Below are 144,179 nucleotides of genomic sequence, written 5' to 3'. Positions count from 1 at the left end.
TCCTATGCGAGTGCCGCTAATAGGAAGTGATCTACGGACTTCTTGGCCTTGGTACTGTTGGGGTAGTCCACCACCATGCCTCCGCTGAAGCCCGCCCTCATGGCCTGCGACGTGATCAGTTCCAACTGCCGGGAGGGCAGAAAAAAAGTCAGGCGGGTTAGTGACACCAACAAACGTATTAAAAGCTCATCGGCGGACATTTTGTGCTCCCGCTTACCTGCTCAGAGTTCTCGGGATAAAGCTGAAAAACGGCCCGGGCGCCTCTTGACTGAAAGGTGAAGAACAAATGAGGTTGTGATAACAAGTTGTTGCAAGTTAGACAGATGTGGATTTTTGAGTAATCGGACGATTAATTAAAAAAAATATATATAACAAATAAAATTACTTTTTTTTTCTGGTCCCAGACCACTCACAACAGTAGATTGTTTTACAATACTTTGTCCTTTTGTATTTTTTTTTTTTTACTTTACAGAAAGAAAATTAGAAAAAATCTGTCTTTTTTTGCAGATTTTTCTTGGGGGGGGGGGGGGGCAATGTTTGAATGTCATTATTTTTGTCTTATGTTGCAACGTTAAAGTGAGGGAAGAAACAATCAGCAAAAATATGGGAGACCCCCCCCCAATTTATTTATTTATTCAATTAGTCTTGCTTTTATATTCTTAGGTTTATTTACATTTTCACAATTTCAGCCCGTACATTTTGTTATTTAAATTACACCTTTAATAAAAAAATTCCCCAATGTTTGTCATCAATTGCATAATTTCTAGCCAACCCTGTAGCGTGTTGTGTTCAGGCCGGCCAATCAAATTCGTCTATTTGCCTGATGTCTTCGTGAGCAACGTCATTCGTCAAGTTTTTTCCGCAACACACACACACACACACATGCACACAGTTTGATTTTTGTCCTCCAATTTTAAAATAACTAATATCAGCTGATTAATCAGTTGGTCTCTAAAAGGGAAGTGTGGTCAGTTTTATTGATTAATTCCAATTAATTGCTCAGGACTGTTTTCAGTCAGTGTTGCCAACTTAGCCACTTTGATTTCTGACTTCTCTAGCAAGTATTTTCAATAAAAGCAACTTTAATTCCCGCTAAGAATCAGACAAAATAAACAGAAGCGTTTTCTGTGTTGACAGAAAGGAGATAAGGAGAAAGCATATGATGTTCATCCTCAAAGATCCCACTGTAAATACATCAATAATCGGAATAAAACTTACCAAAGAAGAATAGAGGGTACTAAAGAAGGCATAGAGTCTCTTAGGAGGGCTGTGTGTGCGCTTGTCGGCGTTGCAGAGCCACTGAAGAGCGGAGATACTGACAGGGGACAAACACAACAAGTAAATTCAACTAAAATATTCCGAATGTATTCAGAGAAAATTACGGGATTTTCTACATTTGGTACCTAACGCAGCCGTCAAAGGTTCCCGCTCGGAAAGGCATCCCTTGGCCCATGTCTCCCAATAGAAGATCGCCTTCCACCTCTCTGTCTAGTGCCACATCTGACACACACCATACACACGTACAATTGCTTTACTTTCACAGACAGATGGTCACAACTGCCCAGTAAGCTGCAGTAATATTATTAGTTGTTTTTTTGCAGAGGATAAAGAATATAACCCTGTGTGCATTGTTTTAAATACACACTGTGTAAAAATTATCCATTTGATGGATTGTTATCTTGAAAAACTTGCAAGTCGGTTCACTGCTAAGTCAAGGTACTATTGTACAGTACAATAGTTTGAATTATCGCAGTCACATAAACAGAGCTGATGATAATACTCAAACTAACCCAGCATTGCTGTGCTGATGTCGACGCCCACCCAGTAGTGTCCTTCCTCTGTCAGGTAGTCACCACTGAGTCCTGAACCACACCTGAGAAGAAGGTAGGGGGGAATATATAATCCCAGAAGTATGTAACACAGACAGATATAATACTATTAATAGGTTACTTTACAAGAAGTTCGCTTCAATAAGGGTACAAGGGAACGAAAACAACAGTGATGCACACATAATAATCAAATGACAATTTTTCCTCGATTGCCAAGCTTACTCATGACAATGCTATTTTGATCAAGCCTGTCAGAGAGGCATTCAGTTAATCATCATTACTGCGTTTGTGTCATATTAATCTTTGGAAAATAAATTGTTTTCGAAACGATTAATCTGTCACATCCATTTTGAAGTGTCAAGGGAGCCTATTTAGAGAAGGAATTTTACAGTTCAGGCATGTAAAATTCACTAAGGTCACATTTGAGTGTGAATTAGACTACAGTTTAATCAGCTCACCCCACATCCAGCAGGAAGCACGGCTGTCCCTCTGGAAGGTTCAAAAGTTCCACGGCTCTCTCCGACATCTGAGTTTGAATCTCAATCATACGAGAGCTGTCAAACAGCAAAACACCAAATATTATTTGAAACATGAAAATGTTGACAAAAGAAAATCTTTCTTAAAGAAACCACCAAACTCTTGCGTGAAAGCAAGCAATGTGGAGGTGCAAAAACTTGCAAATTAAAACACATTCAAATGTCGTCAGCCAAAACCAACAAGAAGTGTTTTCTAGTTTAAAATGGATTAACAAGATGTGAAAGCATGAACTTTGCATACTTACTTCTGAGAGTATTTCTTGGCCTCCTCTGCATTGTAAAACTGTGTAGTGGAAAAAAGCACAGAACTAAAAGTTAAAACGAGCATTTCATGTTGCTGCTTGAGTCTGAAATAATGAATTACTTGACGTGGGGCTGAAAACGAACCCCTTTTACTAGCAAGCTAGCATAGCGTCCAGTTTACATCGAAGCTGCTGCTAGCCGAGATGCTACAAACACATGAAACAAGTACTGACCACATCAGGAGGAGCTGAGTGCTCCGGTCGTCGACAGGAGCTCATGGTACTAGTTAGTATCCCAACAGAAGACGTTAATGTAATTTACTCCTCAAAAACAAGATACATGTAAAACATGTGTAGAATCCATGTGTTGACTAGACGAGGAAACTCTTCTTCGGCAAAATTTAAAATGAAATTATAGAAAAGACATCAGTATGTCGCCATCTAGTGGACATCTTCTTTATTCCGCTATGTACAACTTTTTTTTTTAAACCACGAAACAACGATAGATACAACAGTTGAATAAAAATATTAAATATACGTTTAAAAAACTAACTGTCAACAACCTTCATATTTACAATGTGCTGTATGATTGGTCAGACACAATCATTTTGTTCCTGTTCTGATCGATTCCTGTTGGTTCACAACGGTGTGACGTAGACGGAAGTTGACTTTGTTTTTCCTGCTGGTTGACGTATGGAGGGAAAATGGCGGAGGTCGTACACAAATTGGGCAGCGGAGTTTACCGCTTGTCCAGCTTCAGGTACGGCCAAAGTCGACCGGTTTGCTCTGTGGAAGCTCCCGAAACGCGGCGAGAAAAGTGCACTTTTACTACGAGTCGGAATAAAGATGTTTTAACGTGGAATGAAGGCGACGTTCAGTTTAACTGCTCAGCGGCAGAACCCAAAATAGAAGCCAGGCTAATGGCAAGAAGTTATCAGGTGACTGAAATTTGTTTGAATCGGAACTCACCTCGGTTTGCTTTAGTTATCCATGCTGGAAAGGCTTATAATGCTTTAAACAATTATTTAGTTGGACCTTGGAGGTCTTCCGGAAGTAGAAGACCTGTTTCCGGTCACCTAAACCCCCTCGTCACGTCAGCTCAGCAGCTGCGAGCTTTCTGCACCCTCATCCGAGTGTATAAACCAGAGAGATGGCATTGTGTCTCTTTTAAATACAGAAGCTACAGCTGGACTAAAAACTCTAAAGATGGCCCCTTGTACCGAAACAGGACTGCCTATTATGACATCCTCAAAGTGTCCCCCAATGCCACGCAGTCCCAAATCAAGACTGCCTACTATAAGCAGTCTTTCATCTTCCACCCAGACAAAAACCCCGGGAGCTCCGAGTCCGCACTGCGCTTTTCTGAGATCAGCGAGGCCTACACGGTGCTGGGAAACAAAAGTCTGAGGAGGAAGTACGACCGGGGGATCCTGAGCACGGCGGATGTTCACGGTCCGGGAAGACCCTCCTCCAAAGAGACCCCAAGTAGATCCTCGGGATCGGCACAGCAGCAGCAGAGCACATCCAGGCGCTTCTCCCAAACAGGAGGGAGGCCCATGTTTGACTTTGACGCCTTCTACCAGGCCCACTATGGCGAGCAACTGCAGAAGGAGCAAGAACTGCGAGCCAGAAGGCAGCGTGAAGCGGAGGCGCACAAGGAGAGGCTGCGCAAGTGGAGGCAGCGCAATACGGTCGAGGCCACAGTGGGCTTTCTGCTAGTGACCGCGACCATCGTTTTCATGAGCATCAAGTAGCGGCATCGGGACCACCTTCCCTCATGTGGTGCCATGTTGTGACACGGCAAGAATGCAATTTCTCAAGGCAAAACGTATTCGTTTCAAGCCATGATTTGAGACATGCAAAACCCTAGACATTTGGAATGGACCGATACTTAGTACAGATACTTGATCATGTCTTGCAGTTGTGATGAAAATGTATTTGACTGTAATCAAGTATTGTTGAAAAACACACTCTTGAATATTTGAGTTCCACTTTCAGAATGTAACTACTCCATTAAATTAAGTTTTTGTCAATTCTAAATGATTGCGATGACCTGGGAGGATTGTGTTTGTGTTTTGACATATTTTTTCATCTGCTTTAAATTGTGCGAATACCGTAAGTAACGGGGAATCAGATGATATATACCCCGGGAGGCGTGAATTTTTGAAGCAAGTTGGAATTTGAACAGTGTAAATCAGAAGTATTATGTGGGAGGTGTTACACGGCAAAAAAGTGTGGAGAATAAAAATCACAATAACATATGTGGGAATGCTGAAAGCAATTAATGTCCATTATAAAAAGAAAGACAATTTGTGAGTCAGCGGGTGAAGAACCGTGAGTATGCGGGGTTCACTGTGGTGTGGTTTACCTTTTGTCCTTGTAGTATCACGATTGTCCTGTAGAGGGCGGCCGACCACATAGAATGACGTCACCTTTTCAAAACGCCGCTGATGCTGATACACCACTTTAGAGAATAAAATATATACAGGTACATTATCATATTACGTATCGTTGGTGTCAGACAAATCATTGTACCACCAAAATCATCTCTTCTCAGGAGACCCTAAAAACGGAACTTTTGTCCAACCATTTAGCGTTGCATCGTCAAACAGCGCAAGCCATTTTCAATTTCAACATTTAAGATTCGTCATTAATTGTAAACATAATATAAGTTACACCCACCATAAGTGTGGACTGACCAGTTTGTGAAAAACTATTCATCAATTTGTGACATAGGAGGGTTTGGCCCAACAATGGCGAATGTATAAAGGAGTCACAAAAAAATCAAAACAGTTTGTTCACATTTTATTCACAGAAATATAAAGTAGTATGTCAAGTACATCACTTTGTACAAAATTGCACAGACTCTTCAAAACTCACTCAGACAACAGAAACAAACCAACTTTGAATTTTTACCAAGTGTTACTAAAATTAAGGGGAGCAAAGACTGCACAAACAGCCAGAAAACATAAAAAAAGAAAGAAAAAAACCCAGCTAGTTTTGCTAAATAAATGGTGTGTTTAGGGCATGAGCAGTCTGTGATATGTGTGATGGGTCCCTTGCACAAAGATAAGATTCAATAGGGGAGGAAAACTCATTTACAACAGCTGAGGAATAATAAATATGTTCCAAAAATAGGACTCAACTTGGCACATTTACATCCTGGGCTAATCTGGAAAACGCTTCGAGGTTTGCCACGCTTGACACGTGACGCTCATTGATATGTTTCTTTCAGCTGAATGAAAGTTGACTATATTGCAAAAAATGCGTCTACTTTGGCGTGTGTGGTGTTAAAATCTGTTTCTATTATCTTGTTGGTAACAATTGCTTGTTCAGTACTTGTTTTGTTGCTTTAATATCGAGCTAGAGCAAAGCAGTGAAGCCATTAATGTGTAGTCAAGCGTGGCCGTCCTTTCCCACAAGTCTGCTGTTCTTTCTCCCTCCCTCCACTAAATGCTGGATTTGCATCGAGTGACATGTTGAAGGCATGACTTTGAATGTGACATACACTGAACAAAAATATTAACGCAACACTTTTGTTTTGGCTTCCATTTTTCACCAGCTGAACTCAAATATCTAAGACGGTTTCTATGTACGGTGACATTTCCATTAATTTCAATGAGGAAATATGATTTGAGATATGTCACAAAATGCCAATTTTTGTGTTGATGAGCACTTCTCCTTTGCAGAGTGTATCGTTTTCCATCTTTGAAATTTAACTCATAAAACAATTGCGTTGCGTTTATATTTTTGATTCAGTATATTAAAAACAGCATATCGAATCTACAGCGTAGCCATATAACGAGCTTGCATTTAAAAAAAACAACAACAACAACAACCCTGTTTTAGAAACACTACTGTTAGCACGCCGATCATCCAAAAATACTCTTACAACATCACCACACTCACACTCATAGAAACAAGCCGGTGCGACAGCGAATGGAAGCCACCCTTGCTCGTGTTGTAGCGTGTCACTTTTCAAACACGCATGCATTGATGTTGAGAATAAATGCATGTCAGTTTCGTGAGCATTTCGGTTTCATGCTTTTGCTTGCCGCATTCTCGAAAACCGGGAAGTTGGAGAGTTCTAAAAAAAAAACGATAAAAAAAATTGGGGTGTCATTAATAAGAAGCTGTGTTTAATCTTTAACTATGAGTGATATCATATGTAAAGCTGGTGTTTATGCGGCGGGATTCAAAGAGCTGCTTTCTGAAAAAAGAAAAATTAATGAGAGCAACCAATTCACCTTACATAACAATATAGAAGAATATATTACCATATATATATAATAATGTGTTTCATATGATAAAAATTACTTTTGGAATATATATTACAGATGATCTATTTGTCGGAAATGTAAAAAATATATATCCTTATAATATATATATATATCATTATAAAAATGCTTTTGTACAAATAGAGGCTCCCCGCCTCCATAAATGCTTCGCCCCAAATAGGCGCTTGCTCCTCCCCAGTTGAATAAACAAGCAATTTGACCAATCAAACAAAGCAACGAAGTCACATGACTGCACACAAAGTCTCCGCGGCGCCGCTGACACAAAAAGAAAAGTTTTCAAAGTGACTCATTGACACGAAGCGAGGCACAAACGTCGGCGTGCAACTTTATATGTTTACCTTACAGAATACGAAAAAGAACAACTGTGTCGTGCGCTGTCATCTGGTCTGGCCCAAAAATGTCCACGTTTCCTCCTACGCAGTGTAAACTTGAAAATTGAAGACAAATCCTTGAGGCTGAATTTGCTAAATGTATTTATTTTTCCATTTTGCATTCATGCTCTGATTTGAAAAGTTACTCAAATTCTTGAATAATTTTTCACTATTTTATTTTTCTCAAGTAAATATTTGTATAACTACTTTTTATTAGGGGTGTCAAAATTATTGCATTATTTTGAGTTAATCTAAATTTCCTTTAAGACCACAATTTTTTTTAACGCACGATTAATGACAGCCCTTTACGTGGAAATCCTGTACTGGGGGACACGCCCACGTCAAAATTTAGCAGTAATACATTTAATAATAATAATGCATATATATTTGTGGAGACTGGGTTCAAGTTGTATTTTATACAATTTTAAAAATGTTTCACAAGTTAAAGATTAGATAGCTCTTAATATGAAAGGAAAAATGCACTGAGCTGTCACTAACGTCTTACAAATGCAATTATGCCATCTGGTGGCAGAAAAAATGATCTCAACACAAATCAGTATCACACTCGTTTTTTTCCAGTACAGTACAGTTTTTAATTCGTACTCAATTTTATGAATTATTATGAAATTACTGTATCAATGACTAAAAGACGGGGCCATACTTCTATTAGTTTATTATATATGTCAACTTTTATGTTAAGAGTATGAAAACTTTATAAATATTTTATTGTACATTTTATTGTGGTATAAAATTTGCGATTAATCGTGAGTTAACTATTGAAGTCATGCGATTCATTTTGATTAAAAATGTTAATCGCCTGACACCCTTACTTTTTACTTTTACTTGAGTCATATTATTTTAAGTAACAGTACTTTTTCTTGTGTACAATTCTGGGTACTTCTGCCCATCTCTGGTGAAAGTAAAGACTTCTACTTATGTCCGTCCGTCCGTCTTCAATTCCGCTTATCCGGGGTCGGGTCGCGGGGGCAGCAGCTTTAGCAGGGAAGCCCAGACTTCCCTCTCCCCAGCCACTTCAGCCAGCTCATCCGACGGGACCCCAAGGCGTTCCCAGGACAGCCGAGAGACATAGTCTCTCCAACGTGTCCTGGGTCGTCCCCGGGGCCTCCTGTCGGTAGGACTTCCCCGGAACACCTCCCCAGGGAGGCGTCCAGGAGGCATCCGAACCAGATGCCCGAGCCACCTCAACTGGTTCCTCTCAACGTGGAGGAGCAGCGACTCGACGCTGAGTCCCTCTCGGATGACCGAGCTTCTCACCCTATCTCTAAGGGAGAGCCCGGCTACCCTGCGGAGGAAACTCATTTCGGCCGCTTGTATCCGGGATCTTGTTCTTTCGGTCACGACCCACAACTCGTGACCATAGGTGAGGGCAGGAACGTAGATCGACCGGTAAATCGAGAGCTTTGCCTTTCGGCTCAGCTCCTTCTTCACCACAACGGACCGATACAGCGTCCGCATCACTGCAGACGCTGCACCGATCCGCCTGTCGATCTCCCGCTCTAACCTACCCTCACTCGTGAACAAGACCCCAAGATACTTGAACTCCTCCACTTGGGGCAGGACCTCCTCCCCGACCCGGAGAGGGCACTCCACCCTTTTCCGACTGAGGACCATGGTCTCGGATTTGGAGGTGATGATCCTCATCCCAACCGCTTCACACTCGGCTGCGAACCGCTCCAGTGAGAGCTGGAGGTCACGGCTTGAAGAAGCCAACAGCACCACATCATCTGCAAAAAGCAGAGATGCGATGCTGAGGCCACCAAACCGGACCCCCTCAACACCTCGGTTAGGCCTAGAAATTCTGTCCATAAAAGTTATGAACAGAATCGGTGACAAAGGGCAACCTTGGCGGAGTCCAACCCTCACAGGAAACAAATTCGACTTACTGCCGGCAATGCGGACCAAACTCTGACATCGGTCGTACAGGGACCGAATAGCCCGTATCAGGGGGCTCGGTAACCCATACTCCCAAAGCACCCCCCACAGAACTCCCCGAGGGACACGGTCAAACGCCTTCTCCAAGTCCACAAAGCAAATGTGGACTGGTTGGGCGAATTCCCACGCACCCTCGAGGACCCTGCTGAGGGTGTAGAGCTGGTCCACTGTTCCACGGCCGGGACGAAAACCACACTGCTCCTCCTGGATCCGAGATTCGACCTCCCGACGGACCCTCCTCTCCAGCACCCCTGAATAGACGTGGGAGGCTGAGGAGTGTGATCCCTCTAAAGTTGGAACACACCCTCCGGTCCCCCTTCTTAAAAAGGGGAACCACCACCCGGGTCTTCTACTTATGTAACATAAAAAAATGCGATCCTGACCCCCAGAACTGTCATATTATAAAAAAAATTATAATGTTAATATTTGAAAAAATTGTATTTGTTTAAAACTGCAGTTCAAAACGTCCAACTTCCCAGTTTTCTTATAACCTTAAAAACATTTGGGTAAAAAACAACCCAATTATGTATAAGTCAGGGACCAACTGACAACAAATTTAGGGGATTTTTTTGCACAAAACCAAAACCAAAAACTTAATTATTTTGTTAAAAAAAAAAAAGGCTTTAAAAAAAAATACTTACGTCAAGTCAAAGTCCCTTTTTGACAAATAATTGGGTTCTTTTTTTACCCAATAATTTTTTTAGCAAGTAAAAGCCTTTCATGACACCTCTTTTGTCTTCCCACTCTACTGAGGTTACCCCGGATGGACTCCAAGCAGCTTTCCAAACATGAGCCAAACTCGGGTGTCAAGGAGGAAGTGGTCAGATGATCTGAATCAAAGCCATATGAGTCTATAGCGGGATGACTTCCTGTTGCTCTTTCTGCCTACACACATCCTCGCCGCTTCTATTTCCTTCATCCAGGCCCCTCAGCGAGTGAGTGTAGGCCTTCGTCACGCCTCACTACGCTTTGACGGCGCGAAGCACAGCTGCGCAGCCCGACCGAGTCGCCGCCCCTCTCGAATCAAGAGAAACAGGAAATTGCCGTTGAAACACAAACAAACAAAGCGCCGGCTTTGGAGCGTTTTCGTGCGCGCTGACCCCCGGGGTCACTCAGTAGAAAGAGTACTGGTTCTCCACGGCCCGGGCCCGTCGGGTCCCGTCGGCGTCGTGGTAGTCCTCGGACGCGCCGCTCGAGGCCTCCAGCAGGCGCTCCGAGCTGTTGCTGCGGCTCTGTAAGCCCCCGCCGGTGCCCGGGTCGCTGCGGGAGAGGGAGGGGAGGGCGGTGGGTGAGGAGGAGGTACTTGAGGAGAGGGGGGCGTCGGCGGGGGTGCCGGATGAGGGCGAGATCCCGGGAGGGTGAGTGGCCGGTTGCGCCGGGTCCGGGCGGCAGCTTGCGTCTCCTCTGGGAGGGGTGACGAGCGGAGGCACGCTCACGTCTGTGGGTCACGAGTAGAAATTAGGGCTGCAGCTAGTAAATATTTTTACCGATTATCTCATTGATTAATCGCATAATAATTGACTTTTCTCTGTTGAAGAACAAAATGTGAATGGTAGTTTCACAATGGGGCTGGAAATAACGATTACTTTAATAATCGATTAATCTGTCCATTTTTTGTCAATTGATCAATGAATTGGGTTTCCATTTATTTCAAAACAGGACATTACTTCAAACTGATAAATGATTCTATTATTTGTTTGGTTCATAACATCTCAGAAATAAAAATGTTGATCGTTGCAAATCAAATTCCGAGGTTTTGGTTTTTAAATTTTAAATTAAACAATGTCTCTAAATGATTAACCGATGATCAAACATAACTATTGATTAATTGGCGATTAATCATTGTCTCTATTCCGCACTATTCTGTTACTAAGGCAGGCTTTGGCTCTGGCCTGGTGAGTGACGTGGGTGTCAGCGAATAAGAGCATTGGCTGTTGTGAACTCTATTAAAACTCATTCACTGCCATTGACGGCTATAGACGTCAAAAATTCCTTTTAACTATTTCTATTATTTACATTTTTTTGCCCACTTTTGTTAACAAGAGTATGAAAACCTAGAATTTTTTTTATTGCATTAGAATTTGTCTTAAAAAAAAAGACTATTAAGAAAATATACATATATATCTATATATCTTTCTCTCTCTATATATATATATGTTTAAAAAAGAAAAAGAAAAGATTATTAAAAATTAGGGGCATCGGGTGATCACAATTTGTAATCGTAATTAACCGCATGACTTCCCTAATTAACTCACGATTAATCCCAAATTTTATCTGTTCTACATGTACAAAAAAAATTTTTTTTCTAGGTTTTCATACTCTTAACAAAAATGAACTAATAGAAATTGTTAAAATTAATTTTTGACGTCTATAGCTGTCAATGGGAGTGAATGAACGTTAATGTATTAATAAACAGCTTGTTACATTCATGTTTTGCCGATAGAAGTTGCCTTTAACCAGTCAGAGGACTGGAAAAAATGCTGATGTTATCGAGAGTACATACTGACAAGCATCCACGCTGTAAAAAAATCGGGGGTAATATTCACTTGAAACAACCTATTAAAGTTTTTTTCACTCCGAAATTCAAAGTAAATTTTACAAGGAGAGTTTTGAGTGCATTTGACTAGTTTATTAAAAAGAAAAAAAAAGCTCATGACCGTCCAAAATGAGACCAAAACCGCTCTTGGAGGTACGAGGATTGCACCTGACTCCAGCAATATACTAACATACAGAAGCAGTGGCTGTCACCCAAGCTGAAGGTCATGAGTTTGTTCCTCAATGCTTACATAGCTTCTTTAAAAAAAAAATTTTTTTTATAAAATGTACTCAAACTCTGCTTGTAAAAGTTACTTAGAATTTCTGAGTGAAAAAACGTTCCTATTTTTTTTTCAAGTAAATATTACTCTTTTTTTTTTTTTTTCAGTGCAAGAGAAACACCACAAAAGGAAGAGCTTAGACGGTTGGGAATAAATTAACACAAATTCATGGAACAAATAATAGAATTTTAAATGTCGAAGTATCAACCCCTGATATCAATTACTTGAATTAATCCCCCCCCCCGTATTGGCGGCAGGGCTCGGCCCCCATCCCATGCGAATAGCGGGGGTTTACTGTGTCTCAGAGCTACAAGGCTGCTCTTTCACAGGCATCATGTAAACACTGGCAGTGTGGGCCTTCTTTTATTATCCTTTCTCAGTGACTCCAGCAACACGGGTGCCAAAGACACGCCTGACCAGTGTATCAATAACGCCTTTTACACCAGAATCAAACCCTGGCTCTATGCACAACACAGAAGGCCCCTTTATGACCGCTAAAGCAGGGCTGGGACGGCGAGTCTGGGCCAGCATGCAAAGCTGCTGCGGTATAATCGCCCCCTCACTCTGCTCGACAGGAGGGTATTCATGGTATGCCAGTGTGGAGGGTCCATGCGGTGCGGGTTCACTGAGTTGCAGCTCGGTTTGCTCCTTGAAGGAGGATAAGTGCAGCCATGCAAGATTACACGAGGTTACTCGATTCACCGCATTCCTCATCGTCAGTTGATTCATCAATTAGCAAGTGCGCCTTCGCTAACGGAAGTACTTAACTTAATTCACTGCCATTGATGGCTATAGACGTCAAAAATTCATTTGAACTATTTCTGTTAGTTTAATTTTTTTTCCCCACTTTAAACAAGAGTATGAAAACCTAGAAAAAAGTTTTTATTGTACATTTAGAACAGATATAACATTTGTGATTAATCGTGAGTTAATTATTGAAGTCATGTGATTAATTACAATTAAAAATTTTAATCGCCTGACGACCTAATTTATAATAATCTTTTATTTAATTTTTTTTAAATAATCCTTTTTCAAAAAAATATTTTTTAATAATCTTTCCTTTTATTTTTTAAAATAATCTTTTTTCAAAAAAAGAAAAGTTAGGCTGTCAGGCGACTTGCATGACTTCAATAGTTAACTCATGATTAATCACAAATTTTATATCTGGTCTAAATATACAATATCTTTTTTCATACTCTTGTTAACAAAAGTGGGAAATAAAATTAAACTAATAGAAATAGTTCAAATGAATTTTTGACGTCTATAGCCGTCAATGGCAGTGAATGAGTTAATTATAATAAAAAAATAATAATCGCCTGATGCCCCTAATAAAAAATAAACAAAAAGATTATTAAATATTAGGGGCGTCAGATGATTACATTTGTTAATTGTAATTAATCGATTTATCACAAATTTTACGTCTGTTCTAAATGTACAATAAAAAAAATTCTAGGTTTTCATATTCTTGTTAACAAAAGTGGAAAAAATGTGAAACTAATAGAAATAGTTCAAATGAATTTTTGACGTCTATAGGCGTCAATGGCAGTGAATGAATCAATGCCAAAACCCGGGAACCAGCAGCGGGAACGAGCAGTTAATCGATTACTAATATTTTAAAATAAGTTTATAATAATTGTACTCGTGAAAATTGTCTTCAGAAGGCAATCAATTCACCACTAATCATTTACCGCAAACCGCTGGAAAAATTACAAGTCCACATAAATACACTACAATCACAGCTAAATAAAAGCCTAGCATAGCGTTAGCATGCTAACGTAGTATTACAATTTGACATTGGCGCGCACCTGCGTTGGCGCTCCTCTGCACTTGAACGTAGGAGCGTAGCGTGATGTCCGCCGAGCCCCCGGACTCCAGCGGGATGGGGTGCGCGTGGAAGTGTCTCAGCATGTCCGACACCGTGTGGAACCACAAATGGTGGACGTGGCACTGCCCGTTGTCGTTGACCGACAAACGCAGATGCTGCGGCGAGAGAAAAAGAAAACACAAAGATGGCAGGGGCGCGGCTCGGTTCAGTGAACATTTGAAGCTGATGGGGCGAGACGGAGGTCAGAGGTGGGCGGAAGCCAGCGACACAGAGGGCGAGCTGGCGGCTTCCTCAACACGGATGGCTTACAGGATGCAGGAAATGTGTTACATAACGTGACAAGACGCAAATGACACTCAATGGGAATGTGAGCCACACTTTCATTTTTGCTTTTGTCTGAGTTGAAAACAAAAGCAAAAATACTTTCTTTTTCCCCACAGATACAAAAACTGCATATATGCTCTCTAAAAAACACACTGTCAGGTTGATGGATCAGCAAAGGTGTTCACTAACACATAAACAGATTTGAGTTGAGTTTATAAAAAATGGGAGCAAAAACAAAAATGTTGCATTTATGTATTTTTTAATATCAAATGTGTCTGTGGGACAAAATGAGGCTGCATTAGGGGGTTGGAACGAGGCAAGCGGCTTCTATTTACAGAAGCAATGTCCAGAAGGTGGAAAAAAGAAAGCACCCACACACAAAAAAAAAGCATTTTCACTTGTGGGGGCAGCACTTCATACGCCGGTTGTTTTATGGCCTTAAAACTGCTGGGTCAAAAATTAAACTCATTGGGTCAATTTGACCCAACTTGGTGGGTTGTTTGGGTCAATTTGACCCAATCAGCAGGTCAGTTTGAATGTTTGACCCAGCAGTTTTAAGGCCATATAACAACCGTCGTATGAAGTGCTGCCCCCACAAGTGAAAATGCTTTCTTTTTTCCACACTCTGGACATCGCTTCTGTAAATAGAAGCCGCTTGCCTCGTTCCAACCCCCTAGTGCAGCCTCATTTTGTCCCACGGACACATTTGATATGAAAATACATAAATGCAACATTTTTGTTTTTGCTCCCATTTTTTATGAACTAAACTCAAATATTAATCACACATTTGTTTAAATCTGTAATAGTGAGCACCTTTGCTGATCCATCAATTTGACCCAACTTGGTGGGTTGTTTGGGTCAAATTGACCCAAGTTAGCGGGTTGGTCCAATTTTGGTCCAGTTTTAAGAGGGCAGTGAATCACAAATATCAAAACTAAAATAAAAAAATTGGTTTTCATTAACAAAATAAAATGAAAACAAGAGCGATTGAAATGTCCTCACCTTGGCTTTGCCCTGGAAGTTGAAGGTGAGGACGTACTCGCCGGGCCGCGTCTCACTTTGGCGGATCACAAACAGCCCGTGGCTCCTGGCCCCGCCCGCCAGCACCAGCTGAGCCGCACGGACGCGCGACAGCGTGCCGTGGAACCACGGGTAACCGGCGAGGCTGGCGTCGCCCTCAGAGTCCTTCGAGCCGTCGCCGCCACCTGAGCACCCTACAACGTGATTTTTATTTTATTTTATTTTTTTCATGCTCCTGCTTTGAGATTGACTTTATGGACAGAAGAACATTCTAGAAATTCTGTGAATCACTTTTTTTTTTTTCATTTTCAGTTGGGAATAAATTATTATTATTATTATTTTAAATATACTTTTGCACTATTTGTATGGACGCTCTGCTGCCATACCCCCCAACTTAGACACTATATACTTTATCTTCATTTTTAATAACTTGAGATATTACAACTATTTGTCACCAAAGTTGAAAGTAGGTCATTAAAAATGTTAACACACATATGGGTTTACAATTACTGTATAATGCACTTCTCACCTAACATAATTGTCCATGTTATAAAATGGCTGATAGATCCTGCTCGTTGTCTGCACTAGGGATGGAGCTAATTAATGAATGAATTTCATTTAGTCAACTAATTGACAAGTCAACTTAAGTACTTCCCATCGATGTTTTGAAAGTCGACTGAAGACTTTCGTTGCTTTTGTTGCTGTCACCAAAACTATTCACACATGCACTATAGTAAAATCATAATAGCACTACTTGTCTTATTTAAAATGTAAATTTTATGTACAATTGACATAATCATTGTTATTTATGTAAATTTGTTGTCCATAATTGATTATTCATGCACAAATGTTAAAACAGTTCTAAATATACTTTATGTTTGATGATTTTACATAAATTGCAAGATTTTACTCAAGTAAATATCTGTTACAGGCTTTGTAGAAAAAAATAGAAGCAGAAGTAGAAAATGCAATTTATTGGCATTAACTCATTCACTGCCATTGACGGCTATAGACGTCAAAAATTCATTTTAACTATTAGTTTAGCATTTTTTCCCACTTTTGTTAACTAGTATATGAAAACCTAGAATTTGTATTGTACATTTAGAACAGATATAACATTTGTGATTAATCGTGAGTTAACTTGTGAAGTCATGCAATTAATTACAATTAAAATTTTAATGGCCTGCCGCTCCTAATTTTTAATCAACTTTTCTTCTTTTTTTTTTAAAAAATCGTGTCAGGTGATTAAAATGTTTTAAAAAATTGTAACCGCCTAATGCCCCTAATTTTTAATAATTTTTTCTTTTCTTTTTTAAATCGCGTCAGGCAATTATTTTTAAACTTATTTTTATTAATTGCTTGATTTCAATAGTTAACTCACGATTAATCACAAATGTTATATCTGTTGTAAATGTACAATATTTTTTTTCCTAGGTTTTCATACTCTTGTTAACAAAAGTGGAGAATTTTTTTTTTTAACTAATAGAAATAGTTAAAATTTTTGACGTCTATACCCGTCAATGGCAGTTAATGAGTTAATTGTGTGATTAATTAGTGAAAACATTTTAAACGCCTGATAGCACTATTTTCAAAATAACCAGCCTAATTTTCTTTCAGAATTTTCCATCACCACTTGAAAATGTATATAGTGAATGATCCACAGAATAGTGAAGAAGAAGAAGAAGTGTAGTTATTGCCTGCTGCAGGATTGGAACCCTGGGCCTCTGGGGACTGTAGGAAGCGCTCTAAAGGCATGTGGGATGGATGCTGGGTGAAGGGGGGTTCCCTGCAACGCACTGCGGGGGCGCTGTAATGCTCTGCCGCTGCTGCACATAATCTCTCCGGAGCTCGGTACACACCTAAAAAAGTCCGTTTCCATCCGTTAGGAGACATTCGCACGTACGTGCAGATGTGAACGTGCCGCCGCCGCCGCCGCCGCCGCCGCCGCCGCGTGGCTCACCCTCAGAGAGCAGCTCGCAGCTGCAGGAGGCCACCATGGAGCAGTCTTTGGATGAGGTCTGACCGTGAGGACACGACGCCAGCTCGATATCGTCACCGCTGTCCCTGCACACCAGCACACCGGGGTGACCACCACAGTATGTAAACAAACAGCGGCGTGTCCAAACACACGTCCCACAAAATAAAGTCACTGTTGACGTCCAGACCAACAAGGAGGAATGTCAGTCATTGCTGTGCGTGCGTGTGTGAGTTTGTCCATGTTTGTGCAAAGGAAGCCTGTCAAAACCTCCGCTAATTGGATGATTAATGGCTGTGTGTGTTTTCGGCCCTCCTTCTACGTCCCACCGCCTCCGTTTGCTCGCTTTCTTCCCTCCGCAGCAAATATTTATGTGATGGTTTACCCGGGGTCTATGCAGTCCTGGATGTCAGCGACCCAGGAGTTTTTCTGCAGCGAGTCGATGGTTTCCAGGATATATTCGCCCCCGTTCTCCACCTACGGAATTGCCACATTCAGAAATACATTCTAATGATAACCAATGTGCTCCCAAAAACGTATAAAAACATTCTATTTTAAATATTGCCATGGTCCCAAAAACATATTTATAAGTTGTTGTTTTTTTTTATGCTAGAGCACATAAAAGGCTTTGATGCAGCTTCTTACCTAAAGAGGTTGCATAAAGCAATGGTAGTTATTACAAAAATTGGCCAGCAAGTGGCAGCAGAGTATAAGAGATCAACCAGGGCCATGTTGCAAAAAGGCTCTTTTCCCCACAGTTTTAAACAAATTTGTAAATAATGATGAAACTTAGCTATATTCTAATGCTAATTGCTGCAAAACAGAAACAGATAAAAAAAAAAAGTTACTCTAATCTTTCTTTTGGTAGGTTCCATGTTTTTATAGCAATAGAACACAATATTCTGTGGGCCCTGCAGAATCAGTCAAAATCCAGTAAAACAGCCGGGAGCGAAGGGGGTTGCTTCAGTGAAAATGGCTGGGAGTGAATGAGTTAATTAAATCTAAGTTTGATGTTTGTATATTTGGCCACACTATATCACGCTTTGCAGATTTTGTTTTTAGTATCTTTCGGCTTGCCAAAAATATTGACCATGTAAGCAAAATGTTTCCACATCTCACTCCGTGTCCCTTTTTCTTGTGGCCATTTAGTTCCATCTCAAAACAAAACCAATCAGCTGAGAATTACATGATCGACCCAGATTTCTGATTATGTGATCGGATCAGGACAACTCGAGTGAAGAATGACCTTCACCAGCAATGAGAAGGCATCTTGTGTGTTAGAATAAACTCAAACACAGTCGCACAAGAGCATTCACTGCGCATTTATGAGGAAATGCTATAAAAAAAACACACCAAGTGAAAAGCAGTTTTGGACATGGCACAAAAAAAAACACACACTAATCATCTAATCTATCTATAAAATCTATATCTGTTTGAAAATGGTGTTTGAATTTTTAGGAATAAAGGTTTCACTTTTCAACATTCAGCCTAATTAATTTTGCTTGTGCATTTTTTTTCGGGCACAACAAGTAGTGGTGCCGCCTGCTCGGTTCTCACCTTCAAGACAAAAGTATTGTCTTTGTCAGGCATCTCCAGGGGCATGGTGGTCCTCACCTCCACAATGGCCGTCAAAGGGATGCTCACCTTCGCTTTTGAAGACTGAACACATACAAGAGGAAATGATGTTAAGTGATGAGGTGAGATGGGGAGGAGCATGTATGGGGGGGGGGGGGGGGGGGGCACTGGCCAGCAATATACCGTTTTTGTTATAGTCTTATTATCTATTTTTTAAATAAGGGATGCTTTTCAGACGAGTCTCCAGTGCTTACATATTCCAGTTATAATAGTTTCTGTGCTGCAATAAAAAGCTTCCTAATTAGCAGTTTTTATTTTGTCTCAGCGTACTAGTACCCAAAAAAGACCACTGTTCATGCAATTACCAAGGGTCCGAGGTTAAAATAACTCTTTTACAGTAAAACACCATACTTAGCGTTAAAATAGGTATTCAAACATAACCATTAGACAACCTGTGTCTGGTTGCATGGCGAGCAACTTGCAGGTCTCAAAATGGTTCCTCATCCATGATAATTAAGGGCTCAAATGAGTCATGCAGCATAGAGCCACAAGCCCCGCCCCCATGTCTGAGAAGCACTCAAACGCAGCATGGAGAGGGCCAATTTTTCACGCCATCGGCGGGCGTTAACAGACACAAAACAGGAAGTTTACAGCATGTGATCAAAGCAAAGAGCCTGGCCCGCATTTGCCCTCTGCCAAGGATAATCTCAACACACCCAAAGGGTGTGTTTCTAAGTGTGTGTGTGTGTGAGGAGACTGATGGTCTGGTTGAGGCTTATCCGCTGATCTGTCTGGAGTAACAGCGTTCTCATCTTGATCCTGGACGCCGTCCACACCCACAATTCTTGTCTGAGGATCACATGTCAAGACAACACTTCTCCCATGACTCGCTTCCGGTAAGCCTGCTTCGGGCAGAGCTGGCGAACACCCCTTCCGATGCACCCACCATGTCTGGACATGTGGCGCCTCAAAGACATTTACAATAATACTTTTTTTTATAATGTAAAGTACATTTTTTCACTTTGAGGTAACAGATAGGAACCTAAAATGCACTGAATAATCTAACAAATTTGTAAAGCTTAGTTTATCTATCCATCTCGCTAGCTCTATTTAGCTATATTTACTGTTTTTACTGTTGTTCCTGTCTGTCTGTCTGTCTGTCTATCCATCTATCCATGCATCCATCCATCCATGTATCTATCTATCTATCTATCTATCTATCTATCTATCAATCAATCTATCGAGCTAGCTAGTGAGCTAGCGAACTAGCTAGCATCACATGGATACTGTATCTGCATATTTATCCAGATTCTTCCCATTTGAAATGGATATGTTTGTGGCTCTTGGTTGTTTTACTGTCAAAAATGACTGCTCTCTATTTTATAAAGAATTACGGTATGCCAGGTGTTTGTAATCATTTCTGTCAGTAGATGTGCCCTTGTGGAGTCAGGTTATCTGATGAGATCCTTTTTCATGACAATTCCTTGTAATGATCACCAAATTTTGACCTCATGTTCCACCTAACATTGACGACATATGCTCGTTTTTTTTTCACAATTTGCCTTGTCATGTGTCTGGGATACTTTCTTTCAAGCGTTGTTGCTCAAGTGAGTGAATTCCCTCGAAGCGTTTGTTAAAATATGAGCCCTGGAATCTTCCTAAAATGGCCGCTTCAAACTTCCTGTTTACAGAAAATAACCAAATCAACTTCAGTGGAGATCCAGATTAAACATTTTGCACACAGTCACAATTTTTTTGTAAGTTATTTTCAGAAGAATGTATGAATCCTCATGATAGAGTCCGCAGGAGGCGGGTATTTACCGGTGGGGTGTAATTTGGCATGTGGACTAAATTGGGATTAGGTCTGCACTCTCCAGTGCACTGAAATAGAACATAGCATGGCACTATTTTCACACCTACATACCAGTTTCATGCGGAATGGTATTGGAGTGGAACATTAAAATTATACAAATGAGGTCCTTGGTTTACAACGGCACTTTGCATATGATGTTTTGAGGTAACTAACGGCACTTGAATGAAACTGCATTAGGATAGGTTACATGAGACGATGGCAATTTCTGTTCAGACTATGACGCCTACCGTGGGAACGGAACACCATCATAAAGTCGAAAAGGTAGTTGTAAAGGTCTTGGACCACCGCAAGCTTTGTTGTTGTTGGATTTTTACAAAATTGACAGATGGTCAAATAGTCGTCAATGAACCGAGCATGCATGTTTATGGAATGTAGAAGAAAAGAAAAGTAACACATACAAGCTGAGGGACGAAAAAATGAAGACAAGGAAAAAAACTATTTCTATACCACTTATCCTGTTCAGGTTTGCGTAGAGCTGGAATCTGAGTTCAGCAAGAAGCCAGAACAAAGAGAGAGACTACAATTCACACTTTCATTCACGCCGTCAGTGAATGGGAGTTGAACCCACGCTGACTGCAGCCGAGCTAACAAAACGCAACATTATGAGCCTTGAATGGCATTGTTGTTATTCATTGTCACGACATCATCGCTAATATGCGCTAGCTCTAACTTCATAACAATAAATCTAACTTTTGCACAGTAGACAATACAGCATGTGAAGTGGCTTCATTTCCGCATCAATCCAATCCATTTTGTATCGCACTTGACCTCATTATTTTCCCCTGATGGGATAGCGGAGGGCGTGTGGTCAGAGGGCCTCTGCTGTGTCATCATGCAGCAGCCAGGAAGGAGACTGCGCTGGTCACTTTAATCATCCGACACCGCTGAGTGTGCACTCCGATGATGTGGACAAGACAGAAGCGATAGAGCTTCTGCTCCTCTGTGGAAGTGCTTCTTTGACATGTTGACGTTAATAGAATACAGCATGTGAGAGTGCTGAGGAACAACGATTGCATGTTCCCTCTGCGAGGTGACTCATACCACTATTTTGGTTCTTCCTCCTTTTGTCACCGCGTGCCCAAGATGAGGAAGCGATCCATTTAGATTTTCTGCAACAGCAGTTGGAAATTTTGAAATGTGCTAAACAGAGCGACAGCTTCACTTTCCACCAACAGTGCATCCAAATGGGCTCCTGATTCCCACGACCCTTTTCCAACCACCTGTGCCACCTTCACCCCATGTTCCCAGCCGGGGAGGATTTACACACATTCAGCTGCACCGCCACGCGGTCTTTTTAAGGTCACGGGCAACGATGTGGAAATCCCGCATGGACAAATGTGAAGAGCAATTCTTCAGTGCTAATCTTATAAACAGAAAAAACAAGGCGTCCAATTACCTTTTCTATTCTTTCCTCACCCTGTTGGGATAACTATAATACTGTATGTTTATTATAAGAGCATATGCGAAATGAAACATTGGCTAAACCTAAAAAAAAATGAGGTACCGGTAACCCGTCATACATCATATTTTGGCTTTGTCTCCTATAAATAATTCATTAGTGCAACCTGAAATTTTTAGGTGTTTATAGTACTTATAATTAACTACCCATATGTATATAATAATATTGTTAATAATATACAGTATATTCATATTTATACCCATTTCGCTGGATTGTTTTGATGGATTATCAAGTCAGGCCCCCACACGGATTTTCTTTACTGGTGACTTTGAAGCTAGACTGGGCTAATATCCACTACCACTTTCAAACAACAGCCAGACTACACTGCGTGAAAGACTATTATACAAAAGCACCCACATCACCTTTGAGTGTGACACCAAGATAGATAGATAGATAGATAGATAGATAGATAGATAGATAGATAGATAGATAGATAGATAGATAGATAGATAGATAGATAGATAGATAGATAGATAGATAGATAGATAGATAGATAGATAGATAGATAGATAGATAGATAGATAGATAGATAGATAGATAGATAGACTTTTTTTCTTCTACAAGGGCATTAACTGTTTCAGTAATCTCCAAAAGAGCTAGCTAGTGAGCAAGCAAGCTAGTGAGCAAGCAAGCTAGTGAGCAAGCTAGCTAGCTAGCTAGCTAGCTAGATAGATAGATAGATAGATAGATAGATAGATAGATAGATAGATAGATAGATAGATAGATAGATAGATAGATAGATAGATAGACACACTTTTTTCTTCTACAAGGGGCATTAACTGTTTCAGTAATCTCCAAAAGAGCTAGCTAGTGAGCAAGCTAGTGAGCAAGCTAGAGAGATAGATAGATAGATAGATAGATAGATAGATAGATAGATAGATAGATAGATAGATAGATAGATAGATAGATAGACAAGCAGGCAGACAGACAGACAGACAGACAGACATTGCACCTTGGGCGGGACGAAGAACTCCAGCAGGAATCTCTCAGCCCCTTCGTCCCTCTTGCTCTTCCGTAAAAGCAGGCGGCACTTCTGCCATTGGGCGGCGCCCATGCAGTTGGTATCATCCGCCACCATGTACCTGAGCGCCCCTTCCCTCTGGATCTCCAGCATCTCGGCCTTGTGGCCCTGGCAGCCTCTTGGCAATCGCAGTTTTTGAGACCACTTCTCTCCCCCCGCTGCTGTTGTCATCTCACCTCCAGCAGCTCCCCCACCACCTCCTCCTCCAGTCCCGTTCGACTTCCTGGCAGCGGCGGGACCGTCTGGCTCTGGAGAAGCGCGGCGATGCCACATCTCCTTGACCCCGTCCACCACGCACAGGCTCATGTTCCTCAGCGAGAAACCTTTCTTGAAGCGAGCTTTGGGGTGGCTCACCGACACGTCCTCGGAACTGCGGGACTGACCCAAGGCGGACACCTTGTGGGCGGGTTGAGGTCCGCGAGTGCTGGCCGTGGCGCTGCCTCCTCCGCCTTCTATCCCGCCCCCACCGCTGTCCATGCTGTCCAGGGATTCGCTGGAAGCCCCGGCGTCCTTGCGTCTCTGGTACAGCTCGTGGCTGTAGGACAAGGGGCAGCCCTGGATCCCCAAGAAAGGAACGATGCTGTACTTTGGCGCGACGTTGAAGCCGTCCTCCCCCGGCGAAGACGCCTGATTCTCCCGGGCCTGGCTCAGAGCCGCTGAAAAACACTCCAGGAAGTGTTGGGCAAAGTGTTGAGAGAAGCTGGCGTCTGCGCCCGGCGAGTCGTAGCACGGGTTCTCTGACAGGAAGCGCTGGAACTTGTCGGCGAAGTCGGCGGCGGAGGCTCGGGCGTGGAGTTCGCAAAACTCTCGCCAGTCAGGAAGCGGGCATGAGGAGGAGAGCTCCGGGCTACCGGGCACCGCCGCTCCGTTCATCACTGGGCCATGCCAACCCACTGAGGAGAGGCTGGAGGGGAGAAGAGAACAATAGCGTGAGGTTCTACTCTGAAGAGGAGCTTGCGTGCGAAGGTCACATTGTAATGACTTGTGCTTTTGAGACATTTTCTAATTACCTCCACCAAGGCCAAACAATCCTTATTTGGATGAGCTTCAGATTTCCTTACACCTTACAGTAGATACTTAACTCGTTTGTTCCCAAAAACGTATAAAACATTTCTATTTTAAATATTGTCATGGTCCCAAAAACGTATTAATATGTTTTTATTTATTTTTTATTTTTTTTAAATGCTAGAGCATACCGAAGGCTTTGATGCACTGAAGAGAACTCTTGAAGCAATGGTAGTTATTTTTAAAAAAAGCCAGCAGGTGGCAGCAGAGCAAAAGAGATGAACCAGGGCCATGTTGCAAAAAAAGCTCTTTCCCCCATGTTTTAAACAGATTTGTGAATAATGATGAAACTTAGCTATATTCTAATGCTAATTGCTGCAAAACGGAAGCACATAGAAAATTTTCCTGATGAAAGAAGAGAGTCCAATTGGAAGGTTCCATGTTTTTATAGCAATAGAACACAATATTCTGTGGGCCTTGCAAAATAAAAATAAAAATCCAGTAAGACATCAGGGATCAAAGCGGGTTGCTTCAGTGAAAATGGCTGGGAGTGAATGAGTTATAGCGGAAGTCAACCCCAAAAAGAAATAAATTCTTGACAAAATTTTTTTTTACAGCCTCACTAATGTAAATGCGGTATTCTGGTTAATATTGCGTTTGTGGAATACAAGTTAAGCAGTTTTTATCAATATCAGAAGGCGGCCATTTTGTCACTTGCTGTCGAGTGAAAATAACATCACAGTTGCTCAGGTCTCAGGTAACAACCAATCACAGCTCAGCTTCAGAAAACAGGTGAGCTGTGATTGGTTATTGACTGTGCCCTGAGCAACTGTGATGTCATCTTCAGTCGACAGCAAGTGGCAAAACGGCCGCCTTCTGATACTGATAAAAATTGCTTAACTCAGAATGTCATTTTTAGACTAGAGGTCACATATATTATTTTCAAGAAATGTTTAAGGTTGACTTCCCCTCTAAATCAAGTGTAGCACCTTGTTTGGTTTTTGTTTTTATAGTCAATCTCACACTGTCCTGAATTATCAACAAATGTCCAATTTCATACTGGATCCAACAACAAAAGCAGTGCTCCTTTGAATCGTCGTTGCATATCATCCCATCCTCCCTTCATTTCCTGTTATTGTTCTGCTATTGCCGTTTAATAAGATGAAACAGGGGGGGTTGGACACGAGGAAACGGCGTGATCAAAAGGGAAATCTCCGGCGCCTGGCGCGGCCGTGATCTTGCCCAGCTCGACTTTTCGTGACAGGCGATCGGATTATGCCGATGGTCTGTTTGTGGGGTTCTTTCCGAGCACTTTGAAGGACTCTCGGTAGCCCATCCGTCTCACTCACTGTTGTTTGGCTAACTAATGAGTGTGTTTGCAAAGCCTCGCCATTACACTCGTCCCTGCATTCCGGGTCTGTGTGTAGCGCTCATTGCATTACCGGTTTCAAGGAAGTCGTCAAGTCGCCGTTGAAGATGAGCCGGTCACTGAGGCGGTCTGGGTTCAACCTGATCACAAACTTTTTCCCTATTTTTGCTCCCGAGTTTGAATGGCGGACTGTATTCAACTCCACAGATGGCTTTGAAAGCAGCCGTGCTATGATAAGGACACATCTGCAGAGAAGCACTGCGCTGTAACACACATGTTGATCCCATTATTTATTTCTGTGAAGCATGAACTTAAAAGGATGTCAAGACGGAAGTGGGCAGGCCCGGCGACACACGCACACACAAAGAGATGGCGAACATTCCACACGTGGTCGAAGGCTTTTGGTACGACATACGACACGCACGTGCGGACATGGCTGGAATTTCCTGGGAAAGCAGCTTGATTGTTAATCCGTCTTTTTTTGTCAACAATTAGTGTGAACTCGCCTCCACTGGAATTAAGGATAAAAGCAAAATGAATCATCTAAAATGGTGAAATTTACATACAACTAGGATGACATAATGAAAACTAGTTGTAGTGATTTAAGTGTTAAGAATTTTCTGGAATTAATTGTTCAAAGACACGATAGTGCCTTACTATGGGATGTAATGATATCTTAATGTCAAAATATGATAATAATCACAATGTGAGGAGGTTGGCGATATATATAGAAAAAAATAATTGTATGTTATCAAGGACCTCACCTAAGAATAATGTACTTTTTAATGACAAAAATATACTACCAATGCTATATATAGCCTCAACAAACATATCTTCAACATAACATAATAATTCCATTAGAGATAGATCGATATGCTTTTTTCAGGGCAGACCGATATACATTTGCAGAAAAAAAAAAGTTGGTGTCAACATTTTTAATAATAAAATAATAATAAAAACTCCAGCACTTGACTGCTTAAAGGCCTTCAAGGACATGTTTATTAAACAGCTTTTGTGATTTGCAACATGTTAAAGGTTTTTTTGTTTGCCACCAGCTTTTGCACCAACTATAATTTGGCATCCGCACACTAACTTGCCCCTAATTTGCGGGCTAACTGTTAACTCATGGGCTAACCATTCACCCACAGGCTAATCCCGGGATAACTCCCAAATAGCCGCTATTAGGTTAGCCCGCACGCTAACCTAATAGCCGTTAATTTGCGAGCTAGTCGGTTAGCTCGCGGGCTAATAGCCGCTAATTCGCGACCATTCACCCGCACGATAACACCCAAATAGCTGCTAATTTTGTGGCCGAAGGTTAGCCCGCGAGGCTAACCTTCACCCACACGCTAACCCCGGGATATCTCTCAAATAGCCGCTAAAAAACAGCTATTAGGTTAGTCCGCAATCTAACCTAATAGCCTTAGCTTGTGGAGCTAATACCCGCTATTTGCTGCTTATTGGCTGTTCGCACTGCACGAGCAGCCAATCAGATTGTGCTGTGGGCGGGCCAATGCAAAGAGTCAACAGCCGCTGACTGAGCATTCAGAGGAGGAAAGCGAGCGTCGGAGCAAAAGTTTCTTAAGTTTCATTTTAGATTTAGACAGAGACATAGAATTGGTTAAAATTTTGAATTTGTATTCCATAATTTGTAATCCAAATGATTCCATAATTTTGCATGTCTTGATGAAAGACATGCAAAACGGGACGCACTACTTGGTTGCAACCAGGAGAGGCGCTGTCAAGTCAGTCTCAACATATTGTGCCACGAAGAATATAATGTGTGTACTTGTTTAAACAGACACAGTTGTTGGCAAACCGCCATCTAAACAAAACACTACGGAACAACATAAACACCTGCCTGGCTCAGGAGACATTGACGATCTTGGCAACCTTTCTTATCCGTTTGATTGTGAATTCATTTAGCCATTAGTTACATATCAGGCTTTACATGAAAGTGGCGATAAACAAATCAATCCACTATCTACATCCGCGAACCCATCACATCGTCTCCATCCGTTCGGTGGGTGCGCGTGCAAGTCAATAGCTATTCAGCTATTTAAAAACCTGCACCGGGCCAACTTTCCACTCCTTCAGCAAAACAACAACAACACTCGACACACACGGATGAGGATGTGGCCCTGTACTGACTGTGTAGCACACACACACTCACACACACTCACGGAGTCAGCATGAAACTCAAGCCGTGGGACAGGAGGAAGTGGACAGCTCCGTCTCAGCACACTTTGGCCGTACGGTGCGTAATGATTGACAGGCGAAGGAATGATGTATGAATGAAAGGAGGAGAAGGAGGGCTGCATGTTTTGGCTGCAGCTGCTAAAACAATCGAGCGTGTGTGTGTGTGCGTGCGTGGAGGCGGGATAAAACGCTTTCAACCTCAGGGCCACTGGAGCCTTTCCTCCTTCCGCTATCTCCTCCCTATCTGTTGTTAAGATCTACCACTACTGTGCCTCCTCCGCCTCCCCCTCCTCGCCTCCCCCGGGGGTGAGGAGGGCCTGATATCTCCGTCAGATGCTTGGGAATACTGCATGGAATAGTAAACTGAGCAGGGAGGAGAGGAAAGGAAAGTGCAGGCTGGAAAATCCTCTTCTTCTTCTCGGTGGATCTGAGGCAGGCCTCCAGGAGTGACGTGCTTCATGAACGCCGCGGCGTTTGACAAAAATCGGAATTCTTCAGCCCAGTGAGCAACTAGAGCGTCTTTTCACTTTAGGGTCCTCACTCAGTCAAATGGTTTTCCACTTCTAAATAGAAGTAGGGATGAACAATTAATCAATTAAACCATAACTTCTTCTATTGCAGGTGTATTTAGCTATTTTGCGAGTTTTCTTGCTATTATATGTCGGAAAAAAACACACTTTTTTTTGGACTGGTCAGACCAGTCTAAAAAAGATTTTTGATTTTTTTTTGACTGGTCCGACATATAAATAAGCAATAATTTAGTTGTTTTTTTTTGACAGGTTTTACCAGTCAAAACCATTTTTGGGATTTTTTGTTGTTGACTGGACCGACATATAAATAAACAATCATTTTGATTATTTATTTATTTATTTATTTATTTATTTAGACTGGTCAGACCAGTTAAAAACATTTTTTTGATTTTGTTTGACTGGTCCGATATATAAATAAGCAATATTTTTATTTATATTATTATTATTATTTTATTTTATTTTTTGGACTGTCAGACCAGTCAAAAACATTTTATTTTTTTGGGACTGGTCTGGCATATAAACAAGCAATAATTATTATTAAATATGATTATTATTCCACTCTTTTTTTTGTTTTTACAAAAACCTAAAATTAATTAATCAATAAATTTTTTTAATAATTTTTTTTAAACATTTTTGGGGCGACTTCTCCCTAGAACGGTACCAGTATTGGCCTCTCTTTCCGGGCTAATGGCTAAGTTGACATCAATAATAATAAAAAAATATATCAAATAAAATCAGCTGCAACAATGAGCGACCCGCAGCAGTTCACCTTTATGTTAGCATACTCATTCTTTAAAAAAATTAATCTATTTTCCCCTTAAAAAAAAAAGAGTAATTCATTTATTTATTTTTTAATTCCCGCAACAACAAAACAAAACAAAAAAACAATGCTAGCCACAACTAAAGCCAAGTTACTCAACACGCAGACAGGCTGTAGCCAATTAAGAGTCAGCCAACTCTACACTCTCATTCGTTGACACCCACGTCACTCACCAGGCCAGGCTTTTTAAACCACTCGCACTTAAAAATCACAGATACTACAGCAGAACCAGCACTGAGTGAACATTAGAGGGCGACCCAAAGTGGCAAAAAAAAACAAAAAAAAACTGAACCTCACATGCATGTTATTGTGTTTAATAATGCAACAACGATTACTCGATGGGAAAATTTGTGGAATGCTCGATTCTAAAAATATATGAAAGATTCAGCTCTAAAAAGAAAAACTTAAACAGATTGGTTTATTAAATATTTTCACAAACATTTTTGTAAAGTTTCACATGTTTTTTTTTACTCAAACACTCACATGCGCGCACACACATCCAAGCTGCTTCACGCCAGCAGCACGCCCGCAGTGATCGGCTAATGAGCATGATTGGTCATGTCGTGCGCTCACCCCAGGGGGTTTGGGGCCGGCCATGTTTTCTAAGATTAGCCTTCGCCGCGCATACGCTCACAAACTCGCAGCACACACAGTAAAGTACACGGAGGCACGCACCCTCACTGTGAATTCATTAAAGACGTTTTCTTATATAAGATGTAAATAAGGCTGCGCGGTGAGGACGTTTGAGGACCAAAACAGCTGCCTCGCTCCCAACGGTCACACACGATGATCAATTGATTGTAACATGACGAGCCGTATTGATTCGATTAGTACGGATTGTTGTAATATGCAAGCACGCGGCTTTGACACTGCCTGGAGACAAAAAAACGACGACTGATGAGAATGTCGAAGCGGCAGGACGAGAAACAGAAGTTCGGGGTCATCGGCGATAGCCCACCCTGCCCCACCTTCCTTCCGGTGACCTTTGAACTGACCGCTGATAACCTCCCCACAGTGCTACTGGTTAACAAGTTTTGGCCTCAACGGGCCACACGGGAGCAGAAGGGAGGAGAAAGTCTGACACAGCCTTGATCCAGACTAACACGCGTTATCCATTTGTGCCGCAGATTTCAGATTTTTGGCAAGGAAAAATATGACATTTGCACAAACTGTGAATGGAAAAGTGGGTGTAGATAATGTGCATCACTACACTAGATAGTAGATAATCCCTACATATTAAGTTATTCTATAAATAAATGATAGTATTGCTTTTCTCATGGCCGTTAAAGCCTTAATGCCTTCTTCAGGGTCGTTGTTAGAGGCCCTAACACGGAATGGAGGTACAAATTTCAACCCAAAATATTCCGCCTTCACAACACAAGTAACACCGAGTACCTTTTATCTTGCCTCGAAAATATGTACTTTTTATGCCTTTTCCATGTCATTGTGCTATCTAAAAAGCTCCGACATGGAGTGGGTGGTACAAAGCTGACGCGGCAATTTTTCACCTTGGCAAAAAGAGGTATCATGCCTCTTTTAAAAGGACCTAAAATGCTGTATTTTTCCACTTCAATGTTCTCTATAGACGGTAATAACAAGGAATAGGAGGCTAAGTTGACCTGGCAAGTTTCCGCCATCAGAGGTAGTAACAAGCCACTTTTACACTTTTACATTTTCTGCTTATTTTCCCTTGTCCTGTTCTGTTTAACTACCACTTACACAGAATAGGGGTACGAAGTCAATCTGGCAATTTTTATTTTTCTGCTTTTTTCGTTTGTTGCTGTTGTGTATGTATAGCTCTGACACGAAATGGGGACACAAAGTTGACCGGGCAATTTTCCGACTCCAGCGGTAGTATTCATTCCCTTTAGGCTGGCTTTAAAAAGACAGTATTGTTTCCTCTTTGTTGAACGTTATTAACTCATTTGCTACCAAAAAAAATTATAAATACGTTCTATTTTAAATGCCACCATGCTCCCAAAGACATATTTATACGTTTTTATGTTTTTTTTATGCTAGAGCATAAAGAAGGCTTTGATGCAGCCTCTGACCTGAATAAAATGGTTGAAGCAATGGTAGTTATTACAAAAACGGCCAGGAGGTGGCAGCAGAGTATAAGAGCTCAACCAGGGCCATGTTGCAAAAAGCTCTTTTCCTTATTGTTTCCAACAGGTTTGTGAATAATGATGAAACTTAGCTATATTCTAATGCTAATTGCTACAAAACGGAAACAGAAATATACTTATTTTTTTCTGATGAAAGAAGAGACTAATCTTTCTTTTGGTAGGTTCCATGTTTTTTATAGCGATAGAACACAATATTCTGTGGGCCATGCAAAATCAGCCAAAGTCCAGTAATACAGGAGAGAAGGGGGTTGCTTCAGTAAAAATGGCTGGCGGCGAATGAGTTAACAGCACATAAATTGAATGGTGAAAAAAGTCAACCCTGCAGTTTTCCACCTAGAAAGGTAGTATCAAGCCTCTTTTAGAGTGTCCGCAAAAGCCATATTTTTTCTGCCTTTTTTAAAGGTCACAGTTCTGTATCAAAAAAGAATGGTTGCCCTGAATTTTCTGCATTCATATACTAAAATCAACACAGCAATTTCCCAGCATCAGATGTAGTACAGTCAGTTATATGTTGCTTGTCAAATGTGTACGTTTCCAACCTTCTTACGATGTCATTCTTCTATTTAATGGCGCTGAAACCAAATGGTACAAAGTTGACCTGGCAATTATAAGCCGTCATAGGTAACACTTTTATACTACTTGGAAAACTTTGCACTTTTGCACTTTTGTCCTTATTTTTTTTTTTTTATGTATACGCAGCATGAAATGGTCGAAATAAATTAAAACAGCAATTTTCCGCTTTCAGAGGTAGCGTCAAGTTTCCCCACTTTTTCCCCCATATCATTGTTTTTGCATAAAAGGCCCTGACAGAAACGGGAGGGCAAAGTCGACCTGCCGATATACATAGCATCAAGCCACTTTCATACTACCTATAAAAAGTGTTTTGTTTTTTTTCCTTATTAACGCCACTGTTCTTCATAAACGTCAGTGACGCGTAACGGTGCTACAAACCCAGCAAATCTCAGCGGGTGAAAACGCAAGTGAAAACGCACGCACTTCCCCAATGCTGCTGACGCCTGAGCGCACAGATCCGAGACCAGCCCGTTCTCCATCGCCGGACGCTGTCGAGACGAGCGCGAACAAGCCGAGGCGTCCATATGGCGGCCAGCGATACAAGGATGGAGAACAGAACGTGTGGGAGACGCACATTCCAACGCTGACTTCCATTTCCTGTCACTCACCCACCAGGTCTAACTAATTTCGCAGATGAGCGCAGGCCTCCAAGTACAGTACGAGCGTGACACCTCAACTCCACTAGTCATTTGGCGGAACAGAGTTAGGCAGGTGGAACCTTATACACTGACTGAACGTGACATTAGGTACGCACTGGCACAGCCATGCATTAAAATTGTTCAGTCTTGATTGGCGCTATCAATTTAACATCATGTTTATTATTGCTGTCTACTTATCTACAGTGTGACGATGCTAAATTAATGAAAAACTATCTTTTATGTTGTTTATTTGTGCTACTTGAATCAAAAAGGGAGAAATGCAAGCACAAGAGTTGGAAAAGGAGCTGTTTTAGTTGACCTGTGGGGCAATTTTGCAGGAGCCCTCCAAACTCTGCCTAGCAACAAGCAGCCAGAACAAGAATTAGCTTGACAGATACATTTTTTTTATTTCAGTCACATAGTGAATCACTATATTTTGGGGTAGTTCATGTCTATCACCTGAAAGAAAAAAATAATCCAGAAGCAAAATGGCTGAAACTGGAGCCGTTTTAGTTGACCGATGGGCGATCCTGCTTGAGCTCTATGAATTCTGCCTAGCAACAAGTGGCCAGACAACATTCAGTGCTATAAAAGGTAAGATTGTTTTTCAGTTTTATAACAAGTCGCTATGGCTTATGCTATTTATTTTGTGGCATTTGAATGAAAAAAAGAAAAAAAAACGCAAGCCTGACCTGTGGGGCAGTTCTACTTGAGCCCTATGAACTCTGCCTAGCAACAAGTGGCCAGAACAAGATTCAGCAACAATATAACAGATAAGATTTGAAAACGAATCGCTATGGCCTGTGTCATTTATTTTGTTGCACTTGAATGAAAAAAAGAGAAAATTAAAGCCCGTTGGAACTGGAGCCATTTTAGTTGACCTGTGGGGCAATTTTGCAGGAGCCCTCCAAACTCTGCCTAGCAACAAGCAGCCAGAACAAGAATTAGCTTGACAGATAAAATTATATTTCAGTTTTACAATTAATAACATTGATTTATACAGTTTATTTGTGTCACTTGAATAAAAATGAGAAAAGGTATTACACTTTCACGAGTATTTGGCCTGCCTAAATGTTTTTTTCCTCATTGATTGGTATTGGGCTTGCTCTAAACACACTGTGGTGTGGCCTATTAAAAGACACCCGATAGAAAGTCAATAGCAAGCCGGAGGCAGCAGCAGCAGAGGCCTGACTGGTGCAGGCCTTCTCCGGTGCCAACAGTGGACTTCATGAATGGAGGCTGCTGCAGCGGCTTGAATGGCTCACACATGCAAGCGGCAGATGAATGGCAGTCTTGAAACACCATGCAAGAAGAAGCCCACCCGGCTGGAGACCACCAGTACAAGCCAGGGAGCAGATTTTGAGCCCCTCTTTAAATGCTGATAAACGGATTGTTAGAAGAGCCACACACCCCCTCACTCCCTCGGCGCCTGTTTTACCCCCACTGCCCCCCTTGTGGTTCATCTTCAGCCCTAAAAGTGAATGAGACGCCTCAGTACGTCCAAGATGTTCAAATCAAAACAAACCACTTTCCTCCTCCTCAATATGGAAGCCTTTTTCTGCCGCACATCACACATGACACCATGAAAGAAGGATGCTGACACATTTAAGCGGGGCTCACCTCAGTGCGGGACTGGTGTCATGACGACGACAGATGGCGGACACAATGCGGCTTCGAGAGCTCCTCCTCGGGCTTGAACGTCGCCTCCACACTTGTTGGCACGACGTTCTTCCACTCCGACCGGATACGCTTTTGTCACGGCCCCGCTAGCTCGTCCTCCATCCCCGCGATCGTCTCACTGTGAGGCAGCCCGACTGTGAGTGGCTGATCCTGAATGTCGGTGCCAGGTTGACAAGTTAGCGGGTGGAAGATGACAAAGCATTTCCGGTTTGGCTCTGCCAATTTAAAACTATCATCACGTTCACCTCGCTTACGTCAAACGGGTTTGTGTCACTGTAAGATAGGAGAAAAGTCAGAAAGTCAAATTAAGAAGTGTATTAAAACATTTTACCGGCTTACCAAGGTTCACGTGTTTGACCAAAATTAACTGAGTGTCGATGTGTTTTTATTTTGAAGGTACGATAATTTTCAGTGTTTTAGCTAACTTATCAGAAATTTATTTCACCAGCAAGTGTGTATGTGTTCATTTAACAACCAATGAGTGCCCTAAAGAGGGGCCACGCCCTTCCAATGTGTTCCTGTGATAAGATACATAAAGTATCTATCTAAGATCCAAGCTGTGCTTTAAAGTAAAAAAAAAATCTGCTAAATTTAACACAGTCATTTTCAGCAATTATCTTTGAGAAGTGTATAATGTACAGTATTTAGAAATACATCTCTGTATTCACTTAACAGGATGTTGAAAGAAAAGTGTTTATATGTCATGTGCGTGAGACGGCCCTCATACCTTGTTGATGTTTACTCGGAGCTTCCAGCATACGCGCGTCTTTATCGCTAATCCCCTCTGAGAGGATTGACTGCAGGCCTTTCATGGCGGGGGGCCCAGGGCCACACCACAATGGCCCGGTCTAGCAGAAGACAGGTGGTGCTGATGGTGAACCAGCTAGTGACTAATCCCAGCCTTTCTTCTGGCTTCACACCTGCTTGGGACCACGCAAAGATTCTGTTTGTGTCAGCTAGTCGCGAGGAGCCACATTTGGGGGCTCTTGGCAAAGTCACATCGTCAAACCTTCATGCCATCCTGCCTTCAAATTTGTGGGATGACGTCATCGGATCAAGCAGAGATGAAAATGAGCTTCCTTTCAAATATGGGAAGGAAAACGTTTGAAACATTCAAATTCGGCTCCTCTTTTCCTAGCTGACGTCATCACGTGACGGCAATTGATAACATAACTAGCTTGCGGACTTTACCTGCAAATTTTTGCTTCTTAATAAAATGAAAAAAGTATGTTTTAAAAATAATGTAATACTACTACTACATACTCCATAAACACAAATGTTGATATACTTATCCGAAATTCCCCTTCTGCATTTTTGAAAATTAAGTCGAACAATATTTTAGGAACATTAGCCACTTCACAAATGTGAAAGGCATTAAAACCTTGGATTTATGTGCTCTTTATGTTTTGTTGTTGTTGTAAAGCAATACTTTGTCTTTTTGCCACTGATTGTATGCCACCCCTAGCAATTGTGTATTTTTGGAATAAATAATAGGAAAAAAAGTATTTCGCTTTATTTGCTTTTTTGGTACTTTCGCCCCCTCGCCTATTAACAATGAAAGAGGCAAATTTCAGTGTTCACGTTGCTATTGTTCTCCAATGCTAAATTCTTGACACGTTTGTTTACATAGGCTGTTGTGTGATACTTTTCAAGTTAAATAAAAGTCGTTCATCTTTGTACACAATATTTTCAAAGCCGAGCATGTAACTCTCAAGCGTCTTTCTGTAAATGCCGTCGGTAAGACGTCCGCTACTTCGACTCTCTCCGACTATGAACATCTCTACCAGCCAATCAGCATCCAAATACTGCATAATGTACACAAAAGAGATGTTAAGAGTGAGGTGGAAAACGCCGCTTAATGAAAAACACAAAGAGATAAGTGGGCAGGGCAGGGGGGACTTACTGTGTGTGCCTCTCTCTCTTGAGACCCTCGCCTCTTATTGATCCATGCGCACTTCCTGACCGAGAGGATGAATCGACGCAAAGTCAACCTCGAGCTCAGAGATTCTCCAAGTGCGGCGCGCGTACTACTAGAGGTAAACGGAAGAATCACGGGTTAATAATAATAATATTTTATATGTAGAGCACTTTACATCTGAAATTAAACCTCAAAGTGCTACAAAGTTGAAATGCCATTCTGAAGAGGAAAGTTTCAAGTCCTTTCTTAAAAAAAAAAAATCCACTGTCTGAGGTAAGTACAGTTCAGTTGTACAGTATTTAACTTTTAAGTTCAAAACATTAACCATATGATATTTGAGGTTCGCTTTTAAATGTTTATGTAGGTACATTTTTTATTTAACTTTTGTGTGCAATCAATAATATGACACTTCCCTTTGGATAGTCCAATGAAATGGTCGCTTTAGAGTGCATCGTTGTTGGCCGCGAGTGTGCGCAAGTCACACAGGACGATGGTAGGGAAAGAAGAGGGTGATTTTCTTTTTGTCTTTCATTCTTTTTTTTTTTAAGTGTGTAGAAATGGGCTACAAGCTGGTGTGGCTACATTAGAGTGCCTCATTGTCCCGACGTAGAGAAATATTAATATATATATTCAAGCCAAAAGTATTACAATTAGGCTACTGCTTGAGCTCATCTCCAAACAATAAACATCAGTATCTCCCACCAGACACTTCATTAGGTACACAATCCATCAAAACAAATCACGCATTTCCCAAGATAACAATGAGGCGTTTTTCATGCGGGTGTCATTGATTAGCATGAACTCAGTATAGACTTGAGAGCGGGTGGGCTTTTATTGGCTGGGAACTGGGCGACAAAAGGGTGGGGGGTAAAATGAAGAAGCTTTTGAGTTGATTTCCTGTGAAAGCATGTAAAGTGGCCAAAGAGCGGGATCGGCCTCGTGAGGGCCGCGTGGCGATCGATGTGTCAGCGGCCTTTCGAGACACGTCGCCCTGAGCAGGCAGGAAAACAACACACTGATGTGCGCAGCCGCCGCAACGCAGCACGCGTGCATCCGGGAACAAGAAAGGACTTCATGCGTCAACTGTGTTTAGCAAGGCTGTTACATTCGGGGAACCTCAAAAGGGAACATAAGATAAGGAATTTATAGGAATTGCTAGCTAATCAATAAATTGGGCCGATTACAAGGCGACCACATTCAAGTGTCATCACAACTTTCACCAACTTAAATATTAGCAGCACTAATGTTCGGGTGCCTTATTATCATGTTAGGAGTTACCTGTATGTCATTGATGATATCCATGTGTATTCATACAGTGCATGTATTATTGTAACTTTCCACGATCTTCAGGTATCTTGTTATGTTAGAAGTTATGTGGTTGATGACAAACACTCAGGTGCCTTTTTGTTATGTTAGTAGTCATTAAGTCACTACTGACACCCGTGTGTATTCATACAGTGCATATATTGTAACTCTTTATCACGATCATCGGGTGTCTTATTGTCATGTTTGGAGTTATGTGGTTGATGACAAACCCTCAGGTGCCTTTTTGTTAAGTTAGGAGTCGTTATATTGTGGTTGACACCCATGTGTATTCATACAGTGCAAACACAGCATGCTTTAACGTTCTTTCATTTCTCTTTGGGTGACTTATTGTTATGTTAAGAGTTGTTATGTAGTTACTGACGTCCATGTTTTTTTTTTCAATATTATGTCGATAATAGATTAGATAACCTTTATTAGTCCCACAATGGGCAAATTTGTAACAGTACCTCTGTCATTGATCCTCAGGTGCCTTGTTGTTATGTTAGGAGTCGTTAGGTTGTTGCTGACACCCTTGTGTATTTACATCATAAGTATATACTCTACTAAACTGTCTCTGTCTCCCTCATGGTCCCTCGGGTACCTTATTGTTATGTTAGGAGTCATTATGTCATTGCTGACACTTTTGTGAATTCATGCACCAAGTATACATATTCTACTGTACACCAGCGTTTTTCTCTGTCTCTCCCCACATTGGTCCTCGGGTACCTTATTAATATGTTAGGAGTTAATATTTTACTGACACCTTTGTATATTCATACAGTAAGTACAGAATGCACTTTTCTCTCTCTCCCCTCACATTGATCCTCAGGTACCTCATTGCTATGTTAGGATTCGTCATACACACGTGTACTCATACATTGCAGTATATATTGCACCCTCCCACCACTCTCTCTCTCTCGCTGATGATGTCCGATGCATGTCACATGAACTTCACTGAGCTCGACCCAAAATAGCACAGCAACATCAGTAACACTGTACACAACAAGGGAGGGAGCACACTTCACAAGACTCTTATTACACGTGAGGAACGTGTAGTGAATTGGAATCTAATAATAATTCCAAGTGCAACTTCATAACAATGAAGCATCAGTTTTGCCCTGCAGGAAACAACATGATGTCTTGCGTGGTCATAAATCCCCAACAAGGCCAAATGTTGACAATATGTAAGGACTTAGCAATAAAAAGGCAATTGTTTTGGGGGCTGCACAACCAGCTCCGTACTCCCAATCCGGGTTAGGGTGGGGGCTGGCTGGGGGCGGCGGCTGATCCGGGAAGCACGTGACCGAGTGATTCAGCGAGACGCCATGTCAGAGCAAATCACGGAGCAACAACACGGAGCCACCTGACAGAGGAGCTCTGTTTCCATGGCAACACCCATGGGGAGGAGGGGGGGGGGCGTAGGAGGGGGTGTTTGCTGTGGGAGGAAAGAAAGAGAAAGATGGAAGAAAAGAAGAGGAGGAATAGTTTGGAAGCTGAAATGGTACTGAGAGAACTGGGTGGAATCAAATGAATGAACACACGCACGCTCACTCACACATTCCGTATCCATGCAACAGTCCTCAGCTCGTATTGGGCTGAGCTTCTCAGTCACACAAAGAAGGGGGAAAAAAAGCTTGAATGAATGAATGAATAAATGAATGGGGATTTTATAGCAACTTAGCACAATGGAGCTTTTGGAAGCAATGGGGGGTTGCCTGCCAAATGAAAGCACAAATTACCACAGGAAAATGATATCATTTGTCCAAAACACTGCATGCGCCTTTCAAAACAAAATGACATAAAATGCCATAATAGTAAAGAAATAACAAAAAAAGATAAACAAAAAGTGCATTACAAATAAACACAAACAAAAATAAAGGGAAAAAATTAAAAGAAGAAAATAAATAAATAAATAAAAACTAAATGCAATGCAAGAAAATAAAAACAAAAGAAAAAATAGAAAAATGTAAATAAAACAATTCAAAAATACTAATACACAAAGATGAAAAGATAAATAAAACAATGAAAAATAAAAAATAAATAAACAAAGAAATTAAAGAAAATATAGCAAAGACATATTACATAAAATTTAAGAAAAAAAAACATAATAAAAAAAATAACTAAAAAAATAATTAAATGAAAACACAAAGACCAAAAAGCTAAATACAAAATCGAATAAAACAAAACCTTAGATTGGAAATAAGACTAAAACAATTAAACCAAAACACCACACAATAAAATAAAAACGCTAAATAAACCCAATATATATAGACAGTATATGTGTGTGTGTGTATATATATATATATGAAAAATGCAATACAAATAAACATACAATTTGTGCAAAATTGCTGGCTAGGGGAAAAATATTATTCTACAAAAGTTTACAACAGGAAAAAAAAGAGCTCGAACAGCAATAATATAACGTCTCATGTTAAAACCAAAAATCTCCTTTCTGTTTTGGATGAATAGAAATCAATGATCCAAACATGTACTGTATTATTGCGCACCCGAGTGGGAAAGAAGCTGTGAGCGAACAGACAAGCGCCCATGTCAAATCTACTAAATAATTCATAATCATAAAAAAAACACTACTTTAATGCTTTCTGCATGACAAATGAAACTTCAGGCCAGGAGACAAAGAGTGAGCGAATCCATTGTTGCGCATCTGCTTTCCTGGCTGCAGGATGACATAAGCCACTGCGACTAAACATGACACAGCAGCCAAGTGGATTGCCAGCACGGCGAGTCGACATTAAGAAGCGATGACCCCTCCACTGCCGCGTAAAAAATAACATGAAGCCATTAGGCCGTAAATATTTTAGAGGGGGGGGCTTGCGGAAGGATGCAAGCGATGAGTGGGAGAACATTCGGGTTAAAAGTTGAATGTTTCTATGGAAGATCTAATACATTAAAAAAGAGAGAAATAAAGTCTTGTATTTTTGGGAGTTTACAATTTTTTAAATTTACTACTTTCTATTTATTTATTAACTTTTTTTATTGTTCATAATTGGTGGTGCTTTTACACTTGACTTCAAGATAGCCTTCAACATAGATTTCACAGCCAATTTTTTCCCATGACTTCCTATGGAAAGAACTGTTGTGAATGGTTGTGTGTTTCTATCACTAACACAATATAATAATCTTAATACCACAATATGCTGCATAGCCTTTATTAGGGTAAATGTGCAATACAGAGAAGCTTCAGTAACTATCATGCATGTTATTCATCTAAAGTAGATCATTAAGCTCAATAGATGCCATCGTCTCATTAGTATGTAAGTCAACCCTGAAGAATATGATAATCATTCATTTTTTAATTCTACTAGCAATCAACAGTATACGGTGATTTGTGCACTGAAAATCCCTAAGAAGTCATTTCATGGCATGCTCCACATCATATGTATGCCGATCCAATTCGGTTTGTGACGTCAAGTCTGTCCTGCTACAACTCATGTTTTAACATTATTTCTATATAACTATTTCTTCAATGATTCGTTAGCCAAAGACTCAAAACTGTCACTTTGGTGGAAACCCCCCCATAAATGACAAAAACTATAATAACTATGCTCATCAATATCTCTATGTCGATCCAATGCAACTTAATAAGCTATAAAGAGACGGAAGAAAAAAGGGGAAATGCAAAGCAGCACTGCCCCCTAGTGGCGGCTTTAGCTAACTGCAACAACAACAGCAAATCTCGCTTCACCGGGAGCCCGAATGAGGCAAATTCATCCAAAGGGAAAAAGTGGCGGAATGAATGACGTCACCACCCTAGAGGTTTTGGTCATTCTCGTGGAAACGATGCAAGTGGTCAGAGTACCTGAGAGAGACAGAAACAAATGAGGTGGCAATTAATCATTGTGTATATGGGAGAAATAAAAATCCATGAAATACATTTGAAAAGTAATGTGTTAGAAATCATTAACTCATTCACTGCCATAAATTCATTTGAACTATTTCTATTATTTACCATGTTTTTCCACTTTTGTTAACAAAAGTATGAAAACCTGGGAAAAAAAATATTGAACATTTAGAACAGATTTGTGATTAATCGTGAGTTAACCAGTGAAGTCATGCGATTAAATACCATTACAGATTTTAATTGCCTGACGCCCTTTTTAAAAATAAAAAAAAAATCCCGTCAGGCGATTAAAACTTTTAATTGTAATTAATCGCATGACTTCACTAGTTAACTCACGATTTATCACAAATTTTACATCTGTTCTTAATGTACAATAAAAAAAATCTAGGTTTTCACATTATTGTTAACAAAAGTGGAAAACATGTTAAACTAATAGAAATAGTTTAAATGAATTTTTGACGTCTAGAACCGTCAATGGCAGTGAATGAGTTAAAAACATATTAACAAAATCATAATAAAGAAATAATTTTTAAAAAATCTGGGGAAAAAAAAATCTGAGAAAATAACATGTCAAAAATTCGTTCAAAATCCATGAAATACCTAAAAAACATTTACAAAAAATCTGCAAATGATATCAGTAAAAAAAATAAAAATAATAATATATATTCATATATATATACAGTATATACACAGTACAACACTGGACAATTGCGAAAATCAACAAATAAAAATACAAAAAAAAAAAAAAAATTTTTAAATAGTCTATCCATAAAAACAAAGATATACATAAACGATATAAAAGACTCAAAGAAGTTAAAAGTCTGTCTAGATTTTGGCGTCCCGTCTCACTTTTTAGCACAGAAAGTCGAGCAGTCTCTGCCAATGCTCTCGCTCCAAGCGGTCTTGTACAGCACCTGTTGCAAAGTTAACCACAGATAAGATGTTTTTATTGAATCAATCATTATTTTGGGAACGGCGCGGAGAAGTTTCAACTCCTCTGACGCACCAAGAAGACCAGGCAATGCAGGAAGAGGGTGTAGAAGAAGGCGATGGTGCGCGCCATCTTATTGGAGAGGATCACACGACCCTGAGGAATACGACAAAAGCAAGTTGACATTGTTTTTGTTTGTCAGTATGTGTGTGTGTGTGTGTGTGAGATTGTACCAGGCTCAGGGTGGCCTTATCCCAGGGGCTGAGGCTCAAGTAGCGACGCTGACGCTCCTGTTAAATCACACATTAGAAAACGGAAAAAAAAAAAAAAAACATGTAGAGAAGTTGTACATTTTGTACCTTCCTACTGAAGGAAGCAAACGGGTCCAGCCTCTCCTCATACTGGGAGGAGTAACGCATGACCGTGTCGTCACTTCCTCCCGCCTGAAGCACAAACAAAGAGTCGGAGTCAGACTTTGACAACAAAGAGTCGGAGTTGGAGTCAGACTTTGACAACAAAGAGTCGGAGTCAGACTTTGACAACAAAGAGTCGGAGTCGGACTTTGACAACAAAGAGTCGGAGTCGGACTTTGACAACAAAGAGTCAGAGTCGGACTTTGACAACAAAGAGTCAGAGTCGGAGTCAGACTTTGACAACAAAGAGTCGGAGTCAGACTTTGACAACAAAGAGTCGGAGTCGGACTTTGACAACAAAGAGTCAGAGTCTGAGTCAGACTTTGACAACAAAGAGTCGGAGTCGGAGTCAGACTTTGACACAAACAACAAAAAGAAAGCCAGTCATACTCTGCCGGCGTAGCTCTGCAGGAACTTGATCTTCTCGTAGAGTTTGATGTTGTCGGCGCGCAGGCTGTCCAGCTCGTTCTGCAGAGCCTGCATGGTCTGCTGCACGGAGCGGCTCTCCTGCAACCAGCGGGAGGGAGGTCACAAGGGAGTGTGTGTGTGTGTGTGTGTGTGTGTGAGGTGCGTGCGTTTCGGTGCGACGGCAACTCACGGCTTCCAGCTCCTGGTTGCGGGAGCGGAATCTCTCCCTTTGGCTGGAGATGATGGACAGCAGAGAGTCCATCTGACCTTGAGGCAGCTCGGCATGGGCGCTCACGCTTGAATCTGACCAAATGACATCATCCTAATATTCCGTTCCGATACAATCACATTCTAGATTTGATCATAAAGTAGTTTCTCTACTTTAGAGTGGAAGTTGACCTTAAAACATTTCTGTGACCTCACTAGTCTGAACATGATATTCGGATTAATATTAACAATTGTGGAATATGAGTTATGAAGCAAAATCCAGCTGTTTTGATCTATCTCAGGGGGCGGCCATTTTGCCACTTGCTGTCGACTGAAGATGACATCACAGTGGCTCAGGGCGAAGGCAACGACCAATCACAGCTCACCTGTTTTCAGATTTTTTCTCATTTGAATAACATTTCGTCCAGGCAGTTTGGACCAAAACTGCCAAAATTAAAAATAAATGACTAAAAGTGAAAATAAAAATGGATATAAAAACTATAATAAAATAAATGAATACAAATGTATGTATTTATATTATTTTTGGGGGATTTAATTTTTGAATTATATTTTTTAAATATTTTTTTATTTTCCACTTTTTTAAACACGTATAGTTTTTATTTCCATTTATATTTATTTTTGGGGATTTAATTTTAAAATTATATTTTTTCATATTTTTTTTTATTGGATTTAATTATAAAATTATATTTTTTACATTCTTTATTATTTTCCACTCATTTATTCATTTAGAATTTTGGCCGTTTGGGTCCTCCGTACAACCGAGCATACCAGCAAACATAGCGGTGGCCTCTTTGATGGGCTCGGGGATGTTGATGACCTCGGCGCCGTCGGCCCCGGGTCGCGGCAGGGAGGACATGGCCTGGATGGTGCTCAGGTCGTGCTCCAGCTTCAGGATGAGCTCCTTCTGTTCACCGCTGATCCGGACCGCCGTCCCAAACTCTCCCTGCAGTTCTGCATAGCGACCTGGGGAAGGTTCGAAAATAAGTTTTTTTTTCTACATCAACCATTTGGATTTGTCATTTGTCTTATTCGCAATGCACTCACCTGTCAATAATATAAATTTTGATTTTTTTTTCTCTGAGAATACTTGAACAACAAACTCCCACAGCACACTTCTCGTATTTGTATAAAAGAGATTTACTTCAATTATCACACCTAGGGTGCATGTGAATAATAATGATGATGATGAATGAATCAAATGTCAATCATAACAAATACATTGTGAACGTTTCATACAGTGATATTGCTTTTCAATGTTGTAGAAGAGGGGGACTGTCTTACAGTGCTGAGAACAAACAACATGATACGTTTAGTAAATAGAAAGATATAAAGAAAGCAATGATACATGAGGAAACAAACGAGAGAAAAAAATGGCATCTGGGGAGTGACGGAAGTGCTGAGAGGGGAGGAGGAAAAGAGGGGGGGGGCGTGAACCGTCCCTTTTACAGTCATGCACAGCGCACACACTCAAAAGCAGTGGGGAAAACGTTATTACTTCCACGTTGTTGATGTTAAAATAAAATAAAATAAAAACAGAACATAAAGCCTCAACAAGCATCTTAAAGCTTTCCAAAGTTGTGGGGGAGGGCTGAAGATCTCTCCCCGGGTCATTTGGTTGTCAGTCTACACTGTGGAGGAAGCTACGGGGGGGGATGCGGGCACACAGGAAGGGAGCAAACAAAGGTGGACGACTACATCACTATTTGGCTTTTTGCTTCCTTTTTTTTTTTGTTTTTTTTCGTTACATTGAAATGTTGAGCTTGGAAACGGAGCGTGGAAATGACTGAACTAAATCAAAAGGAAACACACGAGCGAACGTGAAGAAGAAGATGAGTGTATTGTGCTGTATTTAGGTGTGTAACGACTACCGAGTGTGTGCTATGCGTACAGCACCGCTGCGTCGGGGGGGGGGGGGGGGGAGTGATTCCTTACAAAAAACCCACTTCATAAGATATATTCTAAAAGTATTAATATTATTACAAAAAACATCTTGAGGTTTTTCTCTCTCTCTTTTTTTCTTTTTCCTTTTTAAAGTTTTTTTCCTGAATAGGGTGACCAGTGCTGCTGTCCAGGCTTCCATCACAATAATATATATATAAAAAAAAAGAAAAAGAAAGAATAAGCACTACTTCAAAACAGATCATACAGTAAAGCTTTACGACTTCAGAAAACATATGATATACAGCATCTGTTACACCTTTACAATGTTATTCAACAGTGTATAGAATCATCTGGATCTTTAAATTTGTAGAAAAATATCTGTGGATCATGGAAAAAAAGTCCTGAATCGTCCCTTCTCTCGTCCTGCCTTCCAAACAAAAAAAGCACACCAAGTGACTCCGTTAGCTACTTTGACCCCGACTCGTATTTACAATTTCTCATCCTCCCTTCTCCAAAATAGTTGGCACGCGTCATCTCGATACCTGCAGTGACGTCACGGCGAACCCGACACGGAACAGAAGGAGAAGACAAACCCGACGAAAAAAAAAAAAAATGCCCTATGAAGAAATTCAGTGTTATTACAGTGTTTGCTGTTTTTCGGCGCGCTTCCTCCTTCATTCTGCTTGTTAGGTATGTACAACGTCAAGGTGTGGGGGGGTCTTAATAAAAGCCCAAATGGGTCAGTCGTTAAGAACAACACAAGCTCATTATCTCCTTACTCCAGCAACCCTCTCCAGGAGAGAAGTATGGGGGGGGGATTCGATGCGGATCAGAGACGACACGGTCCACACGCACACGTCTGACGACATCACAACGTTTGGGTGCCCTGCTTGGCAGTTAAAGGCACAAATCTGATGATCATATGTGTTTTTTTCGGAAGGGGGGGGGGGGGGGGGCGAAAATGGGTTAAGTGCTTATAGTATAAAGGTTACAGTAGAGATACGAGACGTGCTGTGTGGTCGCGGGCCCGGGGGGTGCTCTGAGGGGACGCGGATGTTTGACACCCGGCGTCCGTGGGGCGATAAAAGAGTTTTTGGGAGGTTGATTTGAAGGAAGTGCTTTTGATCAGGTGCGACTATATGGACAGAAGTAGTGAGACACGTGGCGTCATCGGTTCACAGAAGACTTAACTTGCATGGGGCGGGCTCCATTTTGTTAATCGGCAATTGCTAATACAAACAGTTAGCTTAATAGCATAATCACTGCAGTCATTTTAACTTACTGTTGTAAACGTCAAGAGCCCTGCCTGTATTTTTATTTTTTTTTTAAATAAAAACAAAATAAAAACATTGAGCAGTAACACTATATTGCACTTCTGTTATCTAATTTTCAATTATTTTGTTCAAATAAATGTTTAAAAACTGAATACGTTTCAATGTGATTAGCCTGTGTGGGACTGATATTTTATTATTATCGCATACGTTTACTAACAGTGTGTTATGTGTGTTAATAGTCTGTTAATACTGCTACGCCGGCTCCCTCTAGTGGTATGTGATAGTATCACTGAATTAAATGTTAGTGAACACTTTAACACCTTACTGTATTTTTGTTAAGGACAGTTCGGTTTCTTTTTAACTTCCAAGCACAAAACATTGAAACATTTTATTTTGGTTGGCGACAGAGTTAGCAATAGCATCTAATAACAATTACCTTGTTGGAAAAAAATGATTTGTCAATTTGAGGGAGGGGGTTTGTCTTTTCTAGCAAGCGTAATGCTGCCCACAAGGAGTTGTCATAGTTTAGCTGAGTGTGACTCAACAGTGTTTAAAACGGCTCAACTCCATATTTTTGTCCATTTTCACCACTTGGATGTTGTATTCCAATACTTCGTCCATATAGTGTGCGTGGATTCAAGCACATGGGCAAAATTGTTGGTACCCTTTTGTTAAACAACAAAAATGGCAACTGAAATAACGACACTAACATAAGTCATGAATCTAAAGTGTACAATTTAAAAAAAATTGTAACTAAAATGGCCTCAATACCAATGCAGTCAAATGTTTTAGCTGCGTGTTTTTGTTCTTTCCTCTGATTCGTTTTTCTCCAAAGTGCCATCATAGTCTTGAGATTTCATTGCGCCCCATCAAGCCTCTTCCATATTTCGCAGTAGGTACAGTGTTCTTTTCTTTCTATCTTAATTTTTTGTAACAAAGTGGATGTGACTTGTCAAACAATTCCAGTTTTGTCTTGTCTGCTCTCCCCCGCAAGGTTTGCGGCTAGCCAATACGCATTTTGGCAAACTTTTGTTTGTCAGATGCTTCGCTGAGCATCGCCTTTTTTTTTTTTTTTTTGTCCGTATAACAGAAGGGTACCAACAATGGTGCGTGTGTGTGTGTGTGTGTGTGTGTGTGTGTAAGGAAACAGGGAGCTAGAGGAAGACGATTCCGGCTAGAAACCAAATCAGGTGCTTGCTAATTATATCTACACCGGCCGTGTTCCCGTTCTGTCAGATGCAGTTATGTGTAAGGACGTAGTTCATCATGTAGAAAAACAGCCGACGTTTGTTTCCATTTTAGTGTTCGAGTCTGTGCTTGGTTCTCAACCACTTCCACAAATAAAAGGCATCCGTTTCCCAGGAGCCTGGGATGGTAACTCCTGTGTAGTGTTTTACAGACCCTGTCCTAATAAGTGCTTTGCTGTACGGACTGCTATGGATTACAAATCTGCATAATCATAGGCTGGCTCTTCTGTGTGGCCTCGCACACTTGCTAGCTGGTACAACTTGTCTAATCTCAATTTGGCAGATATGACCTCTTTTCAACATGTATTCTCATTTTCAGGTGATTTCATTTGACCTGTTGGACAACGAGCATACACTTGGACCTGATCATCAAGTTAATGGCGATGAAAGAGTGGATGAGTTATAGCTAAAGACGAGCGTTAGCGATCTTTAGCTTGCGTTAGCTAGTGTAGCGCTTGTCCGAGATGACAACAAATTATTGTCAAGTAAAAACAGATATGCTATCCAATCATCTTGATATGTTTTTTTTTGATTCTCGAGCTAGCCATTTAAGAGCATAACTGTTAATAAAAGCTTAGAGGGGGGGTGGGTGCTAAGTGTGGCAAAGACATTATTCAAAAAGTATTGAAATGACACTAAACATTTAGGATTCATGAATATACAAACAAATGAGAACTAGTACGTCTCTGTAAATATTAACCAATACTGCCGGCAGTCTATAACGTCTAGTAAAAATGTTACTTGCCCTCAGGAACAGTATAATCCCTTAGAAAATAGACAACTCAAATGATAAGACATTAAATGAAAAATTACAGCACCTATAAATAAGCAGAATAAAAACCATAACTATAAATGCCAAAACAAAAACAACAATAAAACCGAGCTACAGTAAATCATCGTATTAAACTACATGGTGAGAAGATTAATGTAATGGTAACGCGTCAAACAGCTTAAAAAGAAGGGTGTCAGTTGTGCACTAGTAGTGTGTGCAAGTAGATACGAAATATGAACCCCCCACACTCATTGGAAACACACACACACACACACGCACACACTCACATATACACACAAAGGGGAGGCAGTGGGCTGACAGGCACTGAGGGCTTGTGTGGGGCGAGGAGGATATGCCTTCAATTTTGTAGTGTATACAGTAGAATTGAATGTGAAAAAAAAAAAAAAATCCCTGGATACAGGAAAGACTGGAGGAGTGTGTAACTACTCACAGCAGGGTTGGAGTGAACAAACTTTAACTAAAACAAAAAAACAATACTGTACATTGCAAAAAATAAAAATCCTATCATCAAAAGCTTCTTTATGCTTGATAACCAAACGTTTGTAAATTGAACTCTGAGTGACTTGACCTCGACCCTGACAAGAGACATGCAGGCAAATATACAAATGCACATGACACACACACATGCGCACACACACACACACGCGCACACACACACACACTTCCTGATTTGGCCTATAAAAAGATGTGTGTTTGTGAACAGGAAATTAGCTGGTGGTGAGCGCGCACACACACACACACTCACGCCCACGCCCGAGCAGATCCAGTGCTGGGTCAATCTGTGACGTGCACAACCTAAAAACAAACAAAACAAACAAGCGACACAGAAAGTATCAGCTACAGTACTACGTGAAGTCATCGTATCGTATTTTCAACAATGCAACATTATTCCATCCTAATTTGCTTTTTAAGGAAAAAAAACAGTAACTTGTTATTTATTCTCTTATTGTCTGCTTATTTTGTACTAATTAAAATGCTTCCTAACATTTCCCTATTTTGTTATCTTTAGAGTCAGAAGACTGTGCAATCTCTTATTGGCAACCAAATTGCAATATGAATAAAAAAAAAAAAAAAAGAGAGAACGAGACGGTCCTTCATCTTTCAAGAAGGACCTAAAGGGTTCCTTCTCTCCTTCCTTTCCAGACGAGTGTGTGTTTGCGAGGAATTATTACGTGATCCTTCTGGCCATCACATGGCTGTCAGCAGGATAGAGATAACGGGGTACACAACAGGTCAAAGTTCGTACATCAGTAACCATGGCAGCTCAGGCGCATTAACCTCTTAAGAGTGTAGGAGTGAGATACAAAAGCAAAAAGGCGCCGACGCACGCGCACACACCGACACGACCCTTAAACGTACAAAAAAAAAAAAAAAAAAAAAAGAACACGCGCACACACACGCAAGTGAGTGAAAAAGGCAAAGGGTTTGTAACAGTCACTCTACAGTGTGAAAAATGAGGCGTCTCACTGAGTGAGGGGAGGTTTGTGGACACTTGGGAGGTGAGAAGAAGAGCGGAAAAAAGATCTCCTTTAAGAAAGTGAGAGTTCTTGCCAGAGAGTTCCTGTCTCTTATCTATCATCGAGCAGTGTGTATCAGCTGCTGCGACAGGCCTGGCCTGTCTTTACCCAGTCCAGGTTGCGCAGCCCGGCCGCGGGTCAGACCCCGGCTCCGGACTAACCAGTCTGGTGCACCAGTGGCTGGTGATAGGGGGGGAGGGGGGTACAGCAGGGCCAGAGGCCAGCAGGACGGCTAAGTGCTTTTCTCAGTACAAAAACAAAACTCAGTTAAAAAAAAAAAAAAAAAGGAGAGACACTTAAGCTCTCGCATTTTGTTCTTCTATGTATTCAGTAAATCTTTTTCTTTTTTTAAGGGTTTTGCCAACCACACTTTGTTGCTTTCCTCTTTTGGGAACGCTATGTAGTAAAAATGGCTGCTGAGCTTGACTTTGGCTGTGTCCACTCTCCAACTGGAACAGAGCAGGAGGGGTCCAAGGTTAGAGGTGGTGAGGTTATGAGACAAAAGGGGCAAAGGATGCTCAGGGTGAGGGGCTAGAACTCCCACTCTGACGGATCCTCTTTGCTGGCGGCCTTCTCCAGCCGGTGGATGATGTTATTGAGGTTGGCCGCTTTCTTCTTGCGCAGATTGTTGTCCCTGGGGTTTCTGGCCGGGCCCGAGGCCGGGATATTAGTACTCGAGGCGGAGCTGCCGGGGGACGCCTCCATGAGGCTGAAGAGCCCAAGTCCGCCCGGCCCGCAGCTAGAACCCGGCGGGATGCAGTCTATCTGGGAAGGGGAATTATTAGAGCCCCCCGCCTCAGACTCGGCCTCCATGTCGTGGTCTTTGCACGCTCCTCTGTGATCCTCCAGGCCCACGCCGAATCCCTGGCGCGCCTCCACCGTGCCTTCCGACTCGGTCCCGTCACAGCTGTCGCCTTCGCCTGATTTCGACCCACGGAGGGAAGGGGAGCCCCCCTCGCTGCCGGGACAGATCCCTCCAGCTGCCTGGATTTCCTCAATGAAGAGTTCTCGTCGGATACGTGACCTGGAAGAGATGCTGGATGTCAGTCATTGTGCTGACCGCCTGATGTTTACTTTCTTATAAGAGTACGAACATACATACGATTCCATGTTCCATGCAAGTTCATCAAAACAGCTTTTAAAGGGGAAGCCAACCCCCCCCCAAAACTGACAATAATATGTTCGATGCAGCCCCACTGGTCTAAAAATGGCATTTTAGTTAATAAATATGGCATTTGTGGAATATGAGTTAAGCAGCAAAATCCACACGTTTTTAATCAATATCAGAAGGCGGCTATTTTGCTACTTGCTGTCGACTGAAAATGACATCACAGTTGCTCGGGTCTCAGGTAACAACCAATCATGAATCAGCTTCAGAAAACAGGTGAGCCGTGATTGGTTGACCCTGAGCAACTGTGATTTCAAGTCGACAGCAAAGTGGCAAAATGGCCCCTGAGATGCAGAAAAACAACTGGATTTTGATGCACAACTCATATTCCACAAATGTAATATTAATCAGAATGTCATGTTTAGACTAGCGAGGTCACATATAACATATTATTGTCAAGAAATGTTTAAGGTTGACTTCGACTTAAAATACATCCACAAATCCAATTTAGAGCACCATGCTAATTTCTAGTAGCCTAACCGTGGCATTTTGCATTATATGTTAGCAGTAAACATATTCTAGTTATTATTTGGTTTGGTTAACATTTTGGTGTTTAAATATACAATGTTGAGTTTTCTTTTGTTTTATGGGGAAGTTTGACAGTAATCTTGAAACAAGCACCCTTTCCTTCTCATTAAGAGAACTTACTTCTTCATTAAGAGAATACTTTTAAAAACGTGTTTTAAAATAAAATCATGTGGGACTGGTACAACTATAATAAAAAAAATAAGTGCTAAGGTTTTCACATGCAATCTACAAATTACATAAAAAAAAAAATATATATATTTTTTTAAATAGAAATTATTTTTTTTCTGTTTTGGAAAAAAAGACAAAAAAAGGAAATTAAAAAAAGGAAAAAGTAGAAAAAAAACAGGATTTTTTGGGGGGGAAATTGAGTTTCATGATTGTGTTCAAAACGCTGACCTGTAATTATGAAACCAGTTGATGACTGTGCTGGTCTTCAGGTTGAGCTGTGAGGCCAGCTCCTCAATGGTCTTGGGCGAGGGATAAGGTTTCTGTTGGTACGCCCTTTTCAGAGCCTCCTTCTCCTCGGGGCCCAGCACCACCCTGGGCTTCTTCAGATGCTGCTGCGGCCCCGGACTCTGAGAACCCTGCACGTAGTCCGGCCCCACGAGGCTCCCGTCCACAGAATGGCCGTCGCTCAAGGAGCTTAGCCTCCTCTTCATGTAGGCTGTGCGGAGACAAAACAACAGGGTTAATGAGGTACTTGTAGGAAATGCATGTTTAGTAAACAGTGATTGGTGAGGTCAAATTATCTTGGAAAGAATACTGAAAAAACTAATTAAAATATGCGACAGTTATTATGTCAATTATTTGCAGGTCAAGTAAGGTTGTATTTTGTTTGTTTAGTTGAATGAAAACAATTTAGCTTATTGATCAACTGTGATGAAATATAACACGTTTGATCTTTATACAACTGATAACATTTAGTGAATGTGTTGTGTAGTGTGCGCCTTGGATGGAACAATCATTAGGCACGAAGTGGCCCAGTATGACAAGTGCAGTGTGAAAAAGGCTTTAAGCAGGAATGACTAACAACTATGGTAGTTAGCACACTTTAGCTGCCAATAGTTAGTTAGGACCTTGTGAATATTACCAACTCAATATTCAGCTTGAAATAATACTCCCATTAATACAAGGTTTAAAATGGTACTGATTGTAAACCTAATGGAAAATAAGCACTTTTGATTGATTTATGTTGTTTACGTTCATGTTTTATCTACTTGATAAAAATTGAAAACTGTTTATTTTATTTTATAATTAAAGGGGGGAAGTCAACCCCAAAATCTTCTTTACAATAATATGACCAGCCACTGAACTCGTGATTGGTTGTTACGTGAGCCCTGCTTCATTTTCAATGTATTTGACAAAATGGCCGCCCCTCCCGAGGTGGATTTTGCTGATTCATTCCTATTCCACAAACGCAATATTAACCAGAAAGCCGTGTTTTGACTAGAGGGGACAACATTGTAAATATTTTTTGGGGTTTGATCTTTTAATCAGACCACCACTATTAAATAGAATTGTCATGATGACGTGTATTGTGTGCATGAAAAGTCACTTGTCTCCGTTTACATTATCTAAGTATTGAAAATAAAATGTGCCGTAATGTTTTCAGTGCGCCTATTTGATTTTCTTATTGTTGTTTCCATAATCCCGATAACCATGATAATTGTGGTCATGATAATCAAGAAATGAAATCTTCATTCTGTTATGTCTCTAGTGCAGTGGTTCTCAAATGGGGGTACGTGTACCCCTTGGGGTAGGTGAGATTTTAAAATATAGAAATGTTTCAGAACAATATAAGTTCATAAAATTATTTTTTATATTCAGTAGGCTATTCAATTTCAGTAAACTTAAAAAACAAACAAAAAACAAAAAATGCATTTTCCCCATACCAGAATGGCTCGACCCAACTTGTCATATGCCATTTCGAATCATGTGTCAATAACTTGAAAACTTAATTTAAAATTCAGTTACCTGTAATTATTTCTTTTTGAGAACCAAGCTTTACTATGATCCCAAAGGAGGGCACTTAATGTTGTTCATTTTTATGTACACAATCTTTATTTATAATTAAATGAATTTTATTTTTCAGTTTTTTAGTTTATACATATTTTGATTTCCAAATAGTACAAGTGACCACATAAATACAAATAAGAGTTCCAGAGTTTAATAAATCAGACAATGATGCCGTAGCACTCTGTTTTACGTCTTTTTTTTGTTCTCAATCAGAAATTATTTGCGCTGTATGGCAGTACTTGGCTGAAAAAATATTTCATAGGGGGTGCGTCAATGAAAAAAGGTCGAGAACCACTGATCTAGTGTACAGAGTCTCAGACAAAAAATAATAAAAAACAAAAATAATAATAATATTTTCCCCAATGTCATGGCTTGTGATTTTTACTATATAGGCCTCTGGAATCCAATAATCTACTGCCAGGCATCCTCAACACTCAACACTAGATGGTGCTAATGTACTTCCCAGAAAACATAACAATGAACCCCTGTTAGAGACACAAACGGCAGCTGCAGCTACATGGGTTTACTTCAGGCACCAGCGGCAGAAAATGAACATTTCACGGCAGCTTCACATTAGTTTGACATTTTGTCCACCCTGATACACGCTGCCAGATATATTAGTAGTGCAGCAGCAGTAGCGAGGACCTCAGAGCAAGGTTAGAGCGCTCTTTTTATATATAAAAAAAAAAAAAAAAAGCAGCAAGCTGCTAGCTTGCGGGCTGGTACGGCAAAGGTGAGGGGCCAAACATGGTTACTGTAGAGGAGGTCCGTGCCTTTCCTCATGGCTCTGCTCTGGGTCAGGACTATTGCCTGTTGCTACTGGGATGCTTTACTTTGGGGTCAGTAAGCCCAAACGAAGCTTAAAGGAGAGTGACCCCCTAACATGCGCAGCAAACGCAACGAACTAGAGCTGATTGTGCTTTTCGCACATTCAATGACTTATTTTTTGGGATTGTATGTACGAGACGATGATCCTAGACGCGTGTGTCTAGTGGCATGTTCAAAGTCAAAGCATCCTTCCAACAAAAGTCTATCGATTGCGTGGTGAGGGATCACGGCGAGGCCAATCAACGCGGCGTGATAGAAGCCACGAACAAAGATGAAAAATACAACTTTATAGACTGATGATTATTACAATGATGACAATGATGAAGAGGAGTGCTGATGACTGTGAGTAAGCAGGCCCGCGGCGGTCCCCGAGCTGTCACATCTAATACAGTACGTGATGCCTGCCGTCCTGATTGCTACTGACATCACACCAAGATGACTGTGATCTGCACAACATGCTCGGCTGTCCTGCACAAAGGATATATCGTCTGTGCCGATGCGCACGCCTGATTCAAAAAGGCTTTCATCTGCATGTGTTTATCAAATAAATGCATGTTCAAGCACACACCGCCGGCGTTCTTTAAATCTGGAGCCCTGTTGGTGAGTGCTTATCGCTCTCGCATACCCACCTTTCTTCTCCAGTCGCTTCATGTCCATGAGTTTGTCCACACTGTGCGGGTCCTGGAGCCAGAGCTGCATACGGACAAAGGGCTCCCTGCCCTTCAGGCTGAGCTTGTGCCAAGGTTTGGGCCTGGCCAGCAGGTCTGAGACAGAACCCTGTGTCAGACCCAGGATAGTCTCCCCAAACAGACGCTGGCCTGTTGGAGAGAGAAATACGGTAGCCTTTATTAGAGGGGAAAAAATAACACAATTTGGGACATATAACCAACATGGCATTTTAAAAGTTGTAGAAAGAGCACAAATATATTCAAGTTATTCGGCAGATAGCTAAGGGTAGTTTCACCCTCAAAAAAAGACTATCGAACAAACCACAAATAGGTGTGGAATATTGTCCTACAGGGCTCCATGGGCCCCAACTGACGATTTGTGTGCTAACCCCAAAACCCCGCCTCTTTTCACACATTAGCCAATCACAGCGGGCAACCAAAGTCTACTGTCACACACATTGGCCCGCCTTCTTCTTCTGACTGGTGTTCGTCTCCTTTTTGACTTAACATCCGTTGGCAATTTGACACCAATTAAATCCATTTAAATATTTAATAATTCTATTCTAAGATATAAAATATATATATGTATATACTGTTTATTTATATATATTATACAAATAGAATAAGAATAAAATAAAAGTAAATCAATTATTATTTATAAAAAAAATATATATATATATATATAATATCTGTGCACTTAAGATAAAAACATGTTTTGTTTATTTTGTATGTTATTAAATTAAAGTGATAGAAGTATTAGGGAGTACGACTAGATATGTTTTTGTACTTCTTCCTGTTCCTTTTAAACATGTAAATTATGTTGCTATTGACAAATTTCTTTTCTTTCTTCCGTTTTTTTTTTTTACTTCAACTTGTATTTTATACTTGTAATGTGTTAACGTTTATATGTTAATTGAAACCAATAAACCAAACCAAATCAAACCAAAGAATCTTATCAGATTCTAAAACAATTTGCAAATTTACTATTTCCACATGCACGACGAGATGACAAATGCACTCGCAATGCCTCAAATTTTAAGCCTGTATTTCAGAGGGTGTGCGAATGTAGTTTTTTTTTGTTTTTGTTTTTTGGTCAGGTCGCAAAATGTCGCGAAGCAGTTTTAATGTTGTTTTTCTTGTCACCAAGAAATTTATGAAGAAAAACGGTTTGTGATCACCAAAATTGTTGGCGAACATCTTTGCAACAGTTTTGATCACGATTGCTGCTTCTACAAATGTTGCTACTATTATGACAAACTACTTCACTTCATTGTGTATTTTATGCTTGTTATCGTTTTTTAAATACTGTTGCATTTTATAATTCAGCACATTTATATATACTGTAATTTGATGACATAATACTATCGATTTGTATTTGTATGTAATTTAAACTTTTGTTTTTTTCTCTCTGAGGACTACAGATGGAAACTAGCATCATGCTAAATCAACAGCAATCTTTTTAATGTTACTAATAAACGTTGCCGATGTCTCACCGAGGTTGTTGTCCGTCAGCACCTCCTTCACCTTCTTGGTAATAGCGTACGTATCGAGCTCAGGAGACATTGCAACCATCTCCTGAATGCTGAGACCCGAGTGACCAGGTACAGGCAGCGGGGTGCCGGGCTGCGATTCCCCACACGAAGGATCGTCGGAGGGGGGCTTGAGCCCGGACGACTGCGACGTGAGCAGATCGCCGGCGAGGCCGTTGACGGACTCTTCGGCCGAACTGAGTGGCGACTCTGGAGCGGGGCTGCAGCTCGCCGACGTTTTGGGAGTACCTTCTGCTTGTGGAGATAAATGACAAGACACAAAAATCGTGTCGGTTAGGAGGAGGAGCGATTTCGATTAAAAAAAAAATCTCAGACCGACACTAGTATGAGTACTCAACTCTTGAGTAGTCCCCGATACAAAGCGACAAATAATACTTGTACTTTTAATACATAACACCCCCCCCCCCTCCAAAAAACAAACAAACAAAAAAACATGACAGATAATTTTCTATGTATCTCAAGATAGCATTTTTCCTTAAAATTTTCTAATTTGTAATTCCTGATCTAAAACGGGTCAATACTGGTATCAGCTGTCTTTGGGAGTACGAGGGCAGGAAATCAATTCAGATTTCCAAAATCAATTTGATTTGATTCACAAGTGCCTGCTTTGATTTACTATTTCACGCAGTACCAATATACTTATATTTTTTAATATATATTTCTACATTTTTATATAACATTTAATTGTATTTTATTTATATAATTGTAACATAAATTTAAAATATTCTGAATTGTCTTACAGTGCCATAAGAAAAATAATTTTAAATTCATGTAAACAATAAATTTTAAGGAAACCAAAAGATAAACAAAAGTAGGCCTTTAAGTGAAGTCTATTTTCACTTTAAATACAATTGTATTTTCATTTTCACATACATTTAAAGGAAAAATACATTAAAAGGATCGATTTAAATTTAAATGATTCCGAATTGTCTTACAGTGCCATAAGATATTGATTTTAAAATCATGAACAATAAATTTTAAGAAAACCAAAAGTAAATTTTCTTTTTTTAGGCCTTTAAGTAAAGTTCTATTTACTCTACTTTCACTTTCAATAAAATGTTATTTTCACATCAATTTAAAGGAAAAATACATATTAAAAGGATAGATTTATATTTATGTTATTTTATTTAAATAACTGTAAACATAAATGTAAAATATTGGGAATTGTCTTCCAGTGCCATGAGAAAATAATTTGAAATTCGTGTGAACAATAAATTTTAAGAAAACCAAAAGTTACAAAAAAACATTTAGGCCTTTAAGTAAAGTTCTATTTATTCTACTTTCACTTTCAATAAAATGTTATTTTCACATCAATTTAAAGGAAAAATACATATTAAAAGGATAGATTTATGTTTATGTTATTTTATTTAAATAACTGTAAACATAAATGTAAAATATTCGGAATTGTCTTCCAGTGCCATGAGAAAATAATTTGAAATTCGTGTGAACAATAAATTTTAAGAAAACCAAAAGTTACAAAAAAACATTTAGGCCTTTAAGTAAAGTTCTATTTATTCTACTTTCACTTTCAATAAAATGTTATTTTCACATCAATTTAAAGGAAAAATACATATTAAAAGGATAGATTTATGTTTATGTTATTTTATTTAAATAACTGTAAACATAAATGTAAAATATTCGGAATTGTCTTCCAGTGCCATGAGAAAATAATTTGAAATTCGTGTGAACAATAAATTTTCAGAAAACCAAAAACATATAGGCCTTTAAGTAAAATTCTATTTTCACTTTCAATACAATTGTATTTCCACATAAATGTAAAGGAAAAAGACATATTAAAAGGATCGATTTCGAAAAGAAAATTATTTTGATTCGATTGATTGATTTTTTTTTTTTTTAACCTAGCCCAAGCGAGCACCGATACCGGTTTTCTCCTTCCCCTCTGTCGCCTTTGGCAGGGACCCGAGCCATACTAAAATCGACTTCATTCCTATTTAAGAAACGGCAAATGTGTTTAAGTTTTTAGTTTGACGTTTTTTTGGCTTGCTGCTCCTTCTTTCATCTCCCCGTCTGCCTGTGTTGTGCTGCTGTGCAGCTCAGCAGGCTGGAAGAGAGCAGTCATGAGGAGCTGTCAGTGTACATTAGCTGCTGTTTACACCCCCAGAGAGAAACAGAGACACGCACACGCACGCACACACAGAGCTGCCATCTGGCGCCGCAACACTAACTTGTCTATGACATGACAAACCAGCAGCTTGCTGGCTGACACTGCCACAGCATAGTGGATGGGGCGGGGGTGGGGGGGGATGGTGGGCGGAGTTAACAGTGGAGGATGCGGGAGAATGTGAGGTCAGATCGGGCGAGGGATGGATGCAGGGAGGGAAGATTGAGTGATTGACAGATGGACAGTAGCAAGTTGCCGCGAGCTCTAATCAGGGCTTTCTGAGTAAAGAGGCTGTGTGAAGCGTGGATGTGTGCCGCGGCGGGATTTGTGTACCTTGGTTTTGAGCTTGCTGGATGTGTGCGTTTTGCCCCTGGTCTCCATTGAGCCACGGCTGCATGCGCAGGTATGGCTCCCGGTTCCTCTGGTTCAGCTTGTTCCACGGCTTGTTTCGAGACAGACTGTCACTCAGTATTCCCTACAGCACGCAGCAAGAGGGGGGGGGATGGGTCAGACATGCAACTGCTGGAGAGTGTGACTATTAGCACAACAGACCCCCACCTCTTTGGAGTCTTCCTGGTTGTGGTTCTCATCTCCTGCCGAAGACCTGCGCGGGTCCGTGTGCATGCTGCTCCACCACTGCTCTCTCCAGTAGCCCGCCCCTCCCGCCGCAGCCCCGGAGCGTACCGAGCCCTCCGAGCTGCGACCGTGCCTGAGAGCGCCGTCCAATGACATGTCGATCCCCGAAGAGGGCCTGCCCTCCCTCTTGATGCCGGAGCTGAAGTCCAGCACGGGCGACGGGGAGGAGGGGCACGACAACAGGGAGCTGGGAGGCTTCTTGAGGGAGAGCGCCAGGGGATTGTAAGGGGGGAGGGGGGCGGTGAGCGCGGAGCTCATGAGGTCTCTGTGAGACAGCGACGCCAGTGAGGATGAGGAGGATGAGGCTTTGAGGATGGGTTCCAGCGCAGCCTGCTGGGCTTCCATCTCTCGGCGAGCTTGCTCCAGGATGGAGCGGATGGCCTCGTCCGACCCGCTGCCCCCTCCGCCTCCGAGCCCGCTTCCGCCCCCTCCTTTTAGGCCCGCGTACGAGGGTTGCACGTGCGACAAATCTGGTGATAGCAAAGGGGGGGAAAAGAATGTTAAAGGGGTACTCAAACATGCAACGGCGTAATTAGGGCCACGTATAAATATAGAAAAAAACGTACGAGAAATAAACATAGCGGACTACTCGAATGTTTGTGCCAATACTTTTCGGTCGGGTTTTCAAATAAGGTGATAGTAATTGCTTTAGCAGAGATTAACCATACATGTTAAGCAATTTGCACTTGGAAGCGTTGGGTACGCCCAGCAACAAAGACGCCTCGCTTTGCGAAGGTCCACACCCCAAGGATCAAACATTTAAGTTAATTTGTTAAAATGTATATTTATTTTTACACTTATGTTTCCACAATTGTTATTTACACATTCATACATTTTTTTTTTTTTGTACAAGTATTTAAGTTGATGTGTTGAATCTGCTGCTCGTCGTCATTCACTTGCATTTAACTAAAGTATGCTAGCTTCTGATTGGTTAGTGTTAGTCAGCTGATAGGGCTTCAGGAAGTGTTGTCGCTCAAGCAGCCGTGTATGACGAGTAAAGTTTTAATTAAGAATGAATCCGTCTCCCTCCTTTTTATTTTATAAACAGTGTCCCATTAACCACCAACGAATCCTTACATTAGACGATAGCTACGCTACGTGTATTTGTCGTAAGTTTCAGAGTTTTTTTCTCTTGCAGATCTGCCACTTTATAAAGTGGCAAATTTGAGAGTTTTTTTTCTCAGAATATTGCCCTCGCCCTCTAAAAAATATATTTATACGTGGCCCTAATAAGCCGTCGTACAAACATCTCCAGATTTGACATTATGTCACAGAAAAACTAGATTTACACTCACCGGCTTTCTGCACCTGGAGCTCTCTCTTGGCCTGCTCCAGAATGGACTTGATGGCCTCATCTGAACCTGCATCTTGAGTGCGGACGCGAGCAGTGATGTTCCCTGGAAGGAAAGAAAAAGTGGACAGAAGAGATTAACACAAGAAGGGAAGCCAACTATTTGGAGGTAAAGAGAATAATGGATCACCTAATTATTCTAATTAAACTGGTCAACATTCTAAGTGTAAACCAACTACACCGGCGTTGTTTCCCTTTCGCAGCCCGCGCATGCAAACGCATTGAGCAGAACAACCAGTACAACTCCTGAATGCACATGCTGGCTTTGCGCGGCTACCGTCGTACCACGTTTTTGTTCGCTCACAGGCTCAATTAGTTGACAAACCACATACAACGCAGGCGCACACGGATACAGTTCACCCTTACACAATCATGCCACACGGACACAACGTGCTCGAATCTGTGTGTGAAGGGGACAGACCTGTGTGTGAAGCTGTATTGGAGTGGGCTCTCCGCTTCGGAACATCCTGAAACACTCGGCTAAGCTGGGGCTGGCCTGAGCCCTCTGTTAAAAACAATATACCACACACTATGTTACAGCACTTGTGGGTTGATTTGCTAATAGCTACGCTACTGTATGTGGTTGCCTGGTAAGTACTGAAAAATCCCGTGATTAACACGCACCCGTGTAAAAAACGCCCCCCCCCCCCAAAAAAAAATCAGTCCTCTGATTTTCTGGTATCTTTTATTATCAACAGGGATGGGTGTGTATCGGTTATTTGGCTTATAGAAGAACAGAAAATTGCCATTAATGTCATGCAATCTTAAGGAAAATGCTATATTGGGATATATAGGTCTTTCTTTAAAATGAGCTGTCACTGTTTTATGTATCAAAAGCACCAGCGGTATCGGTACTTGGTAGGGATACACCGATATGTTTTTTTACAGGCCGAAAACCGATAATTATTACTAGTGAAGGAGGCTGCTGACCAATATTTTGAGCCGATATTCACTTACACTAAAGGGAAAATATGGTGTCAAAATTTAAAAAAATACAAGCTACAATGCTTAACTTTGTTGATTTTGTTATGTATACATTTATTGAACAACTTTTGCAAAATTATGGAGATTTAAAAAAATTATAATCTTAAGTCAATAGACATCTTTGTTTTAAAATTCCAACAAAAAGTTCAGGGAGCTCCCAGGATCATTAGCATGTTTTAAAACAAAGAGCTCTATATTTTGTACAGTAAATAAAGTTTCCAAAATGTCAAAATATCTCAAATGTAAATTTGTTACTTATCTTAAACAAAAACAGCTTTTAATGTAAACTGAAAAATTACACAGTTCCCTGAAGTTAATGCAGTTTTAAATTGATACGTTATCGGCCATATGATTCCTCAAAAAGGCCAATGCCGATATTTGTCAAAATGCTGAATATCGGTGCCGATAATATCGGCCCAGCTGATAATTGGTCTATACCCAGTGCTTAGTTTTGGTATTGATGACTACGCAAGAATCGAGTACTGGAAAAAAGTAGTATTGAACATTCCTAGTCTAAACAATGTGACCAATTTTGATTTCTTATTAAGAGGCCTGTATAATACCCCCCTCGCTTTGAGATCGTTAGTCACAGGATTTTACAGTAAATGCAGTTTGGGGACACGTTTATCCAGTGCACATTACAACGCTAGGACATGTATTGATCTTCATCATGTGTAGCCCTGGCAGGACTCAAACCTCGACTACGTTTAACTCCTAGGACATTTATGAGAAATAAAATGACAATATGTCTGCTTACTAACTGAGGCCTTACTTTAACAAACTCTCCTGAAGACAAGGTGGTAAACGCTGCTGCATTTTTTTTTTTGGACCAGCGAGACCATCTTCCATCAGAAATGTCCTGATGCGTGAACAAAAGCAGGCCCGGGCTAATCGAATCCACCCGCAGTTAGCAATACCTCAGCCTTCTTCCTAGTTCCCGCCGATCAATGCTATTGATGTGTGAAAGGTTTCTGTATTGACCACAATAGCTAGGAGAGGCTTCTGGGATGAGTGTGTGCGCGTGTCTAAGAACTCATTCAGGACACACAGATGTGGCACAGGATGGGAGTTAGGAAAGAGGAAGAAATATATGAAGGCTAGTTCTTATTGACAGGCTGATCGATAATTGTGTGCAGGGCTGTTCACATACGCGCACACGCATGCTTGACACACACATACTCCGCAGACAGGCCAGAAGACGCACGCGCTCACCTCGTTGCCGTCCCTGGATGCTTCGCAGCGCCAGGATGTTCTGCTCGTCGGCCAGGAACTGCCTCATCTTGTGGAAGGGCTCCTTCCCCCGGATGGTGAGTTTGTTCCACGGCTTGGGTCGGGCCAGGATCTCGCTGACCGAGCCCTGGGAGAGTCCCAGCACGTAGTGGCCGAACACGCGCTGGCCGATGTTGTGCTTGATCAGCTGCTCTTTCACCTGCCGGGCGATCTCGGCCGTGTCCATGTCCTCGCCATCCAAAACGCTGCCCGTGGTGGCGTCCGAGTGGCTCGGGGACGGCGACGGGGCGCTGCCGGCCGTGCTGCTCCCGTTAACGGGGGCGATGTCCGGGCTGGCCGGCGGCGGCTGGGGACTGCTGGCCGCCAGGGGGATGGCGGCGGACCCGCAGCCGGGGGTGGAGGTAGGGATGGAGCTGAGGGTTGGAGTGAAGGGGGTGAAGAGCAGAGCCCCGCTGGGGATCCCGGACGACTCCTGCAAGGCTTTGGAGTAGAAGGTCTGCAGCAGTTGCCGCTGGATCAACGAGTTCAAAGCCATCTTGCCCCCCACCAGCGGGAAGACCGGAGAGTAGAAGTCCTGTCCGATCCCCGTGGGAGTGAAAGGGTGCGTTTCCCCACTGCTGCCGCTGCTGCTGGTGCTAGTGGCAGTGTTGAGGGCATCCGTGTGAGTGCGAGACAGGGGCGGCTGCGAGGAGGTAGGAGGGGGAGAAGAAGAGGGGTTGCCGCTTTCCTCCTTGGGTGTCGACTCTTCTGTCCCTTTCCGCCCGGCTGGCCCTACAAGAAAGGTCAAACACACCATGCATTATGGGGGGAGTCAACAAAAAAGGGGTTCCAAAAACAGAGAAGAAACACGAAATTAACTTAATCAAATGGTTTCCGAATTAGTCTATTCCTTTTTTGCCAACCCCCCAGACAAAATGCCCATGCATTTGTGATTTCAACCTTTCTTGTAAGTCACAGCCTGGAAGGGGGGGAAAAAAAACAATCAGGACAACCAAAACGATTGACGCTGTGCCACTCGGGCGGATTAGCCAGGAGCTCACAGTTCCTCATGTTTTCGGCGACAGTGCACAGAATTGGTCAAATGATGTGTAAACATGTCCTCTTCCATGCTGCAGCGGTCATCCTTAGCACTCCAATGTCCTGGATGCACTCCTTAGTTTATGACATATATCCAAGGGGGAAAAGTCTGAAAACAGTATTTACGGCTGAACACAATGCAAATAGTGTGTGCGGGTCTTCACTCTCATGGTGAAGGTCAAAGTTTTCCAACAGACTCAAATTTTCACATTCATCAAAACAAATATAAAAAAGCAACGTGTCGTCCCCCCCCCCACCCCCCTCGATCTTTTAACTACGAGAATCCATCTGGATGATAGGCGCGGCGAGTAATATTATTCAAATGCACAAGCGTTGAGACTTAACATGATTGAGCGAGACAGTGGGCTCCCCTTACTGTGAATGTTAATCAATTCAGAGCTACTCAGCTATTCAAGCCTAAAGCTATGACATTTCAAACCCATAAACACTGTTGCGGTGGTCCTGATGCAAGGGAGGGGCCATAGTACAGTGTCCTCATTTTTGGTGTTGTGCAACTTTATCGCTCTTAAGGTTGACCTACTGGTGAATAAACTCGCTGGAGATGTCTTTTGTTTTGTGCGTGGGCTCAATAAAAACTCATTTGTATGGCATGTTTGAAAACAAAACCTTTTTTTTTTATGTATTCTCAGAGAAAAAGAAGCAAGATGCGCTTATTTCCACGCATCCGTGCATGTGCACAGCCTTACCCGCAGCCCCCCCACGTAGTCTCCGCCGCGACTGTAAAGGTGGGCCGAGACCTTCTTAAACTTACCACTGAGCTCGGCGTTGGCTATGCGCAGAGCGGCGCTCTCCGATTGAAGACTTCGGTTCCTCTCCAGCAGCAGCACCTCCAGAGGTTTGTTCGAATCCTGATGACAAGAGGGACCAGGATGAAGTAAAAAGAAGGGGAAAAAAACCTTACAATTCCCAATTGAAAAGCTCATAATTACTAGTTCAATTATCAAATAATTCTTTGTCCTAATTATGGAACAAGGACCGAGGGAGTAATGTCATTACGAGATACTTTTACCTGCACGGAGTCTGATGTTCCAAACTCGACCGACTTCAGAATTCTGAGGACAGAGACGAAGCGTATTTTAATACTACAGACAACAATGCAAAAATAAACAATTTCACAATACATGAGGACAATCCTTTGTACTAGGGCAGGCTTTAATTTGAGTAGCTCGAGGACAGATTTTTAAATCTGAAATTTTCCGTTGCTGTTTGTAAACACAACATTCAAAACTGACCCTCGAGGAAGCTGCCAACCAGGAACGAGCGTGAAAACAGCCAACCAATCAGTAGCGGGCGTTCGCACCGCCAATATGTAGACAAGACACAGGACTCCAAAATCCTAACACGCCCGCGGAAACAGCCCACCAATCAGGAGCGCGCGTTGGCAAAGGGTAATTTGCATATAACACTGATAGTAGCTTGCCTCCTGGCTCGAGGAAGCAGCCAACCAGGAACGAGCATTGATTTAATTGGCAATTGTTTTGAAATGTTGCGCATGCATATTCAGCATAATTTTGGTATAATTTTTTTAAAAATATGCCAACATATACATTTTATGACCACTGTAGATTTGTTGTTTGAAGTAAAGGCAAAATAACAAAAATTTGGCTATAAAATAAATGTTGTGAAACATGAGTAGCTCGCCGCTGTTTTGCTTTTCTAAAAGTAGCTCACGGTGGAAAATTGGACGATTATGGAAAAAATAATAACCATTATTTTGATTGCGATTAAAATCCCGATTAATAAAATGGTTATTCCTTTACTTTAATCTCTTCATCATATTTATTTTATCTTAAGCCATGTCATGTGTAAAATTTTATGTATGTTGGTCTGACAAGAAAAAGTCTCGGATATTTGGATAGACAAAGATTAACTTGAAAGGACAATGAGAAAATAAATTAGTTAGAGAGTAGAATAAGAATATACAAAAATAATAGCAATTTCAAAAATACTATAAACTATAAAAACAAATACCAACTGTTCCTGCACATGATGGCCTCTTAGGGGCAGTATGGTGCCATGCATGCATGAGGTACACACTTAAAATGACAGAAGAAGATTACAATTTAACTTCCTGCTTTTTCTACGATTATAACATTTTAAGACCAAGAGAAGTCAAAATTGAAATCCCGATTATTTGTCCAGCCCAATTTTGCACCCCCGACATCAATCCATGTGATAAATAGTTTGAGATTCTTACCCCAACTCCTTCTTCACCTCCTCGTAATCTGCCTGTTTCTCAAGTTTCTCCTCCAGCTCCTGTGGATGACAAAAGATGTAAAAAGTGCTGAGGCCAACACAGCAAGTCTCACAGCAGACACCTAAAATCCCGCCCTCTAAAATCCAAATTTTCCTCTGGGTACCTTGAGAACGGTGGTCTTGCTGCTGAGCTGTTCCTCCAGCTGTGTGATCTGGGTGCTGGTAGTCTCTCGGAGTTTGGTCAGGCTGGCCTGCAGTCTCTGGACGTCCTCCACCAGCTGTGCGCTCTCCCTTTCTTTGGCCCTGAGCTCCGCCTCCAGACTGGAGTTGGATGCCACCTCCACAGCCTGCTCCTGCAAGCCAGGAACCATGACAGCATTTTTAGCTGACAGCAAGTCGAATGTAACCAAACTGGACAATCGTGGAAAAATCAAACCTACTTGCAATAGAAAAGCTACGACCGTTAATGTTTTTAATGGGAAACGACATTTGAAGGCGGCGCATATAAAGAAGTGACTTTCAGCTTTTCAGCTTTTTCCTGTCATGGGTTGCTACAGCAAGTCACACGCATGTCTCGTTCTTAGTTTTTACACCGGATCCCCTTCCTGATACAACCCACCCATTTTTTTTCCAGGCTTGGGGCCACATATACTATACATTTTTATTGAACCACAAACAACATGGCATGACTGTCAAGGAAGAAGCGAATCACCCTGGCTGCTGTTGCTACATTATAAAAATACAAAGAGAGGAAATGGGCGAGAGAAAGAAAGAGTGTGGATATTTGAGAGGCTGTTGGATCCATTCATTGACTGCACTCATGTATTTCTGCGACAGAACTCTTCCACGCTTTGCTTTTTAGTTGCATATATATATAATATTCCAAATTATTAAGAATGTCTTCCCCAGATTTTTAATAAATAGTCCCTGCAAATGGCACTCAGTATATTTAATTTTTTTATTCTTTTAAACAAACCACCCAATGACAATAGTATTTTTTTTCAAAAATAAAGTTGAAGTGCACAGATGTAAATTATTATATACAGCAATATTTCAAGACATTTTAAATTGTGGAAAATGAAAAGCTATTTCAATCAAAAACATCTGAACAGGTTAAATTAAGTTTTCACTTAGGCTTGTTTAAAACGTTTAAAATTATTCTCTAATAGTTGATAACTTGAAAATTCAGTATTTAATTAATTATTAGTGCCATTTACTGTATATAGACTATAAAAATCAGAGAACAACATCATTTGAATGTGGTTCCAAAGGTAGCCTGGGTTCGATTGAATCGGTGCGCTCAGTACTGTAGTTGACTTTTGAATGTTGTGTTGTCGTGCGATTTCTTTATCATTTTAATCCCTTCATACTAACAATGACCAGCAAAAAAAGGACAATATGAGCAATGTGAATTCACATGTATAATGGAACGAGTGGTGCTCCGCAGGGTTCAATTCTGGGTCTTCTGCTGTTTTGATTGCATCTTGATTTGTTGAGCAATTCTAGCTATCTAGCTAAAAAAAAAAAAAAAAAAAAGGAACGCGTCCTAAAGCTGCATGGAGCTGGGGACTACAAGAAGACAACACTTTCTAAATTTAAGGTGAAGTGCCAGATTTCGATGAAAAGGCTACTCTGTACATTTTGTTCACCAGTAAACTATTCATACACATTCATACATTATACCGCGACTTAATACAGTATATGTGTCTGATCTTTACTTTTTGGGATTATTTGACTGTGCCCCGTAAAGTCAAGGTCTTTCTGTGCTACATCTGAGCAGCTCTCAGACACACTTCACAACCAGTAATGAGGCCAGCAACTCGTCAAACAGTCCTCTAGTTCATTTAGTCAACGACCTTGGAGACCGATGACAACGGTAATCAATTAAGGGGCCGCTGCGATCGGATGACCACCTCTGAAGTAAAAGGCCGATCTGATCTCTAGTTCTTCGATACGTCTCTGTCAGCCCGCGTGGTAAATCAGCGAGGAGGCGAAAGGGCGTTACCGTGTCGGGGTCGGCCTTGTCGGTGGGGCTGCCGGCCTGCTGGGATTGGTTACTCAAGGACAGCTGCTCCCGCAGTGACTCAGCTTCTCTTTGCGCCACCTCAGCTCGCTGCGAGGAGGAGAAGAAAAGACGCAGTTCTTACGGTCAAACACGATTAATCTCATGTTTATGCAGCTCAAATCTGAATTCATGTGTTATCTTCGTCTTTGTGTACACATTTTCTCAAACCACTCGCGGTTTTTCTGCTAGCCCTGAGGAACACTAAAAAAAAAATTGAACACGTGTGGACTCATGAGAGAGGCGACTGATGTTGCATGGCACTGGCATGCCACTAACTTAACATAATATTAATTTGGTTTGGGGCTACAATTTCATGGAGGGTGGTGTCAGCAAAGCTAATATTGCTGATGCAACAATTTATTATAAACACTGTTTTCCCTCAAATCAAATCCCCAGAATTAAAAATCATCAGATTTCAATATGTTGTCTTCCAGTCTGTGCGGCGACAAAGTCCGATTCCTACCAGCGTAAACACATTTACACCACAGGGAGGAAGGGTTTTTCCTTCGGTTCAATAAAGTGAAATACTACATCGGCTGGGAAAATTGAGATGACACCCGCTGCCTGTTTTTACGGCCAAACTGCCATGCTCCAGTCGGGAATCATCAGTAACACGGGGTAAACACGCCATCATTAGGAGTTACAGGCGGCCGATTCCACGGCGTTCCTAATTGCAACCACATTGGGAGGCGCTATTGACAGGGCGGGGAGCCGGACTGCCTCATCGCCAGAGCAAAATGCTGTTTTCCATTTTCTCCTTATAAAAGTGTATAAAAAAAAAAAGTCTGTGGCTGAGCTGGAGGCCATGCTGTCATCCTCAGTAAACCTCAAATGAGAAGTGTGAATGGTGCAGCCGGTTGGTGTGTGTGTGTGTGTGCGTGCGTGCGGCATTATCGTCGAGAGTGCTAACCTTTAGGCTAATATTAACATTACATGCCCATGCTAACCCTTTAGCCACAAATCATACTCGTGGGCTAATAATGAAAGTTAACAACAATGACATTAACAGATACCACGGGAATATTTACAGCACAAGGGCAGAGGGCGTGCTAAGGGGCCTGTTTCAGCTGGATGGGGTTAGTGGCGTTGTCATAAATTAAAAACAAACAAGAGCCTTTACAAAAGCAATGCAGTAAATATAACCTGCTATGAAACACATTTTCGTGGTTCTGTTGAGAAAATACCAGCACTGTGAAGCTTCATTTGACAATCAATCGACAGGCAAGACTAGGCGTAGGTGTTGATAATATTGTTATTGTACTTATTGGATGCTGATTGATCCATTGTGTTGAACAGAAAAGGCCATTTAATATAACATTGTTAATTAAACAAGGTTGGAGAACATCAATCAAATGTAAGTTAGACTCAGAAAAACATACCGGTTCATACCACATTGTAAATTTTGCCTTTGCAAAAAGCATGAAAAAAAAAAAACTGTTGCATGTGTGCATTCAAAAGATAAGAGAGGATAGAAATAAATTAACCTACAAAGACTATAGTGTATTTTAGAGTCATTTTGAAATGTACCCTGAAAGTTGAATATCCCTAAGATTTTATGAGGAGTGGATGCGTTTTTGTTCTCCTTGAATGGAAAACAATTAAAAGTTAAATAAAGTACTGCGATGCCATTCATTTGAGGGTCATCGTGTTTACCTGATTGGCTCTTTCAAGGTCTGTCATCACCATCTCAATCTCGTCGGCCCTGAAGAAGACATTCAGTTACTAGTTACACAGCAAAACCACAACAGCGGATGTGACGCGTTCGATGAGACGACACACATGCACAAACACACGCAGATAAAAAAAAAAAAAAAAAAAAAAAAACTCCTAACGTGCCGGTGAACTCACATTTACACAATGCTAGTGCCGTGTCCATTAAATTACTGTCTAAATTTCACCTTAATCCACTGATTGTGAACTCCACAACCCGAGCAGCTTGTATGTGTGCGTGCATGCATGTAGTTAAGTGTGTGTTTCTATGTGCACGTGTAAGCTGCGCTAAAACCGCGGCCACACTAAAACAGAGGGATAACATTAATAGAGCTCTAAGTCCTAATACAGCAGACTAATCTGTTATGAAGCTGTGAGATTGTGTCTGACTAATGGTCTGCATGGAGGCCACGCTTCACCTCTCACTTGCGAGAGGTCAGACAGCAGGATGTCTCTAATGCGGTCTCTTTATTGTCAATTTGGACAAAAAGTCATAATCTTTTGTTGTGATTGACATGCATAGATGACTTTTACTTTGTATTTGAAGATTGAAGATGTCCGATGTAATATAAGGGCATGGGGGAAGGGGGGTTCCTATGATCGGACAAACTTTGAATAGACTAAATAGTCATTAACATACTCATTTTGAAAATGACAATCAGTGATTCTTTTGGGTGGCACTAGAGGGAGCCAACGTACCACTAGGTGGTACCACACCTTGAGAATCACCGATTTAGGCTGTTCTTGAGGGCTTTGATGTCACTCCGTCATAAAACAAGACAACAAAATCAATAGATAAATCCTTAAAAAAATGGGGGCAAGAAAAGTCTGGCGGGCCGCCAGACCAATAAAGCACTAGGGGAAACACTGCCGCCAGCTACAGTAACATGATTATTTTCCGTTATCATATCTTAAGGGATCTTCTAAAAGTATGTACAAATGTAGAATATTGGATATGGATATATGGAGAAAGAGTATGAATAGTTTTGTATTTTGCACAACTTAAAGGAAACCGTTAAAAACGAGCGGCCGTATTTATTTATTTTAATTATTATTATTATTTTACAGAATCTTCATTCTTCAATGCATTTTTAGAGTGCTTTCCCTCAATAAGATAAGAAAAGATAACCTTTATTAGTGCAACAATGGAGGGGAAAAAGGTCATTTTTAGGGTTCACAGGTGAGCTGGAGCCGATCCCAGCTGACTAGGGGTGAGAGGTAGGGTAAACCCTGGACCAAATGTCAGACAAACAAAACAAGCATTTTATACTCCCGTAGTCACACCTAACATTTAAATTAACCTAACGTGAAGAGAACATAAGTACAAAAGAACAGCGATTCGAACCCTAAACCTCAGAACTCTGAGGCAGACAAGTTAACTCGGGCCCGACCGGAATGGAATTGTTTGAGGCTGATTCTGATTCCACTATTTTGTAGAATAATTTTCCGATAACCGACTAATTGGACGATTAATTAAGAAAATATATACTGTGCATAAAATAACTTCCTTTTCGGTCCCTTAACACTCACAACAATTAAGATATGAATTACAGGCAGAATATTTGACGGCTTTACAATCCTTTAGTATTAATCTAACTTCATTAAAAAAAAAATAAAAATAAAAAGCTTATAAAAAGGGCTAACATCGGCTTCTAATGCTAACCACAAAAACATCATTCTCCCTTTATGGAAACTCATTCATAAAAAATCATTAAGTCAAAATACAGGCTTAATTGTAGTACAAGTCTGCGTCTGTGCCCACTGCTTCCATTGCATCAGCAGCGTTGAGCACAAAGAAGTAAACAGCATGCCAGAACTGCCGTGCAACCATTTATGCGCTGCAGTCTTTTGATCGCGAATCCAAAGACCCACGCAGCTTTTGTGTTTGTGTGTCACACTATGAGAAACAGTGTTATGTCCCATATGCTTTCGAACTACTGATTTGAATGTGTTTAACAAAACAGACAAAGTTTGATATTAGGTCAACAATGTGCCAACGGCAATGCAGGGGAAAAAAAAAAGAAAAAGTCAGATGACGGTAGGAGAGCTTTTTCACTCTCCACTTTTATTCTTTCCCTAAGAGTTAAAAGGATCTAGTGTGCATTTAGGCAACATAATAGTACACTATCTCACTAGCTTTTATCCTGTCTTAAGCTATAGTGTGTGCGCGCGAGCGGCCTACGCGTTGTCACGCGCACAAATGTGAGGTCAGAGCGCCAACAAGCCAGAAAAGCTTGTAATGGAGAGCGTTTATGGATATCGTAATGCAACCCAAATACGCCAGGCGCGCGCTCCAAATGTGATCATTTAATCAAAGTACAGATGCACAAAGTCTTCTTAAATAACCTTTGGATTTGGCTTTATTTGGGAATTATAAAGGCAAAGCTCGAGGCTGAGGGCCAAAGCAGATCACAGGGAAAGGATTTTCTGCGTATTCTGACAGTCGGTCGGGCGGACGAGGGAAGGGGAGCGAGCGACTGTCCGGGAGCGACGCATGCTTGCGCCCAAAACGTTGGAAATGAGGGTGTGGTTTTCTTTATAAGGTGAAGATTTAAGAAGCGCACATTTTAGACAAAGCAGCCACGTAGAGGCACTATAGAGCACATTTAAAATGCACACTAACAAGTGCAGGCTTTTTTGTAACATTTGGTTCAGATCTTTTAAAGGGGAAGTCAACCCAAAAATGTTGTATGCACCCACGACATTCTGACTAATATTGTACTTGAGGAATATGAGCACTGATCCGAATATATGACTGGATACCCGATAGGCCAAGACTTTTGAAGCCGTGCAGCCACCATATTGCTCCTCCCAAGAAACGTTGAAATTGGAGAACATTGGATACAGTACTTAGTAGGAACAGCATGATCTATTTAAATTTGCTAAACATAAACAAGAGGACTGCAGACATTTCACAATTTGTCTTAAATACATGTATAAATTATATGCTTAATGATGTTTACAGGAGGAAACTTGTATATTAAAGAATTATAACTGTAATTCAACAAAAGATGCCTCTGCCAAATCTAATATTGGGGTGTGAGGAACTGAGCGATAACAGAAAAAGCAGCACATAGCGTCCACTTATTATTATTATTTTTTTACTTGTTAAAAAAGAGTGATCACCCCGCCACAAACCCCCCACCCCACCTCCGGCCCTATACTAACTGCCTACGAGCTGTATATGTCTAATCTATAGTATACCGTATAGTTTATACAGTAGTCTGCTCACGAGATGGGAGGAGCAAGATGGCCGCCCTGTTGCTTCAACGGCTTGCACAGGCGCGTATGGGCTATCCAGTCATTTATTCAGATCAGTGAATATGAGTTCCGCAAAATACACCTGGGCGGCCATTTTGTCACTTGCAGTCGACTGGAAATGACATTACAGTTGCTCGGGGCTGCGCCAACAACCAATCACGGCTCAGCTTTGGAAAACAGGTGAGCCGTGATTGGTCATCGGCGCTCTGAGCAAATGTGTCATTTTCAGTCGATGGTAAGTGGCAGTACAAGACAAAATGGCCGCCACCTGAGATGGATAAAACAGGTGGATTTTGCTTCTTAACTCATATTCCACAAGGTAATATTAATCCAAATGTCGTTTTTACACTAGTGGGGCTGCATAGAACATATTGTAAATACATTTTTTGGGTCAACTTTGGCTTTAAGCTGTTACTGTACTTCCTCCATTACAGACAGGCCTTTTCATCTCTCCCTCTCTCCCACCCTACTGTATGTCTGCCGCTCTCCTTTTACTTCAACTCCTCCACTTTCCTACTCTCTTTGCCCCCCCACCCCCACCCCCTTCAGCCCGTGTCCTCGGTGCCAGCAGGATATTCCCCAATTTAGATTTTCATTTCCCTCCTCTATCACACTCTGATCCCTTCTTCCTTGCAGTAGCCTCCAGACCCCGGCTTGCTTTTTCCTTCTCTCTTTTTTTTTTTTTTTGCCCTGCAGCTTTCATCACTCCATTCCCTTTTCTTCCCGTAGCCTTCTCCACATTGCATTTTCACAGTGTGTTACCTTGGGGATTTCAAGGAGGCTTAAAAGGAAGCTGGTTGTGAGAGTGTGACAGTGTGTGTACCTTTTGGCCCACTTCATAGTACAGTACTGTGTGTATGTGTGTGTGTGTGTGTGTGTGTGTGTGTGTGTGTATTTGATATGCAAACAGGAAATATGTACAAAGTGCTCCCTAATCACCTCCAATTTTGTTCCTCCTCAAATGGACCCTCAAGCCTTCACGGGCAGAATAAACCACACATGTGCACGGCCATACACACACAACACCCTGCAGGGCTGTGGATCAATATATCATTAATCTTTAATAGTGACTAAACGGGTAAAAACGCGGCCAGGCAGACCCTCAAAGAGCTACATCTGCAGGCCCGCTTCCTGCTGGAGCTCACACAGTCCCCAGCACGGCGACCCAACAAATTCTCAGAACGTGTGTGTGTGTGTGTGTGTTTTAAAAGGCAGATTACCCAAATGCACCAAGAGGATGGCAGATTTGTCACGCAATGGCCTCCTTAGCAGCAAGTTCAGCGCAAGTGTGCGTGTGCGTACGGATGCAAACGCCGCTGGTGTGAAAACGTAATGTATGTACGCTTTTTTTTGGGGGGGGGGGGCAAACTGTGAAGCAGTCAAAGGGTTAAAAGTTGTGTTCAGCCAAACACTGGCGATTTGCTCAGCCAAGCAGTAAACGGGGGGGAAGGACTCCAAGGACTGGGAGGGTGCGGGGTTAGAGAGGGTTTGTGTGTGCTTTAAAGCGTTGCATTAAAATTTCAGATCACAGCACGCCACATAGTCAAGGACCCTGACTGCCTCGGGCTCACGAGCGAGCGTGCGTGCGTTTGAATGTGTACATGAGCGCGCGCGGGGATGTGGGCAGGCATGTGTTTATTAGCCTATGCAAGCAAATGGGGCCCTTCGACACAAAATGTGTTTTCTTGCCACATAAAAGAGGCAAAAGCAGGACGGAAAATGTAAAAGAAATGAGTGAAAGAGTGCAATCTGGCTGCGGGCGAAGTAAAATGCAAAGGGGTGACTGCAGATAGTCTATAGAAGGTATTGATTGGCACCGTTGCACTGTGCAATCTTCCTGTGGACTTTCCTCTCATAAACAGATAAAAGATAGTGTTTGAGTGAGGGAGAAGTAAAAGGGGGGGGGGGGGGGGTAAAAAGTAGCGCGAGGATGAGGGAAGTTGAATCGATCCGTTTGTAACAGCCAGTCAATTTAACAACTCTCTTAATGGACAGGCAACGGTGAATTTGGGCCGAGGTGGGGGAGAGAAAGAAAAACCCTGAAAAGCTTCGTTTATAATCCGCTGTTTTATGCATTGAGTGGATTCAGAAACAATTAGAGCATTTTATAGGTAATCTTCGGGCGTTTTTCCATTCTCACTGAATAACTCTGACATTTCTGGCGCCGATTTGAATGGTCAACTCCTACTTGCTCACCCCAAGGGAACGCGGCAGTGTGAATGTCAAAACGCCACTTCACAGAGTGGAGTGCTGACAAGCAAAAGCTTCTGTTTTCATCTTCGCCGCCGCTAGAAAGATCGATACTGATGGATTGTCGCTTCTCAAGTATTGGAGTTACCTGATCTCACAGGTCTCTCATCAGTCACAACCTCCATGAATCACTAGCCTTTTTTTTTTTTTTGCAGAATGCTTGAAATGTCTGTGCAGATGTGTCGTGAAAATACTGTGGTTGAGCATAAGAGTTCATCAATAGATGTTGTATATACAGACAATGCTTTGGTTCTTAGGAACAGATTTTTGAAATTTTCTTTTCTTTTTTTTTTTTACCGGAAAAAAGGTCAGACTTGGACTGACAGAAAGTGTGAGATGTCTTTGCAGATGTGTTTTAAAATACTAGGACAATGAGGTGAGGAGTAGGGCTGAACGATTTTGAAAAATAATCTCATTAGGATTTTTATTAGGAATGGGTGAGACCGATACCAGGTATTGGTATCAGGCCAATCAATTAGAGCAGAAAATTACAGATCATTTCATGCAGTTCTAAGTAAAAATGCTATATCGGGATAGACCGATTAACAGCACCGATATTCAGCATTTTGATGACCGACGATCGGCATCAGCCTTTAAAAAAAAAAAAAATCATATGGCCGATAAAAGACTGAAATGCTGATAATTAGTGTTGTGCGAATACCGATACCAGTATCAGGAGGGGCCCCGATACTGCATTAAAATGCTGGCAACGGTATCGGCGAGTACTAACAAATAACGGGCCAATGCCATTTACCGATACTAGTATAGAAATTTGAACGCAGCGCACACTCACAGGTGTTCAATGCATGCATTTCCTGTTTTACAAAGGTTTTTAAGCGGTGCCTGACCAAGATAGTAACGATTTTACATCAAAGTGAGTATTAGGGGTGTGAATTGCCTAGTACCTGGCGATTCAATTCGTATCACGATTCATAGGTCACGATTCGATATCGATTACTCCCGATACAAATCTATAAATTGATTATTGCGAATTTTTTAAAAACTTAAATTTTGAAAAAACTAATCAGTAAACTTGTACATGTACACCGTAAGATTTGTATGAAAATGTATTTATCTGAAAATTCTGGCTTATAACTGAGCCACTGCATTTAACAAACAGGTTGCAGTCTGTTTCATGTTTGAACAGCACTGAAATAAAATATTAAGGCTTAATGTTCCATTAATATAACATTCCTCCATGCTTAATGTGTGAATCCTAACCCTAAGTAAGACGTTTTGTTGAATATTCCCATAAAAATTGATGTTTGGAAATCCATTCGGCCGCATATCGAATCGATTCGACAATTGCACGCTGTAATATTGCGATATATTGCCGAGTGGGTATGCAGTTCTTTAGAATAAAAAAAAAAGTATTTTTTCAAATGGTGTGGAATTGGTGCGGTACTGGCATCGGAAGCCAAAAAGTGGTACCGGAATTACACAAGTGATAACTGAAGGGAACTAATTATTTACATTTTCAGTTCACTAAGAGATGCTTCTGACCCTGGAAACTCGCTGCACCTTTAATAATAAGTTTAAAAAAAAAAAATCGATATACATTTTTCATACTAGGGATGGCTAGGTTAAGCGTACATTTGAGCAAGTTTATGGCGAATGAAGATCCGCTGCCTTGGCACAATCGGCATTAGGGTGGCGAGTCACTTGCATGCTGACTATTCATTCACCTTGTGTACCAAAACATGAGCAAAAAAGGGAAACCGGGGTAAACAATGTTCCTCAAGGTCAGTTGTTGGTATACTGTAGCATTTCCAAGTATGTGGACTCTGCTAATGTTGTTACGCTTCAACCTCATCCCTCCATCCCTTTTGAAATCATCTAAAAAGACAGGATTGGGGACATGAGATGATCAAATTAAAATCACACTCTTTCAATAAATCCAGTTTTTGATCACCATGCCAAATTCTAACTGATTTAGATATTTGTGTTCACATCTGTGCTCGCAGCCATCACCCCTCCCCACCCCCCTCCAGATCATGTTTCAGTAAATTTAGGGATTGCAGTGCATGCTGGGGAGCAACTCTGACACAAATACACGACAAGGAAATGCCGTGGCTGCAAAACGCATCACAGTCCCTGTCGGTATTTACGGTGCAGGGGTAATGCCGGGATTTTGAAGGCTGGCTGAGCCTTGTGGGAGGTAATCCAGCTGTTCCGAGAGCAGAGGGAGTTTCCAGGCAAAGAGGTGCACTAAACAGGATGATTATGTCAGGAACAGACTACGGCGGAGGAGGGAGGTGGAGGCGACACGTACTTTGCTGAGGATTCCTCGTCGTATTTTGTCTTCAAATCAAAGAGCTCGGCCTGAGTTGTTTCAAGAGCTGCAAGAACATTGACAAGCGTTGTTAGAAAAAACACAAAGCCGCGCCACATTTCAGAGTTCCTTCAGGGTGGATTACCTGTCTGGAGGGACTGGGCCTTGTGCTCGGCCTCTTCCAACCGTGACGACATGGAGTCTTGGCTCTCCTGGAGTTTCCTACCGAGGCCGACAAAAGTCACGTTACAAAGAGAGCATAAAGTCGCGTTCACATTTTTGCGGCCACTGCAGCTATTCTCCATTTTCCCACCACCATTTCTCAAGTCTCCCCCCCCCCCACCTCCGACTAAAAATCCCTCCAACGCAACCCACTCCTCATTAAGCAGCCCTATTAGGCAGGAATGTCTAGCCACTGGGGCACTCAGCACCCAGGGGCGGGGGCGAGGAGTGTCGAGGAAGCGGGCGGGGAGGCGCGGGCCTACAAAAACCACACGGATAAAATAGATTCATTCTTAGCATATAAAAAGTTAGTCTCTGCTGAGAAATTGCCACCGCGTGTAAAAACATCAATAATCCAGCACAAAGAGCGTCTTTATGGCACTCTTTGATGCCTCCCCCCCTTCACCGCCGAGCCGTCTCTCCTGTCATCTCCGTTTTTTCCCCTGCCCTCAATTTCGTCCTTTCATCTCTCTCCTTCGCTCGCTCCTTGAAGAAGTCACGTATCAGAGGTGCCATCCATTTACTGCCCCCCCCCCCCCCACCCCCCCACAGGCAGGAAGTGGGCCCTCAGTCAGACAGGAAGGGGGCTATAAAACACTGACGTACAGGAAATGCAAACGGGACAACTCATCTTCGTCTGTATGTCTTAAATCGGGCAATGAGCGCACGATAAAAAAGCGGATTGCTGTAATGCGGTTTGTTGTGAGTCGAGTGAGGAGAACATTTTTGACTGAGCATTTTGACAGACCGTCATTTTTGGAATCTCTTGTCACGTTGATACGATTGAGGTTTCCCCATTCACCTAATAAAATGTGTGATTTTCTATTGAACTTGATATTCAGTGTATTAAGTCACTTTATTATTTTTTTTAAAATAAATTAACTAATTTGCTCCCAAAAACGTATAAATACGTTCTATTTTAAATGTTTTAAGTGTCCCAAAGATGTATTTATTTTTTATTTTTTTGTTGTTGTTTTTTTATGCTAGAGCATACAGAAGGCTTTGATGCAGCCTCTCAACTGCAAATAACGGTTGAAGAAATGGTAGTTATTACACAAACAGCCAGCAGGTGGCAGCAGAGCAAAAGAGATCAACCAGGGGCCATGTTGAGAGAGAAAAAAGCTCATTACTCACATTTCTAACTAGATTTGTGAATAATGATAAAACTTAGCTATAATCTAATGCTAATTGTTGCAAAACGGAAATAGATTGAATTTTTTCCTGATGAAAGAAGAGATTCTAATCTTTCTTTTGGTAGGTCTCACGTTTTTATAGCAATAGAACACAATATTCTTTGGGCCTTGCAAAATCTGTCCAAATCCAGTAAGACAAGTGAAGGGGGTTGTTTTAGTGAAAATGGCTGGGAGTGAATGAGTTCATAATAATTATGATTATATGTAATAAAAATGACATGTTTTATCAAATAACTTATTGTGAATGATAAAGCCATGTTTAAAAAAAAAAACGTAACTTAAATCTCAGCTCCGGCTGTCCTGTATGGATTTAGCATGTTCTCCCCAAATTCGTCATCACAACTTCATATAGTATCAGCACATGATGCCTTAAAGGGGGAGTTTACAATCGGAAAAAAAAGAAGAAGAAGAAGCCATGTTTGTTGTTCAAACAGCATTTTTTTCCCTACTCATTTACAGTGGTTTCTTTTATGTCAAATTAGAGGCACAAGATGCCACAGACTTTTCATACTGTTTCTAAGAACACCAAGAAGATCCTTTTTTAACTCTGAAAGAGTACAACAAACACTAACCAGGATAAGCACATTTAACATGCCTTTGACAAATTTGACTTAATGTGGCATCACAAGATAACATTTCACATTGATAGAATATCTGGCGGCAATGTGTTTTTTTTAATCATTCATTACAGCAAGCACAAGCGCCCTGTGTTTCTGACAAAAATCACTATGTGAAAAAAAAAGACATCCAGATGGGTTTTTATTCAACGAGGAAGTGGTCCATTACAATTAATTATGAACGCTAATCTTAGGCATATCAAATCAAGTTATTTCTAGGGTTTCATTCCACTCCCGCAGCCAATAAAAGGACCCATGTGTAACATTAAATCCAGACAGGATGGTTGGAATAGTTGGTGGTGAAAACAGAAAAGAGCAGTCTGAGGTGGCTGATTCCAATCAAGGTAAAGTGGCACAGCCATGGGAGAAATCGGCCATTGTTTTACTTTCCAATCCGCCATTCATCTAAAAGAGCCGAGGCAATGAGGAATGCAATGCAAATGGGTTGATTAAACTGATGAAGACTGAATGCTGGGGGGGGGTTTAGGTTAAAAAAAGAAAAGGGCTGCATTGTTACATCTAATAAAAATATTACAAGTACATGATGGATTTGAATGACAAAGGGCACACACACACACACACACATACCTCTCTTTCTCTGCATAGTCGTTGTGTAACTGGAGCTGCGTTTCTTGCGCCAGGTTCTCAGCTTGGTTCTTCAGTGACTGCTCATACTCGCGGATCTTTTCCTTCAAGGCCTTGATGGTCACCTCTGCAGGCGGGAAATGCACACATCAACGCTGATGCAAACACAGGCAATAAACGCAGAGGATGTGAAAACAGAGGCAACGTGGAAAATAGGGGCATGAAAAAAAACGACACAAAGAACAGATCTGATTTTCAGTCATTATTGTATATTATATGCGGAAGGTTATTGTTTAAGCAAAAGAAGTGCTACAGCAAGTTGCAAGTGAATCTACCATTTGTTATTTTAAGAAATTTAGATATGTTTCCGCAAAGCTTGTAAGGTTATTGAGTGACCCCCGCCCCCACTCGATTTATATTTTCCTTTATTTTTCATCTAAGAAACTCAGCGGCGCCAATTGAAATGCATTGAAATTGTTTTTAACTCAAAATATTCTTTAAAAAACGATTATACACATTGATTTAAAAATACAATATCTTACTTCGTGGCGCCAATCAATGACATAATTTATCGATTGGGCAAATTAAGACACTACAGCCAATCACCAATATTGCATAGAATGGAAAATATCAACTGATCCTGATCCAGCCAATCAGATCGGTGTAAAGTTTAATATATAGTGTAGGAGCCCCATGTTTGATTTGTTTTTCAAACACTAGGGGGCAGTGTGTTTTTGTTTGCTTACCTGAGGTGGCCAGGTAGTACTTAATTGGGGTTCCACTGGTGTTACTAATTGGGAAAGCAAACCGTTTTCGACGGGTGTTATCTTTGTATTCTTAGCGTTTATGTTGTTACTTGATAGTTGTGACATAATTCCAATCAAAAGAGAATTCCGGTTTTTTTTACACCTTTTTTAAAAATATATATATATTTTTTTTTACAATGAGTCAAATTAGTAAGTAGCCACAAGTGTAGCGGATATGGTGGACAATCCACTACATATACTGTATAGTTTAAAAGAAAGCTTACACAAGCTTGTTTGGAGGAGGGGAAGAACAGTTTTTAAAATATAAACACAAAGAACAACAAAACATTTGGGGTTCAAGCCAAGGTTGGAATTTCAAGTTAAGGTTTTAAAAAGTAGCCTTTCAAAACTAGATGAGGGTTTTAATTAAAATAGAACTAAATTGTCACCATCACATACAGTACAATTTAGGTTAACTGTGCAGTTTTAGCACTTTTAACATCGTCATCAAGTGCAAAAAAAAAAACATTTCAATCTAGGAATAATGGTTGCAAATTAGGGTTCAAGTATCGACTCTGTAAGGTTCAAGTTCAGGGGTTACAATTTTTAAGGGTTCGAGCCTGGGTTTGTTTTTCAAACATGGATTATGCTTTCTACTTGTTTGAAGTTAACTCTTTGACTGCCAAAAACGTTAAATAACGTTTAGTAAAATCCTATGGAGGAGTGCCAAAGACGTTAAAAGACGTTTGTTTCAAAACAGAGGTGAAACTAACCATTTTCTATTGTTGATTACTGAAAAACGGAATAAGGTAGAAACAAACTTTTTTTTCTGATGAAAGATGAGAGTCCAATCTTTCATTTGGTAGTATGTGTGTTCCCATAGTCCAAACACATAATTTTCTATGGACCTTGAAAGATCAGTCAAAATGCTTAAAATCGGCTGGCACTGGGGACAACCCGTTTCTGAAAACGTCAGGCAGTCAAAGAGTTAAAGAAATGGTTCTAAACAAGGTTATAGGGTTTTAATCCAGGGATAGGACCTCACCTCGTTTCCTTTTTCTTGTTTTAGTGCAAAAAGAAGTTAGCCAATTTTAAATCACTTATAGAATCTTCTCTTGGTATACATGTTGGATAATGCCAAAGAAAAAACAAAGCACAGTATAAATCCCTACATACTTATTAAAGTAAGGTCTCGTGAGATGCGCTGAAGTCTACGCATTGGACCAATGAGGTTCCAACAAAATTTTTTACTTCTGTCATCTTAGTTCATTGGCTTCACACTTCCAGCTGCGCGGCAGTGCGCATGTTCAGCATGTGCGCGTTCGTGCGAACCCTCCCCAGGCGACAGAGACGGGAGGGCCTGCTGCTGCACGCGCTTCCGGATGCTCCTGCCCGGCCTTTTCCATCCAAAGCGGATGGAGGAGACGCTGGCGTTCTCCGAGAGCAGATACGCTGTATTCATTAGGACTGCATTAGCGCCGAAACCCCAGAACCCGCTGACGGCTGAGCTCTGCGCGGGGCGGCCCGCAAATAAATCTAACACATAACTGGAGTAATAAATAGGCCTCTTGTGTATGTGTGTGGATTTCTCAGAAAGATATAAATGCCTGAGACAGTGATAAAGAGCATCGCAGCCTTTGACTGAGGGCTCTTAGCAGGCGTGTGTGTGTTTGTGCGCGCCCCGCGTGTGATTTAAACTCCGGTCTCACTACTCTGACACATAATCAATAGAGGAGAGTCCCCTCAGAGCCCTCTTACCCCTTAACTGCTTAACTGAACTTTAAACATTTAGGTAGCAAGGATCAATGGCCCCTGCACTATTTGTATGTGTGTGTGTGTGTGTGCGCGTGCGTGCGTGTGGAGGCTCAGCATGTGTGTGTGTTTAACAGGAGTGGGAGTTCCACAAGCGCGTTTTGGGGTTTAAATATCCCCCATCTATTGAGGCAGGAAGGAGGGATAAAGGATGAGGGAACAGGAAAATCAATGGCAGAATGGAACCCTGCCGCTATCGAGCTGCTCCAATTAACCCTCGCTGAGAAAAGGGAGATTCCAAAACATTCCCTGTTCCCTCCATGCCTCCTCCTCCCGCTAGTCTACCCCCCCCCCCCTCCTCCTTACCCTGGACTTGAAATTAAACCACTTTTACAACTCCTTCTCGCTCATCTCCGCCTTTGTCACTTTTTCCATCTTTCTTTACCCTGAGGTAGCCTGTCGTTTTTTATTCATGAAAATGTGCCACATGTTCTTTCCCCCTGAAAACCTAATTGGAAGAGTAAAACCTTGTACATTTTGTGCTTTTAATAATGCACGAGCTATTCAAATATTTCCAAATGTGGATGAAAAACGTCCGCCATGCGGGTTTTCTCTCCACTGTAAAAATATCGTCAAACAAACTGACGTTAATGTTTGGGAGTTGAGAGTGCGAATGCAAAAAGGAAAGACAACACTTGATTCAATTCACATTTTCATTGCATAGACTTGTCGGGCCATCCATTTTTAATTATAATTGCAACCATTTCCAAATCACACAAGATTTATAAATCCGTAATTCAAAGTGGCACACGGCTCTCAAGTTGCTTGTGATGTCAGGATAGATTATTTATTTTAAAATCTGATTAACAGGCTCCCTGGTGATCCTTTTGCTTTTCATCATTTTCATGTGCTGTGAAAGGAAATATTGTTCTCTCTCTCTCTCTCTCTCTCTCTTCCTCTCTCTCTCATGCTTGCAGACTGCGTCAGTTTACCCGTCAAAAGCAGGAGTGTGCAACTTTTGATAATTTTTATCTATCAATTATCCATCCATTTTCGGAACCGCTTATCAATCAAACTTTAATAAATACTTTTCATACAAAAACATGCACTTTAACATGCTTTTAGGGGTGTCCTGATCGGATATTGATACCTGATATCGGCCTGATTAAAAAACAACAACAAAACCGTATGGGGATTGTATTGGTCTACATTCAGAATCTCCAATATTAGCACTCATATAAGAGCAGTCCATTCCAAACTGCGCTCCTGTTTTTTTATCCAGCACCGTCTGGATCTAGCATGCAGAGCCCACTTATTCAATTGCAGTACATTCTCATTTTTGGGGCTTGAATTGATGTAACCCAAATGTTTGGAATAAATGGGTCGTATTTACTTATGCCTATTGTTGATCACTATTGTTCTTTGTTTCAATTGATCAAGTCTTCTTACATTTCATACGAAAAAATAAATAAAAGCATCATTCCTGCTGAAATCGTATTAGATCAAAATCAGAACTGAACACTAATATAGGCTGCAATATTGGGATTGCATCAGAAGTGATCAAGTTGTATGGGGACACAAAAAATATCACATAATGCAATGCAAAGTTTTTTAAAAATTAAAAAAAAAAATTTGAAAAATTTGAAAATTAATAAACAAAGCCCAGGAGCCAAAGTAGAACCTAAGTTTTTTTTCTTTCTTTCTAGATTTTGCAAATGGGTCAATTTGACCCGCAACATAAGTAAAGATGGGTTAGGTCATCTGTAGACTAGGGGGGAAAAAAAGTTTAAAAACATTACAATGTGTCAAATAATTTATAATAATAATAATAATAATAATAATAATAATAATCAAGATAATTCTCATGTTTTTAAATGTATAATTTAAGTACAGGTACAGTGCATATCCCAACAATGATATAAATACTGCGATAGTATTTTCCCTTAATTATATGTATTTATTGGTATTTTTTTCACCCATGGATGGGCGAGTACCGATACCAGGTATCGGTATTGGGCCGATACCCATCCTTATTTCAAGGTATCGGTACTTGTGACGGCACCTCTCTAAAAATGAGAATTTTTTCAAGGGAGTGTTAATTTGTGAATGTTTGTTTGGCAAAAAAAAAATCCCTTTTGACGCTCTACATCTTGGACGTTATGCTAACGTAGCAATACAGCTAACCCAATAAGTGCATACGCAAAAAATAACGTGAGATGGATGTGCTAACTACTCAACCGCCATGCTTGAAGGGTAAATGAATGCAACCAATAATACAGGACTCTTGATAATGTCAGTTCTTGGTTGCCTGCAGGCCAAAAAACAACAGTTGGGACATCAAGGGAGAATTATCTACGTGAAAACATCTATATTTTCCTCTAACCTTGGTTTTTGACCTCTGCAAACTCTTTGTTGTAGTCCTCCAGTGTCTCTCGAAGTTTGGTGTTCTCCGTCTCAATGTCGTGCATCCTCTGGAGCTTCAGCTGCAGCTGCTGAGCCAGCTCCAGCACAGGTACGGGATCTGGCACAGGAGCACATGCGCAACATTTAACACCCGGCGCAAAGCAGATTACAGCAACGCAATAACCGCATTCAGCAGGCCCCGTGAGAGCAAACGTTTGCCCCCGCTGAGTTGTCCTTGAGCAAGGCGATGAATCTCGAACGGCTGCGGGAACATTATTTTGCCGCCGACGACCGTGACCTCTGATCTCCCTCCGGAGAACGGCTAGTGCCGTCAAGGACAAAATAATATCGCAAATGCTGCCGTTATAATAGTGGGGGCTAACAAGTAACTGCTGCTGTAAATGTCCGACGCTAGTAGTTTAAACTGACACGCACATCAAGGGAAAAAACATTTTGTTTCATCTTAGTCAGACATTTTTAACATCATCAAAATGTAAAAATATATTTATTTTGAATAGGTCTGTGGAAGCTATTTAAAGTTAATGGTGAGGGGGAAACCAGTTGAAATTTAGTTTGTTGTTAAATAGTAAATAGACTTTTAATTTTTGTGGATTTTTTTTAAATTACTTTATTTTGAGGCCATTTTGAGCCCTAGGATACTACAAAAGTTCCTACAGACTTCCTTTTTTTCTATTTAAGTCATCATTTGGAGAGACAGACGACCATCAAGCTTCTCAAACTGGCGCTGAACTGCAGTCAGGGAGAGAAAAACTTCTTTCCAGGTGGTAATTTTTGCAACACTGCTTCGCTGTCAATTAGCAAGGGAATGATACGCCCAAAAAAAAAAATTGCAAAGCCTAAAATGTCAAATACTGATGGGCTCGCGTCTTTTTGAATGATACCTGAAATGAAACAGAAAATAAGAAGTGTATAGTGGCTTTTGGGACTCTTTGTATCCTGCTAAATTCTGGCATGCTCTTCAGATTTGAAAGCATTTTTACCCATAAGAAATAATGTCAAGTGAATTAATCCAACCTTAAATAATTAATCCAACCTCATCTGAGGGGCGCGGTCACCATTTGCACAACCCCATCGCTTTGCATGCCTGCGGTTTGCTTCTCTGTGTGGTGTTCAACAAAAAACGAACAGCAGAGTGTAAATTCAATTTCTCCTGGAGGGATTATAATAAGTATAATACAAAAATGTAATTAACATTTTCAAAATAAACGCAGTTCAATTGGAATTTAATTAATCTGCTAATCCAGGTCAAACTCAGCCATCATGAAACCTTTATTAACTCTACAGGACATGTTTTAGGCAACATTTTTACACTCTCTTCAATCAAGCGAAGCACTGTTAAAACGGGAAATTCTGGACAATATTTACCAATTATTCTCAGGCCTGTCCTGGTGAGTGGCGACTGCCGTGGGTGTCAGGTAATGAGAATGTTGAGGTAGCTAGCTGGGTGAGTCGTGGCCATCGGCAGCTCGGGAATTAATGTGCTTGTTACGTGTTGTTTTCTTACTGTTTGCTCAATAAAGGGACTGACAGTGGACCGGCGGCAGTGTCTATTTTTGACCACTTGCGGGGTCAACCGTCATTAGGCTATGTTTTAAATGACGATAGTAGGCTATATTAAATTTGCCAACATTGTTTTTGTCAGTGATTGTGGTACACATTGCCGTTTATGCTCATTATTTAAGTATAAAATAATTCCATATTTTGGACATGCGTGCTGCCAACGTTCTAACCTACTTCTACATGGAAAACGGGCTCAGCAAAGCTTCAAAGCATTCATTTTGCTTGAACTTTTTGAGATAGCGTTGCAATACTGTATTGCATGGAGAGCCTAAAAACGCAATCCAGGGAAGATATTTACACTGTCAGTAGCTGACGACTGTAGCAGCCCCAATCATTCCATGACGGTTGCATGATGTACGAAAAACGTGAACAATTGTCACCAAAATTGATGTTCATGTGTATATTTATGTCCAAATCCTACTCTGAAGATATGAAAACGAAATTGGCAACCTTTTTATTCTATTCACTAGGGCTGTAAGGATAACGGCAATATGGTGATACAGACGCTCCCCTACTTACGAACATTCGAGATACGAACAACGGTACATACGAACATTTCTGCGCATACAGTATGTCGAAAAATGTTCGGAAAGAAATGCTGTAAGTTAGATTTTGTATTGCGCGTAGTGCTTCTTTCCGCCGCTAATACCGACGATTGGCGCTGTGAGAGCTCATTGGAGGCTGAGCAACGTGGCGAGGAGGAGGAAGAAAACGCCGGTCCCCATGAAGCAGGAAATAACTTTTGAAGCCGATTCCAGCGACGACGAAGAATCTCTCATGATATAAAATCCTCCTCTTCCTCCTCCTCTATCATCTCCTTAAGCATCGAGTACATCCAAAAGTAAGTTAAACTTCATTTTATTTATCTTATTACGTACATGTACATACTGTGTGTGTGTCTCGCTCTCTCTCTCTAACATACGTAGTACAGTACAGTACTGTACGTATTCTCTCCATTTTATTAATTTTTTTTCAGTACAAACCAATGCAGGTTACTTGTACAAGCCTTAAACATACTTATATAAACCTTCAATATACTTATATAGGCTTTAAACATAAATTATAATACAAAATATAGCACTGATGCAACTTACGAACAAATTCACCTTACGAACGATCGTCCGAAACGTAACTCGTTCGTAAGGTGGGGAGCGTCTGTATCGCAATATTAAAACTGCCACAATATCGTCGTAGTCATGTGACAATATTAAAAGCAACACATCTGTTAAAAAAAGTCAGGTTGATTTCCATTTGTGCAGTTCTAGCACCCTCTGATGGCTAGTTTTTTTAGTGCAGTTTAACTTTCATAAGAGATGTTTTGGCCTTTTATGTTTAAAATCCACACCAATCGTCAGATGAAGGTGAACTTGCTTGTGAATCGAGTGAATATTAGCGTATTTCCACTACGTTTCCATTACAGCTGACCGTGTCGGAAGTGGACCGTGCGGAGCTGCTCACGGCACTCACGCCTACGTTGGGCCAGAGCGAGCCCAGGACATGACGTAAAACACCACGGTAGTTGATTGGGCGGTCGGTCCTGTGATGTCATCAGTAATGGACATCGGCAAGGGGGCGGGGGGTGGGACACTTATCAAAACAAAAAAAAACATTAGCAGACGTGTCCTTTATGACCTTTGTGTTTTGGTTATGTGTGGTTTCTCGCGCTCGACTATTGTGTCGCAGCCGGTTATGCGTTACTTCCGCCCAGCGTCCCAGATGCACATTGGAGGTGGAAACGCAGTGCGTGCGTGGGTTGGGCTGAGCTGACCCGACAGCAAGCAGAGCAGTGCGGTGCTGGGCTCCTGTGGAAATATGCTATAAGTGGAGGAACTCGATGTGTGCGTGCATTAGCGAGCAAGTGCCTCAATACTAAGTGTTATTAGAGATTGTAGGTGGTTTTTATGCATTGCTGTTATGTACAAAAGCACAATATTGTGTTTTTTTTTTTTGTATGAGCTATTTTTTATAATTTTTTTTTACAATATTGTGACCTTTTTTTTATATTGCCAACCTTCCCACAATATTGTGATAATTATCGTATTGTGAGCTTCATATCGTGATAATATCGTATCGTGATGTTTGGAAATCGTAAGGTTGCCTGGTAATGAAAAAACATTGTCACTTAATGTAGAAAAACTGTGTCTGATTTGTCACCAAAATCTATTTGCACATGGATGCACATGGCCAAGTCATATAGTCTGAAAATATTAGAATGAAGCTTATATAAATATATAATCAATATCAACTGGGACCGTCGATATCATGTCGCAATCAAGTGGCTAATGGATAGCCGCTGCTGATGTCCACGAACAACTAAGTTTACTTGATCAAAGAAAACAATTTTCTCAAAATGGGCTTGACACAGCACACACACACACACGGCAGGAAACAACATGTAAGGCGTAGAATAGGTATTGCAAAAAAAAAAAAAAAAAAGGAGGAAGAAAGAAAGAACACTTTCTGGAGGCATCTTCCCAACATGTCTGAATACACAGCAGGGTTAACTGTCAGTGTGATGAAGAGAGCCCTGTCAGTCAGGCCAATCACATCTGATTGGTGCTCATGGGTGGCAGACTGGTGACAGGCAGCCAAGAGACGCGGGCGACGCTCATCAGCATGCCAGCGAAAAGAGCACTTTCTGTGTGTGTGTGCGCGCATGTGTGTGTGTGTGTGTGTGTGTGTGTGTGTGGTGCAGATAAGAGGAACTGACAGCTTACAGCTGGGGGTAAGGGCTGTGTGTGCGTGTGTGCGCGCCTCATGTCTGACACAGTTAGATATCTTAACTATGCTAATGAGAGATCAGCAGAGAACGATTGGAGAATTTCATGCTGATTCCGTGCTGCCAAGGTGACACGACATGCCGGGCCGAGCGCCACGCACGCATGCAGCGCGCACGCAGTACAAACAAACATTGGGAAACATAACGAGGCGCCCTGAATGGAGACTCCTCCTATCTGCCTCCAAGTTGGCGCCCTTGAAATGTAACTTTCTCTGTCTTATCAAACCTTTTGTCCTTCACATACACCATCACCCCTACTCCCCCCCCAGCCCCCCCTCCTTCAAATCTACTGTACAGCCAGTTAAAAGCAGTTTGACTTGTGGGCCACTGGTGCTAAACGCTCTCGCCAGACACCTTTAATCTACAGCAGAGCACACTGGCCTGACTAACCAGGCCTTCAGCTGATAGAAGACAGAACAAAACACACAGTTTCCACTTTCAAGACCGCTGCATTAGTCAGGCTGCCGCTGTGTGTGCGTGCGTGCGCGCGTGTGTGTGTGTGTGTGCATCAGGCATTACATCATTGTCTCGCAGCAAGTTAAGAATAGCCCCCCGTCAGTGCCGCCGCTGACTTATTGGGAGCAGTACAATCCAAAGATATTACTGTAGGCCTAACCGTGTGGGAATATGATGACCTCCTTACGCTATGGATGAACTCCGCGCCTCTTGTTCCGACATACGTGGCCCCCTTCAGGGCCCCCGTGTAGGTGAAGAACTGCCACCAGTGGTGTGACTGTGCTTCATGTCCCTCTTCGACCTCGATGCGCTGACTGCATATACGTTGCGGCAGCAAGCACATGAGAACAACTTTTTTTCTTTTTTTTAAAGAGCTTCTTAAAGGCAACACCAGTGGAGAACAGATCTCATGTGGACATATTAGGGCGCCGCAGCACGCCTGAATGCGTCGCCGAGGAGCACCAGAGGGATGGTGTCATGCTTTTTCCCCCTCCTTATCTGTTGGTGCTGCCTGCATGCATGAAAGGGTCCTCCTGACGACATTTTCGGAGCCTGCTGACGCGTCTAGACCGACTCAAGATACAGCACGAGGAGGCGTCTTACCTGGGACATCGATTATTTTCTTGTACACGTTTAAGAAGGCGGCCTCTGCTTCTTTACTCCTCTTGCTCAGGGCGTCGATCTGTATTGGAGAAAGAGAAATGGAGGGTTAGCAGGTCACAACACCTCAGATGTGCGTGTGATGCAAGATGAATATGTGCTAAAGGCTAGCCATTGACCCATCAACTTTCAGAGTAAAAAAAAAACAGGAATGAAAATAGGTCAGGGGTGAAAAAGGAGAGAGGGACCAAAATTTTTGCCCGTTAATAGTCGTCGGGCACTCGTCAAACTGGTTGGGGGACAAAGGGATAATGGCAAATTTAAATGTTAAAAATGTTATGCCGGCAAGAAAAACTGTTTGCGAAAATGCGAACATCGTTGCTACATTTATTGGCCCATGGATGGATGTTGAAAAAAACAGCATGCATTGCGTTCAAGAAGGGAATTGACAATTGTCAGTATCAGGGTATCGTGGTAATATCATGGTAATAAATGTTAATTTATTTAACAATAAAATAATCATTTAATAAAATAACATTCACTTTAACAGTTATTTTTCATTAAATTAAATCTGACAAATAATAAAACATCATGAATTTAAAACACATGAGCCAGAGAGGATGGAGTAAAAAAAAATCAAGGCATAACATTAATAAAGAATAAATAATTCCAAAAATAAATTCATATTACAAAAAGTGAGAAGCAAAGTTCTTTACAATGACCACAATAAAGTTAAGCAGTAATACAAGAACAGAAGATTAACAATAGTGTTATTTTGTTTCCTTGTGCAAATTTTCAACAACGTACGCCTGCCGCACGTAGCACGATGAATTCGAACCCAACTTGAAGTAAAATCTCACAAACAAAAGACAGCTGGATGAGGACGTGAACGACAATGAAGAGAATAATTGGAACTCGGGAGCAAACTCATTTTAATGCATGTATCCGACGCGGTACGTAATGTTTACTAGTGCTAATAGTTGGCCACAAGATTTCGTCAGCCATGAAATTATAAATGGTATAAGTACGTGGTAAGTATTGTTCTAAAATTATATAATATATTTGTAACGATGGTAAAGCCACACACCTTACAACTGAACATGATTCGCATCGGTGGTTGAAGACGGACATCTGCTGTGTCCGCGCAGGCCTACGACGCGGCTACCAGACACTCAACTCTTAACTTCATTTTATTTATAGATCAGTCGCTATAACAAGGTGCTGTATATAAACATTGAACAAATGGAAAGCCTTTAATGCCAATGAAATTGGGGTTATGAAAACATAAAACACAATCAATAAAGAAAACTACATGGCTAATAAAATAATGGCAAATATAACAGTATAAGAACTCTTGTATTAGATATGGTGGTAAAAGAATATTCACTTTCCATCTCCTTTATAGTTCTTGGTCACTCAAAACGTGTTAAAACTCGTGCTGGCCCCTTTGTCTTTAGAAAAAAAAACCTTTGATGCCATTTTCAAGTGCCAGCACCGAACGATTACTTATTACACAAAAATGAATCGGACGCAATTAACTTCAGAGGCGGCACATTTATTCAAATCTGCAAGCAGCCGATTATATTGCGCCCTGTGTAGACGTCCCCTCAAAAAAAAAAAAAAAAAAAAGAGCTAAGAAGCTAAGCTAAACTAAGAGCTAAGCTAAGAAGAGCTTAGCGGTTATTGAAAACTTGACTTTTTAAAACTAAGGTAAAACGGCAAACCGGTAATTGGCCCACTCTACAAAGCACCCCGCCCAAATGGGCACATTTTTATCCACGCTGGGGGAGAAATGTCGCATGTGTGACTATTTTGGTCGCAATTTCGAGCCTTGACTACACAAAACGGCATTCATAATAAAAATAGGGTTTTGTCTTGTTTGTGGATAGCGGCGTGGTACATCCTCATTGGGTTTTTTTTTCTTCTTCTTTTATTTTCTGGAGAGCTCAGTATTGTTCATTCGGTAATATTACCTAATTATAATTTAATAAATAAAAAAATAATAATAATAATAATAATTGTACCTCCTCATTGGTGGGATGCACTGTATGGTCATGCCATGTTTTATACGTTTTGTAGCCTTTTAGGTTCGGTTTACAGCCCCGAATGACACCAGACCTGCGTCGCATGGTGGCTTCAGATCCAGTCGTCCACCCTGACTGCGTGTAGGTCTGTTGCGTGTAACCACAGTTGTTGTGTTTCCTTCCCGTGCAGTCGGCTCAGCTGTTCAGGCGGTGACGGACGCGTTCCGTTTGCCGTGTATTTGTGTCTATCCGTCTGTCCAGAGCGAGTGCAAGTGTGGTCGTATCCCCTCCAGCGCGCTGACATCATTAAACAGCTGGCTCAGTCTTTCCAGCCACAGCAGGGGCAGATTATTCAGTCAGCTCTTAGCGGCAATACAGCGCGGATCCATTACCGACGCAGCCATTAACACGAGAGGACATCCCATCCCAGATATTAATCGAAATGGACAGCATTAGAATGGATCCATAAGGGATTAATTCTGATATCATACAGGAGACGTTTAATACGCTCGTCAATGGTGAAACGCCGCTAAACTCACTGTCACGCTTCGATAAGAAAAGCAGGACAAGTAGTGCCGGCAACACATCTGAAGTCAAGTAGAAATGGAGGGAAACAGATGCCAAATAAAGACATTCAGATGTTGCTACTGTACTGGGCAGCGCTACAGCTGACTACTGTGCCTCACGCACTCAGACTAAACAGGCATGTGTTTCTCTTCCAGCTCCGGCAGCACATTCGCGGGGAAAAGAAAAAAAAACGAATAGAGACAAAAGCCCGAATAAGTCCAAATATTAAGTCTTCACATTCCCAGCCAAACCAGTAGTGTTGCTGATGGGTGGTTTAGAGGTTCTCGCCACTGTAAACAAAGTGGGATACATGTAATTCTGCCGGCGCTCCTATGGGAACCTAATAAATCTCTTCACATGGCTTTGATTCATCTCTAGTTTTTTAGCCGCAAAACATCTGGCCCTCGGTCGACTGGTGCCAGCAGCCCTCCCTCTTTTCCCCCTCCATTATTTCTCTCTTTCCAATTCTCCCTCTTGTCACTTCCATGTTCTCGTCCATTTTTTTTTTTCTAACCATCAATCTTTGTCAAATGTTTCTCTCATAAGCTCCGGATGGACAGGTCTGACTTGTCTCAAACACACACGCACACACACACACGGTGTTCTGCCGCTATTATAATGTAATTCTCACATCACGCGGCCTTGTGTACTTTGCCCTCATCGTGTGACACAATAGTGATTGGGATGGTCAATTGCGTGGTCACTAATGGGAGATTACGGATCCTCGGGACTAATACTGCTTACACACCACAATCAAACCTGTTCAACACAGAGTGTGTTCCTGTAAACTGTACTGTACACTCACTGGCCTCAACATTAAGTACACACAAACAAAAGCTTATGACGTTTCCAAAAATGATAATCCTCAGTTTTGATTTACACCAAGATAAGAGAGTCATTTACTACCTAATACCTGTACAAGTTTGTTAGCGTGATTTTAGAACTACCGTGAATCAGGCTTAGACTTAACTACATATTTGCCAATGTGCCAATTAAAACCTTTTGAGTGGGATGTGGCAATTTAAAAAAAAATGGAATCATATTTTGCAGATCTAGTCAAAATGGTGACGTCACTGGAAGCGATGCTTTGTTTACATGTTTAGCACAAGTCCACTTTTGACAGTTTGACAGTGACGGACGTAAACCATGCGGGAGCGCAAGTTAACATCTTAAAGTAGAATGGTGTCCATACACATGAAATCATATCTGATGTTCTTTGACCACATGTTCTGAATCTTAGAGCACCCGCTGCAAATCTTTCTTTTCTTTTGTTCTTTCTTCGTTCAAACGCCGACAGCGCAACAAGTTGCTAAGCTGCACAAGACATTGTCAAACGTTATGCCATCGTTCAGAAAAAAGGAAGCAAATCACGTACATTTCAGGCATGTGGTCGTTGGCATGGATATCAATACTTAGATCCTTCACTCTGGGTGGCTAAGAGAATTCAATGAGTTCTAATAAATATATATATATATATATATATATATATATATGGTCTCCGCAGCTAGCAGGTATACCAAGTAGCATGCATGCTAACGCACGCTGCACTCAGGATGTTTCCCGCGAAGAATATTTATTTCGGTATTACAACACTGAGTGTGCAATAACCTCGCCACAAAGCAATGCGAGATTTACTTAAGGTTGGCCATTTGAAACGAAAAAATAAAAAATAAAAAATAGAAGAACTGTTCCATAGTTAGAACAATGCAGTGCAGGTGTACCGAATGGAGTGGTCCTTGAAGAGTGGAAAAAGAGGGGGAAACATGCACGCTCACAAACTGATACATATATTATCTTCCTGAGGCGGTAAAGGAAGACAGCTGCATGACTGTACAATGACGGGGCCAAGGTCAGTGGTACGGCAGCTTTATATAGCCCAACATGGGAGGCAGGAAATAGACGTTTAATGTAGGACACACCCTACAGTTAGAGGCAGGTTAACTGCAGGACCAGAGCCATTAGAAGACCACCCAGGATTTGCAAATACAACCCTTGCGGTTCCCAAACTGCAGCTCGCTCCACCAATTCCGATCACATCTGCTCTCACATCCTCCCCCTGCCCCCATACCCGCACGCACACTCAAAACAAATGAAGTGACACAAATGATACGGCGCCGGCATCGGGAGAAATGCTTGCAATTGCAAAAAAAAAAAAAAAAGGCTTTCCTGACACATCGCGAGCTCACATCCGTACGTACGTCAGCGCCCTTGTGCCACCGTCACTCAGCACCACCTCTCCCCTATTCCTGTGTGAAGGGCATCGGGCCCACCTGAGTGGTTGGTGTGGCTGTGGGTGAGGGGGTGGAGGGGTGTTGTGTGCGTGTGTGTGTGTGGGGGCCCCACTGGAGTCTGATAAGGGGAGGCTATGGGAAGCAGAGACTGAAGCCTTGGATAATGGAAAAGCTTATCTGATCGATGGACCAACAAGGAACACGGCGCATGCAACATACGCACGCCAACTCACGTACACACGCACTCCACAGTGAGGCCTTGTGGAAACTGTACAGTTTATTGATAATAATTACAACCTGCAGGCATCCACCTTCCAATGACAAAGACAGCCAAACTTCAAAGTACTGTCTGGAACCGACATCCAGACGGTTGCTGGAGGACGGGCAACGAAGACGTCTTGTCCTCGATCAAAAGGCTCCAGGATGGGGGGGGGGGGGGAGAGCAAACAAAGCCCGGGCTAAAAATGCCACACTCCCGGCGCGGCTCGTGTCGTGGCACGCCGGCGCAGCAGAATAGTCGACTGATTGATGGGCTGCTCCTCGACTGGCGCGGGTGTACAGTATTATCTCAATAATCACACGATAACGTCTCCTCGGCTGGCCGACCACCCACTATGCGTCTCGTTTTATTGGGTTGTGCACGTTGAGGTGTGTCGACGCCAGTGGTGGAAACAGCTGACAAAACCACAATTACGTCGCTGCAGTTTCTTCGCTCTAAATAGAGCGCAGATCATCAGCAGAACATGCCGGAATCATAGAGTGTTTTTTGTTTTTTCAACACAACCGCTGCCTGTGGTGGGCTGCCCCAACCAACACGAGAATATGGAAAAGTAACCCAGTGTTAAACTGCAATATTCTATGGCCAGTAGCACAGCAGCCCTGTCACTATCTATTGGCGTGATTCGGCTCGTGTGTTTAGAGTGTGAGCGCATGTGTGTGTGTGCGTGTGTGTGAGCTGGGAGAAGAGTTGGCTGCACTGAATGTCCACCCACTCCAGCCCCAAATAATGCCAGAGTCCAAAACAGCCGCTTCCACTCTTACCCTCTCTCACATATGGGAGTCAACTGGGAATGCTTCGAGGAGGAGGAGTCAGCATGGAAATAGGCCAAAATGATGGAGGAGGAGTGCGAGTGTGGGAGTGTGATATAAGCACACGCACGCACACACACACAGTCACTTCTTATAGGTCAAGGTACACGCAAATGTAGGGGAGGGGGGTGAAATGTTACACCGGAATAAAATAAATTTGTCATAATGAAGAGCAATGGCCTGTGATTCACCCTATCAAAAAAAAAAAAACACCTCAGTCAGACAAGCAAAAAAAATAAACAAATTCAAAGGAAATGGCATTTGGTGAGTTGCGACAGGCTAAAGCCAGGGTTTTGTGATGCCTTTTTTTTGTTGCAGGATGCAATTTAAACACACCCTCGGGCTACGGGACTTCATGAATAGGACAGGAAAATCAAGAGGAGGAGAAAAAAGTGGGAGGGGAAATGAGATAGTGGCGAGAGAAAGAACAGGAGTGAGAGGGGGGGGGGGGGGTAACGGGGAAGACTAAAAGAGAAGCGAAGTCAGAGCGGCGGTTAAAATGGCGTCTTGTGAGTGCTGCGTTTAATAAGCATGTTTATAACGGGAAGCACTCACCTCTCCTTGGAAGCTCTTGAGCAAAGGGGCGACTTGTTTCCTAAAGTCCTGAAAAATGAAGGAAGGTAGGTCAGTCGCTATGAAATTATAATCACCGAGATATTTTGATAACTGACTCAATCAATCACAAGCGGCGTTTTTACATGTGAGCGCCACTAAAACCAAACAATTGAGAAACCAAACTAAAAAATGTGACTTTAGACATCCTGTCTTGAGACTATAAGGTGTCATTGGTGTCCTCATTAGAATTACCGTCATCATAAAAATGTAGCATAATAATGATTGTCAGAGGGCTAATTACAGTGGCCCAAAAAATTGTACAGCACATAAAAGTCTCTCAAAATGTGTCTACTCTGTCACTGTGAAACATCAATTGCAGAAATTCAAAATATTTGTTTAACAGTATTATACACAGCTCAGCTTGCTAACTGAATCGTTTTTGCTAACATGCTAACTGAATCATGTGCTCAGAAAGTGCAAATGCCAGCCACAATGTCCACCATGTCATCTTCCACCCTGTCAGCAAGCGTTAAGTTTTGCATGTACATTGCCTGCTTGCACTTTATTAAAAATAAATACATAAATAAAGTGTGGGAGCTTCATCAATATATAAGGGCTGTGCAATTAATTGAAATTCAAATACGATTTCAATTGTTACACTCCACAATTACAAAATTGGCATGATCGTAAACAAAAATTTTATATTATTAATACTAATTTTGAGTTGTTTAAATGTATATATTTCCACCTTTTTTCAATTTTAAAATAACTAATTTAATTAATCTTTTTTGATCCAAAAGAAACTTGCATAATTATAGTGTTTTAAAGAAAATATTTTTTTCATTTGAACATTTTCTTGTTTTGCACCAAAAAACAAATGATCATCCTAATAGTGATTTCAATTATTACTAAATTAATGGTAATTAATATTTTAGAGCAGCCCTACTTCAGGGAACTATTTTTTTTTTTTTTAATCAGTTTTGTTTTGTTTTTTAAATGCCAATTTCCGTTCAGTGAAAATTAATACTGGCTCCAAATATCAAAGCCTCTTTGACTATTAACAGTATCGGTATCGGAACCTTAAAAAAAAAACATATTGGTCTATCTTTAGAAAACATTAAATAACAAATAAATTGGGAACAGATTGTATTCAACTGGGAGGTTCCACCATAGTGCTGATCAAATTAGTCCTTGGGAAAATCACTCTCACCACATCCAATAGGAAATGAGCGGCGCGCGTGTGAGTGATGAGCATGAGACCAGGTTTGCACCCTGGGGTGCCCTGGTGGACCGGGCTTCTCACAAGAGCAGGTGCAGCACCACCTGGGCCACCCAGAGGCGCCACTAGTGCGTGCGAGGCGCTAGCATAAACCGCAAAGTAGGCCTACAGTTCATGCAAATTGTCTCCGCGCACCCATTTGGATTTTTTTTTTTTTCCTGTTTCATCATTTGACTGTACAGCAAATGCTTTTCATCCCATTGCATGACTTTCCAGTGCGAGTCAGCGGTTTCTGATTAGATAGCCACTGGACTATGTATCAGGGGAACATGCAAATCACCATGCTGTTAGCCGAGCCTACATCCTGACAGACTGAACTGGAGCGTACGGTAAAAAGTGTAGCAGAATAGGACATTTTGTTCAGGAACATTTGATTTGCACACTCGCTGAATACACACAGACACACGCAAAAAAAAAAAAAACGTGCCTAATGAAGATGTGAAGTGGGGCAACGACAGATATGAGCCTCACAGTTGAGAAATCTCGGTCCAAAAGCCCGGACGAGTCGGCGTATCCCAAACTGACCCGGCAACAGCGTCTGGCCCAATCCCAGCTCGGTCCAGACAGGCTGAGGACGGGTCACGACCTCGCTGACCCACCTCTATTGTTACCTCATCAGGGGTCGCCGTGGCTGTTTGTCTGGACCAATTCAATATTCCCCTGCCAGGGATAATGACCTTCAGCGACCCCCCCTCCCCCCACCCCCCTTTCAAACACACACAAGATAAGCAGACACAATACAAACACCCACACACGAGAGCGTCTCCTCTCATTTGCAATAGATTCTGATGAGATCCAAATTTGATCCTAATTTACCTTTTTTCATTCAGTTTGTTTTCAACTATTTCCAACTTAAAACATACATTATTGACGTAAAATAAACCCAGTAATGTCTGCGTAACACGACGCTGCCATAAATAACAACTTTGTTCAAATAAACTTCTGGTAAACCCCCCCGAAGCCCCGCCCCCATAGCCAGCTGAAGAATGGCAGAATTATTTAAACGATAGCATATTTGAAAATGAACACACACAGGGGCAAGTTACTGCTTTTGCTGCCCTGATACGTTCGTGGTATGGTCATCTCTCCAGCGCGTCGCCCCATTGGCCCCCTCCCACTTTCAAAGATTTATGACCATATAACATAACAATGCACACACACACACACAGCATGGTCAGTGTGTGTGTGTGCAGGAGGAGGACAGGATGGATGGCTGGTGTGTGATCTGCCGGCAGACAGCAGACAGGCCAGCCCGAGGAAGCCCCCGGGGAATATGGAACTCCCATTCGCTGTCTGTCTGCCCCGCAGCCAAACACAAACGTGTGCGCATGTGCACGTGTGCGCACACAAACACACACACACGCGCGCGCGAGCACGGGGACACACAAGAACACACAGTTGCTTTACTACCGCCGCCTCTGGCTAGCAATCTTTGGGGCATTTTACAACCATTCCCACCCTGGCCTTTATAAAAGGCTGCTAGAAGGGCCTTGACTAACTAAAAGAAAAATTAAGAACAGAATGAATAATTCAGGCGGCGCGCACACATGCGCACGCACACAAAAATCAGTGTGTCAGTTGAAATGAATAATGAAAGCTTTGTTTTTTTTTACGCCACATTTCTTTGCGCTACTTTTAAAATGTTACAAAAGCTGCCGTGTATGTGTGTGTGTGTGTGTGTGTGTGTGTGTGTTCAGTTCATGGCGAGTACGGCTCAGCAGACGAGACACAGTCAACGTGGGCCCCGCTTCTCCTGCTTGCTGAATTATGGATCAGAGACGGACTCCCGCTCAGCTTAATGCAGTCTGATCTGATGTGACTGTGATCTGCGATGACTGGTGTGGACCATAAAGAGCTGACGGGGCCCGCTCTATAGAACGGGCCACACACACACACACGCGCGCGCAGGACACAATCAGGGCATTTCTAATCAGGCCACGTCATCAAACTTCACCAAGCAGCCTTTTGGGTGAAGACCACATCAATGCTTATATAGGCTTCTTTTGAAATGTTGTGCCTTTTAGTGCCGTTACAGCCCTGTAATGAATCCTGTCGCTAGACTGGCCCCGGCTCAGATTCCTCCTCCACATACCAGGGAGATGCCAGGGGCCGCGCAGACGCCAGAGGAGCCTTCCTAAATCACAGCCTTGTTACACTGATGAATGTCTTTGCCCAGTTATCTGCCTCTCTGTGTGTGTGTGTTTTTTTTTGTGTGCGTTTGTAACACTTCCACTTTGAAAATGACGTTGTAGATCAATGTGTAGGCTTGAATCAAATTGGCAGAAACAGTTGAAGCTCCAAAAAGCGGACACCTTAAAGCTAGTCAAGTAGAGTTTGAAACTAGGCAGTAGGGCCCCCAAAAAAAACATTGCTTTTAGGCCAATGCCCATTCTGACATTTGGTAGAATAATTTCCATCCCCAATTAACCAGCCGATGAATAAAAAAATATCTATAATAATCAAAATAACTTGTACTATACAACGGAGAGAAAATTTGGCAAGAAATAGCCAATTTTTTGGGAGGGGAATATTTGGTATATATTCTTTATTATTATTATTTATTATATAAAAAAAAAAAATCTGCAAAAGTCGACTGATTTTAAAAGCGCTATCGGACTATCTAATTGCTTCACTCGTGGTATTTAAGCCGCATTCGAGGAAGGCGGAAATTCAGATAAATCAAACTTTGTTCTGACCTCAAAGCGTTACAAAGATGGCTGATTCCCATATATTGTTTGTTGTAGTCATTCCAAATCACATTGTGTTATGTGTCAAATAAAGTACCAATATAAATATCTAATTAAAATCTTGCCATTCTCGGTTTGTGTCTCTACGGAGGGTCGACATTGTCAAGTGACGTCAGATTGAAGCCGGTTGTTGAAGTCGGGGCCCTTTTACCCCCTCAGACTTAGCAACTCGGATCTCTGAGTACAAAGGGGCGTTCCCATGCACACTTCCTGGTATGAAGTCGCAAAAGTCCGACTTCCCACTTTCCTCAAATGCAGCATTAGACCTTTGAAATAGAATTTGGGAAAATGACATTGAATGACTGCACGTTGTTAGCTTTGGTTAACTATTAAAACCCCTTCTCTCGTCAACGCTAACGCAGACATTGGTCGGAATGTCTGGCGGCAGTGACCCGTTTGTAACGGTGTGCTTACTCAATGACAGTGTAAAAAATTTGCGAATTTTTGTGAATAAATTTGGCAATTGAACATGATTTTGAGGAGTGCTGCGTTGACATTAGTGCGTGACAGTATATGACAGCAAGCAGGGTTTCCCCCAGTGCTTTATATACCGGGCGGGCCGCCAGGCTTCTCTATGATTTATGATTCGGCGCATGTCGTTTGTCAGTCGCATCGACAATTTAGAGGCTTCAATGAACCTCATCTGGGTAGAAGATGGAGTATTCAAAGAAAACAAGCAAACAAACAAGACCCTCATAACTGTGAGGTCTGTGGTAACCACCCATGTTGTCACAATTTGGATTTATACCAAATATTGTTTCTCAATGGTAAATTTTATGTTGAAATCCATACAAATCTAGGATCACAGCATCACAGACACAGATTGCAGACTTTGGAGGCTCCACTCCAGTTTCCTCTGGGGGATCATCTGCTAAAGCGGGTGTGCTCCGAGCTAAAGTCAATAGCGGCAATCGTCACCCTGTGTTAACCATAATAGGCCTGCGATCAACTCCGCGGAGAGTTGACAATTTTCTATCTGCCGTCTACTGCGTTCATACATAATTCATTGGGCCATCAATAATTCACCATGGTGACATTACCAATAATAACACAACAATACTTTGTTTTCGCGTGTGCGGTTTAAAAATGTGTTGCCCGGGTAACAGAGATGAAACAAATATTCCCAGGAGGAGGGATGGGAACACAGGAATAGGACAGAATTCCCCCCTGATCCCGCTTAGCAGCGTTGTCACACTCCCTGCCTCTCGCCCGCTCCCTCTCTCTTGCGGTCACACACACACACACACTCGCGGACCACACTTTCTGCACGCATAAAAAACTAGGTCAGATAATACAAACTCCTGAGGGGTTTTCTGTTTTGTCTCTTTAGGATTTCAGGGAAACTAATGGAGAGACTATTTTTGGGAGCCAAGCCCACATCTCGGCGCTCCTCCTCCTCCTCCTCCTCCTCCGCTGCTGCGCTTTCTCTGTAAATAATCACTGCTGCGTTTATGAAGACGAGCGCACACGCATGCAGGGGCAAACTATGGCCGCCAAACACGACACGGGCACGTGTTCGGCGGGTACGCAGCTGACAGGCACACTCGCTCACCTCTGGTGTGTTCTTCTTGAACTCGCGGCTGAGGTCGATGAGCTTCTTCCTGGACTGTTCGCTCTCGTCCTGTCTGTTGGCGAGCTGTGTGGCGGTGGCATCGAGTTCTTTCTGCAACGCAAATGCAACAACGTAAAACAAGATCGTCTTTAAAAGGACAGAATCTAGACGGAAGAGGTGAGGATTGCGATATTGCAACATTTTGTAATGAAATTTGAAAAGTTAGATCAAACTAAACTTCAATGCTTTTCTTGGTAATAACCAAAATCATTAAAACTTTTATATCAATAGCAATGGCAGTGTATGGTTAAAAACAACAACAACAGTACACATTCCGTGTCTTCCTTTTTGCCTGTTAGTCACATGATTAACTTTAAAGATAAAAGATCAAAGTGAACACGAACTTGAACAAGGTCCGCCATTAATTTTTTTCCCCCCATGAATGTAATATCATGATACAGTGATCAATATACGTACTGGAATAAAACTATATATGATGCATCACATTCACAATATTTATGTAGCGATTCGTCCTGCACACAAAATTACACTTTTCTGTCACATTGATATACATTGATTAAACACCCAATTCACAATGACTGTGGAAATTGAATCTGGCTCTTCATCTTTGCTCAACATAGTATGAGGGATTACAATAATGAAGAAATCATACCACAACAGCCACAAGTCGACAATTGAGCAAACTAAATTCCCTGCAGCATAGATAGTACTCAAAGTAGCGTGATCATTTGCAGCCAATAATGGCCAAGCTGGGCGTATCATCACGTATCATTTGAGTCAGGTGTGCGTTTTGATTTCCACTGAACCCCTGAGACTGACTCGCCAAAGCCCTGGGGTTTGATCGAACCCAGGTTAAGAACCACGAGTCAAGCGATTACAGAAATTCAACGAGTCCACATTAATAAGCACCTTGCAAAGCTGGATGGTATCTTCACAATTTTATGACAGACAGACAGAGCTAATAGGCATTTTTGTAGTCCCTGCTAGGCATAGTGCAGTGAACTTGGCCCGGCGTGTTGCTGCAGCCGACAACAGAACCACAACATTCATGTCCCGCCAGGGGGAAAACCCCGCCTAGTAAGCTAACCGGCACAATCAAGTGTCATCACTTGCCACTGTGCGAGCCTTGGCAAAAGGCCGCGACTCCATCGCGCGCTTTTCACAGCAATTATCGACCGATGACCCCCCCCCCCCCCCGGAAGACCCCACCCGACAATCGCGGCAACAGTGGCGAGATTCCACACGGAAGGCGTGCATCCCTAAGACGAGAGCCATCTTTATGGTGTCCATTCTGCATTGTTATTAAGAGTTATTTATGGCCGCTCGTTCCAGATGATGATGAGCCAAGAGCTGACATTAACAAGACGTTGAAGGCCTTATAAAGATCGTATCTCGCCGTGCTCAGATTGTGTTGCTGTTGGATTCTTGCCCTCTGTCACGCTTTTTTTTCCCCTCCCTCTCTACACTCATCATCCAAACAGCAGTACTCCTCCGTTGAAATTCTTCTCTTTCCCCCTCCTCCACCCTTTCCTCCACGTCCTGTGAGGCCGCCCACCCCTGAGAGTGATTAAACGCTGCTGAAGGGCCGTTATGCTAACTAACACACTAATCATTTAATACACACATTACCACAGGGGCCCTTGTGGCTCCGTCTGCTGACAAGGTCCCAAAACACACTCACGCACACATTGCCCACCTCCCACGATAACACTAAAGAAATAGTGTGATCAAGTACTAATTAGAAGCTTCCCCCCCCCCCCCCCTCCATCAACATTAAGTCAAATTCCCCAAGTAGACGTGATCTTGTTTTATCCACAAACCATGAAGAAGAAAAAAAAACACAATAACGGAACTTGGTCAAGCGTTACTGTTAGTGGTTAATGCAGCAGCAGCACGGGACAAAAAAATGAGAACAAAAAAAAAAAAGCTCAATTCGTGCTCTCGTTGCCCGTGGAGCAGTTGATGTAGCAGCCTGTCTGCCCGTGGCCATGGAGCAGCTGCTCTGTGTGTTAGTCAATTCGAGCGTGTGCAGGAGCTTGTACGCCTGATAAAAAATAAATTAATAAATAAAAAAGGAGGGCCATGATAAATTTTAATCAAGTTAGATTCATTGTCAAAAAAATATGGATGTTGTAGTATTGGTATAGCTGGGCTTCAGTGGTCTAAGCTCAGCTGGTTGAAAGAAATATCAAAAGTTATATTTTTTATAGTCGACACTAAAGGTGATAAGTTGAGTCAACTCAAGTATTCCCCCCGTCCCCGACAGGACAGTGGTATGCAAAAAAAAAAGAAAAAGAAAAGTTGGACACGTTTCAGTTCAAATCCTGCAAGGATGACATAAATAGCAACAAGTATGCTGAGTGTATCCATTCAGCACAAGGACGGCGTTTTGAAAATATCGAATCCCTCTGTGAATATTTTGTGTAAATATTGAGCATCCCTGCAACTTAACAAGAAGGCCCGAGCTTGAACAGGAGGAGCTGACGCGATGAGTTGCAAGCAGTTTTCCAGTTTGTCGTATAGTGTGTTCTTTGTGTAACCACAACCTCTAAAAATGGAGTTATATGCAGTATACTAGGGGGGGGGGGGGGGGATATGTAGTGATTTAAGCATCAATCAAGTCAACAATGAATGCAACATACTGTATAAAAACAGAGTGGCAAGCAGCGGGGCACAGTTCAGTCTGAGCCAGTTTGCGGTTTAAAGAAGAACAAATGACGTCAGCTGTGGGAAGTTACCCATTTAACTGAGCACAGCAAATTTATGATTAATTTACGCTCATGCGTGTAACCTGCTTAAGACTTCCAATATGGCACCGTTCCTCATTACTATGCTCAATACAACATTAGCATGTGAACACGAGTTCATAAAAGAGTTTTCTACAAATGTTACCATATGTTTACGAAATAAAATCAGAATCCAAGATTATTTGGCAGGATAGGAAAATTGAGTCAACAATTTACAGGGGAAAAAAAGAACTTCCATTGAAGTGAAGAAATGCGTATTGCTTAGTTACCCACAATTTTTTTTTTAAGCTGCGCTCTGTTTAACAAATATATTGTGAATTTCTGAAACGTTTTTATGTCAATCAATATTTCACTATGACAAGAGTGGCAGTGTTTCCCACACCATATTAATACTTGGGTGGGCCACCCAAGTAAACTGGCTACCACCCAAGAAGTTTTCAAGAAAATCCATTAAAAATGTATTTAAAAAGAAGCGACCGGATATACCGCAATGTAACGCACATGTTACACTTGACAACATCCAACTACACACAATGTGATGAAAATGTAAGTATTTATGCTGTAATCACTGTTCGGCCTCTACTGCGCAAAAACAAAATGCTAGTAGTAATGTCACTGAAAACATTGGAGAGTTTCTTAATGGGCAGTTACCCCATAATGACACAGGAATTTTAGTACAGTGTTCAATGTGATTCTAAAAACAAAATACACATGAGCAAAATTACTCAATCAAATGACTTCTTGTGGACAATAAAACCAAAATAGTTTGATTTAGTATCATTTACCCACTAATAACACACTATAGTTAGCTGAGCAGTGTGTGTCAACATCCCATACTGTATATATATATAATGAAAACTTTTTTTTATATAAAATGAGGGAAAGACATTTTAACAGACTTATAATTGCACTGTATATGTGCAAACATTTGGCAATTTTATAATAAGACTTCACAATTTCATCATTCCGTTCCGTTCCATTTTCATGATGACCAAGTAATTCTAATAGAGTATTTAATGTGATTTTATCAAATTAAGAAGAAAAACGAAGGTCTGTACTTGCTGTCTATGTTGTCCTGAACGCAGCAGCCGCTCTTATCAAACTCTAACAGAACAGCCTTTTGATATGAAAAGAAGTCAGGGTAAAAGTGAAGCGCACAAACAGCACAGAGGAATTTAACAGTCAAACTAGTCACCCATACGAAATCATTAATGGGGCTTAATTTCTGAGAAAAAAACTGAGAATAGCGCCTTTCCACCACTCCGGTTCTGCATTAGGAGGTCACGTGCAACGCATGACGACCTCCATTCTTCAGGCCAATCCCTCGCCGATGGGCCTGCAAACATCCCAGTGTGTTACCAAAATCCTCATTGCCTGAAAATATTCTGGCCTTTAAGCTAAATAAACACATTGCACATGAAAAGTGGATTGATCGGATTCCAAGTGGGCGAGTAATTATGGGCACGATCTGGGTTGAAAATGTGTGTGGAGGGGGAGAGGGAAAAAAAAAAAAACGGCCCCTCATACATGGTCGGGTTTTTGTCTATGCAGCAAACTCTTTGCCCGCATCAGCACACATGGGCAGACTTTACACTCATCTTGCTGATAGAGCGTAACATCCCAAAGTGCACAATTCCCGCTGTTCACCCACATCACATCTTAGTGACCACTAGGGAGGTCGCACGATACATTGACACACAAAAGTATCATTTGAGGTGATTATCTGTTCCATCAACAAAATCTAAATAAAACCGGCGTGCTAATTTAGACATCAGCTGTGGAAAACGGGTCCCAGGCGGTACCACGACACAAGCCATGTTTGCTGACAAACTACTGCAAAAATTGAGCCGAGAACAAACAAGAAATCAGATTAGTTGGCTGGGTTTACTGACATAATGAATATGCATGTGACTGTGGTAATAAACTTAAAAATAAGCGAGCTATGTTCAACTGTTTGAATTTCTTTGAGAGTGATGGCGGCCCAGTCGATATGGCAACCCGCGCCGTATTTACACCCACATAATCAGTTTAATGTTACAGCCTAAAAGAGTAAAGATAGATAAGAGCAAAATAGGAAAGATGAAGATCGTTCATGTTTTTTTTTATTGATCTTGGTGCGTGCTTAGACGGTTAGTTTGAAAAAAAATATCGGTACTGCATGTTTGATATTTTGCAAAGTTCACATCAACAGAATTTCGATCGGCAAACTTGGGCAAGTTATTTTGTGTGTTTTAATGACAGCACTGGTCTAGTTATTTATTTTTATTTACAAATGGGGACAAATATTTCTCCCAATATTGGAGACAAATGAACGCTGATTTAGCCCATTCAAACCGTGAATAATGTCAAAAGAATTTGTTTCCCACTCAAACCTAACTTCATTTAAGATATGGTCCCACCCGTGTTACAAGTCCAGGAACAGTACAGCACATTGGGTTACAAATTAATTGGTAGGGTACAAATTGATCAGCTAACTGTCAAGACTTTTGACAATGAAAACCCAAACACAGAAAATTGCGACAAGAACTGTACCAACTGGTGGGAACGGGACTTTACTGACATGAGAGTGGTAATGATAAATCAGACCATTGACAAGGAGCACAGACATTTATATAAGCCTCCAACAATCAAAATTCTAAAACAAGCTTAAGTCTGCATTTAATTATAACTATGAGCAGCAAGTCCAAAATACAGTGGAACCACAAAGCCCTAAAAGCCATACAGATTGAAAACGGACCAAATTTTTTTGGGAATAATATGGTTTATGATGTCACGTGAGACTTCAGCATGAACTGTACAGAGAGAGAAACACAACAACAAATGAACCACAAACTGTAGCCGCTAATGTGACTTGGGGGATAAAACTACAGATATTCGATACTTTTTTTCAGACCTATACCAGTAAGAGTATGGTACTCTTGAGTCACCGATATCAAATACCAATACCATTAGTACTTTTGAAACATAAAATTTTCCTCGAAAAAACAATGACAGATAAAAATAAAAAATAAAAGTGTGATATATAGCAAAATATAATTTTTCCTTAAAACTTTATGACATTACTGGCAATTTTCTATCCTTCTGATTTCTATTTTGCGATCATAAAATGGCCACAAGAGGTGTACGTTCCAACTTTGAAAAAGATAATTAAAGATTGTTTTTTAAAAAAAGTTTTAAGTTCATCCATTTTCTATTCCGTTTAGTCTCATTAGAGTAGAGCATGAGTCTAACCCAGATGATTTATGGCGAGAAGTTGGGTTTTCCCATCACTGAAAAAGCCGACTCCTTTAGAAATTTTTGGAGTACTGCACACTCACTACTTCTTCATTCAGTTAGCATGCTATCGCTAATATACACAGGCAAGACAACAGAACAAGGTTCAAGGTGATATTTTGGGTGTCCAATTCAGGATTAGTCAAACTGTCACACACACGACTGTTGTGAAAAAAGGCAAAGACTAATAAATGCTAACTAGCTACTGCGGCTAGCGGGAGCACAAACATAAAATGTGGAATGGAACCATTTTAAAAGAAGCTTATGCTTCTTTCTGCCCCGTAACACTTTGTATGAGTCTCTCTCTTTTTTTTTTTTTCACTTTTGATAGAATTTTTTATTGTTTGAGATAAAGATTAAATTGAATCAAGTACAGGAAGGATACGCAAAATATACTTACGGAAAGCGGTTCCTACATAGGAGGCAATACGTGCAATACACATTTTTACAACCGTGCCAGCCATCTCGCGACAAACAAATATTAATACATTTCTTGACACTGTCTTAAAATGAATGTTGCAACCAGCTAATTAGCATGTCTATAATTGGTGAAATAAATACTATGACTCGCTCCTGAGGCAGATCACTTGCTAACTAGCATGGCTAGCAGTTTGTTTCAGTTCAGCTTTGACATTGACATTGACCAAATGAACAAAAAAAACTTTCCAGGCCGGCAAACACTTTAAAAATTATTAACAACTTGATTTAATCTTTCATCATAAATTAACATCTGGTCAGCGGAAGATAATATCCCCTTGACTGCTGTGAGTAGGCCTGCATGGCCGGGCCGGGCCGGGCTGGCCCACAGCAGCAGCTCCTGTCCTGGTTCATTTGGTCGTCTGGTCAGCTGTAAAGACGATTGGAACAGATTGCCGACACTCCCTAGAGAGTCTTCCAACGCCGCCTTGGCCAAGTAGCCTCCCGCACGCCGCTCCACACGCATGTGCTCGCACATGAATGCACAGACGAGCCGCCGCACCAAGTTGGGAAGCCCAGTCTTTCCACATTCTTTGGAGACTTGCTAACATGTTTGTCCTGACCAGTCTGGCAAAGCGGGCAATGTTTGTGCTAGCGTTGAAGCTTGGGCCAAACAGATATGATCATCCCTCATCATAGGACCTACAGCGTACCCACTGATCACCATCACGGGTAAATAAATCTTATTATAGCCGGCCATCAAAACAAAGAGGAATATTTATGTGCTCTAAATAAAATCCCAGAAAGAGAGCAAGCAAGCAAGCAAACTGCAATTACCTCAACGAGCCACAGGTGATGGATGATACAGTGAGCCCGATTAATTAAATGGGAGGCACCCAATCAGGCATGTCTGATGATGCCAATCATATCGACTACAAGTTCAATGAGATAAGCAGCGACAAACGGGTACATCCCTTACTTTGTGGAATTTCTTATGCCCTCATGCTCCAGCGATGCAGAGGCAGATAGGCCTTGGGAATGACAACAAAGTGATTGTTGTGTACACAGTATGAAGTCGATCTACAGCCTGCTATGCTGACCGGGAGGGCACACGGTAGAGGGAGAAAAAAATAAATAAAAAAATCAGAGCGAGAACACCCGCCTTCGGATCTCATTCTCTGAAGAGTAATTGGGATTGTAACTGCTAGAAATACTTTGTTTACACCATTTGGCCAGCGAGACATGCCAAGTAGTCTGCCATGCCAGCTCTAGTCCAAACACAATGTAGGTGCAGCTCCACATTCGCTGCATGCTTTACGCATTCATCTAATAAAGTACCGCCTTTGAATTGGAGCCAGCTATAAAAAAAATAAAATAAAAAAAAAAGAGACAGACAATACATTCAGTACTTCTCGGTAACACAAACAACATATTAGTCACACTACAAAGGCGGTTCATATTTTAAAATAAAACATTTGTATATGTGTTGCAACGTGGGAAGCCTTTTAGAGGCTTGCAACAGATGTTCAAGCGATGAAGTTCTCTGTGCTCTCGCTAATCTGTCTTTTTTATCGCTGCCAAGTCTGAGGCGGTTATGTGGTTATGATAGTAAACAGAAAAGGCGTCTGCAAAGATTTCTTATCTGGAATCTATAATGCCTACCTTTCACCACCCCACTCCTGCCCCCCCCCCAATACCCACCAGCTGACAACATTGCGGCTGACTCGTCTGTATGCCGTACTTACTGTGCGGGGGTGGAGTCGCGGGGTTGTCAGGAGCGTCAGCTACGCTCGCTACAGCGACACGCTACATGGGCACAGATCACAGGCGACGCCCCCTCAAAACGCAGCGCAACAGCGGTGCAGATAAGAGGCCGCCATCCTTGCTGCTCGTCTGCCTGCCTACCTTCGGCACGGGGAGGGCTTGAAATGCGACGGCGCTCCCCCCCCCAACCGCACGGCGCTCTTTGAGAGTAACATCCTCACATTTTGGAATCGATGCCATAGAGTTTTCTTCATCGCCAGCTAACAAGTGTTTTGCCAAGGTCTAAACACTTCTACGCAGGTGGGCAACACAGGGGGTCCTCTGTTTACAAGGAGTTCCGACATAATCCAAATTTGTACTTAAATTTGATCACTATAACCTACCACTAACCTACAAAGCCATAAAATAGTACGGCAGTAGCTAAACATACCTTCTTGTGGTGCACGAGTTTGACCTCACCGCGCAAATTACTTCATTGTGCACATGCCACAGTCCTCAACCAAAGAACCCTGTAGTCACATAACACTAACACATTCTAGTGATGTAACGATTATTCAAAAAAACATACATAATTTGATTACAAAAAAGGACAAAACAACATCACTGCTTCAAAGTTTCGCAGGGATCATTTTCCACACAGACTAATGCTAATGCTAATTGTAGTCGCGCGCACCATTCTGTGTAGAAATAAGTTGCTGCCGAAAGAGTCTCTAAAAGATTTCACACTTAACAAGGAAGGCGGAAGTGCAATGTGAACCACAACAGCATGTCTACGCTCACCGACATTAACATATCGATGTCAGCTCAACTCAACTCTAACTATATTTATATAGCACTTTCACAACAGCTGTAGCTAATTAGTCTAATATAGCTGGTTAGAACGTATTGTAATCCCCCCCCTAAGCAGCCAAGGCTAGACACAGCCGCCATTGTACTTTTAATTGCTTTATTGAACAAACAGTAACAAAATAAAAGACTAAGTAAGATACCAATGGCTACAACTCATGCCGAGTCACTCAACACACAGACTGGCTAAGGCGTTAGCCAGTTAACATCTACTGCCGCCTTTTAAAGCCTTACACTCAACTTAAAAGTTTAACCTGCAGTTTTCTTTTTCTAAGCAAGTTCTTTCATAAGTTGTGCCTCCTGTCAGTTAAGAACTGATATAAATGAAACTGTGGTAGTTGAGTCTAAAGACAGAAAAAAAAAAAACTAATGGTTTGGCCACCATTAACCCCGGACCTCAACCATATTGTCATAGTCTCCCCATTAACTAACGATAATGCAGTGGTAAAGTCACAATCACAAGAAATATGTATGGATAAACACTTCCAGTAGCAACATGACAAAAGGCCACCATCTTCATGAAAAAAAAAAAACTCAATAAATACATTCAGCTAAAAACAACAACCTGATCACTTAAGTACATTACCAACCATATTTCACTTCCCACACTGCTCTTCTCAAGAATAATGTTCCATTTGTGCTATTTGAGTTGCGTTTTTAGGCCAAGTGAAGTGACGCTGTTGGAAACATCATGGTAATTTTGACGCGTCAGCAAGGAAAACCCCTCTGAATTTTGGCCCGTATGCGCTTATTAGTAGACACCTTTAAATGGAACTTGTCAGCCAATCAAAGAAGGGAGTCCCAAGAGTAACAGCCAAAACAAAACGATCGATGATATTGCGGGGAGGAAAAAAAAAAGAAGTTACTGTATACTAGTGGTGGACAAAAGCTGTCCTTGAGGGGCGGAGTCCTGCCGGTTTTGAATGCTTCCCTTCTCCAACACAGCTGATGTGTGATCAGCTCATTAGCAAGCTCTGCACAAGCCTGATAACAATCCTGTTAATTGGAATCAGCTTGTGTTGTAAGAGGGGAAACCTCCGGCCCTCGAGGACCGAATTTGCCCACCCCTGCAGTTTCACTGCTACTTTGTAGGTGTTTTTGGACCAAATTTTCTATCGGTGATATCGCACAAAACATTTGCCAAAAAAGGCAGTTTTTTGCGTGCATGCACACACACACACACAAAGATGGATGGATGGATGGAGAAATAAATCTCCATAGCCAATCATCCAGTTTTCTAAATCCTTGGTATGTCATACTAAGGTTGAAGTGGCCATTCAAACCACTCAGAATTTTGCCATAGACTGTTATTTTTAGAAAGTCTTGCCAAGTAGCTACCTAACCTACCCCAACCCCAAAACCCAGCAAATTGGTGGTAACAGAGCATGTCTTTTTTTGTACCGCGTGATGACAAATCCTTACTCAGCACATGTTGCAAACCACGATTGATTTGAAAACCTCCTCCCGCTTACACATTGTGTTTCATAAATTTATAATGACTTTAGAACCTGAAACAACCGTGGACCCAACCATGGAGTCGTGAGTGGATGGAGTCTAACGAGAAGCTTGTAGGCTCTGAGCATTTTGCTGCTTTTTTTTTTTTTTTCCTAAACACAGATCCATATCTAGCAGCAGCGCGAGAGCTGTCAAGACTCACCTCGCTGACGCTGATGGAGGCCTGGATCAAAAGCGGCCTTTTTACACGGCAGCCTCGTTTATATTGATCCATATTTTTTTTCTGCTGAGAGACTGCTTGTTGTTTTTTCTCCCCCAGCATCCCCGGCCTTAACTCTCCTGAAGCTCGCTGAGCGCGAGTCATTATTTTGCCTGACCTATTGTCTTGACAAGGGGAGAGAGGAGGTTGTGCCTAAATACAAATATAATGAGACTAAGATGCTTTGTGGCATGGAGGAAGTGCAGTTCACTTGGTCTCATTTTGCAGAGTTTGAATTCAGCCCGAGGCCCGTGTCACAAAGGGTGAGTGGTGCGGCGTGTGCGATGGGAGGAGAAGGGGGTACAGTGATATGCCGGGGTGTAAAAGGGCAAGATTTTTCATCCTTGCGTTTACAGGGTGGAACGGCTAGGATATTGAGATCCGAGATAGGATCAGGGGGTAGTGAGCTGTTTCAGCCATGATAAAGGCCACGCATTACAAACAGAGCACAGATACAGGGAGGGGAGAAAGGGAGAGCGAGTATATCACACCTCTCATCCCTGAATTAATGCCTCCATTCTACCAGGAAGCCATTCCGTGCCAGGGAGAGGAGATTGGGGCGAGGATGAGTGCACAGATACGGACAAAAAAAAAAAAAAAAAAAATGGAAACAGCAATCGTGAAGAGGGGTGATAGGGATTAATCAAGTGGGGCTCTGTGCGCCCAATGGAGACGCCAGGGTCCCAAGGACTGGACGCACATTTGACACCACCACTATCCATTACATGACATCAGATGCACATACAAGTAATCACTGGTGGATAATGACGGGGTCGGGGGGGCAGGCTGGCCACAAAAAAAAAATCATTTGCCCCCTGCGGTGGGCAATAAAGTCAACGAGGGAATAAAAATCAATCAAAGTCTGGATGCTGGATATCCACTCGTGTTGGTCTTTTAAAGTCAACCAGCCTGGAAAATAGAGTAGTTGTGAAAAGTCGCGGGAACTTGGTGAAGATTAGATCTGTTCTCACTTCGTTAAACAATATGATTTGTTGTGATTCACCAGAAACTTCCATTTAAGGAGGCTTTGTGACTTTATGATATTTGTTCAGTTGCAGGACACTCAAATCAAAAACGCTCTCACTCTTACGCCTCGGGAACATTAAATCCTGACTCTGCACACCCGTTAAAAATAGCCTTGTTGAGAGCGCATTGTTAAGCTTTTTAAGGATATTAACACGATTATATCTGCTGGCAAGTTCCGATAATAGGTATTCGATGGATACCGGTTGTAAGGTAAGGTTATTTGTGCGAGCAGTCAGTGAATATTGAGACTTTCTCGGGTACCACAGCTACTAGATATCGTACTTCCAATACAATATCATATTGACGAAAGTACCACAATCTGACAAGTAACGTAACATTAATATTAGTACAGTATAACACTGTTTTGAAGTGCTAATTTTTAAACCAGCTACGAGAGTTAGCGTCGCTACAGAGGAAGATAACTAGCATGGCTGCCATCAGTTGGTTTCTTCTTCGACGTTACTTCACACAGAAGGCGAAGAAGAGAGCATTAGCTCATTGTCATTAGCATTAGCATTATTGTCTAAGAAATAAGTACTGTACTTTTAATGCTGTAGCCTACTACATATTGATTTCATTTAGAAAATCTGAATTATTTTCAATTTAAGTTGACTAAAATACCTACGAAGTATGTTCAACGGGGGGAAACATGATACCGTGAAAGCACAATACTTTTATTCACGGATATCATACTGTCAAAATCTATCGTTAGCCTTATAACGTAGCTGCTCAAGTCATTTTAACTTACGGTCACAGTATCAATAAAAAATACCAATGAGCTTGATAAAATGGTGTTTCTTCATCAATTTGTATGTAGATTCCAAATAATCCAGGTCATAATTATCCACTAAGGTTCAATCGAGGAAAATGGCCTTATTTGCTGTTTTGTTTTTCTTATTTTACACCCCCCCCCCCAAAAAAAAGGGTTAACGATATACATTTACATCACCTTTTATAACACAGGCCATACTGTATGTGTGTGAACACTGAACAAACGTCCATTTCGCAACAGGTGAGCTCAAGGTGAAGCCCAAAGAAAACAACAAAAACTCACCAACGGTGTTTTTTTAATTACCATCGCCAATTCAGGCCAGGACAACAAATCTAAACCAGCTCTTCAAGATGACAGTGCACCCTGTTTATATGGTGAACCCAACTAACCCAAAACTCAAACAAAGTTATTTTGTCAGCGACAAAGGTTACCGGGAAATAGAAGGGCTAGTGTTCCTGTCAATCCATGTGCCAAAGACGGTGCAGTTAAAACCACGTAAAATGGCACCCAATAGTGTGTCATTTAATTGACCAGGGTTGGGCTTTGAACTACATTTACTTGATTGTCTATTATGGCGTGAGTTAAACACTTAAACGTTTACTGTTGACTAATCATCAATGATTTAATAACATCTTTAATATGGGAGACACTCTTTCTGAAGGTTATGAACTCCTGACACAAGGTCAGTGTTGTATTGAGCAGAATAATGTGGTCAGACAAGCTGTGGGACCGTAGAGGCCTCCTTAGGTTTATGTTTCGATTAATGTTTCAACACGCAGGCGTGAAAAGCAATGCTGGGTGAAGATAAATATCGAAATAATATTATACATTTTACAAAACAAAACAAAATCTCGGAAAATGGATGTGAATAGTGACAAAAGTTGACTCATGAAGCGATTCTTAGTCCCTTAGTCCTAAAGTTTGGGCATCTTTTTGAGTTTGAACCATTTCGATCGCGATTCCAGTTCCAAACAATTCTCCAGTCAGATTCTTTTAGGGTCGGAGAGGTCTGTATGGTTTAAATCAGTGGCGTCCAAAGCACTGCACCATTGCACAATTCTTCTTCAAGATCTCCGGCCACTTCTTTTTCAGGTCGGTGGACGAGACACTGAAATATTCAAATGTGAAAGATTCTGTCCGAATCGAAATATTAGTCCCAGTTCCGAGTTTGGATTCTTGACATATTCTGGATTTGGATTCATTCTGCAGTGCCCAATTCAATTTTTGACTCATCTATACACTTGATCAGATTCATTGTGGGTTTTCCCCTCGTTACATTGCTACGACATCCCAATCGCGCCACTTGTAGGCAAAACTCGGAATTATGTCATTTGAACCATGTAGTGTAAATCCAGCCTTGGATTCCTTATGATAACCCATGTTAACTCTTTGACTGCCAGACGTTTTCAGAAAAGGGATGCCGTGGGTGCCAGCCGATTTTAAGCATTTTGACTGATCTTTCAAGGTCCACAGAAAATTATGTGTTTGGACTACGGAAACACACATACTACCAAATGAAAAGATTGAACTGTCATCTTTCATCAGAAAAAAAAGTTTGTTTCTACCTTATTCCGTTTTTGAGTAATCAACAATAGAAAATGTTTAGTTTCACCTCTGTTTTGAAAAAAACGTCTTTTAGCGTCTTTGGCACTCCTCCATAGGATTTTACGAAACGTTATTTAACGTTTTTGGCAGTCAAAGAGTTAACATAAATTAAAAACTAGAGCCCAAACCTTCAAGTGTGTATTTACACTAATGTGTACAGCTCATACTCTCATCGTTTTCTACGATGGCGCCGACATCCGACCAAGTTTGACATTCGTGGTCTACATGATCAGCATCCGCAGGCGAGCTCTTACTCAGCCTTTATGACCTTTTTTCGCTCCACTCGCGTGACTTTGGGTTGGGGGAATAAAGTAAAGAAAGAGTGTGAAACCAAGACAACGAGAATAGCTTATCCTCACAGAAATGACAGAATAATTAGCTCGGTAATAGGTTGTAATTATATCGGCCCATGTTGAGAGAGTTTTGATATTAAAGCGGGAAGAATAAAGGAAGAGGAATGGCGCTCAGTGGGAAGTAGGCTGGGGCGTGCTTAAGAACTCCAGCTTTCTATTGATTGATCCAAACATCAAACAAACCACTAAAGTAACGGTGGGGGGAGGCGTGAAGGACAGCTAAAAGCTATTTGGGGCCCTGACTGCATAAAAGACCTGACCTGTTCAACACAGCCTACATATCAAAACCATCAAATGGCAATCAATAGACCAAAGCGGTCAACTCAACAAACCATCACCAGACTAAAACATGAAACCCGGGGCCCAAGCGTCAGATGATAGGCTACACTCAGCTTATCCATTACCATCAGATAAAGAGGAGATAAAACACAGAGCCTAATCCTTTCATGTGTCGTGACAGCCACAGCACCCTCCAAGGCATTCCTTCAGTCTGGCTCTCAAATAGTTTTATGGCGGAAGGCAGCCATTCAGCCAGCCAGCCAGCCAGCCAGCCAGCCAGTCAGTCAGGGCTGTTCTGGTCTGTTTGTCTTATTTCACCGTTTACACGCTGTTTTATAGGCAGTTATTATGGTCGCCATGGTGATGCCATACGTTTTTATGGTCTTTCGGTCTCAGGGCAGAGAGTGTAATAAGTAAAGCACACACAGCCTCACACACACACACACACACACACACACACACACACACACACACACACACACACACACACACACACACACACACACACACACACACACACACAAAAAGCCTCAGAAAACACACTCCTGCTGTGGAAAGGTCTCCTGTCCCTCCCTTTCCTCCCTCGCTCTTTATCAGCCTGGACAAAATGCCTCTCTGCGTGCTCCGTGCTCCTTGCGAAAACACGGATCGGCCGACTTGGACTTGTTCTCTTGCACATCTGGAGTTGATCAGAAAGGCCTCCTGGAAGCTGAGGCCTCTGGGCCTATTAATAACCATGCTGCTGAACTCGGGGTCAGACGGCAGTCAGCGGATGAGCCTGTGTCTACTAAGCACACGGGTCCCCCTCGCCCCCCCCCCCCCCCTTTCTTCCTCACCAGTGGTCCACTCTCACTTTGGGGAAACGAGGCGTCAGAGCTTGACTGCTCGTCCGCGTCGAAACCAGATTAACCCAAGTCTAGACTTAGCGAGGCCTTAGAAAACTTAGCTATGCAAACCCCGCTCATGGTGTCGGTGAGATTATTTGGCCCTTCACTCATTCACACCTCAAGTTCAAGTTCAAGGAGGTTTGTGTTATTAAAACGGGAAAGCCAGATGGCGACGTGGTCGTCTGTTTGCTCCCGCTGTTGAGCCAGTCAGACGGCCTGGGTCACCGAGAGGCCGGCAGGGTCGGCACACCCCTGAACCCTGGCTCCAGTTTGACAGCTGCTGGGGTCAAAGGTTCGGCAGGGGTCAAGGTACCGTCTGAGGACGAATCCAACAGACGTTAGCACGTTGGGATAAAATTTAACACCTTAGTGGTGCCCGACGACTTGGTCGCGGACCGGTACAGAATAAAAAGAATTGAAAAGAACTTGATGTACTTCCGGGTTATTTATTATCCGAGGCTAAAAAATATTTTATTTTGAAAAGTGGCCAAATAATTTATTTTACAACCGTCTATGACAGACCCTTGACCTACGTCAAGATGCTAATGATCTCAGTCGCTATGCGTATATCTGGGAATGTTCTGTGCAAGGCGGAAAAGGCCCATCGACGAGACAACACTCGAGCCTTTGACCAAGAAGAAAGAGGAAGGTGCAAGAGACCTACTTGAAATCTGGATTTACGGCGACAGCTGATTCTCACGCACGAGGCCCGCTCTGCACAATATGTGGTGAGCGACTCTTGATTTAGCGCTATGGTGGGTTATTCATGGACTTCTGATTTGTTCTGTGGTGCCTTGTTATGTTGGCGTATTTGTAATATAGTTAACATAAAAACGTGGCTTCACATTTATTCTTAAAAAATACTCCACAGTTTTTGTGTTGCTCACATTCATGATAAGCGTTACCATCATGAGCGTTTGTGCTGCTAGTACAGCTACATAAAAATGAAATACACAGTGGACTGGAGTTTGTTGTTATAGCATTAATCAGCCAACACAACAACAATTCTATTTTCACTATAAGTACAATTTTATTTTCACCTGAATTGATGGAAAAAGGTGTACTTGGAGGATCAGTTTATGGTTTTATGAATCAATCTTAGGCTATGAAAAGGAACGTCAATTCCATTTGATTATTTGTTTATGTTTTTATCCAGCCCTAGCTTGCAGCTCTGGGTTCTACTCTGATCATTAAACAAGCTTTGAAAAGGCAGTACAGACTACAATAAATGATATAAGAATGGAAAATGAGTCAAATGCCTATTCTTGATTTGAGAATGACGTCACTGTCTAGTGTCTAATGAAAAACGCGTTGGTGGGGGTGGGGGGGGGCGGTTCTGTCTGTGTTTTTTCTTCAAGTTTCTTTACAAATTCAACAACTCACAAAAGTGTACATTAGTGGAATGGCAAAATCTGAACATGAAATTCTTGGATCAACATGAGATGGGTGGTCTCTGAAAAGTTTCATAAAATGTGCATTTTTTTTTTGCCTAATCGCACCAACAACTCGTGAACCAACCATTGAGACGCAAACAAAAACAGAATTGCTTGCCTCGTGCTGATGCGAAGGTCAATTAAGCTTTTCCACCATCAAATGATTCTACAGCAATAACTTCAAAAACCAAAAACACGCATTTCACAGAAAGAGCCATCAAATAAATCAATCAATCGGGAGAACACTTTGTTAAGAGGAAATTATGTCCTGTCCAACACGCACGCACACACCTGCGAATACAAGGGGTAGTTGAATCATCATAATCGGCGGTAGTTTTGTGCTGAGCCCAGCCAGCAGTCTGTGTTATTTTTAGAGGGCTGACACAGAAGCAGGCCGTCCATTTACTCTGCAAGCTGGCAAGGGGGACCATCAGCACTCTGGGTTCTTTTTAAACCGACCGAAATGGGCATGAGCTCAACATAAACACTGAGAAGGTGTGGACACTCGCAGAATTGAATTAGCTCAGATTCACGGCCATTACAGTTCCATTACTTTAGTGTTAGGCGCCTCACAACCGTGTGTACGAATGCTTCAAAAGTACCAACCACCTCCCATAATACAGTGCGCTAATGAGACTAATTCCCAGCAGCCTGGTTTTCGATTCATTTAATCAGTATGATATGGAGTGTTGATCCCAAATCACAAAAGGAGATTTACATGTCATTTCACGTTAATCTGCTTGTTTCTGCATTATTTAAAGAAACCGTTTATACGACATTAGGCTAATCCCGCCTGGGCCGAGTGACATCGAGGCAAAAAGATAAAAACAGAAAAAGAAGACGGTGGCACAAATGGGACGGAGACGTTGAGGGCTAAAAGGTTGAAGGCTGCTCGCGTCTGATGTGAATGATGGCGCGAGCGCTGAAGGCCGGCGACGGATCGAGCCATTGAGGTCGTGATTGACATTGAAAACTACACCGAGTGAGCTTTTAGCAGATAGCAAGCCATATCATAATTCAATCCCTGTACCATCAAAGCGCGCCAATATCATAATTCAATACTGAGAACCATTAGTCTGCAGTGCACCAATATCATAATTCAATCCCGAGGCTATCAGCCTTTGCCAATATCATAATTCAATATGAGGACCATTAGGACACACCAATAGGCCTATTAGAATTCAATACTGACTGTCAATGATCTAAGCGGACAGCGATACCGTGGCCATGGGCTGATATGGGATCGGTACTGCATATAGAGAATCTCAGCCGCATTTAGCACGGGCGGCATGTTAACTGTGTGATAAACAACGCTAAAATAAGGAAGGGCACGGAGTTCAATCGTGGAAGGCCGCGGAGGATTTTGCCGCAAAAACAAGTCAGCGCTAGCTTTATGCAGCAGGACACACGGGCGAGCAACGTCTGACGTCCAAACTCAGCCGAGCGTTCAGGCAAACTTCAGCAACTGGCCGCTGAAGTGTGACCGCCCGCAGTTGGTCTAAATGATCACTTTGTGGAAATGGGACTCCATTTTGTTTTTTCTGGTCCATTGCTTCTGTTTGTGTTTCCATGTTAATGTCTTCTTCTTCTTCAAAAAGGTCACAAAGGCTCGTTTTGTCAGAAATCTGCAACTTCGCAAACAATCAAACGCTTAAAATTTCCAACTGCTCTTTTCAGACAACACAGAAAAGCCGACATTTCTTCAAGGTTATTTTCACCTCGTATTCCTTAACATAGTGAGACGCTACACGCAGGGAGCAAAATAACTTCAGCAAATGGAAAACAATGGAGCATTGTTGTGTTATGTTTCCTTAAAAACACAAAACGCAGATTTTACGACAGGATATTACTTGACGACTACTTTGCCACTTATCACTTTGCTCTTTTCCCCCCCCCCCCAAATAAAAAGCACCAAACAGTCGGGTCTTTGTTTTGCTGGGCCCTCCCGTGCTTTAAACAATGTAAAATGCAATCTTTCACAGAGGAATGCCCGTAAAAAAATATATCTACTAATCAAGATTACTTCCACTTTCCCTCATAACAAAAGTAAATTGGCCTCATTTAAAAAAAATAATAATAATAAAAAATGTATAGCCCTCTCTTATACAAATTTGGAGCATGGGCATCAACGTTGAACCCACATATAAATGTGGACTATCAAGAGCTGACATTTAAATTAGATTGCATAGATCAGGGGTGGCCAAGTTCGGTCCTCGAGAGCCACTATCCAGCCTGTTTTCCATGTTTCTCTCCCCTAACACACCTGATTCATGATCAGGATCGTTGTCAGGCTTCTGCAAAGCTTGCTGATGAGCTGGACATTAGATTCAGCTGCTCTGAGGGAGGAAGACATGGAAAACAGGCTGGATAGTGGCTCTCGAGGACCGAACTTGGCCACCCCTGGCATAGATGAACGTCAGACAGCTACGAAGAAGCATCACATGACCGCCGTTGTTCTGTTTCTTACCATATTCATTTTTATACGTGGCCTGAGTACTACGGAAAACCGTCTTTTCCAAACAAACTGTTTTAAGTTGATTTACGGCAAGGTTCTGCCAGATGATCCAAACAAGGTTAGTAGTAACATAAATAGGGGAAATCCATACCTAAGATTTAGAAGTTTTTTTGGATCTAAGGAAGAACGCCTTCAACAACCAAGAAGCTTTCCATTGCCTCGATTCAACTTTTGCAGCGAACTTTTGCCTGCTCAGTAAATGCTGTGACGTCTCGACTGAAATAGGAGCCGAGTAATGGCCGATTCTGTCATGAGAGCTGGCGAAACTCAATGATGCTGTAGGTGAGCGACTCTGAGAGGGTCTGTAAATGATGCCCGGCGCTTGAAAGGGAATCTCTCGTTTCTATTTGCGGAGTGCGTGTCTGGTTTATAGCTCGCTAAATGGCAGGAATCAATGAGACAACGCAAATGTGATTAAAATTGGGGAGCAAATGGACAAAAATGCCTGTGAAGTCAAACAAAATCAATTTGAAACTATGGATGCGGCTATCGAATACTTTTAAAATCAAATTCTACCGATTGTTTAATCAAGTGACGTGATTAAAAAAAAAAGGGGGTTCTAAAATTGACATGAATGTTGGCATATGATGCAAGAGCTACAATATTTCTGGTTAAGAAATGCTGCTGAAGTCGCACACGCGTTGAGTTTTATTACATCGCAAGAGATGCTAACATATCACGCAAGACTCCCAACATTCAACTCAACTCAACTCTCTAAAGCACTTCATAACAGCCCCTACTCGTTTCTTAAGATGGAAAGAGCAGAGACAATGAAAACAGCAGGGCCCCAGAATTGACCCCTGTGGAACGCCATGCCTTCTTTTATACACGTGAATTCATATTGCACATTTTCATTCGACCGCTTTCTTCTTTTTTTTTGCTCAACATAGTTAGTATGAAGGGATTACAATAAATCACATGACGTTACGTACATGAGTCGACTACTCAGCACACCAAATTCCCTGATCACCTGCAACCAATGGTGGCCATAACGAATCATACGAGTCGGGTGCCGAACCCCTGGGATTGCATCAAACCCAGGTTAAAAATCATTATCATAAAACAACAAAATAATACTCACTGGGGGGGCCGGGGGTGACTCTCCCGATCGCATGTTGCTTCTTTAGGAACGCTACGAGGCTTTCCTCGCTTTCTTTATAAGCGTTTCACATTCTACGTCACTATGCACTGTACGCGTTGTGACGTAAATAACAATGGCTGCGTGCGTCCAAATAAAGTTTCTACAAAATGTATTCAACTGGAAATGATTTTGGAAAAATAAATCTCATAAGTTAGGTTAGTAACAAGTTCAATAGAGCAAACTTGCCATTACAGCCGGGGTTCCTTTTAAACTGAACAGGAATAGCTTGCTTTTAAATTACACAATGTGGCGCTTTATTAAAATCGGGTTAATGTGGTAAAGAGAAAAGTACGCCAAGGGCAGAAAAAGAAAACCATGTCAGCACGAGTGCTAGGATGCCACGAAACATACTCGTAGTTTATTGAAGCTAAAACTTTGTAAACCAACCCCCCCCCCCTAAAAAAAAACAACAACAACAAAGAAACCAAAACAAAACAAATGACAACCCCTCGTTGTCGAAAGATTTAATTAGCCTACATGCTCATTAAGTAGCAACCTTAACAAAGCTGTTATCCAATGACGTCCCCTTGAGGCGTTGACAAGGCAACTGTTACAACGCTGATGTTGTGTACGTGCGACTTGGGATGTTTGTATTTTGCACTACCATGGAAATTGGTTTAAGACAAAATATGAACAACATACATAAATGATATAATAAAATTTCAGACATTTCAGGAAAGTAGGCCTCAAAAATGCGCAAAAGTACAATTCTTTAAGAATTTGGGTTAATTTCCTGTTTGCTGCACACTTTAAGCACCTTCACGTCCATCTGTTTATCTGAAAGGCGCTGGTAAAAAATAAATAATAATAATAATAATAATCCACAGTGCAGCGTAAAATGTGCTCGACGGCATTATTAGATCATGACTCAAGTTATTTTTTGTTTGGTAAATTGGCTTAAACTGGGGCGTAGCTGACACTCCCCTCTGCAGCAGACGGATAAAACCGAGAAGCGAGGGAAGGAAGAGTCCGAGGTGAGGACGACTTCCGTCCAGATACGAGAAGGAGTCTTCTCGCCGGGGTACAGGGGGGGGTGGCGGGGCTTTTCCAGTCGACACCAAAAGACCTGCCATGCGCTCGCCCGACTCTCTGACTCATGCTTAGTCGCCAACACCCACCAAGCACACAGTGCAAGCTCAGTCCCGATGCCAGGTTTTGTCACTGGGCAGAGGGCTGCTTGGCTACAGTAAAAGCATGACGTGATTGCCCCCCCCCCCCTCCACCCTCAATGCTCCCCCAGCCTGTGCAGCAACAGTCGGGGTAAAAATATCCCGACCAGTGCCTTCAGACAACCAGCTCATAAATTAACAGTAAAACTCCTGCAGACAACAACAACAGCAGCAGCAGCGGCATCGGCGGGCCGGTCGCTGAGAGATTTAAACCACTCGGGTTGCCGCCGACCGCCGCGCCGGGATCAACTTACCGAAGCCTTGACTAAATTTACCCGGCGCAAGATGGAGAATAAGAATGAATGACAGATCACTTTTCAGAAAAGTTACTACAGAGCTGCCCGCAAATCGAGGAAACAGACGAGAACTCCGAGGCCGACATAACCGCCTCCCGCATTAAGTCTAGTTTTTACTCGGGGGCGGGCGTGCAGTATCGCTAAATGACCTCGGCTGCCTGACATCAATCGACAAATTGCTATTTTTATAAGGATGAGAAAAACTCTCTCTTAAGGTTCTGAATATTTTTAGAATCAAGTATTGCACCAATTATCAATTAATTGAGTAGTCGGATAAAAATGATTTCGCATAATTCAATTAAATAATGCGCTTTTATAAATAACTTTTTAAGGCATGCTGATGATCCCGTGAGCTCCCTGAACGTTTGTTGACATTTTTAAACAAAGATGTCTATTGTGTAAGGCAATATGCTTAAATACATAGTTACGGATTTAGAGTTGTGAATATTGACTACTAATGTTTGGTATCGGCCTTAAACCAAAAATATCGATCTGTCTCTTGTTAAGTGTGAAATGATTCCAAACTTTGGACATTCTCTGTCTTTTGCGGACTCTTTTCTCCAGGCTTTCCGCTATGTTGCCAATATAATTCTATACAGATCAAACTGCAGTAACGGAAAGAAGTTGTGGAAAAATTACCCTGCAAAGCTTTAAAGCAGAGATTTTGTTTCGACAATGTTTTTTTTTTTTTAATGGAAGTGTTTCAATTATTCGATTAATCGTAGCAGCCCTAATACGGGTATTCCAATACTCCATCGCATCTGATTCAAATGATTAGGATCGTTATCAGGCTTCTGCAGAACTTGAAGACCGGATCATTAGAATCAGGTGTGTTGGAGGAGGGAAACATCTAAAGCATACAGGATGCCCCGAGGACCAGTGGTGTCCAAACTATGGTCCGGGGCCCATTTGTGGCCTGCTGTCCAATATTAACTCTTTGACTGCCAAAAACGTTAAATAACGTTTAGTAAAATCCTATGGAGGGGTGCCAAAGACGTTAAAAGACGTTTTTTTCCAAAACAGAGGTGAAACCATTTACTATTATTGATTACTGAAAAACGGAATAAGGTAGAAACAAACTTTTTTTTCTGATGAAAGATGAGAGTCCAATCTTCATCTATCATTTGGTAGTATGTGTGTTTCCATAGTCCAAACACATCATTTTCTGTGGACCTTGAAAGATCAGTCAAAATGCTTAAATCGGCTGGCACCCACGGCATCCCTTTTCTGAAAACGTCTGGCAGTCAAAGAGTTAAGCGTCCCCCGCAAGCATATCCTAAAATGTCATTAATTGCTAATCAATTCATTTTAGATAACTGTAGAGATTTTCTAAATATGCAAAGATGCAAATAAACTATTTTCAACAAACTAATAACACAAAGTCTAATATGTACACATACATTGAAACATTGTGTAAAGCACCATGAAGCTGAACTTTATTGATATCTCATTTTGAGTTTGCCAAAACAAAACATCACAAATATTCAAAATAACCATATATATAATAGTTGGGCACAACCACAACAGATGGACCAACATGGCATGTCCATTATCATCGGCGGATTTCTTTATCATCTGGTGCATCTATATGACGTCAAATTGGTTGATAACTGCCGATAATTAATCGACAGATTGCTTGATTATCTGTTTGACGTCAAATTTGTCGATAATTGCCGGTAATTATCGGCCACCGATATTATCGTGTATCCCTAGTGAATAGGATGGAGCTCAACTAGCTGTATCACCACCTTCGGGACAGACATGATTAATCAATCAGTTCCACACAACTGAAAAAAAAAATCATAATCATTCGATTATCTATTGTTAGTTTTTGTTTAGCGGATAAATTGAGTAAAATTTCCTGGCCTTGCACCGTTAACAGAAGCACACACAAACGATTAAGTGACTTTTGCCTAATCCGGCTAATAAACAGGAGGTAACAAAGTTCCAGGCTTTGGGGGGGGGGGGGGGTAGACGAAGGCCATTAGGCCTAATAAATCGCACACAACTTAAGTTCTGTTTGCAATTTTCCAAGGTTACGCAGAAAAATCCGAAGCATACTGACATCTCATATCTTATTAGGGCTTGCCAATAACGGAGCGCAATCTCCCATTGCTCCCAAGTAAAGACACAATGTTCCCAGCAAACTGCTTGACTAGGTCAAATGAAAAAGAAGGAGGGGGGGGGGGGGGGACAACAATAGGAGAGAAGACTGATGAGCTCCTCTAAAGAAACTCCGCTCCGTAATGGACGGACAGGGATTAGTCGTTAAAACCTCCGCCATCTGTAATTCACAGTCATCCTGCCGTCATCTCTGAATCACTGATCCATTTTGCAAGTGTGCAAGACCTTGCTAAAAGCATCACTGTTGCGCCCATTTGTGTTTCGAATGGTGGTGAGGAGAAGGGGGGGTAACAAGAGAAGGTGCAAAATAAAAGACGGGAGGGGAAGGAGAAAAAAAAACAAAAAACCTGCACGCAGAGAAGACAAGTTAACAGCTCGCGACGCTGTCTCAAAGCACTCTCTTGTCCTGTAACAACCACCTAGCTGGTTGCTCACGCGGGGAGGGGGGGGGGGGGGTAAGGAATGGGACACGCTGATCAAATAAGATTTTAATGAACATCAGCAGCTGGAGCCTGAGGAATAGACTGTGATGGCTTAAAGCGAATGACATCGAGGTTGGCTTGGATTTTCATCATCAAAAGCACACCAAAATTGTGTGTTAAAGACGAAACGGGCTGTGAGGAAGAAACTTAGCATGATCGTAATTCTGGAAATGCTAAAGCGGTCCAATAATAACGACGTATGTTCTGTTTAAGAATTTCATAAAAACAAGTGTTATTAGACGGCTTTAGCAACATGAAAATGTCTCATTTCAACGTTTTTTTCTATTTTGTTTCAGTTGTTTTGAATGTCTGTCTGAATGAGGACAACTGTTTTCGTTTGTTTAGCAAAGCAAAAAGACACATGATTAAAAAGCTCCAAATGCATTGATACTTTATTAAGTAAAATGAGCAGAATTCATATTTTAAGGACTAAATTTGCAGTGAAAACACACATTTAGTCATCTCCTCCAAATCAAGGTTGTCCTCACTTAGTTCATTACAACAAAGTGATGACGGCCGGTTTGTCTTCAAATAAAGCGCACCTAAAGTGAGACGATTGGGCCTTGAAGGACAGTTTAAACTCACTAGAAAGTGTTATAAATCGTGTTTTCATTCATTGTTAAACGACACACTTTGAATAGACATGCGGAGGAATCTAAAAAGTCAGCATTGGATTGGTCGTGGACGGCGATGATATACGCCACATTCCAGAGAGCTGGGAAGTCGCAAACATTCCCCTTGGAACTTCCGAGGTTCGACCTCAAAGCGTTCCAGATGAAAGTAGACAACAAATATGTGGTAGGCCTCAATAAGCATGTTCTTTTAGCAGTACATAACGGTCGATTATGTTGAAAACCACTAAATATGCTGGGCAACAAAACGTTGCCTCATCTGCCAAAATATTTCACACAAGGGATTATATACATATGTTGAGGATGTGAGAACTGTTGCTATCTAGCAGCATCGGGATTGATAATGACTTTTTTGGAATTCTAAATGTATATATATTAGATAAATGTAGGAATTTTTAAGTAAAAAGTGTACAGGGGGTTCTCACTTTAAGACACAAATGCTAACCTATGCAACCTAAAGCAAATGTGTATGTTAGAGTGCTAACCCATCGCTAACAAAGCAGAATCAAAATATGCTAACCTATGCGACATAAGCCAAATTTGTACGTCAAGTCAGAATGCTAACCTATCTCGAACTTATGATGACATAGTCATAATTCATTACAGTAAATATTTGGATGAAAAACACTTCCGGGCCTTAAATACAGAACAATCCAATGGCGAACGGTAGGTGCGGCCGTAACTGAGTGTGCCATGTGACCACTGACCGTGCCTTCTTCATCTGCTGTGCAAACTAACACACAACATTCATTAGGGGCGGGAATCTTTGAATGTCTCACAATTCGATTCGATTCCGATTTTTGGGTCTGCGATTCGATTCAGAATCGATTTTCGGTTTGAAATGATTTGATTGAAAATGTTTTTTTGCTTCTATCTATAGATGTGCAAAGGAATCGTAATGATCTACACCAGTCTGACTCGCTAATGCTAATTAGCGCGCTACTCGCGGCACTTTTATTACTTAAAAGAACGACTCCACACTGCAAAAAAAAAACAATTTTTATTGGAATAACTTGATTGTGACTTTTCCCTACTGAGGCCAAATTGGGTACAACATGAACAGCGCTCCAAATAAAGGCACACACAGACAAATAAAATCGACTTTGGGACATTTAAAATCGATTCTGAATCGTACTAAATGATCCTTATGAGAATCGATTTTTGGGCACACCCCTACTATTCATAATATTGAACGACAGTACCGTCGAAAAAACAAGGACCTTCTCCGTATATTCAAACAACAATACCATGACATCATCTGTGGGAAAATGAGCAACATCTACACTATGGCAACTTCCGCACGTAGCATTATTCTGACACTAGCGTGGAAACGGTAAAACCAGAACATTCAAGGAGCATTTAATCCATGCTACTTTGCCCCATTGTTGATCAAGGAAATTTAATCTGCTTAATCCCTAATATATAGCCAATAAACATTGTATAAAGAGTGCTATGCTTGTATGTGTGTTTAAGTAGCAGTCAGTTTGCAGGTTTACAATTAGCGTAACAGCCATGCTAATATCAGATAGCCGGTCTATACCATTGTTTAATTAATTTTTTTGTTTTGTGTGTCACTTTTTACAGCAAACGTCAACTGCGTGATGAACACGTTGACGCAAGCATGCTTTGCTTCTTATCTGGAGAACTGTAAGTAGTCGGCGCTAAGAAAACCTTCAAACTGTGTTTTAATACTCTTAAATGTATTTAAAACATGGGAAGGATAAAACTGAGTTGTTTTTTTATGGCCTCTATGTCATGCCTTTAAACATTCTGTCTAGTGTGTCTGGATCAGGTTTTCGCTGTATTAAGTATTTGAGTGCATCTCTGCGGGTGCTGGCGTCGTGCTGAGGCGTCAGAATTCGTCATCACGGAAATTGACATGCATCGAGTTTACGAGTGATACTTTCGAAGCACGTTCCTCGGTCATAAGTGGTCAATTTCCCACTTGGCAGTGTTCTGGAATGCAGTATCGTATCGACCTTTGATCCTCGGTCCTGTGAGCCTTTACGTGAATTATGGACGTGACTTCCGGTCTGAACTGGATCGCCGTGTTTGGTTGACATGGCAACGGTGCGTGTGAGTCCGTCCACCTTCTTTTTTTAAACATTGTGGGAATGCCAGTTGTCACGTCTTAAAAAAAGAGAAAACATTACGATCCCGCAGGGGTTGGAGGATGACATCAAAAAAGTGGCCGGCGACGACGTACGCGTGTTGATTTTATTTCAGAAGTCGGTCATTGCAGACGGTGAGGCAATGACTAATCTCAAACCTTTCATCTTGTATAAACCCCTCCTACTCCACACTCAGGGATGTGATTTGACCAAAGTGAAATTATCTGAAAATTTAGCCGGGGGTCTGGGGGCCGCTGGCACCCAGCTAGGTCCAGGGAGCTCATGGGTTTTCCGTGTTTTTAAGTACTTTCAATGCACTCACATGACAAAGAAATAGACAAAACAACAGCATAAATTTTCAATGTATATTGAACTATCCCATATAAAATGGCAGTTTTAGTCAACTCAAAATCAGTCACATTCAAAAACATTGGACTGCCTTTGCTTTTAAAAACTATCACTGAAAATATCATCATATCTAACTAATGTGATTACTAAGTTAACACATAAATAATGTTGAAGAGTTCAAATTTCATGAACAATTAATTGTATCATGACCAAATGAAAAGTAACTCATATTAGAGCATACCACAAATGTCTTTGTTATAGCAGAAGATGTTATCTGTCGGAGTCATGTGCATACACAATGAACTACTAAAATAAAAAAAATTTAAAAAAAATCAGAATTTTTTTTTGGGGGGGGAGATAAAAAAAGCGGAATTCCGCGAATTAGCGGAAAAATCACATCCCTGCACACTGCATCATATGTGCTCCAAAAGAACAAAGAAAAAAAACGGGTACAGTAAATACCTAACAGCAATAATATTAAATGGCGACAAATATTAAATTACTGTATGCATTTTTTAGAGTGTTTTCATTTGATAGTTTTTTTTATTCATGGTGTAAAAGTGTATAGCATTCAAACATATACCGTAATTATGACTTTACTCCGGCGTTAGCATCGGTTGCCGATCGACCGCGCCGCCTTCACACTTACGTACCAATTTGACTCACGTGGCCATTTTAGAAACAAAACTCCCATCGTTGTCTGTGTCGAAGCTTACAGAACAACGTGACATCGACTAGCGGCGTTACTCTGCTCGATACAACTCAGACGTCAGATATCCTCATCACAGTCAAAGTCCAGTTTGCTAGAAGAACTCCTAGCAACATTCCGATACATTTTTCCCGAGTCGTAAGGTGGGAAATTACATACTTCTTCCCCCAACACGGCGTAATCCACTACAACGCGCAGGAAAAATAGATCCCAATGAGGACTTGCTCTGAGGGCTTTCCTCCATGAGCCTCTTGGTGGGAGCGAGAGTAAATAAGATGTCATCAATAATAGACAGTGAATGTTCTGAGGAGTTCTGCACACATACACACGCACGCACACCAGCTCTGACTGATTCCTATCCCGCAGACAGGCCTGCCAAGCGCCAGCCTTTTTGCACACGCTCAGATTCACTGTCCTGACTAATCGCTTGTGATAGGGGCCTTTGCCATAATTACCCAGGGCCTTATCACAAACTTATGCGATGCATTTTTCATGTCCTGGCTGCTGGCGCTGCCTTCACTGTCCATGCTGGCAGTCCATCTACTAGGGGAGGGGGAGCAAAAAAAAAAAAAAAAAAAGGGACTGATCCTGCACATTCACACAGCAGTTCAAACAGGGAGAAATGGGTGAGAGCGGGGTGAAGGGCCAGTGAGGAGAGAGGGGAGGAAAAAATAAAAATGGAGGAGGAGGGGAGGGTGGCAGTGAGAGATTGGATGGCGAACAGGAAGGGGGAGGGAGACAGATAGCAAAGCACATTTTTTTACATAATGCATGAACAAGGGGGCAGGGGTAGGATCAAATAAATAGGAGAAGTGGAGCCTTGATGATGTGGCATAAGTGCAACACAAAGGCCACCGGGAAGACTTGTTCACTGTCCTTTTGTCTGCCAGCCGGTCGTGACCCAAATTAAAGTTTCGATCCCGTGCAAATTTGGGGGGAAAACAGTGTTTAGCCTAGATAACGCCATCTTATGTTAATGACCCCGCGTGAGCTTCTGCTAATAGTCATCAAGTTGAAGTCCAGCTAGGGCACGTTCACGTTAAATGCCACAAGGAAGGGGAAGGGGGAGGGGGAGGGGGGGCACAGTCGTATACACGCACACAACAGTGCCATTGTCTTGGTGTCTTGTGATAGGTCAAACCGGCTCGCATGTACACACAGGCCGCCGTTCACACGCACCCACTGGACCCAATATTCGTCCCCGGTTCCGCAAGCGCGTGCACGCCGGGATTAGAGGCACGCGCGCACGCACGATTTCAGGAGTTTAAAGCAACAAGGTCACGCTCCTCGTACATTATAAATCATATCATGAATTACGTTAAACTATCATTAATGTGTTGTTTAGTTTGTCAAAAGAAGAACAAGAGTGTGTTAATAGTGGCTTAAAAAAATACAGCTCAAACCACCACTTGGCGTCAAACTGCCTCCAAACCGCTAGCCGAAGAGCTCGCTAACATGTCAAGTAAACTTGCTCATTTGCTTATAAATACCACAAAAAAGGGGGAAGAGTGTCGTGTGTGCCGTCCACGTCGGTGCCCCCACAGCGCCACCGTCTAACGAGAACCACTTGGTGTTTTTTTCTCCCCCCGCCTCCCCCAGCCGAGGTAGCCAGCTCGCGGCTAAAGCGTCGGGCTAACTACGGCTACTAAAAGTTGAACAACACGCGATAAAAAAAGGTGGCGAAGGCGAAAAAGCTTCCCCGTACTGGCCGATATCGTTCAACGGTGGCGGCTCGAAGGGGCTGGAAGGGGGGCTTTTGTTATTTCACCGCATCCCGGCGGCGTCGCCCCCGCCGGTAGCCGGTCGCAGTGGTCCGATCGATGTGGAATTGAACAAAGAGGATCAATTTCTGATCAGCTAGAGGAGCCACTTTCATCAATGCGAGGGGGAGCTCTCCGGGCTCTCTTCCCCCTCCGTGAACGGGCGAACGAGGCGGCGGTGGAACAAAAACACACACTAAAGCCACCCGGGAGAGAAGCGTGAGCCCCCCGCGGAACGGCGGCCGAGCGAGCCCAAAGAGAGCGTCCACTGACCTGTAGTTGTTGCAAGTCAAAGCGCTTCCAATATTGAAACATCGATCCTGCATTGGCCGCCATCTTGAGACATATTGAGACAGGAATGAGATGCTGATAGAGCGCGCGGGGGTTGGAGTTCAGTGGAGGGGAGCGGGCGGTGGGAACACCCGGACTGGATCCCGTCCGCGCCTCGCCTGGAGTGCGGACCCGGTGGAATGGACTCACCACAGCGTGGTTGTCGCTTTAATAACGCCATTATAATTGCTTAAATAGCATTTTACCAATACGCGGAATTCACAGGTAAATACCAAACGGGCGTTATATTACCTCACATTTTTTTTTACAAAAATACAATAAAACAACTCCCACTGTGGTCATTGAATTGTGTATGTTATTCATAATCAGAAAGATCACATTAACACTAGAAAATGACCACCTCTGGAGAAATTGTGTCTGAATGCTGAATGGAAAATATGGAATTGTATGCAATAATATTTGCTAAAAAAAAATGCAATATGAGGGCCACAATGTGGAATGATTTTGAAAATGTGGAGTTATGTGGAATGATATGGAAATATATTGACTACATATGGAATGCTGTGGAATAATCGTGGTGAAAAATATGCAATCGGTTGGTGAAAAATTTGGATTATTTTTTTTATATGTGTGCATTTCTGCAATGTTCAGAACTGTTTCCAAGATGAATTATTTTGAAAACATTTAATATTCCGAATGGCAGTGGTGTGAATCTGTTGAATGTGTCAATTATGGAATGAATAGGATTTTTTTTTTAATTAAAAAATGTGGAATTGTGGGGAAAACTGTGGATTTTTTTGGGAATGTCAAAAACACTAGCATGCATGGCATGAATCTTTGGAATATGTTTAAGTTGGATGTGGAAACAGAAGCATGATAAAGTGAGGAGGACTATAATAATGCTACATGGTGTATACACAAACAATAAATCTAAAGAGGCAAATTGAAGGCCAATGAGCTGTTTGAAGTGTCCCAGTGTTTGTTTGTTTGTTTGTTTGTTTGTTTAGGACAGACATTAAATGTTTATTGCCACTCTTGGTTACTCATGTTAAACCAAACATAAAACAAAGAAAATTACTCGTGTGTATTTAAAATGACCACAAAGCCTCCGCTACCTGAATGCTACCTGAATGCTAACATACAATGGAAAACTCCATAGGCACACTGGTTAACAATAACATGCTTGTGACGGCGTAACTTGTTACCCTTTAAACAATGAATGCCAGAACACAAACTGTGTTCTTTACAAATGTACAGTAGAGAGACAATATAAGAATACTCACAGGCTTATATTCTTTATCCTCTGAGCAGAACAACAAATATTACTGCCGTACTGAGAAGCGAAGAGAGGAGCTGACCCTTCAGTACAGTATATCTGCAGTCTGTATTACACTGCACCCTGGTGGCCATATCAAAATTATTTTGTCACTGTATTTACTTATGTAATTAATGCATGCTTTTAGAAATATATATATATACATGTTTTTTTTTTGGGGGGGGGTTTATTGGAAGACTGGAATGGGTTAACGGCGTTTCCATTCACAAGGAAAGATGACTTGCGATATGAGGGTGGTCAAGGAACAAATTAAACTCAAATCACAAGGCGTCACTCTATAGCAGTTTGTAAGCGTGACTCCCAAATCATAAAAAAAGATAAATAGGCAGACAGACAGATAGCTAGATAAGTGTGAAGTGTGTAATTGACAGAGCTAAACAGTGATACAATGGTGAATTATAATCCACATAATACGTACATACTGTGAAAAATGTTAATAGGCGTATTATAAGGGAAAAACCCTTTAAATCATCTCTTTTTATGAAAACTAGTCAATAGAAGGGTTGGAAAAGTCACAAAATTATAGCCAAAATGACACTAAACTGGCAACAGTGCAGACGCAAGTTGTAGCGCTCGCTAGCTTGTATTGGCCGTGCATGTCCACGCCAAAATAAAAGCATTTACATTTTTCGTTCCTTTTCGTCCCCATCTGAGCAAGATGACCCGAGACTAAGTCCTCGGATGAAAGAATTCAAAAAATGCTGAGGAAAGGTGCCTGGTTGCAACCTTTAACCCACCTTTAGCATAGGTTACTCCTAACCAACCGTTAGGAAAAAGAGATATGTTACCCCGTAATTCTTTATGGCAGCAACAGATTACCGACGAATACGTTTGAGAGTTTCGCGTAAGAGAGACGTCAGCAATGCATATTGTGGAGTCAAATGATTTTCTTTCAGAAAATGATTTATTCATTGCAAATATATTTTACTTCATCTCTTTATGCCAGTGACATAGAGTAGCAGGGAGAACAATGAAATGATGGCAGATGTAAAATCAATCTGCGTATCTACCTGTTACCTTTCATACCGCAGAATATAAATCATGGCTTCCTGCGAGCTAATCAGCTTTGCTCTCAATTAAATAGGCCAAGATTTCCCACTGAATATGTCACTTGTGAGGAAATTGAGGCGAGATCGTCATTATTTCAGCGTTCATACGTTTTTGTTGGTAGTGAGCCATGTGATTTAAAAAATAAAATGGAGGCCTTGACCTAATAAAAGGTTGGGAAACATAAAGATGGATGCGTAAGATCATTTATTCATCCGCAAGAGAAATTTACTGTTCCAGTTCTGTAGTGAAAACAACACAAGGCAAAGCAGGCATATGGAATTACTAAAATGATTACAAATATTTTAAAGAAACTATCAAACATAGTCTATGTCTTAAAAAAAACAAAAAAAATACTGTAGAGGTCATAATTCCAACACGGTTTAAAGGTGCATGGTAATCAGTGCGACAACATAGACATGATTATTTCTTAATTTATAAATTAATAATTATTTATTACAGCTATAAAATAACACAAATTCTTTTTGAAAATGTATTCGTTGTTGTGTACCATATAAATTTTGAGTTAAAGGTCAGAAAACGTGCAGTATTGAAAATATATATTTATGTTGCAAATGTAGTTTTATATATGTGAATATTTAAATTTAGTTTAAATTGTAAAATCAAGTTGAAATTGTTAATCTAGGTTTCATTTATGAAGCAAATTAAATATTTGTAGGGTGATTCATGTGAATATTTTTAAATTGTTAATTTGCATACAGAATCATGATTTGTATTGTGGTTTTAAGTCACCAGTTTCTTATTTACCCATTTTTAGCTGAAGCTGATTTTAGGCCAAATCCAGGTTTTATATATCAAGAAAAATGTAACTTATATTGTATATTATATTAAAGCGTAAATATTTTTGTTTCAAAATTGTAACATATGTGCTAAAGTTAGGGCTGAATAATTTAATTAAAATCAACCATGCAATGTTGTAAAATGCAATTTTTGGGGGGGAAAGGCTGCTTGTTGGTGGGTAAGCTCAGGGGGGGGGTTATTACAATTAGATAATTTAGTAAAAAAAAATCACTCAGCCCTAATCAAAAGTGCTGAAAATAGCATTTGGAAACCAAACATTGCTTGGATATGGACTGCAGGGAGGGTGGGGGTCTCGTCAGTGCGCATATAATTATGTGGCTGCTGTCGACCTGACCTTGAGCTACGCAGTTGACCCCCGGCTGCTCCCGAGGCGTCACTACCGCTGACCGCGCCTTCACCGTGTGGTAGAATTCTTAATTACGTGCTATGGATGCACAGTCTCGTGTCAAAAGGGGCCTCACTGTATGCCTTGAAAACACCCTTTTCCCTTTGTGGGGTTCATTTAATGAAAATATGTTTTTAGTTGGGTATACTATTCTGTTACACCCCAGATGAAATGCTTTCGCCGTCCATATATGGTCCACGCGCCATAGGTTGACCATATGGAGAGCCGATAGCTGCTGTGCATTATCATTGCAACATCTCTGGTGTTTATATTGTTTTTTTTTTTCAGTGTATCAAGGGTGCTGTGAGGTCCGTCTAGGTGAAATTCCTTTTTTTTTTTTTTTTTTGAAAGCCACACAGAGCTGGCATTCTCACTATCGGCCCCATCTGCCACAAAAATATACTCGAGATTTATTTTTGTTTCCTAACAACGATTGGGCTTTACTCGACCCCGTTAAAAATAACAGACGGAATGTGGCATAGATAATGCCTCTCCTTCATTGCACCTTTTGGGGTTTGTAGCCGTTTATACCCCCTTCCGTATGAAAGGCACTCGTTGCTCCAATAACTAAAGCAGCCCAAAATAGCTTTGGCTTATTTCATACATCATTTCAAGACATCATTTCGCTTCATCCCCCCCCCCCCCCCCTCATTGACCTGCCATCAGGATAGCTATTAACTGTATGTAAAAAGAGCAGCCCATTAAAAAGAACCACCAAAGTTAGAAAATAGAAAAGGTACAAGCAGTGATGGAGTCCTCGCACCCTGTTTTTTCATGGCGAATCCCCAAAATGACCATCAAAGTTTTGAAACCATGCTCTACTCACTTAGATGGTGTAAGCAAAAAAAAAAAAAAAAGCTTTACTATTTAGTATCGCCTTTCTGTCTATGATACTTGATTCCTCTCACTTTAGCTAGCTTTTTTTTTTTTTTTAGATATATTCTTTTTAATAGAGTCCTCAAAATGGCTACTTTAAAACAAAATGGCAGACTTCATCTCCAATTTTGAGTATGGGTCGTTGAGACTTTTTCATGTGTCCTGTTACGATAGACATGCCCACCAAATTTCATGTCAATTGGTTAACTCGTGTCGGGAGAATTTTTTTCTAACTTTATAGGCTTCTTTTTTTATGGTGTTCTCCCTCAAAATGGCTGATTTAAAACAAAATGGCAGATGTTTCTGGGGTTGGTGAAAGATTCTGGTTGGTAACCCGGTGGGTAGTAGTAGGCCTGGTCGGTGCTGGATTTCGCTTTTCTTTCTTTTCTTTGATCCTTCCTCGGGTCTCTTGGCAACTTCACGACTCTAGCGGGATTCTGAAGTTTTCGGTTTAGGTGAACGGTATGGGATTTTTTAATAGGTTTTAGGTGAATTAATGAGCACACACACACACAAAAGAGAGAGAAAGTAATGATGATGACATGTCGAATCGGTAAGATTACCAAATGAACAATACTGAGCTCTCTCCCCCAAAATTTTTAAAAAATGGCATGAGTCCTTGAGACTTTTCCTTGCATCCAGTAATGATAGACATGCCCACACAATCTGGTGTCAATTGGTGAAACTGATATCAGGGGCTAATTTTCAGGGAATTTGCCCTAAAATGGCTGCTTCAAACCAAAATGGCTAACGTCCTTTTAAATTTCAGGCACGGGTCCTTGTGACTCTGACATTTTGTTATAATAGACATGTGCACTCAATTTCATATTGATTGGTGAAACTGGTGTCCTGGGATAAAAAAAAAAAATTTTATGGAATTGACCCTCAAAATGGCTGCTTCATACCAAAATGGCAGACTTACAGTTCACTTTTTTTCCCCCGTGTGCCTTTTACCTGTAGACCGAATTTAGTGTCAAAGGCTATATTTTTTCCCCCCAACTTTCCATTGTGTTAGCTTGCAGGAAGTTTTCAGGCATGTTAAGCGCCCTAAAAAGGTGATTCTTTCATCAGAGGGATACCGCGTCTTTGTGGTAAGCGCAGTCGCTTAAGTCCAAAATGTTGAGTGCAAACTGCTGAATGTTATCCTCGTTACAACCAGCCTGCATGACTTATGAAGCGGCCTATCATTAAGTCAAACCTGAAATACAGGTTGGACTTAATCCACACAGTGTTTTCCCTATCTACTGCATCTATCCCTATGTGAACGTGTGTTTACGTGATGTTGTTACAGTTGGATTCTACTAAATATGTAAAAAAAATCAAATAAAATAAAGAGCCTTGCCTTATTGTGACACAATTGGAAAAATAATTATGATGTTCCAACATGGTATGATCTCACATACTTCAAAAACGGTTTCCTCCCACATTCCAAAAACCATGCATGTTGCTGACACTACAACCAAAGGCCACACCAGAAATTCGAACCTTGAGCCTTAGAACTGAGGCAAAAAAAAAAGAAAAGAGAAAAAAAAGGTAAGTCACTCGTGCACTGTGCCGAGTATGACGACTTTTTTTCCCCTTCGAATATTTTTTTTACCGGTTGGCTTTGAAGCAACAGGGGGCGTGCACTCGTGTTGGCACAAACCTCGGCTCAAGTTATCAGCCCAACTACAAATTATGATGAACCCACAACACACGTTGAACACGTCTGGCGCCGACAGCAGCCAAGGAAGGCAAAGCCAGTGAGAACCTTTGAGTAGCATTCATTTCACTCCATTTTAATGTTGCTTCCTGTTCAAGCCGCCTTTATTTGACAGCTTTACTGCTTACCCGTGACATGTTTACACAGTGGATTCTATAACATACTTAAAACGCACAAGGTCAAACGGGTGGCTTTACGGTCCGGAGTCATACAGCGCGGCGGGTCACGTATCAGTTATTATGAGGGGGACGTTTCCACTTGGGTTAATTTGAGATTTTTCACTTATTTATTGTGAGTCTACCTTTATTTAACTATTTTCAAGAGGCATCAAGTTTCAATAGAAATCATCAAAAGTGTAATTATAAATCAATATAATAAATACAAATATAATAGAATGTTTTTTACTTCCAGGTCATTGAATCAACTTTGCACCACTTATCAGAAACTAATAACACTGTTGGCTAACGCTAATGTAGCTATGCTTACATTTTTTTTGGTCCTTATCATGCTAGTTCTGGCGCCGCGCATCTTGGGGACAGCGTTATTATAGTTTTGGAATTTTTCATTTTTGCTAGTTTTTATTTCGTTGTGAATTTGTTTTGTTTTTTTAATTTAGTTAGTTTTTAGGGTGGTTCTGTTAGTTTTTATGAGTTTTAGTTATTTCATATTTTAGTTAGTTTCAGTATTAGTTTTTTTTCTTTAAAGTGTGTATTACTTGTGCACAATATTTGAAAAACATCATGGGAGCGACATCATCTGAAGGTGCTTTTCTATTGGCTGCTGCTAGATGATGTCACTTTTGTGTGACACACTTTCGAATGTCCTTATTCTGGTTAATATAAAAAATAAATCATCCCCCGAAGGCTCATGCATTAAATTGATTACCAAAGGACAAAGGACATTTTTGCTATAATTATAGTTATAGTTAAGTTTCAGTTAGTTTTCGTTTTTTTAAAAAGGATTTTCGTTTTTATTTGATTTCGTCAACAAAATAGTTTTTTGAATTTTCGTTCGTTTTAGTTAACTAAAATAACCTTGCTTTGGGGGTTTTCTGCATTTTAGTCTCTGAAGCAGGATAGTCACTTGAAATGGTGCTGGATCTTCACCCTGCCAAACCGATCATGGGCGAGAAACTTTTATGGGGCAGTTATGTAAATGTGCCCAACTGTTACTGTTACAAATTTTACTTGTTTAATGTCACGCTTGGACCATTCGAAGATACGAAGTGATTCAAAAGTCAATTTTACGTAATGTTGTGCTCTACGTCCCCTTTCAAGTTGGAAATGAGGACATATGTGTTGCTGCCACTGCACAAGTCAATGCGCCGCCTGTCTGTCCTCTAGCGTTAGCACTTTCCTCTTACGTCCGCCATTTGCTGGTGCTCATCGTCCGTGCCTGCGAGGTGCTTTTAGCGGGGCCTCGTGTGGCCGCGTTAGACGGATGTGTGGCCCTCGGGGGCCCGCGGGCTGCGCGCAACACTGATCACGCCAGACAGGCCGGCACGGCTGCATAAGATCATCAGTGCCCGGCAGTGCAGTGAATCGCCTCGGTGGCACTTTCACACAACCCCTGACCCCCGGTGTGACCCCAGGGGTCATGATTAAGGTCATGGGTCGGCGAGGGCCTCCGTGACCCCCCTCTCTCTGTAGCCCCGCCGTTACTCGCTCATCATCTTCATGGCTTTCTGTCGCTCACACTCCCACACCAGGCGGGACCAATTGAGACATCCTGTCCCCCGAGAACGGCAAAAGAGAAAATCAATATGGAAGATGAGCGATGACCTGGGGGTCCCGTCGTAAAAGACTAGCACGCTCCCCGTGGACTACTTGAGTCCTACAAGTCACTTTTACACTGCCGGTAAAAGCAATCACCTTACTGCCTTTTTTCTGTGTCGCGCTGTACTCTACACCAGTGGTCATCAACAACACTCGGTCCGTGATCCGATACCGGTCTGCAAGCCATTTGGTATTGGAATGGACTGCTATTTTATATAGTGCTTTTTTTTAGCTATAGCGCCCAAAGCCGCACATTCACCAGGTTCACTGGGAGCAAATTCGGGGTTCAGCGTCTTGCTCAAGGACACTTCAATATGGTCACAGGTGTGAGGATCGAACCCACAACCTTAAAATTGTGCTTCTTCCTTGACAATTACGCTATGTTTTTGTTAGAGATAGACCGATATGTTTTTTTCAGGGCCGATGCCGATGCCAATTATTAGTAGTCAAGGAGGCCGATAACTGATATTTGGAGCCGATATTCATTTTCAGTAAAAAAAAAAAGGGGGGACATATATTGGCGACATTTAATTTTTTTATACAAATGTCAAGCTTGATTTTGTTGTAATGTCTTCAAGCATGTTTATTGGGCAATTTTTCTGACTTTTCAAAATGTAAACGTTTTTTTTTTCAATCTTCGACAATAGACATCTTTTTAAAATTGTAACAAAATGTTCAGGGAGCTCCCAAGGTTATTAGTACGTCTAAAAAAGTTAAATGGTACTTAAACATGTAAATACTAAAGATCTAGCTTTCTACAGTAAATCTTTTTTTTTTTTCAAAAAAACAAAACTGAAATATTTATCTTTCACATTTCTTTGTTTTTAACTCATTCACTCCCAGCCATTTTCACTGAAGTAACCCCCTTCGCTCCCGGCTGTGTTACTGGATTTTGACTGATTTTGCAAGGCCCCACAGAACATTGTGTTATATTGCTATAAAAACATGGAACCCACCAAAAGAAAGATTAGTCTCTTCTTTCATCAGCACAAAAAGTATATTTCTATCTGTTTTCGTTTTGCAGTAATTAGTATAAGAATATAGCTAAGTTTCATCATTATTCAGAAACATTTTTAGAACTGTGGGTAAATGAGCTTTTTTCAACATGGCCCTGGTTGATCTACTTTGCTCTGCTGCCACCTGCTGGCCGTTCTTGTAATAACTACCATTTATTCAACCGTTCTCTGCAGTTGAGAGGCTGCATCAAAGTCTTCTGTATTCTCTAGCATGAAAAAAAAAACATAAAAATGTATATACGTCTTTGGGACACTTAAAACATTTCAAATAGAACGTATTTATAAGCTTTGGGGAGCACAGGAGTGAATGTCGAACAAAAACAAATGGTTCGGAAGGTTCCCAGGGTCAGCAGCATTTGTTATAAAGTTAACTGAAAATTTAAATGAATAGTTCCCTGTGCGTAAAATGGTTTTAGATTGACTTTTTTATCGGCTGTCAGATTTTTTTTTTTAAAAAAAGGCTGATACAATATTTGTAAAAATGACCAATATCGCCGCCAATAATCGGCCAGGCCGATTATCGGTCTATCACTAGGTTTTGTGGTTCAATTAAAGAAAAAAATAGCACAGAACAGTACATTGTATGTGGCGCCTCAAAAGTTTTTCCGTTTAAGCGCGTGGTGATAAAGTTTCAAACAGGAAGTGTCCGTGGACACTGCAGGCGAGCCTTCAACCAACAAGAAAATAAACGAGTGTAGCTACCGGCGCAACTAGACTTACTGCGCATTTCCTGCAAAAAAAAAAAAAGATTCAGAAAAACTGAAAGAAGACCGCACAAGGCCGCCGTACGTCACTCCCAGACCACGCTAACCTCGGCTGCTTCTGCGGTGGGACGTACATGTGTTAATAATACTGGGACCAGACTGCTGTTGTTTCTCGTCAGCCCCAGATAAACCCCCTCCAGGCAGAACATCCGATGAAGAATCAGCTGAAAATAGAACGGTTCCGCTGAAAGGAGAGGGGGGATAAATAATGCAAAAAGAATACAAAACCTCTTATGAGGTTAGCTGATCTCACACACAGCAGACATGCACAGACACGCACAGTTGTTCTGCTTTTTCTTTTCTTTTTTTTTGTAACCCCACAGTGAGGAAAAGTGAATGGATGTCACAGGAAGGAGGAGGACCCAGTGGAGTAACACACATGCTCTTCACTTCATCTCCTCCCACCGCTCCATGTTTTACGCTTCCATCCGGGATTCATGACAAATTCTTGAGGGGAGGGAAGGAGGGGATGATGTCCGAAGACACACACAGCGTGCTTTTTCCTGCCAGATTCGGGTCTTGCAAACGCAGATGTTTTCGCATTTTCACACCATCAGCACAACAACATGTGGAACTACTTTTTCTTTTTGGACACTTAATCAAAACCAAGGCTTTTTGTTTGGGTTTGTTTTTCCACGCTGAATAAAACATCCAATATTTCAAAGTGTGGCGGCAAAACATGCCTAATTCAAAGCTCTGAATATTTATTTATTGGCAAAATTAATAATGCATGTTTTCTCCCTCCCCAATATAATCCGACAGAGTCTGAAAAGCTCAAATGCTGTACCGGGTTCTTTATTGAAGCCAAAACAGAATTTCCTCCAAAGCACAGCTTTGTGTATAGAGACACCCAGTGGTAGACGAACGTTACTGTTAGAGGACAAGCCATTAGTAATAAGGTGATTATTATTGTTTCAAAATGTAAATTTTAAATATGTCGAATATTTTAAATTATATTAGGTATATTTAAAAATATATACAAAAGTTTTAAATTAT

At 41.5% G+C, this 144,179-nt stretch overlaps 4 protein-coding genes across 7 annotated transcripts in view; 1 reads left to right on the top strand and 3 right to left on the bottom strand.

The window, feature by feature from the left end:
• Window positions 1-3,026, bottom strand: part of bud23 (BUD23 rRNA methyltransferase and ribosome maturation factor) — a 5,485-nt gene extending 2,459 nt beyond the window's left edge. The window contains exons 1-8 of the mRNA XM_077566581.1: window positions 2,842-3,026; window positions 2,611-2,648; window positions 2,288-2,383; window positions 1,791-1,873; window positions 1,404-1,500; window positions 1,219-1,315; window positions 218-268; window positions 40-125 (exon numbers count right to left, since the gene is read on the bottom strand). Of these exons, the coding sequence (XP_077422707.1) occupies window positions 40-125; window positions 218-268; window positions 1,219-1,315; window positions 1,404-1,500; window positions 1,791-1,873; window positions 2,288-2,383; window positions 2,611-2,648; window positions 2,842-2,886 (593 nt within the window). The 5' untranslated portion in view covers window positions 2,887-3,026. The remainder of the gene's footprint in view (window positions 1-39; window positions 126-217; window positions 269-1,218; window positions 1,316-1,403; window positions 1,501-1,790; window positions 1,874-2,287; window positions 2,384-2,610; window positions 2,649-2,841) is intronic.
• Window positions 3,027-3,300: 274 nt separating this feature from the next.
• On the top strand, window positions 3,301-5,029 carry dnajc30b (DnaJ (Hsp40) homolog, subfamily C, member 30b). Its single transcript, XM_077565089.1, has 2 exons — window positions 3,301-3,367; window positions 3,931-5,029. Exons 1-2 carry the CDS (start codon window positions 3,301-3,303, stop codon window positions 4,359-4,361), a joined length of 498 nt encoding a protein of 165 aa, XP_077421215.1. The 3' UTR covers window positions 4,362-5,029.
• Window positions 5,030-5,399: 370 nt separating this feature from the next.
• Window positions 5,400-34,225, bottom strand: sh2b2 (SH2B adaptor protein 2). The gene is made up of 9 exons (XM_077565920.1): window positions 33,998-34,225; window positions 23,049-24,021; window positions 18,747-18,848; window positions 17,575-17,666; window positions 17,175-17,278; window positions 16,912-17,073; window positions 15,197-15,408; window positions 13,851-14,025; window positions 5,400-10,667 (listed from the first exon to the last, which is right to left on the bottom strand). Exons 2-9 carry the CDS (start codon window positions 23,988-23,990, stop codon window positions 10,342-10,344), a joined length of 2,115 nt encoding a protein of 704 aa, XP_077422046.1. The 5' UTR covers window positions 23,991-24,021; window positions 33,998-34,225; the 3' UTR covers window positions 5,400-10,341.
• A 6,209-nt stretch (window positions 34,226-40,434) lies between these two features.
• Window positions 40,435-133,597, bottom strand: cux1b (cut-like homeobox 1b). 4 transcript variants are annotated; one of them, XM_077566928.1, is made up of 23 exons: window positions 133,443-133,597; window positions 102,746-102,856; window positions 97,168-97,215; window positions 90,705-90,783; window positions 85,266-85,403; window positions 80,388-80,511; window positions 77,913-77,989; window positions 77,768-77,834; window positions 69,928-69,976; window positions 68,215-68,322; window positions 66,374-66,562; window positions 66,211-66,269; window positions 65,023-65,065; window positions 64,765-64,861; window positions 62,898-63,686; window positions 61,123-61,206; window positions 60,646-60,747; window positions 59,273-59,820; window positions 59,048-59,189; window positions 56,536-56,823; window positions 55,004-55,192; window positions 51,927-52,194; window positions 44,242-50,858 (listed from the first exon to the last, which is right to left on the bottom strand). In XM_077566928.1, exons 1-23 carry the CDS (start codon window positions 133,503-133,505, stop codon window positions 50,366-50,368), a joined length of 4,155 nt encoding a protein of 1,384 aa, XP_077423054.1. In that variant the 5' UTR covers window positions 133,506-133,597; the 3' UTR covers window positions 44,242-50,365. The 4 variants fall into 4 exon arrangements, with proteins under 4 accessions (XP_077423058.1, XP_077423054.1, XP_077423055.1 ...); XM_077566932.1 differs by lacking the exons at window positions 44,242-50,858; window positions 51,927-52,194; window positions 55,004-55,192; ... (4 more) ...; window positions 61,123-61,206; window positions 62,898-63,686 and adding exons at window positions 40,435-41,100; window positions 41,992-42,056; window positions 42,149-42,229; ... (3 more) ...; window positions 43,085-43,197; window positions 43,891-44,085; XM_077566929.1 differs by lacking the exon at window positions 61,123-61,206.
• Window positions 133,598-144,179: the final 10,582 nt, after the last annotated feature.

Source organism: Vanacampus margaritifer, chromosome 5 (genome assembly GCF_051991255.1).
Source record: "Vanacampus margaritifer isolate UIUO_Vmar chromosome 5, RoL_Vmar_1.0, whole genome shotgun sequence".
Lineage (NCBI taxonomy): Eukaryota > Metazoa > Chordata > Actinopteri > Syngnathiformes > Syngnathidae > Vanacampus > Vanacampus margaritifer.
Note: the sequence above shows the minus strand (reverse complement) of the source record. Positions and strands in the feature narration are given on the sequence as shown.

What these genes read in the sequence shown, in the direction of transcription:
- sh2b2 (XM_077565920.1), bottom strand. Translation starts at nt 23,990, where the DNA reads ATGAACGGAGCGGCGGTGCCCGGTAGCCCGGAGCTCTCCTCCTCATGC. An exon ending in CTGCGAGCTGCTCTCTGAGG is followed by an intron (nt 17,074 to 17,174) that starts GTGAGCCACGCG and finishes GGACTTTTTTAG; the next exon opens with GTGTGTACCGAGCTCCGGAG. An exon ending in ACTTCCAGGGCAAAGCCAAG is followed by an intron (nt 14,026 to 15,196) that starts GTGAGGACATTT and finishes CTCTCGCCGCAG; the next exon opens with CATCTGCGTTTGTCGGTCAA.
- dnajc30b (XM_077565089.1), top strand. Translation starts at nt 3,301, where the DNA reads ATGGAGGGAAAATGGCGGAGGTCGTACACAAATTGGGCAGCGGAGTTT. An exon ending in TACCGCTTGTCCAGCTTCAG is followed by an intron (nt 3,368 to 3,930) that starts GTACGGCCAAAG and finishes TCTTCCACCCAG; the next exon opens with ACAAAAACCCCGGGAGCTCC.
- cux1b (XM_077566928.1), bottom strand. Translation starts at nt 133,505, where the DNA reads ATGGCGGCCAATGCAGGATCGATGTTTCAATATTGGAAGCGCTTTGAC. An exon ending in TCAAGAGCTTCCAAGGAGAG is followed by an intron (nt 90,784 to 97,167) that starts GTGAGTGCTTCC and finishes TCTCCAATACAG; the next exon opens with ATCGACGCCCTGAGCAAGAG. An exon ending in GACTATGCAGAGAAAGAGAG is followed by an intron (nt 77,990 to 80,387) that starts GTATGTGTGTGT and finishes CGGCCTCGGTAG; the next exon opens with GAAACTCCAGGAGAGCCAAG.